Source organism: Canis aureus, chromosome 16, assembly GCF_053574225.1.
Source record: "Canis aureus isolate CA01 chromosome 16, VMU_Caureus_v.1.0, whole genome shotgun sequence".
Lineage (NCBI taxonomy): Eukaryota > Metazoa > Chordata > Mammalia > Carnivora > Canidae > Canis > Canis aureus.
The window spans coordinates 37,085,780-37,207,675 of record NC_135626.1 but is presented as its reverse complement, the minus strand read 5'-3'; the positions used below and the strand labels follow the sequence as shown (position 1 = coordinate 37,207,675).

Genomic DNA, 121,896 nt, shown 5'->3' with positions numbered 1-121,896 from the left:
CAAGAAAAAAAAAAAAAAGATGGATGTGTTGATATTTCCTATAGAAAATTTTATATTATTTTGTATTAATGGGAAGCAGTAAAGCTTTTCAGAATACTATGCAGTGGATGAATTCTTAGACTTACAGTTTCTAAGAATGGGTTTCAGGAAGCAAGGAGCCCCTGGAAATTAATTGTAAAGAATGTATCTCTGTAGTGTGCCATTTAAGGGGCATGAGAGTTCTGTAGCTTTAAATAATTCTTTCAATTCTTTTACCCAAACAGGCCCTAGAATATAATCAGAAAGATTTGGAGCCACATTTGTAGGGTTAGTGATTATTTTTCCTAGCAGGGCAGAAATTAAAAAACAAGCTTTTGGTAATCTATTTTTAGCACTAAACCTACACTTAGAGATAGCCTCATTTTTGACTGGATAATAAATCTCTCACTACATACTGGCTTTAGGCCTCAGAGTTGTTTAATTTTTTAAAAGAGTGTCTTCTCTTTTGTGATAATACAAAAACTTACCCAAGATGGACTGTGCCTTCTTATACCACCCTTGGTGGACACGGACTGGTCAAGGTGTTTGGTTTCAAGCACAAGTATGAGATAGGAGACCCTGATGTTAATAAAACATTAGGCCAAGCAACTGTTTTCCCTCAGAAACCAAATCAGAGGACTGGTTTTTCCACCAGTACGTATGATGGCAAATGTGATAGATGGCAGGGTCAGAGGAAGGAAAGTTTATTGGGTTGTTAGTGCCACTTGCAAAAACAAAAACAAGTCTGGTGGCCCCTGCAGTTCCATTGCTGGTATCTGGCAGCTGTAGCTTTCTTTCACCATTGAACTTCAGGTTCCAACATTGGGCTAGAATTAGCAACAGAAGAGAAACATACTATTAATCTATGCTTTCTCAGGGAAGTTGCCAGCGGCTGACAGCAGACATGCTATACACCAATTAAAATGACTACCAGAAAGAAAAAATAAATAAATCTTGCCATAGTTTGACCATACCAGTATGGTCCTCTGAGACACCTGCCATTCCCTCCACCCTCAACCAATCTTAACCTTTATCTTTTTGGTTTTGTTTTTTTGGATTTTTTTTTAGATTTTATTTATTCATGAGAGACACACACACACACAGAGGCAGAGACACCGGCAGAGGAAGAAGCAGGCTCCATGCAAGGAGCCTGATGTGGGACTCCATCCCAGGTCTTCAGGATCATGCCCTGGGCTGAAGGCGACGCTAAACCGCTGAGCCACCCAGGCTGCCCAACCTTTATCATTAATTTGATAAATTGTGCAGGGATGTTACATTACACTGCAATTTCATCCCACTCTATTAGGGGTTGATTATCTACTTTGTATTATGTATGCTAATCTTATGGATATTCTCTTTTTTAAAAAAAAAAGATTTTATTTATTCATAGAAACAGAGAGAGAGAGAGAGAGAGGCAGAGACACAGGCAGAGGGAGGAGCAGGCTCCTTGCAGGGAGCCCGACATTGGACTTGATCCCAGGTCTTCAGGATCACACCCCGGGCTGCAGGTGGCGCTGCGCCACCGGGGCTGCCCTGGATATTCTCTTTTTAATGTCCTATTATTTATACTTCTACAAATGAAGTTAAGAAAACTATACTGAATGGCTAATAGGTTTAATGGACTAATGGTCTAATGGTTTAATAGGAGAACATAGAACTTTTCTTATAAGAAAAAGTACGGGGAATCCCTGGGTGGCTCAGCGGTTTGGTGCCTGCCTTCGGTCCGGGGTGTGATCCTGGAGACCCGGGATCGAGTCCCATGTCAGGCTCCTGCATGGAACCTGCTTCTGTCTCTGCCTCTCTCTCTCTCTCTCTCTCTCTCTCCCTCCCTCATGAATAAATAAATAAGATCTTTTAATAAAAAGAAAAAGTACAAGACATTTAAAGTAGTTGACATGAATGAGATGATTATTGCTTTTTTAAAAAGATTCATTTATTTTAGAGAGCATGAGCAGGAGAGGCAGAGGGAGAGAGCTTCTCAAGCAGACTCCCTACTGAGTGTGGAGCCTGACACAGGTTCAATCTCATGACCCTGAGATCAGGGCCTAAGTCGATAGCAAGAGTTGGATACTTAACTGGCTGAGCCACCCAGGCACCCCAATTGTTGCTTTCTTAGTAGGTCAGTTCCCTCTTCTATGAATAGAGCACTGAAAGGTCAAGGGAATATAGAGGGTTGTGGTAGGATGAAGTTAATGCCAGTGCGTTAAATACCTTCTCTCACTTTGTTCCTTTTCTTTTTTTTCTACTCCCTTCACCACCACCCTTTGGGGTTTCTGGCAACCACCAATCTGTTTTCTGTATCAGTGAGCTTGTTTTTTGTTTTGTTTTGTTTTGTTTTTTTAAGATTTCACTTTTTTAAAAATTTTTATTTATTTACGATAGTCACACAGAGAGAGAGAGAGAGTCAGAGACACAGGCAGAGGGAGAAGCAGGCTCCATGCACCGGGAGCCCGACATGGGATTCGATCCCGGGTCTCCAGGATCGCGCCCTGAGCCAAAGGCAGGCGCTAAATCGCTGCGCCACCCAGGGATCCCAAGATTTCACATTTAAGAGGAATCACTCAGTATTTGTCTTTCTCAATCTGACTTAATTTTACTTAGCATAATACCTTTGAGGTCCATCCATGTTGTCACAAATGGCAAGATTTCATTCTTTTTTATAGCTGAGTAATATTCTGTGTGTGTGTGTATGTGTGTGTGTGTACACACTACAATTTATTCATCCATCCATTGATGGACACAGATTGTTTCTATATCTTGGCAGTTGTAAATAATGCTGCAATGAACACGGGGTGCATATATCTTTTGGAGTTAATATTTTCATTTTCTTCAGATAAATAACCAAAAGAGGAATTGTTAGATCATATGGTTGTTCTATTTGTAATTTTTTGAAGAACTTCCATACTGTTTTCCATAGTGGGTGTACCAATTTATATTCCCAACAGTGCACAAGGGTTCAATTTTCTCCACACCCTCACCAACATTTGTTATTTCTTGTCTTTTTGATACTAGGCATCCTGACAGGTGTAAAGTGAAAGCCCAATGTGGTTTTGATTGTATTTTACTGATGATTAATGATGTTGAGCATCATTTCATGGGCCTGTTGGCCATCTGCATGTCTTTGGAAAAATATCTATTCAGATCTTGTTCCCATTTTTTTTTTAAGATTTTATTTATTTATTCATGAGGGAGAGAGAGAGGCAGAGACAAAGGCAGAGGGAGAAGCAGGCTCCATACGGGCAGCCTGACATGGGACTCGATCCTGGGTCTCCAGGATCAGGCCCTGGGCTGAAGGCGGTGCTAAACCGCTGAGCCATCGGGGCTGCCCTTGTTCCCATTTTTAATTAGATTATTTGTGAGGTCCTTTTTGCTATTGATTTGTATGAGTTCTTTATATATTTTGCCCCTTATCAATACATGATTTGCAGATATTTTCTTCCATTCAGTAAAGTTTGCCTTTTTGTTTTTTTGGTTTCCTTTGCTGTACAGAAGTTTTTTATATGACGTAGTCCCACTTATTTATTTTTGCTTTTCTTGCTTTTGCTTTCGGTGTTGGGTTAAAAAAAACATTGCCAGGACCTATGCCAACTATGTTTTCTTCTGGTTTTATGGTTTCAGGTGTTATACCTTTAAGAAGTCTTTAATCCACTTTGAGTTAATTTTGGTGTATGGTGAAAGTCATCAAATTTCATTCTTTTGCATGTGGCTTACCATTTTCCCAAAACTGTTTATTGAACAGACTGTCCTTGCCCTATTGTATATTCTTCACTCCTTTGTTATAAATTGACCATATATAAATGGGTTTATTTCTGGGCTCTTAATTTTGTGTTATTTATTTATTTATTTATTTATTTATTTATTTATTTATTTATGATAGACAGAGAGAGAGAGAGAGAGAGGCAGAGACACAGGAGGAGGGAGAAGCAGGCTCCATGCCGGGAGCCCGACATGGGACTCGATCCTGGGACTCCAGGATCGCGCCCTGGGCCAAAGGCAGGCGCCAAACCGCCGAGCCACTAGGGATCCCTGGGCTCTTTATTTTGTTTCATTGATCTGTGTGTCTGTTTTTATGCCAATACCATATTGTTTTAATTTTCATAGCTTTGTAATATAGTTTGAAATCAGGATGCCTTCAGCTTTGTTCTTTCTTGAGATAGCTTTGGCCATTTAGAGTTTCTTCACTCCTCTAACAGTAATAGAGTATACACATGAGCTTTGTGAAGACGTGACTTAATCAAGCTCTCTTGATTACCAAATCTGGTCTGTTTCCTGCCCCTGCTGACACTGTTCATCCCAGCAAATGGAAGGTTCTAGAACTATGTGTCCAAGTACAGTAACCTCTAACCATATGTAACTACTATGTTTAAATTCAAATAAGTTAAAAATTAAGTTTTACATTTCAAGTATTCATTAGCCACATATGGCTAGTGGCCAACTATATTGGGCAGCACAGGTATACATCATATTCAATCACTGGAGAAAGTTCTGTTGAACCACCCTGTTCTACATGAAGTGTATGCAAGTGTATTTTTTGTTTATGGTAGAAAATAGTTACATAATAGATGTTCCTCTTTACCAGCCTCACTGTAACATTGCTCTTCATCTAAGAACATTGTATCACTAACTCCTATCCACTTAAAATTTTGTTTACAAATGTAATACATACTCATTTTCTAAATTTTGAAGGAAAGGGGATCCCTGGGTGGCTCAGCCGTTTAGCGCCTGCCTTTGGCCCAAAACGTGATCTTGGAGTTCCAGGATCAAGTCCCACATCGGGCTCCTTGCATGGAGCCTGCTTCTCCCTCTGCCTCTCTCTCTCTGTGTGTCTCTCATGAATAAATAAATAAAATCTTTTTAGAAAGAAAAGAAAAAATAAATTTTGAAGGAAAAAAATGACTACCTCTTCTTATAAACCTGCCTCCCAAAGGCAGTCCTGATTACAGATGAGTTTGGGAAATATTCTTCCAGCTATGTTTTTACACTCTACTTTATGCATTTAATTATTCTTATTTTTTTAAAAAATTTTTAGGGGACCTCTGGGTGGCTCAGCAGTTTAGCGCCTCCTTTTGGCCCAGGACATGATCCTGGAGTCCTGGGATCGAGTCCCACATGGGGCTCCGGGCTTCTCCCTCTGTCTATGTCTCTGCCTCTCTCTCTCTCTCTCTCTCTGTGTGTGTGTGTGTGTATCTCATGAACAAATAAGACCTTTAAAAAATTTTTTAAACATATTTATTTGAGAGAGAGAGCAAGAACATGAGCATGAGCAAGGGGGGTGCAGAGGGACTCCCTACAGAGCAGGGAGCCAGACGTGGGACTCCATCCCAAGACTCTGGGATCATGACCTGAGCTGAAGGCAGACACTCAACCACTGAGCCACCCAGGTACCCGCATTTAATTCTTTTAATAATGAAGACAGCCTGTGCTCCTTTTGCATGTTCTCCTTTGTAACCCGGGGGATGCATTTTCAGTCTTTTCCTTAGGAAGCTAAGTGTGCTGGGCTCAGACCTGTGACCCGTGATGTTATGCTCTAAGTCATGAGGCTAATCACCAGAGATGACTTGAGAACAAATGAACAGTTGGCAAATGCGTACCTTGAGAAGCATTTCTTCCTTGTTTAGATTCACTGATTCCTGAGTGTTTTCCAGCCTGACTGCCTAATGCTAAATGCCAGTTTTGTGGAATGCACCCATTTGAGGAATGTGGCTTTAAGCTCCTAGCTCAATTAGTTTAAGTGGTTCATGAATTCACTCGGTGTTCTTTCCTCACTGGAGATATGAACTGCACTATATTTGGAACTAACATTTGCAACCCTATCCACTGCCGCCTGGGTGTTTAGTTACGAATTTTGGTTATCACCATTAACTGGATTTAGGAAGTTATATAGTGATGGGTTTCACAGCTTTGTTGAGGACAGATGTAACTGGCTTGGGGGGCAGGGGAGGAAAAGAAGAAACAAGTGCCCTCTCACAGATTGCAACCAACAGGGACTTTAGCTCGCTGCAGTTGTTGAAATGAGGCCATGAGTTCCTCCCACTGGGCCCTGCTTACCTGCTGAATGCCTGCCTCGTGAGCCTGAGCAACTGTGTTACTTCCACTCTTGTGCTTGCACCATTAATTTGACTGTGCCTCACTGCTTCCAACAAATAAATGTGCCATCCATCTATAAACGACTCAAGTGTGCACCAAACCAAGGTGACACCTGAGAGAGGAACAATCTGGGTACCTTTAAATCTCCCTATCATCTGGTGATCCACAGTTGCCCACCCCAAATACGATGTTGGGCAGGGGGTTCTCAGAGGTATGTGAGCATCATGGAAACAATACAAGAGGTGAGAACAGCACCAGCCTTTTCTAGTAATTATCAAATAATACAGTGGTACTGTGTTCTAACCTCACAACCTGCTATGTGATGTGGGAGATATGCTTTTTTTTTTAAGTAGGCTCCACACCCAGCATGGAGCCCAACGCAGGGCTTGAAGCCATGATACTGAGACCGTGACCTGAGCCGAGATCAAGAGTCAGACGCTCAACCAACTGAGCCACCCAAGTGCCTCAAGGGAGGTGTGCATTTTGATCCCTACTCAAAGGAATGATGAAATACCCTGAAATATTAGTGAAATTGGTTATTGAAATAGCAGAAAAAGCCTGTCAGAAAAGCCCAATGGAACTGGACTGCAGGGCAATAAACAAGGCAAGATTCTGATCCATTATTTCCATGGCTATGGAATCCAGACATCAGGCAGCAGTTACAAAAGCTTTCAGTTCAAAACGATATTGTACTAGGCACTGAGGCTACAGAATCTAATAAGGCAAATTTGGTCTCTGCCTCATAGAGCTTACAATCTAGCAAGAACAAGAAACAGTGAAAGTACGAAGTGTGATGAGTCTTTGGAACAGGAGTACAGGGTGACATAAGGGGACATTACTAGGAATGTCCTCAGGAAAGTCTCCCATGAAAAAATGATGTTGGGGCGCCAGGGTGGCTCAGTTGGTTAAGTGTCTGCCTTTGGCTCAGGTCATGATCCTGGGGACCTGGGATAGAACCCTGCATTGTTTAGTGAGGATCCTGCTTCTCTCTCTCCTCTGCCCTTTCCCCCTGCTTACGCTCTTTCTGTCAAATAAATACAATCTTTAAAAAATTATTTAAAAAGAAAAAAATGATGTTAAACGGGGGCCTAGAAGATGAGGAGTTGCTAGCCAGGCAAAAAGGAGAGGGAACAGTGTTCTAGCATATGTAATGGGCCTGTGGCTGAAAAGAACCTGACCTATTTAAGGAACCAAAAGAAATCCAGAATAGCTGAAACAAAGAGAACTCTTGAAAGGTAGTGGAAGAGAAATCTGGAGAGGTAGGCCCGGGCCAAACTAGGGAGGTAGTCCGACCACATTAAAGATTCCACACTGGGGTGCCTGGCTGGCTCCATCAGTAGAGTGTGTGGCTCTTGATCTCAGAGTCATGAGTTCGAGCCCCATGTTGGGCATAGAGATTACTTTACGAAAAGAGAGAAAGAAAGAAGAAAGAAAGAAAGAAAGAAAGAAAGAAAGAAAGAAAGAAAGAAAGAAAGAAAGAAAGAAAGAAAGAAAGAAAGGAGAAAGAAAAAAGAAAGAAAGAAAGAAAGAAAGAAAGAAAGAAAGAAAGAAAGAAAGAAAGAAAGAAAGAAAGAAAGAAAGAGGGAGGGAGGGAGGGAGGAAGGAAGGAAGGAAGGAAGGAAGGAAGGAAGGAAGGAAGGAAAGAAAAAGGGAAAAAGATTCCATACTTTAGGTAAAGGACAACAAGAAACCATGAGTTTCTGCATCTGTACAATGAGAATAATAATACTCCCTCACAGAGTCACCAAGGAACAAAATGAGAATACAAGTGAAAAATCTTTAGTACTATAGGAGAACTACTGACATAATATCCGTAGTAGTAATAATATGCTGGGCCGCCTTCTTCAGTAATAGAATAGTCAAACCCCCCCCCTCTAAGTGGGAAGATGAAATAATCCATAAAACCCTGACTTCCTCAGGGAACTGATGGAAAGGTCAGAAGTTTATTTCGGTCGAAATTTCCAGCGTGGTGTTCATGAAGCCCAGGGATGAGCTCAGTTGTTTGGAGCAGGATCACACCATTTATGGCCATGTGTATTTCCCAACTCCATACCAACTCCCAACACCACTTCCAGAAAAGATCAGCATTCTGCTTCCTCAAACCCACCAGAGCAGAACCACTCAGACACCCTGGCCTCTTCTAATCAGAGCTTGGGTCCAGCATCTCGTAGGTCAGCTTCTGTAGGAACTGCTATCATTAAAACACATCATACTCCTCTGAGCATGGCAATAATCATCCCACTTAGCACCTGTGTTACATTTTAGGAAAATTTCAACACCTTTCCAAATCTGTGACATTTTATTCCTATGACACTTCTGCAAAGTAGGTACAGCAAAACCTCAGGACGGATGCAAAGCCTGGGGTCACTTCTCCAATGTGCCCAGCACTGATATACCACCACGGGGGACTTAATGGTTCATTTTGGGCCATTTCTTCCCTTCCTGAAACATAGTAACTATTACCCAGGTGCAGAAGGGCAGAGCTTCTACAGGCGCTGAGGCCCCATTACCACAAATCTCTTCCCAGCTCTGGCTGGACAAACCAGACACAACTCTTCCCTGGAGGTAACTGACTACCCTAAATGCTCCACAGCACAACACACCAAAGGTTGCAGACTTGTCTTTTCTCTTTGACCTACATAATGCTTTTTAAAATCTTTTTGAAAATTTAAATGCCAAGTTTTTAAATATATTTCATTTGTTTATTCATGAGAGACATAGAGAGAGGGAGAGGCAGGGCCCCTCCCCCCAAAAGGAGCCTGATGCAGGACTCGATCCTGGACCCTAGGATCACGCCCTGAGCCAAAGGTAGACACTCAACCACTGAGCCACCCAGGCGTCTCTTAAATGCCAGTTTTTAAAAACTCACACTTGGGGGACACCTGGGTGGCTCGGCAGTTGAGTGTCTGCCTTCAGTTCAGGTCGTGATCCCAGGGTCCTGGGATCAAGTCCTGCATCGGGCTCCTCATGGGGAGCCTGCTTCTCCCTCTGCCTATGTCTCTGCCTCTCTCTATGTGTCTCTCATGAATAAATAAATAAAATCTTTTTAAAAAGTCACATTTGAGGGTTGCCTGGGTGGCTCAGCAGTTGGGTGTCTGCCTTTGGCTCGCGGCGTGATCTTAGGGTCCAGGATCGAGTCCCACAAGGTTCCTGAGTGGTGCTTGGGTGACTGGCATCCTCCAACCCCACCCCCCACCCTCACCCCCAGAAGGTGAGGTATCTTGGCTACTTTGCTGAGAGAGCGGTGGAAGAAGGTGCAGGAGAGCTGGGAGCCAGAGGTGACGTGCCTGCAGGAGGAAATCCCACCTGGTGGTCCCAACACTGCAGCTGTGCCCCCACCGGGAAGGAAGGTGACTTGCCCCACCTATGGTGGCAACACTGTGACCAGGCCCCCAGGAGCAGCCCATGTAGACGGAGAGAAGACACTGCACCAGGCAGTCAAGCTTGCAAGGGAAATAAGTTACATATACACACTTGCCCTAATAAAAATAACTCAACATGGGATGGATAGATTAATTAATTAATTAGCTAATTAATTGCATTACTGGAATCACAATTTTGGTTGTACACCCAAAAGAATGGAAATAGATATGTACACACCCGTGCTCATTCATGGCAGCATTATTCACAATAGCCAAAAGGTGAAGCAACCCCAGAGTCTTTTTTTTTTTTTCTTTACATACTGGAGTTTTATTTTGAAGTAAAATAATGAATTTGGATAATATTGGCATTATAATTTTGTTGTTTTTTAACAATTAACATTATATCTATTTGCATATGTTCTGTAATACCTTTCAGTAAAATTTTAAAGGATTTAGGATGGTTTGAGTTTTTTTTTTTTTTTTTTAAGATTTTTTTTTTTTATTGGGATGCCTGGGTAGCTCAGTGGTTGAGCGACTGTCTGGCTCAGGGCATGATCCTGAGTCCAGGGATTGAGTCCCACGTAACGGCTCCCTGTGAGGAGCCTGCTTCTCCCTCTGCCTATGTCTCTACTTCTCTCTGTGTGTCTCTCATGAATAAATAAATACAATCTTTTTAAAATTTTTTATTTATTTATTTGAGCGAGCCGGAGAGTGCACAAGTTGGCAAAAAGGATGGAAAGTGATGGAGAAGCAGACTCCTTACTGAGCAGGGGGCCACCAGCAGGGCTTGATCCCCATCTGTTGAGGGATGAAAGGATAAACAAAATGTGGTATATACATTAACAGTGGAATATTATTTAGCTTTAAAAATGAAGGAAATCCTGACACAGGCTACAACATAGATGAACCTTGAGGACATTATACTAAGTGAAATAAGCCGATCACAAAAAAGCATACACTGTATGATTTCATTTACATCAGGTATCTAAAGTCAGAAAGTGGGAATGGTGGTGGTTGCCAATGGCTGGGGCGAAGGCAATATGGGGAGTTGTTGTTTAGCAGATACAGTTTCAGTTTTGCAAGATTAAAAGGTCCTGAAGAAAAAAAGAGAAAAAAAGTTCCAAAGATCTGTTGTACAACAGTATGAATATATTTAACACTACTGAGCTATATTCTTAAAAATGGCTAAGATGATAATTATTTTAACCATGATTAATTTTTTAAAATGCATCACTGGAAGGCACCCCGCCTGGGTGGCTCAGTCAAATAAGCCTCTGACTCTTGATTTCAGTTCAGGTTGTGATCTCAGGGTGTGAGGTCAAGCCCCACATGGGACTCCATGCTGGGGGTGGATCCTGCTTGGGATTCTCTTGAGATTCTCTCTCTCTGCTCCTCCCCCAGCCCTCTCTCCCAAATAAATAAGTAAATAAATGCTGGGGGCGGGGGGGGGGGTAGTATCAGTAGGGGATGGGCAAAATGGGTGAAGGAGAGTGGGAGATACAGGTTTCCAACTATGGAATAAATCCCCGAGGGGACTGAAGTTCCAGTGTGGGGAGCATAGTCAGTGTAGTATTGCAGTAGCGCTGTGTGGTGACAGGTGGTAGCTGTCTTCCACTTGTGGTGAGCACAGATTAGCGAATCTCTATACTTATACTTTACACCTGCAACCAATGCAACATTGTGTCAATTACACGTTTAAAAAAATTTACATGAAATAATAAATCAATTAATAATTAATTGATTAATTAATATTGGAAGTGCATCACTGGGTGTCAGGAGACCTTGGTTCCACTAGAGGCGTTAACACTGACTTCAATGGCCTTGAGCAAGGCACTCTCTGGAACTCAGATCCTTTTTGGCAAACTGGAAGGGTGGAAGAGATGATAATAAAAACACCAACCTCGGGCACCTAGGTAGCTCAATGGTTGAGTCTGCCTTTGGCTCGGGTTGTAATCCCAGGGTCCTGCTTCTCCCTCTCCCTCTGCCTATGTCTCTGCCTCTTTCTCTGTGTCTCTCATGAATAAATAAATAAAATCTTTTTTAAAAACCCACACAACTTCAGTGCTGGGCAGACCGATGTGGACAGGGTTGTGTGAATAATCAAACATTCTGGACAGAAATGGTCACCATCTCAAGCTGTGTTTTCTGTGGCGACTCAATAAATCTTAGGTTTAAAAAAGGAAGAAAACAAGCAAGCCAGCCAGCCAGCCAGCCAAGATCTGTGTTAGGCGCCAGAACCTTACACAGAAAGAACAAGAGGCTGCCCTCAAATCACTCATAGTCTAGTAGAAAAATAAAAACAGAACTAGAAAAAAAAATTGCAATGTAACGTGTTAAGGGTCAGTCTAACATGCTGAATGCAAATATATATGACTTATCTTCCCTATAATGGGACGAACACTGGGTATAAACAGTGATATGTTGTTTGGATAAATCAAAAGGTCCTAAATTAGAGGTGGCTGGCTGAGTTGGTAGAGCAGGAGATGCTCGATCTTGAGGTGATGAGTTCAAGCCCCACACTGGGCATGGAGCTTACTTTAAAAAAAAGTTCTAAAAAAAAAAAGTTCTCAAATGAGTTAGCAGAACATAAATTTAAAGCTTCAATCTTTTACAAGTGTTTAGTTTTTAAAAAGAAAAAAAAGGTATGTATGTATGTATACTTTTGTCCACAGCCTTTTGCTTAGACCCAATTTTCTGATGGCCATTTTGATTCAATGATTCAATTTGTGAATGTATTAATTCACTAATTGGAATTAACTAACTCAATTCCTGTTTAACCAAAAGAAGCCCAGGATACCTGGAACAGAGAGAGTTCCTGCCGGCTGGCATACAGTCTGCAAGGAGGAAAGCCCATGTGTGTTGGGGTTGGTGGAGATTAGTATAGTCAGTTTACACAATCATGCCTCTGTAAATATTATTCCCAGTCAAGCTGTTTAGTCTACTATGATTAAGTTTTGTTTCTTTTTCAGGCCTTTAAAAAAAAACTTTCCTTGAGTTAATTATTAATAAAAAAAAAAACAAATTCATTTATATTTGCTCAGTTTTCCATGTCCCTGTAATGAAATCATCCTCCACCATCACTAAAAGGGTATATTTTTCTTCTATTCATTTCATCTTATTCTTGGAGACATCCTTTCTGGGGCCTCCTGTCTTCCTGCCCCAATCTCAGCTGATTACTCTCTAGGCCTGCTGCCAAGCCATCTGTCACCCTGGGATGTCCCTTCATCATCATCTTGGGGATTCTCTTCCTTTCTCACCTATGTTGAATATTCTGTTTCCAGGATCACACATCTTCCTGTGTCTTGATTTTTTTTTCTCAGTTTGGTGTGCCATATCCTCCAAGAGGTTTCCTGAGAAAGCGTCCATGGGTAGGAAGTAAAGTTTTTAAGATTTCACGTGTCTGAAAATGTGCTTACTTTACTAATCCAGTCTTTGGCTCATTTGTAAAATTATGGGTTGTACATAATTTGAAAGTGTTCCTCCACTGTCTTCCAGCATGGCTGATGAGAAGCATGGCACCATTCTGATTATTTTTCCTTTGAATGTGACCTGGTTTCTTATCTCTGGGAGGTTTTGATAACCTTCCTCTATTTACTCACTGATCCAAAATGTCATGATTTCTTTTTCATCCATTATGTTGGGCACTCAGTGGGCCTCTCATTCTGGACATCTAGACCATTCAGTTCCGAGATGGTTTCTTGAATTATGCCTTCAACGCTTTCTCTCCATTGTTCTCTGTAACTCTTCTGAGTTGCATATGAGTCCTCCTGGAATACCTTTAGCTTTTAAAAATCCTTTCATGACTATTTTCTTTTTTCTTTTAAGTAGCCTCTGCACCCAGCATGGGGCTTGAACTCTGAGATCCTGACCCTGAGATCAAAACCTAAGCTGAGATCGAGAGTGGGACACTTAATCAACTGAGCCACCAGGTGCCCCTTATGTTTATTTTCTGGCTTTTTTTTTTTTAAGGCTATTTCCTCAATTTTATCTTCCAACATTTTGATTGAAGTTATTGGTTTTCGTATTTTTAGATCTGTTTTATTCCCTAATGTTCTTTAATTTATTCGTTTGTTTTTTAAGATTTTATTTATTTATTCATGAGAGACACACAGAGAGAGGTAGAGACATAGGCAGAGGGAGAAGCAGCCTCCCCATGGGGGAGCCCATGTGGGACTTGATCCCAGGAACCCGGGATCATGCCCTGAGTCAAAGGCAGATGCTCAACTGCTGACCCACCCAGGCATCCCCCTAATGTTCTTTTTAAATAACCTTCTGTTCTTGTTTCATGGATGCAACATCTCCTTCTCTCTTTGAGAATATTTATCTTTCTTTAGAGAGATTTTATTTATTTATTTGAAAGAGAGAGAGCATAAGCCAGGGGAGGGGTAGAGGGAGAGAAAGAGGGAGAAGGAGAAGCATACTCCCTGCTGAGCAAGGAGCCCGATGCAAGGTTCAATCCCAGGACTCAAAGATCGTGACCTGAGCTGAAGTCAGATGCTTAACCTACTGAGCCACCCACATGCCACTATCTATTTTTTTTAAGTTTAGATTTTGTGGGATTCCTGGGTGGCTCAGCGGTTGAGCGCCTGCCTTCGGCCCAAGGCATGATCCTGGAGACCTGGGATCAAGTCCCACATCGGGCTCCCTGCATGGAGCCTGCTTCTCCCTCAGCCTGTGTCTCTGCCTCTCTCTCTCTCTCTCTGTCTCTCATGAATGAATAAATAAATAAAATCTTTAAAAAAAGTTTAGATTTTGTTTTGTTCTGTTCTCCGTGCCATTACCATGTTCCCCAATTTCCCTTTAATCTTGTTTCTTTGTTTGGTTTTTGTCTTTTATGTTAGTTTTTCTAACTAGTTTTGTCTTTTATGTTAGAGTTTCTTCAATTACCAAGTTATCCTTGACAGTCTATTCATGATTAAGACTGAGGCACTAAAATTGTCTGAAAGTTCTGTGTTCATGAAACAGGGCTTCTCAGTTGGTGAGCCTGACCATACTGAGCTGATTTTCACAGGGGACTCTAAGCTCCTAATATCTGTAGTGGGTTGAATGGTGGCCCCCCAAAAGATATGTCTACATCCTAATCCCCATAACCTATCAATATGACCTTATTTGGAAAAACAATTTTTGCAAATATAAGTTAAGGATTTTGAGATAAGACCATCATGGATTATTTGGGTAGGCCCTAACTCCAATAACAAGAGTCTATAAGAGACCCAGAGAGGAGAAGAGAAAGTTATGTGAAGATGGATGCATCTACAAGCCAAAGAGTACCTGGAGCCACCAGAAACTCAAAAAGGCAAGGAAAGGAATATTCCCTCAAGCCTCCAGAGGAAGCCTGGCTCTGCTGCTACCTTGCTTTCAAACTTCTGGCCTCCAGTGCTGTTAAAGAATAAATTTCTTTTGTTTTAAGCCACCAATTCTTGGTAATTTGCTATAGCATCCCTAGGCAACAAATGCAGTACCCATGGGTATTTTCTCCTGGGCTTGTCAGTTTTCCCAAAGAAAAATCCTCCAATCTAATGATTGTGGGGCATTAGCTTGGCTGGGAGAATCTCAGGGCCAAGGTTACAAGGGGGCCAGGAGGTCCCACCATTTGGTATGTTGTCCTTACCTAGTTCCTTGCTTTTCAGTACAATGCTTTATCTAAGTTATGCTTACCATCAGGAGTTCAGAGTTTTTCTAGATTAGCCTTTCAAGAAGGTGTATTAGGGATGCCTGGGTGGCTCAGTGGTTAAGCGTCTGCCTTTGGCTCAGGGCGTGATCCTGCGGTCCTGGGATCGAGTCCTACATCGGGCTCCCTGCAGGGAGCCTGCTTCTCCCTCTGCCTGTGTCTCTGCCTCTCTTTCTCTGTGTCTCTCATGAATAAATAAATAAAATCTTAAAAAAAAAAGTGAGGCGTATTAATCATGGTTTTTGGTTTTTGGGGTTTTTAATGTATTTCCTGAAGCTTCGACATCTTGAGACCTTGCTAAATCTGGAGAGACTGCCCCTCCCAGGCTAGCCAATTCTTAAAGGTAGTAAACTATTCGTCCAGTGTACCTTTTATCCACAAACCCACCAATCCAAAGTCTTTTTACCTCAACTACTTACTTCACCTTGCTTCTACAAGGGTCACTGTTCCTCTGCCCTAATCATTCCAAGGCCAGGTAGACAATTAGAGAAAGTCCCTAGAACCCAGGGTCCCCTGAAATTGTTAAACTAGCCAGTCCTAAACCTGTTTACCCTACCGCATCCGTTCCTTCCTGTGTTAACCAAAATAAAGGCTCTGGCTCTGCTGTATGTCTGTACGGACGGAATACAGTAAGAAGGGATGAACTACTGATAAGCACAACATTGATCAATCTCAAAAATATGCTAAACATAAGAAGCTAGCCACAAAAGTATGTGCTGCTGGCACATTGTGGTACTCGTTGTGGTACTGGCTGGCAAACTGGTTCTCAAAAAAGAAAGGAAGCAAGAGACGCCTGAGTGGCTCAGTGGTTGAGCATCTGCCTTTGGCTCAGGTCAGATGATCCCAGGGTCCTGGGGTCGAGTCCTGTGTGGGGCTCCCCATAGGGAGCCTGCTTCTCCCTCTGCCTATGTCTCTGCCTCTCTCTGTGTATCTTTCATGAATAAATAAATAAGATCTTAAAAGAAAAAAAAAAAAAGGAAACCCTGATTTGTGGCACTTTGCTGATTTCTTTGGTGGGAATACTTCCACCATCGCTAATTCTGAGCTACTTATGTTATGTCATTAAACGTAGTTTTTGAGAAGAGATGTACATAATTTGGCTCTCCCAAGCTGATACTATGGTATTTATTAGCTAGTTTTGACACACCACACAGAAAGGAACAAAGGTGATGAAAATGTTATCTTGAGGTGCCTGACTGGCTCAGTCAGTGCGGCATGTGACTCTTGATCTCACAGTGGTGAGTTCAAGCCCCACGTTGGGTGTAGAGATGACTTAAAATTAAACCTTTAAAAAAAAGGTTCTGTATCGTGATTGTGTGGGTGGGAGCAGAGGTTTATACACTTGTCAAAACATATACCCTTAGAATGGGTGCACTGTACTGCATGTAAATTATACTTCAAAAAATTGATAACAATGTCTCAAATAAAATATTAACAACAACCAAAAGGCCAGTAAGAAGAGACTGGTTATGATGCAACCATTCAAACAACTTAGAAGATTTTAGCGACATGGCAAAATGCTTTGCTGTATCGTGTTTTGTGAAAAAGAACAGAAAACGTTATTTTTATCATGTGTTTGCCTATGCAAATTCTGTAGGCAGATGGATAATGTCCAGCTTTCTTTCTTTTCTTTTCTTTTTTTTTTTTTTTTTTTTTGAGTTGATTTTCTGTATTTAAAAGCAGTAGATAGAAAAATGGTTGAGAGGGACGCCTGAGTGGCTCATTGGTTAAGCGTTTGTCTTTGGCTCAGGGCGTGACCCCGGAGTCCTGGGATGGAGTTCCACGTAGGGCTCCCTGCAGGGAGCCTGCTCCTCCCTCTGCCTGTGTCTCTGCCTCTCTCTGTGTGTATCTCTTGTGAATAAATAAATAAAATCTTAAAAAAAAAAGAAAAAGAAAAATGGTTGAAAACCTCCATGAGACTGCCTAGGTTAGTGTTCAAATCCAGATGTCCCTTCTCCAAGTGGCCCTGAGCACTAATCTCTTGGAACCTTCTTTTTTTGTTGTTGTTGTTTTGGTTTTTTAAGATTTTGCTTATTTGAGAGAGAGAGTGAGCATGAGGGGGGAGGGAATGGGGGAGGGGCAGAGGCAGAGGAAGAGAGAGAGTCCTAAGCAGGCTCCACACTCAGCGCAGAGCCTGATGCAGGGCTCCATCTCAAAACCCAGAGATCATGATCTGAGCTGATATCAAGAGTCCAACACTGAACTGACTGAGCCCCCCAGACACCCCTTAGAGCCTTAGTTTCTTGACTGTAGAAAGGGTATAATAGCCATGCTTCTCTCATAGCGTTGTCATGAGGATTAAATGAGTTAATATAGGTGAAGAGCTTAGAACAATAAAAATAGTAAGGGCTTTATAAATAATAGCTCTTATTTTCATGAGGCAATGATACTGGCTGGACAATAAAAACGCTATGTGCTGTGCATTTTAGGGAATAAAGGGATTTGTAAGACGTGAACTCTGACCTCAGGGAGCTAGAGCAGTATTTCCGAACTGCAGGGGGTGGGGCGGGGCGGTTTTTCCATCAGGGGACATCAGGCAAGGTCTGGAGATATTTTTGATTGTCATGATTCAAGAAGGGTGTGCTACTGGCATCTAGTGGGTAGATGCCAGGGATGCTACTAAAAAATCCTGCAACTCACAGGACAGCTCCCCCCTACCCAACAAAGAAGCACTTCACTCAAAATATTAATAGTGCCAAGTGTGAGGAAACCCTGGGTTATGGTCTCACAGGGAAAAAAGATAGATGTGTGCATAGAGAATGTACAAATGTGGGAGAATAGAAAAAAATATGTATATTGGGCTCTGCCCTGGTTCTTGGCATAAGGCTCCTAAAACCCTTGTAAATTCCTAAGTGATAAATTAGTAAATTTACTTAGTAAATTCCTAAGTGATAGGAACACTAGAAGCATCTTTTGTTCTAATGAGGTACCTCTGGATGGGCTTAGGGATGGAGGCTGGTCATCAGAAAAACCAAGCCATTATAAGGTTAGAGCTTTCAGACTCACCCTCCTTTCCCTTCTCTAGAGGGGAGAGGGGCTGGAAATGGAGCTGATAACTGATCATGCCCATATGAGGCAAACTCTATAGAAATCCCAATAGTAGCAAGTTTGGGGGCTTCCAGGTGGGTGAACACATCCACGAACCACAGGGACAGAAACTCCTGCACTTGTGACCCTCCCTGACCTCGTCCTGTGTACTTCTTCATCTGGCCGTTCATCTGTATCCTTTGTCATATATTTTGATAAACTGGTTAATGTATGCATTTCCCTGAGTTCTGTGACCTGAAGAAGGGGTCATGGGGACCTCTGATTCGTAGCCAAGTAGAACAGAAGTAGTGGATAACCTGGGGACCTACCACTTGCAATTGGCATCTGATGTGGGGTGGGGGTAGTCTTATGGGACTGAGCCCTTAGCCTGTGGGATCTGACGCTGTCTCCAGGTAGACAGTGTCAGAACTGAGATTGTAGGACCGCCAGATGGTGTCAGAGAATTGCTGCGGGGGAAGGGGGGTGCACATCTGGAGTTAGAAGTTCGTGAGTGTGGCAGTCGTTTGAGAATAAAAGAGACATACAGGAAGAAAAGAGCTGGGTTTTCCCCCAAACAACAAAGCAGATCATCAAAACTGAGTATGTACCCAAATAAAGAAAAGAAGAACAGAAAGATTAGAAGAGTCTGGGCCCAGAATACAGGATTCCCTACAACACCTGGCCAGGAAGAGAAGCCTCAGTGAGCTTCGGGGTTAGTGGGCATACTTCAATGATCTTCAATTTTTAGGTTGTTCTAGTGGTATATTAAAAGCTTAAGTCAGAGTTAAAAGGGCTTATTTACTTCTGCATTACACTACTAGTGTCAAAACTCATTCAGAACCAGCTCAAATACATTTAGTTCATACTATTTTTTTTGAAGATTTTATTTATTTGAGAGAAAGAGAGAGCATAAGCCAGGGGGAGTGGCAGAGGGAGAGGGAGAAGCAGACTCTCCACTGAGCAGAGAGCCCGATGCGGGGCTCGATCCCAGGACCCCGGGATCATGACCTGAGCTGAATTGAAGGCAGATGCTTAACCAACTGAGCCACCCAGACGCCCCCAATTAATACTATTTTTATTTTATTTTATTTTTTAAAAGATTTTATTTGTTTATTCATGAGTGACAGAGAGAGAAAGGAAGAGGCAGAGACAAAGGCAAAGGGAGAAGCAGGCCCCATGCAGGGAACCTGATGTGGGACTCAATCCCGGAACTCCGGGATCACACCCTGGGCCAAAGGCAGGCGCTAAACCACTGAGCCACCCAGGGATCCCTAATACTACTTTTAAATGCAACCTGATAAAAAGTTGAACAAATTTAAAAATTTTTAAAGTACATTTTTAGGTGGTGACAACAAATGTTACATAGTAATATTTTGGCTCTCAATTGAAATTGAACTGTGTTGGGAAAAATATGCCAGTATTTTCATGGTGGATATAATTTGGGATTATAGGTGATTTATGCTTCTTATCTCTAGATGCATTTCAAAATTTCCCTAGTGAGGACCACGTATTACTTTGGTAATCAAAAAAAAGAACAGGGGATCCCTGGGTGGCGCAGCGGTTTGGCGCCTGCCTTTGGCCCAGGGCGTGATCCTGGAGACCCGGGATCGAGTCCCACGTCGGGCTCCCGGTGCATGGAGCCTGCTTCTCCCTCTGCCTATGTCTCTGCCTCTCTCTCTCTCTCTCTGTGACTATCATAAATAAATAAAAATTAAAAAAAAACTGCTATCGAACAATAAAAAGACAAACAACTTAAAAAAAAAAGAACAAAGGAAGGGAACACAGGAGGACTGAATAAATGAAAGGAGAAAGTGGCTGAGGGTGTCTGGTGTGCCTACAAACACAGGAGGGGTAGGGGGAAGGCTGATTAAATCATTTGCTCCACTTTCCACGCTTCTCTCAGAGGCTCCTGACTTGGGGTTCATGAAGCTTTTAGCTCTACATTTATGCCTTTCTCCTTCCTTCCATGTCCCTGGTACTGAGTCCCTTTCTGCTTTGGGGATGGGGGAGCATAGAATACAAAAGAAGTCATCACCTAGGGCCGTCTGGGTGGCTCAGTTGATTAAGCGACTGACTCTTGATTTCAGCTCAGGTCATGATCTCAGGGTCCTGGGATGGAGCCCCACATCAGGCTCCAGGCAGAGTCTGCTTGAGATAGTCTCTCTCCTTTTGCCCCTCCTCTAACTGGTGCTCACGCTCTCTCTGTTCCTATCTAAAAATAAATAAATAAATCTTAAAAAAAATTCATCATCTATTTTCAGAAACTGTTTATAGAAGCTTAGTTGCGCCAGGTGGCACAGGGGCCTTGCCCGTAAGCTTACACATAACCTCTTCAAACTTTTTCCTTACCATTGGAGCACCTAGGTGGCTCAGTTAAACACCTCCAACTCTTGATTTCAGCTCAGGCCATGATCTCAGGGTGTTGAGATCGAGCCCCAAATCAGGTTCTATGCTGGGCTCTGCGCTGGGCACAGAGCCTGCTTAGGAATCTGTCTCTCCCTCTGCCCAACCCCCACCCTGGCTCATGCTCTCTCAAAAAAAAAAAAAAAAAAAACTAAACTAAAAGACTCTCCCTACTCCTTTTCCTTGAGTTTTAAAAACTAATTTTAGGGGTGCCTGGGTGGCTCAGTTGGTTAAGCATCTGTCTTCAGCTCAGGTCATGATCTCAGGGTCCTGGGATCAAGCCTGCATCTGGCTCCCCACTCAGCAGAAAATCTGCTTCTCCCTCCCCCTGCTCTTGTGCTCTCCCTCTCTCTCAAATAAATAAATTAAATCTTTAAAAAAAGAAAACCAATTTTCAAGATTTTTTTCTGATCAAAGTAACATCTGTTCACTGAAGAAAAATTGGAATGCACAGAAAAGATTCTAAAAGGAATATAAAAATCATCTCTAGTACTACCATCCAGAGACATCCATTATTAACATTTGGTTTATACATTCCCAGTCTTTTTCCTATTCATGGATACACAGATATAATACATGCTTCTCTTCTTTGAACAAAACAGGACATATATATTCAATGTGTAAAACATTTTTATTGACATATATCTACAGTCAAGTACATAAAATGCATGAATCTTAAGTGTAGAGCTTGATGAATTTTTAATATAAATACAATATTGGGACGCCTGGGTGGCTCAGTGGTTGAGGGTCTGCCTTTGGCTCAGGGCGTGATCCTGGGGTCCTGGGATCGAGTCCCACATGGGGCTCCCTGCATGGAGCCTGCTTCCCCCTCTGCCTGTGTCTCTGCCTCTCTGTGTGTGTCTCTCATGAATAAATAAATAAAATATTTTTTTAAAGTTTAAAAATAAATACCTATAATATTATAACTTGCTGTCTGTACTTGGCAATCTATTGTGAACATTTTCTACATGATTAGACGATCTTCTAGCATAATTTATAATGGCTAACTACCATTGTAGCATTCATCATACCAATATAGCATGACTTATTTAACCCCTCTATTATTGTTAGAGATTTAGGTTGTTTCTATTTGTTATTCTTGCATTCATTTCCTATTGCTGCTATAACAAATTACTACAAGCAGTAGCTTAAAGCAACATAGATTATTTTCTTATGGTTCCAGAAGTGAGAGGTCTCATATGGGTCAACAGAACTGTGTTTCTTCTAGATGCCCCAGGAGAGAAGCTGCTCCTTGCCTCTTGCGGCTTCTAGAGGCTGCCCACATACTCTGGCTCCTGGCCCATCACTCTGGCCTCTACTGTCATCACTTCACCTTCCCTGACTCATTCTCCTACCTCCCTCTTATGAAAACCATTGTGATTATATTGGGTCCTACCCAGATAAGCCAGGAAAATCTCCCCATCTCAATATCTTTCATTTAGCCACATCTGCAAGGTCTCTTTTGTCACATAAAGTGACACATCTTCAGGTCCCAGGGATTAGCACATGGACATCCCAGGGTGGCAGAGTGGGCATTATTCAGACTCTTCAGCTATAGTCCACTCACCCATTTCTTTTCCTACTTCTGGTGTTCCTTCTCTTCCTTTATTGCCTATGAGTTTGGAACCCCATTTCCATTCCCCAAACCTTTTGTTTTTGTCTTTATACAACGTCCTTCAAGACATAATGTACTCTTAGGAACTCAATGATTGTTTCCCATCTGTTGACCTCTAACTTCTTTTTTGTTGTTGCTCTTCACTTCTAACTTCTTATTCCGAAATCATCAGCCTTGCCCCAAAGTCAATCAAAAGGGTCTAGTTTCCCTTGCATGCCTCTTTGTGACCTTAAAAACTAAAAGTTTTTAAAACTGGATTCAGGATCCCTCCCTCAGCCTCTACCCCACCTTGCTGTACCAAGTGAGCTTCCATACCTGACCTTGTTTTTTAAATGACCCACTCTTTTTTTTCTTTTAAGATTTTATTTATTTATTCATGAGAGACACACAGAGAGAGAGGCAAACATAGGCAGAGGGAGAAGCAGGCTCCATGAAAGGAGCCCAATGCAGGACTTGATCCCAGGACCCCGGGATCACACCCTGAGCCAAAGGCAGACGCTCAACCCTTGAGCCACCCAGGCATCCCAAAATGACCCACTCTCACTCAAGCTGGAGACCCAGGCCTCACCTTCCAGCTTTCCTTTCCTCTGTATCTATCAGTCACCAACTCCTCCCATCAATTACTTTGTGGTCTAACATTCTTCTAATAGGGCCACCTAATATCTTGACTGTTGCTAGACTGTGTGATCAGAAGCCTTTCTTCTAACCAAATATACTACTTGTAGGGGTAAATTATCTTCTCCAGGAAGCCCTCTGTGACTGCCCCTTCCTGGGATACCATCTTCCCTACCAGAGGAAATAACTCATAATTAGGTATCCACTATGTTCTCAGCTTTTTCAAGCATTGAAGAATTTAATCTTTTTAAGTTTTATTTTTTTAGAGAAAGAGAGAGCACATGCGCATGTGCACATGGGCAGTGGGAAGGAGGGAGGTGGCGCAGGCAGGGAGAGGCAGAGGGAGAGAAGGAGAGAGAGAATCCCAAGCAAGCTCCATGCCCAACACAGGGCAATCTCAAGACACTGAGATCATGACCTGAATCGAAATCAGGAGTCAGATGCTTAACACTGAGCCACCCAGGCAGCCCCAAAATTTAATCTTTAAAGTATGGTTTTAATGTTTACAAATGAGGTAACTGAGAGGCTAAAGAATTTAAACAGCATAACAGAGCTAGTAGATGGCACTTGAATCCCTGTCTGATCCACTCCAATGCCAACCTTTTCCCTTCTGTTCCACCTGGCCTCTTTAGAGCTCATGCCAGGGGTTACAAAGCTTGCCTGTTCACTGATATCACCTGGGGTACAGAATCTGGGATACCTCCCCCCACAAAACTACTAATACTATCTGAAGGAAGGGCCCCAAAACCAACTTTTAAAATCACTATAGTCTTCATTTGACATGTTATTACTAATTAGTATGTTTAAAACACATGCTTTGTTCTTTGAGCTAGGCTAGGAAGCACTGTGCTATTCATCTTTGTGACCCATCTGGTACCTTAATAGAGCAAGCACTCAAAAATATTTGTGGGTTGTTCAAATGCTAACTCGAGGTGCACTGTGAGCAGTACTGTTACAAGAGTTCTGAGAACACCAATGCCAATATCAAAAATGATAGCACTTACCAAACCCTCATTACAGGCCAGGCCCTCACTGTTCTAAAAAACGTTCATGTATTAACTTCCTAGGACTTTTCAATAACCCTTTGAAACACAATCAGAACACAACTTTCAGGGCCCCTTGTTCAAAAATTCTTAACTTCATATGGTGCCAACAGAACACTAAACCAAGTGAGGCGCCAGCTCTTCTAAGTGTCTAGGTGACTGTACAGGTCTCATCCCCATAAGCCAACCCTGGCTAAGACTCTTCTCCCCATTTTGCAGATGAGGAGACTGAGACACAGGCTTCAAATAAACCTTCCTAAGATAACATTATGAGTAAGCAGAGAGATTAACCTGGGTTGGAGAAGCCTTCCTGCAATCCTTAATCCTCTCCAATACTCCAGGGTTCAACTCAAATTCTGTCTACTAAGCTTTCTCTTAACTAAGCCAGGAATCACATGTCTCTTCCTCCTCTGAGATTTTTTTAAAGATTTTATTTATTTGAGAGAGAGAGCATACATGGACAAGGATGAACAGGGGTAGAGGCAGACAGAGAGGGAGCAGCAGATTCCCTGCTGAGCAGGGAGCCCAACGTGGGGCTTGATCCCAGGACTCTGGGATCACGACCTGAGCCCAAGGCAGGCGCTTAACCAACTGAGCCACCCAGGCGCCGTTCTTCTGAGATTTTAGTTCCAGGACTCTGAGATTTAGTTCCAGCATTTGGTCATACCTTTCTTTTTTTTTTTTAAGATTTATTTATTTATTCATTAATGAGAGAGAGAGAGAGAGAGAGAGAGAGAAGCAGAGACACAGGAGGAGGGAGAAGCAGGCTCCATGCCGGGAGCCCAACTCAGGACTCAATCCCGGGACTCCAGGATCGCACCCTGGGCCAAAGGCAGGCGCTAAACCGCTGAGCCACCCAGGGATCCCCAGGTTCATACCTTTCTTACAGCCATTATCATAGTCGCCTGGAATATCTGAAATGGCTGGGTGAGGGGAGACCCAAAATTAATATAGTCGAACAAACAAATTAATAAGAGTATCACCTTGAAGACAGGATTAAAGAGGGAATTCCAGGTGGGGGACAGGCCTAGGAGAGTGATGAACTACTTCTGCAGGATACTGTGACATAATTGGCTTGATTGGACCAATGGTACACAGGGAGGCCAGTATGGATAACACTGGAAAAGAGGGTGAGGTAAATTATAAAACACCTTTAACACAACTAGACAGTCACTTCTCATAGGCCATAGGGACATGTTGCATGCTTACTGTTTCATCCATTTTACACATATTTGAGCACCTACTATGGTGTGAAGCACAATTTTAAGCAACAAACAAGACAGACAAGATCTTGCTCTTGTGAAACGCGTTCTAGCCAGAGTGGGGACAGTCACCAGCAACAGATTATTTTGGAGATTGAGGAGTTCTAAAGATCATCGAATAGCAACCTGTCACACGGAGCACCTGGGGAAACCACCTCAGATGGGGTGCTCAGGGGACGCCTCTCTGAAGAAGCGACATCCGAACAAAGAGGAATGGGAAGGAACAACTGTGGGAAGAGTGATCGGCGTCAGGGACAGCAAACACCAACTTCCCAGAGACTCACGAATCGATGTGTGCTCAAGGAACAATAAGGCTAGAGCCTGGTGAGCAAAGGGAAGAGCTGTAGGGAAGCAAGAGGATTGCTTTATGAGGATGGTATTTCTGCCCTGGGGATTGAAGAGGAAAGAGCAGTAAATCTCAGCTGCTTTTCTGCAAATGATCATATCCTTTTTTTTTTTTAAGATTTTATTTTTATTTATTTACAGAGTGTGTGAGTGTGCGAATAAGGGGAGGGACAGAGGGGAGGAAGAGAATCTTCCAGGAGACTTTTCACTGATCACAGAGCCCAATATGCTGCTCTATCTCATGACCCCAAGATCAAGACCAGAACCAAAATCAAGAGTTGGATGCTTACCTGACTGAGCCACCCAGGCGCCCCTAAAATGATCTCTTTTCTAAATTACTTGAAAGGCGTGTGGTATGGAAAGTCAGGAAAATGGCAATGGAGTTTGCCCAATCACTGAGCAGGGGGGCCACTGTGTTCTCCAGGTGTCATATTCACCTCCATTCTTCCCCAGCACTGAGGAGGCCAGGGTTTGACCCCTCTTGGGTTCGTTTGCTTTGCTCTCCCCTTGCAGTGGGTCTTCTCACTCAAATGCCCGTGGGATGGGTAACTGGGTAGGGAGGTGCCAGCAGGTGTTGTCCCTTCACCAACACACTTGCTGCAAAGACATCAGTGAACATCTCCCAACTTGCGCTGAGCACTCCATGGAGAGGCTCTCATTTACGCTCAGATCACCCAATGGCGGGACACACATTCTCTCATTTCACAGACCCAAAAGGTTCCAAATCATACAGCAAGAAGCGGCAGAGTAAGACTGAAATCCAATTTTTCTCTTTAATTTCAGAATTTGTCCTCTATATGTGAATATTCTTGACATTCAAAAATACAGAGAATAACATATTGAAACCCATGGACACCATACACAGCTCAAGAGATATAACTGGAAGCCCCTGTGTACCTCTCCAAGCTACCAAACCACGTGGCCTCCTATTACTCCTACTTGGGAAACACTGCAAGGGTATCACTTTACCCTCCATTCCATAGTGCAAGCCAGGAATCCAGTAGGCATGAGTGCCACCTCCAATCACCAGGTTCAATTCATTTTGATATCTATTCCCATTTCCACTATTACTTCTACCTTTCTCCTTTCTACATGTGTCATCTCTTATTGCAATGGCCTCCTAAATGGTCTCCCTCATCTCCTCTTCCCTCCTTCCAGCCTAATCTCCACATTATAACACCAATCTTAAGACCTTTGAGTAGCTGCCTTTGCTCTTAGGATATAGACAGACAAAATCATACACGTGGCATGCAAAGTCTCATATGCTCTTTCATCTACTCAACATTCCAACTTTGTTCTCTGTGCTTTGGAGCTACTGATCCTCTTGCAGTTCCTTATAATCCTTGTACTCCCTCCCATCACAGGGCCTTTGCACATGCTCCCTTCTCCACCTGATTAACTCTTCCCCTTCTCAGGTAAACGTTCCCTGAGCCCTGATTGGGTCACTCTTTGGCACCTGTCAAACTTTACATTTGCTTGCGAGATTAATGAATTAAAATCTTTCTTTCCTAACAGGCCAAAGACCAAGAACCACTCACTTAGTACAAAATACATGGTTAAGACATAATAGCCAATGTATATATGACATATATAGCATGCCAGGCAGTGTTCCTAGAACTTCACATGTATTGACTTTAAGATCTCTCAAAAGCCCTAGATAAAATATGTACAATTCCTAGCCCCATTTTTACGTGTAAGCAAAGTAAATTACGCAAGCTAAGACGTGGCACTGCTGGATTGTGAACCATAGGCAGGCAGTTTCTGGAATCTGTGTGCTGGACGCTCATGTTATGGTGCCTCACTAGCCTTTGCTGAACGCAGGACAGCACTGAGTGCTTTGGCTAGAGACTAGACAGCACCATCAGTAACCTTAGTTCAACTAAAAAAAAAAAAAATTCCTTTCACTTGGGTTCTGGCAAGGATCTTTATATTTTTTTGACTTTCTGAACTTTGCTGCAAAACATACTATCTTTCCAGCATTTTATTCCAGCCAAATGGCCTTCACTAATATTCTCATGTGGAGCAAACTGCTGGGGGGCAGGAGGAAGTTGGATTGGAGTGACATGGAAATATGGATTATTTATTGGGAGCATGGGTAGGCCACACGAGGAAACTCAAAAGATTTTCTTGGATGTTGTCTTATTTAACCTTCACTGATTCCTGATAACGTTACACCCACAGGACAGTTCTCTCTTAGATAACAGGTGAGGCGAAAGGCTGGGGTGAGTAGGGCTGCTAAGCCATAGGTGGGGTGAGAATGGTCCCCACACTTCTCTAGCAGAGAAAACTCTTCCTCTTTTAAGGATTGAAGGTAGCTAGCCAACCTTTCCCAATTCTTGGTGGAACCTCTCAGCAAGGACAGAGTCCCTCTGGGATGCCTGGGTAGCTCAGTGGTTGACCAACGGCCTTGGGTTAAGGGCATGATCCTGGAGTCCCAGTATTGAGTCCCACGTCGGGCTCCCTGCATGGAGCCTGTCTCTCTGTCTCTCTCATGAATAAGTAAGTAAAATCTTTAAAAAAAAAAAAAAAAAAAAAAAAAAGGACAGGGCAGCCCAGGTGGCTCAGTGCAGCCTTCAGCCCAGGGTGTGATCCTGGAGACCCTGAGTCGAGTCCCGCGTCAGGCTCCCTGCATGGAGCCTGCTTCTCCCTCTGCCTGTGTCTCTGCCTCTCTGTGTGTGTGTCGCTCATGAATAAATTTTAAAAAAAGAAAAGAAAAGAAAAGAAAAAAAGGATAGAGTCCCTCCTAGGTTCTCCCAGTATGGTTAGAGTAGGGTAGTTATCCTGCAAGTTCAAGCTATACGGTAAAGAGCTCTATAAACCAGCTACATACGATTAACTCTTAACATGTGAAAATGTAGTAAATCAGGAAATTCTTCGCGAGGAGCCCATGTACCAATCTCAGAGAAAGTCAATGTATGCACATCTTCTTTATGTGCATTTTACTGCAGAAAGACTTTCCTTAATTTCTTGCAGGACATGAAATAAAAAGGCAAGCCTTTACGCCTGCAGACACATTCTTTCTGGTTCACATGTGCCTTTTACAGAGGTTCTTTCGCCGGCTGAAACATTTCTGTTCCTCTGAATACCTTCTAGCTATGGATGGGGGCGTCCAAATGCCCACCCCACCTCAGCTAGGCCTCACAACTGCAGGAGCATTCATCTCCTTGAAGCCGAAGCTGCGTAGAAGGCCAAGGGCAGTCAGGAGCCTTAAGGCCAGTCCCGAGCAGGCCATTAACCGGCTCCACGTAATCTCGGACAAGTTGCATACCCTCTCTGGGCTGGTTTCCACACCTGCAAAGTGGAAGTTGAGCCGCATGGTCTTCAAGGTCCTTCCCAGCTGAAAGCCTGGTACCAAGCAGGCCTGGCCACGAAATCGGCTTCCTGTGGGCGCGGCGCAAGGCTTTAACGGTCCCCCCTCCCCCGCTAGCGCCCGCGAAACGCTCCTCAACACGCCCCTCCGAGTGACGGCGCTTTCCCCAACCGCAGCCCGAGCACCGCTCCGCCCCTTTCCCGGGGGCGTCCCATCGTGCCCCGCGCCGGGCTCCAGAAGCGGCGGGGCGCCTCCCGCCTTTCCGCGGCGCCGACCCCGAACTCCTCTACCCAGTTCTCCCGGGCGCCCTATCCTATCAACGTCTAGCGTCCCAGCCAATCACGCGGGCCCGGAGTCTCGCCTTTGGCCCACCCTCCCCCCGGAGCTCAGCCTGTCTGCGCTCAAGGCCTTTACCAGGCCAGCCCAATCAGCAGCCGGCTCTCGCCTGCCCCACCCCAATCTCCCTCCCTCCGACCAATCAGCGCACCTCACTCCGCTGCCCGCCCAGCCAACCCGGGCCTTGAAACCAGCGGGCGAATGGGCGCAGGGCGGCCCTTCAACGCTGACCGCCTGGCCAATTGGGGATTCCGCGTGGCCACGGCGTCAGCCAATCGGCAGGGAGCGCGGTGCCGCCGCGGAGAGGTCCGGCCCGAATATCCCTCCGCCTTCCTCCCTCCCTCTCTCTCCCTCCCTGCGAGCCGCCGTTCACTTACCGCCTCCCTTCCTTCTTTCTCCCTCCGCCACCCGAGCACCAGCCGCGCTCTGAGCTACCCCCGGGGTCCCTCCCCCGCCGCCAGTGGAGCAGCTGCTGCCGCCGCCGCCAGCAACAAATTAGGAGGGGGGAAGGAAGGAAAAGAGGAAGGAAAGGGAGCCGGGGCGACTACCAAGAGGGAGCCGGTGAATGGGCTTGTGGTGACCCCCGCCCCCCACCCCACCCTCCCTTCCCACCCGACCCCCAACCCCCATCCCCAGTTAGAGCCGCCGCCCGAGAGGCCGGACCGTCGTCTTAGGAGGAGTCCCCGCCACCCCCTCCGCCATGGAGCTGATCACCATCCTCGAGAAGACCGTGTCTCCCGGTAGGACGCGGGGGCCGGGGGTCGGGCTGAGGTGACCGGGTGGGGGGAGGGGAAGTCCTGGCCCCTCTGACCCTGTCCCCTTCCCACTTTCCTCCCCCCCCAGATCGGCTGGAACTGGAAGCGGCGCAGAAGTTCTTGGAGCGTGCGGCCGTGGAAAACCTGGTGCGTGCCACCCCGCCGTCCACCATCCCGCCCGCCGGCCACCCATCCCCTGCGTGCGGGCCTTCCCGCCCTCCCGGAGGCCCAGGCCTCGGGAACCCACCCCGCCCCATCCCGTCCCCCTCCCCCCCACCCCGGTCCAACCTAACCCCGCCATCGGGAAGCCGGTGGGTGTGTCCCGCCCCGGGCCCCGGCAGCTGGCCAATGGCGCGGCGCGCCGGGGTGACTGCCGCCCAATCGCCGCGCGGCTTGAGGGCGGCGGTGCAGCGGGAGGGAGAAAGAGGGAGGGAAGGGAAGTTAGGTTGCGCGGCGCTGCGTGTTCAGCAAGGGTGGGGGTGGGGGAGCCGGGCCTAGGGGCCATGTGGAAGCTCGGCGCCCGGCTACCCGCCCTGTGCTGACCCGGGCCGGCTTCTCCTTCCTGTCCCGTGGCCCTTGTGGTTCTCCCCCCTTACTTCCCAGAGTCTACCCTTTCCTATGCCCCTTGGTACTGTGCTCATGGCCAGGCCTGGCACCCGAGTACCTCCTAACACACTCCGGCAATATTTCTCCCTTTGCTTCCTGGGTATTCGTTTAAAGGATTATTCAGTTTTTGGTTTTTGGTTTTTACTTCGATGGGTAGAGACTGAATCTATACCCATACAGCAGGCTGAGACTCCTCCTTGATCGGGCCTGTTTCCAGATGAAATCACAGAGGAAAGTTCCTCATTATCGTATTTTCAAATTTAAGGGGTACGGAAAAAAACGAAGAGAAATCCGCTAGACTGGGCCTCTGTTTAAAAATGTGGGATGGATTGGTTGAAACAGCCTGTGTACCAGTGTCGTTTCTCTTTGATGTCCCTCTTATGGGGGGAGGGGATGGGGAGGAGATGGAAGGGTGGATGGTATTTGACATCTTTTAAAGGTAATAGGTAATAAGCCTAAATAACATTGTAACCAAACATGTTCCTTTGTTATCTAGACGAAATGTAAGCAAAAAAGTGACAAGGCTTATTTTATACAAACTGCCTTAAATGACCTTTTTTTTTTTTTTTTTGGCACTGGTTTTTACTAGTTAGCTTTTTATCCTTATGTTTCCGTAGAAAGGATTTTTTCTGCTAGTAAAGACCAATAATATTTCTATTTGGGATATATTCCTATTTCTGCCTCTGCTCAAAGGCTTTACAAGAAGCCGTTTATTCTATTCCTAACATTTTATCTTCTGACATTCTTAACATTCCTTAGTGGTACATAATTAATAAAACTTTTAAGAATTATTTTCTGTGATTGCAAGACTTGTTAGTGGTAAGAAACTATCTGCTTTTGGTTTTTCCTGTTATCTTCCATTTGGACAGAGCTTTCTGCAGGGAAGATGAATGTGTCTTAAAATTTTTAAACATTTTTGGGGACCTGCGCATCACGAAAGGTTCAGTAAGTTTTTCAGAAATGTACTATATGTTCAGTGGACAGCTCAAGTTCAAAATGCATGGGAGCCTTTAGCGTGTTAACTGTTGGCTGTTAAATGTAAAATATTTTTTCCTGGCAAATTTGTCTTGGCATTTTTATCTTCTCGCTTCCTCTTGTTTCTAATATTAATGACATCTATAAGTCTTTTTTCAGTGTTTCTCTCTCCTTAAACACTTTAAGCTAAAACAGAGGACTAGCCTCCTAAATCTGTGTTTTAGGTTTGTAAGTATTTATCTCTGTTATCAAAGATTACCTGCCTACATGAGATCAAAAGCCACCCTAATTATTACTCTTTTCAGACTAATTTTTTTAATTTCGAGAAAATTTTACTCTCTACCTTGTCTTCACATAGTCATTCATTTAACATATTTATTGTTGGGCATTGTTAAATAGAAGAATCCTTTGATTACTAGATTGTCAAACTTTATTTTAGGAGATCTAATATGAAGATTTGAGGACTAAAAATGATGTTCATAGGAAAATCTGTACCTTCTGGTTAAATGCTGAGGCTGCATGAGAAGATGGATGACTTGTGTACCATGTAACATTTTTATAGGAGTTATGAAGTAGATATTGTAGCATTTTCCAAGATGTTTGTTATATGTTCTAAAAAACTTAAGTTTCCCCCCAGTGTTTTGGTGCTCTATAAGGTATTCTTAATTGGTGAAATTCCAAAGATACTTTCATTCACAAACACATTTTCTCTAATAGCCCACTTTCCTTGTGGAACTGTCCAGAGTGCTGGCAAATCCAGGAAACAGTCAGGTTGCCAGAGTTGCAGCTGGTCTACAAATCAAGAACTCTTTGACATCTAAAGATCCAGATATCAAGGCACAATATCAGCAGAGGTGGCTTGCAATTGATGCTAATGCTCGACGGGAAGTTAAGAATTACGTAAGTAACTTTATTTTCTTTTAAAGTCTTGTTAGCCTCTGGGAACTAGAAACCTCGTCTTCCACCCCACCTCCCCATCCTCTCCTGGACCCCCTAAAAGAAACATCTTGGTCAGTTCTTTTGTCATTTACATGGGATAGAGCTGACAGTGTAATACAATTCTGAGACTTAAGCTTCACTTGAAGGAAAAAAAATTGTATTTGACTTAAATTTTTTTCTCAGTTCAGCTTGTCTGTACTCTGCCATCATTTCCCATTAATAAATGCATTGGAATTATTTTCAGAAAACTAAGGTAGGGGCGCCTGAGTGGCCCATCAGTTAAGCATCTACCTTTGGCTCAGATCATGATCACAGGGTCCTGGAATCGAGCTCCCTGCTTAGTGGGAAGTCTGCTTCTGCCTCTGCCCCTCCCCTGTGCTAGTGCTCTCTGATTCGTGAGTGCACACTCTTTTTCTCTCTCAAATAAAATCTTTTTTTTTTTTTTTTTTAAAGCTAAGGTAAACCAGCTTTTTAGGGAACTTTAATTGGTTGCCAGAATTTGTAGAATCTCTGGTGAATTGACAATAGTATACAAATTGGTTCCCAAACTTGAAGTATGAGAATCATTTAGGGTATTTGCTAACAATAACATATTTCCAAGCTCCCTCCAGAGATTGTGTTTTGTTGGAGTGAGGCTTGGGAATATTTTTTAAATATTCCTGTCTTCCTAAATGTTTTTTTTTCATTCTCCTCAGTCCTGGCTCTTGTTGAACTTGTGCTGTAGATCATTTTCATTGTTTAATGGTTTAGGCATGGCACTATGTGGAGTTTAAAGAGGAGCTAAATGATCTCTTGGGCCTTTTAAGCCAAAGAGTTTGTGAAATAACAATATGATGTTAATGGTGCTTTTTTCTATTTAGTAAATTATGAAAAACTTTCTTTAGGAATATCTGGCTTTTAATCAGGGTGTTTAAAGAGTGGACTGATGAGTTTTAAGGAAAATTGAATGTCCCTTGCTCTGTATCATGGAGGTCATGTGACTGTTGTTGAGTTAAAATCCGTAATTCTAGCTACAGGAAAAGATACTTAGAATACATGGACAAATGTCCTCTGCACTCCCCAGTTAATGAGGTTCTTTAGCAGTCTGTCTTATGTGCATAAGGCATAGAAAACGGTAAGTCAAGCAATTGATCCTTGGTATTTGAGAGGAAATCAATTGGGGGACTCCTAAATGTGTAGTTGCACATGTCATGGTTATACACATCATACTTGCTATTTCCAGGTGTTTGGTAGATTTGTGCCTCTTAGGGCAACAACTTCTCTTTCAAGTTATATACTCCTCTCTCTAGTCTTGTGTGAAGGTACTCATGATTAGGTTTTGAAAGCCAACTTATTTTGAATCTTCTTTGGAATATGTAGAGCAATTTCTGTCCACATTGAGTCTGCTTATGTAAAAACATTTTAATCTTCTCTTCGTAATTTGATATGATTGAGGTTTATTCCATCAGTCAGTTACTGGAAATCTTGGTGCTTGTATTGCCCATTCACTTTCTTATCTTGCTGAAATTATGCAATAGTAAATGAGATGAGATGTGATTGGAACTGTAATTGACTCTTTTTGGCACATCAGTCTTAAGACTTTTTAAAATTTGAATAAATTAGCGTATGTGTTGTTGAACCCTTCTGCACGAAAGAAAATTAGCAGTTAATCATACCCTTTTTTCCCTTTCACAGCAGCTCTGGTAATGAATACTTTCTCAGGGCTGATGGTTATTTATTTTTTGAAATGTGGGTCTTGGACACAGTTTAGAGTTCACTCCTTTATTTCTCTTATTTCTGGTAATTGACTGTTATCATTAGGGTTACCACCTAGGTTAAAAAAAAAAACAAAAACCGACCTTTGTGGTCTGTAAATCACCTCAAGTAATGCTAACTAGGGGTCTTCCAGAAGCAATGTAAAGGAGGAAAGATAAAGATACAGTGGGGTTCAGTGCTATCCACACGTGTACCAGGAGGTGGTGTGGTATATGTAGTATAAAGGCACCCTGACCTGGAGCTCTCAGTCAGACATGGGTTAATACCTGTTCTGCATCTGCTGTTTTAGACTGGTCATCTCATCCCTACCTCCGTGCTCCATGTCTTCCACATAACAGTTTTTTTAAGAGTCATCCTGGCTCTGGTAACCCTAGAGAGCAAAACCTTCATTTACGATCAATCAGAACAGTTTGTTACTGGGCAGAGCTCTTGTCAGTGGGGGCGGGCAGGGATGATGATATACTGTATGGGGGAAAGATGGGGAGTTCATTATTATTAGCTACAAAGCAGGCTACTAAGTGACCTGACCCAGTCAGCAGAGCTGGCCTGAATATCTGGCAGCTACGCTTTGTCCTGTGTTCATGCCAGGAACAGTTAACTGTTTGCCTTTTGAGTGGACTGGTGATTCTTAGTTCATTGACTGAATTAGCTGATTGTGGTAATGATTAACCTTGGGTCAATTGTGGCTTCATACTTTATCTGTACCTGTGCCTTTCCCCTTTACATAAATCCTCGTATGATTATCTCTTCAAACAAGACCTGCTTAATGAGAAGCGGATCTCATTTTAATTGACATATCTAACTAGTTCTTGATATCTGTTGATGGTGGAGAGAAGAGTTTTCTGATTCTTGGGCAAACAGAACAAATCCTTCCAGATTGAAAGTTAAATAAGGATTCATTCTTAGGTGTTAGTAACATCAGTAACTTTGTATCTGCATCTAGTGATGTTCCCTGACCAAGGCCTTTGTATGAAAGTCACTGTGGGGTGCTAACCTGTCATTGACCATAGGGAAGAAGGCTTGTTTCACGTTTCATAAGTCGGAACGGGTCTCTTCCTTGAATCAGGCTAGACTATGATCTGTGAATCAGACCCATTTGAATGCCCAGAGTTAGCCTCATTCTGAAGTCCCACATTTTCTATCCACAAAACAAGGCTGTGAACATCCTTCCATTGTACCTCTAGCAAGGAGCCTAGAAGCTTAATTTTGTCTTCTTTGCTTTCTAACATTATCTCCTTCTGACTACTTATTTTGTTGAACATTGATGTGAGATGTCTGGCTTTGGAGAAGTCCTTTTGGTAGTAGGGAGTGGTTGATTTCTTTTCTAGGCTCTGTAGCAACATTGTGCTGGTGTTGGTTAGTGAAGCTGGTGGTTCTTTTTTTGATAGCGGACTATATTATATACCTTTTTCTAATTTTGTGTGTGTGTTGCAGAAAATTCAGACTGATCTAAGAGATGTGGTGGTAGGCAAAACATGTTCAAATAGTATTAGTAATTGATACTTTTCATCTTATTTTGTGTGTGTGTGCGGCGCAGGTTTTGCAGACTTTGGGCACAGAAACTTACCGGCCTAGTTCTGCCTCACAATGTGTGGCTGGTATTGCTTGTGCAGAGATCCCGGTGAACCAGTGGCCAGAACTCATTCCTCAGCTGGTGGCCAATGTCACAAACCCCAACAGCACAGAGCACATGAAAGAGTCGACATTGGAAGCTATTGGTTACATTTGCCAAGATATAGTAAGTACGGTCTTCTGTATCTAACTTAGATAGCTGATTCCCTCTAGTTGTGACTTGCCTGGTATTAGGATTGTTTTTACGTGATGGAGAAAACCAAGCTACAACAGAGTATTTTGCAAGTAGGACTGCTTTATTTAATCTAGACTTCTGTATTGGGATAGCTAACTGATCCTCACATTGCTAATCATGCCCTAAACTAAAGAGAATTGAGGATCCCAAGCTCAGAACAAAGAAATCTGTATGCTTGGAGAGGTATAGATTCCAGATTTCTAAAAGAAGATGTGTTCTGTTGTGGAACATCCCTGACCCCGATCCCTTTCTCAAGGTCCTCAGGGTACCATGGATGCTGTCTTCCTTTTTATTTACTATCTCACAGAAACACTTTGCCAGCTCTTGCTGTAGTTGGCTTAGCCACTGGAGGCACAGCAGTTTGTGAAATGTAGCCCTCCTGGGACTATGGCTGCTGCTGAGGTTACCACCTTGGTGTCTGTTTCCACATATAGACTTGATGAAGCAAAGAAGTCCACACTTGACCTGGACTTAGACTGCCTAGGTGTTGGGCCCAAGCATTGATCTTTGGCCTTCAGAAGCTTTACTTCAGTTGATACAGATGGCCTTGGAAAAAAACATCAGACTGCCCTTTCCGTTTGCACAGAAGGGAGAAGAAAAAGCCAGCATTACCTCATGCCCAGAGTCATTATGCTAGGAAATCAGATGAAGTTGATGAGTTTAACTTGTTTCAGTTCAATTTTGGACTTCAGGCCCTAGGATATTTTGCAGGTGGTTTGTCCCTAAATGGAAATATATGGAAAAAGATCAGAGAAAGTCATGATACTCACTCTAGTGGATTTCACAGTTAAAAGGACTGCTGATTAGTCATGAGCTCATTATTTTACTCACTGCACTTCTCTGCTTGTTTCAGGACCCAGAGCAGCTACAGGATAAATCCAATGAGATTCTGACTGCCATAATCCAGGGGATGAGGAAAGAAGAGCCCAGTAATAATGTGAAGCTGGCAGCTACAAATGCACTCCTGAACTCATTGGAGTTCACCAAAGCAAACTTTGACAAAGAGGTAAGTCTCTTTTGACAAAAAGACGTAGGTTTGGAAGGTAAGGAGTAAGAGTTAAATGAAAGTTGTTATTTTGTTGTTGCTTTTTTTAAGTTTGTGGCTTAGAAAGTACCATCTGGTTTAGGTGCACTCATTTCCATTCTAGTTAAGATTTGTGTTGTGTGAGAAGTGACTGGAGTAGGTGTCTGCTGTTTCTCATGAGGCTTTGTGGGAAAATGTGATCTGAAGTGTTTCTAAGCTTAGGTTTTTACTCTTGCAGATCAAAGTGTGGGTACGCTCTGGGATTTAAAACAAACAAACAAAAACCAACAAATTGGGGCACTGGAGTGGCTTAGTCAGTTGAACTTCCGACTCTTGGTTTTGGCTCAGATCATGATCTCAGAGTTGTGAGATTAAGCCCCATGGAGAGCTCTGTGCTCAGCAGCTGTGCATGGAGTCTACTTGAGACTCTCCCTCTCCTTCCCCCCTCTGCCCCTCTCTCCACTTATGTACGTGCATTTTCTCTTTCTCCCTTAAATAAAATCTTAAACACAGAAGTTGTAGAGTTTTTAAAAATAAAAAAGGGCTGGCTGGCTTGGTCGGTGTGCATATAACTTGATCCTTGGGTTGGGGTCTTGAGTTCTGGTCCCTTGTTGGGCATAGATTTTTTAGTTTTAAAGATTTTATTTATTTATTTATTTATTTATTTATTTATTTATTTATTTATTTATTTTGACAGAGCAAAAGAGGGGTGATGGTGGTGGCAGAGTGAAAGGGAGAAGCAGGCTCCCTGCTGAGCAGGGATCCTGATGTGGAGCTCGGTCCCAGAACCATGAGATCATGACCTGAGCCAAAGGCAGATGCTTAACCAACTGAGCCACCCAGGCACCCTGGGCATAGAGTTTGATATTTAAAAATTGTAGAAGTTGTGGGCTAATTAACTCCTTGGAAGATGCTTTTGAAAATTAATATATAAACAAAGCTTATCTTGTCTGAAAATATTTCCGCCTATTACTTATTCATGTTAAAATCTACAATGATATTAAGTTTACCATTTTAAGCATTTTTAAGTGTATAGTTCAATAGTGTTCAGCATATTCATGTTGTTTTGCAGCCAGTCTCTAGAAATTTTTCATTTTGTAAAACTGAAACTATATGCATAGAACCAACTCCCTCTTTTCCCCTCTTTTCCCCTTCCCAGGCCCTGGCAACTTTTTTACATTCTGTTTCTATGAATTTGATTACACTAGATACGTTATTTAAGTGTAAGCAATCATACAATATTTGATTTTTTATGACTGGCTTATTTCACAAAGCATAATATCTTGGGTTCATACATGTAGCCTATGTCACAATTTCCTTTTTCAGGCTGAATAACATTTTGTTTTGTGTATGTACCACATTTTGTTTATCCATTCATCTGTCTGTGGACTTTTGGGTTGCTTCCTTTCATCTTCTGACTCTTGTGAATAATGCTGCTATGAATGTAGGTGGACAAATAGATCTTTGAGGCCCTCCTTTTAGTTCCCTTGGGTCTATCATCAAGTGGAATCACTGGATTGTATGTGGTCTGCAAGTATTTTTGTATACTTGTTGACACTTTAGCTGTGCTTTTTGCCATTTCTTGGTCTTACTGTGGACAAAGTAGGGAGGTCTAAGAAGCCAAAGCAAATTGTAATTCTAATTGCTTAGAAAACAGACTTTTTCCTTTTAGATTTCAGAAGACTTAGGATAGTAGCAAATCACTTCATTGTTGTGTTCTCCTGTGTCTTACCATGATTGGTGGGGATTTGCCACCTCCCAGGAAACAAATTTTTAAGTAAAGCAGATGTTTCGAATTCTCTTAGATTTTAAATATAAAGAAGTGGGTTTTCCTAATGTAGGGTTGTGGGGTTTTTTTTTAACCATTTATATTTAAACCCTGTGACCTACATTTTCCTGTCTACTTCCTCCTTGGAGTCTTGTTAGTGAAGATCATTTTGGGGATTAAAAGATTAGGGACTGGGATGCCCGGTGGCTCAGCGATTGGGTGTTTGCCTTCGGCTCAGGGCATGATCCCGGGTTCCCAGGATCGAGTCTTGCATCGGGCTCCCTGCCTGGAGACTGCTGCTCTCTGTGTGTATCTCTCATGAATAAATACATAAAATCTTTAAAAAAAAAAAAAATTAGGGACCTCTTTAGAAGGCAGGTCATATAGTAGGGACTGTGTCAGGGAAAAGCTGCTTGATTGGTTCATGGTTACGGGCTGATGGGAAGTGCAAGGTTTTCTCTGAAGAGAATAGTCTAGCAATCTTCACATATATGGTTTGTACTCTTCTTATTATCTTTTACTTTTATTCTTCCTGCAGTCCGAAAGGCACTTTATTATGCAGGTGGTCTGTGAAGCCACACAGTGTCCGGATACAAGGGTAAGTGTGAGTTCATATGAAAAATCCATCTCTCGGAAATGCCATTTCTAGCATAGTAGTTTGAAATGCTGGGAATCAGGTGACATCAGAAATAAGGTTTGACTAATACTGTTCTTCATAAAAGAGAGGAAAATTGTACTTAGTTAACATAATGGAAGTTACGTCCTCTGAAAAGATTTAAGGAAGAAATGGTTTTTGATCACCCTTGCTACTTAATTGCTGTAAGTTATACAAGTGATTGTTTTTCATTGTAGCCATTGGAATAGGTTTACTGTTGCTGTACTTAAACCTGGATCCTCCAAACAGATGGGACTAACATCTAGTCTGAATAGCATTCCTGAGTTTAGCCCTCCACAGGTTCCAGAGGCACCTTTAAAGAGAAAAGAAAAATAAACAAGGATGGTGAAAAAAATTTTAAGAGATTAATTTTAAAGAAATGTTGACATAACCCAAATGTACCTCAGTTGGCCCTTTAGATTACTGACCCATTTGTGTGATGTAGTTCTCTTTGTCAGACTACATTATTAATCCTTTTTTATTTTATTTTATTTTATTTTATTTTTTTATTTTTTTTTGTAAAAGGTACGAGTGGCTGCCTTACAGAATCTGGTAAAGATAATGTCATTGTATTATCAGTATATGGAGACGTATATGGGTCCTGCTCTTTTTGCTGTAAGTATTTCTATTTTATGTATGTTAGCATGTAGCTAGTTGCAAAGCCCATCATTCTTGATGTTTTGTCATTTCTGTAATTTTTTACTTAGTATTACGAAACCAAGGAAATTCCTTGAGTCTGAGTGTTATGTTTAAGCCATCAGTAATGTGCCAAGAAGACTTGGGCTTCCTTTGTGGTGGGGAAGAGTATATTTTTAAAATCTATTTTCTGTTTCTACCTTTCATTCAGACCTAGCTTTCATAAATGTACATTTTTGACACTTGAATGTCTGTGGTTGGAAGTGCAGGTCTAACTTGAACCAGCACTTACTTGGTGTCTGGTATGTCATTTTTTTTTTTTTCTTTCCCTCGAAAGATCACAATTGAAGCAATGAAAAGTGACATTGATGAAGTGGCCCTACAAGGGATAGAATTCTGGTCCAATGTGTGTGATGAGGAAATGGACTTGGCCATTGAGGCTTCCGAGGTGAGCCTGGGAGAGAGTTGGTGCAGCAGGAGAATTATTTGTCTGACATAGCTCCCTTTTGGGTATTCAGCTCCTCTGAGAAAGCTTTATTCTGCATGGGCTTAGAGGGCATCTCCATTTGTAGAGCTTTTGCTTTCTCTGCTAGCCAGAGCCCCTCAGGAGGGAGACAGACCCATAATGAGGCATTTCATGCTTTACGGATCAGCCAGACGTGATTTATTATAAATGTTGATGTTACTACCATGAACACAAGGGGGCAGCAGGCAGTCACAATTTAACAAGGTGACGTCCAACGCTGAGTTATTTCCTTTTGGAAGTCCTCATGCAAGCATGGGATGCATAATTGACAGCTTACTAACTCTGGTGAAGGAATTCATTATAGACAAAGGGGCTAGGTCTGCACTTTGTAATCTTTGAACTCAAGCTTTTTTTCCAGCCTTAACCGTCTTGCACACTTTTAAGAACCAGTTTTATTTTTGGCATCATTACGTAAACTTAGTACATCTCTTGATCCAAAGGTTAGTTAGATGACAGCTTCTTAATATGAATTGAGCTTGTGAAAAAGGAATGTAGTTCTTAAGGTTGCCTTGGTCCTTTAAGGTAGAAGATATGTATGGCCTAAAAGAATCCCATTGAAGTAGACCAAAGAAATGAGCGCCTCCAAAGATCACAGCAAATGTTACATTTGCTCTGTGTATTTCTGTACAAACCCCTGGGCAGCTCTCATTGTATGCCTCTAGTACCAGCCTGTTTGCTGCTGTCCAGAATTTGCTTTTATGTTTCTCCTCAGGCAGCAGAACAAGGACGACCCCCTGAGCACACCAGCAAGTTTTATGCCAAGGGAGCACTACAGTACCTGGTGCCAATCCTCACACAGACACTAACTAAACAGGTGAGTTACCTCACAAATCTAGCAGGGTAAGCCATGAGATATTATTGAGGGTTAGTTTGCTGTGGAACAATTTCCATGAAGGAACTCAGCAACTCTTTAGCTGGTTCATGTTTTGTTATAGATGACTGGGAAGAGCCGAGCTGGATCTCTTAAGATCCTCTAGGCTCTGGGTTGTTTGCGAAGGAGAGCTGGGTCTGGATGTTTCAGCCTTAGTTGTGAACAAGCTACACACGCTGATTCCTGAGTGCTGTACCATGTCCAAAATAATGCAGGAGACATGTGCTATAAAAGTTGGAGTAAAGAACGGTTAGCAAGAGGTATGTGGTAGTTTTAGGCCACTCAAGTATCTGCTAATATTTGGATTATTTTCAAGAGTTCACAGTATGTATATACATTTAAAATCTTGATGAGGTTAGAGAAGAATTATTCTGGAGGTGCCTGAGTGGCTCAGTCTGTTAAGCATTGAACTCTTGGTTTTTGGCTCCGGTCATGATCTCAGAGTCGTGAGATCAAGCCCGCGTCAGGCTCCATACTTGGTGTGGAACCTGCTTGAGATTACCCCACCCCCACCCCCCGTCCCCCTGCACATGGGTATGCGCTGTCTCAAAAACAAAACCAAACCAAAAAAAAAAAAGAGTTACTCTGATTCTTCTGTGATCGTTAACATCAATGAGATTCAGGACAAAATAAAAATAACAGGACTTCATGAAGATTTGAGTCTAATGGGTAAATATAGAAATTCTTTTATGTGAAGTATATCTTGGTTGTCATTCTCTTTTGACTTTAGGCATCAGAGTTTTCCTTGGTATGGTGTTCGGAAAGATTCTTCGGTATAACAATCTCAAAAGATATAAGTAAAGATGTATTTGGTTTGAAATGGACTGGGTGTCCTCTCATTTTCATATCCTGGTTCAGTTTTACAGTTATTTCTTGTGTCTTTCAATCTCAGTATCTTCACTTTTGTATTGTGGTTTTCGTATTTGGAAACAAATCGTTCTTTAGGTATGTAATATTCTGAAGCGGCATAAGGCAACCTGCTTTTTTTTTTTTTTAAAGATTTTATTCATTCATGAGAGAGACAGACAGAGACACAAGGAGAGGGAGAAGCAGGCTCCCCAAGGGGAGCCTGCTGCAGGACTCAATCCCAGGACCCTGGGATAACGACCTGAGCCAAAGGCAGACGCTCAACCACTGAGCCACTCAGGCACCCCAAGGCAGCCTACTTTTGAATTACTAGGTAATACGGGTAGCCACAATAAGGAAGATGAACCTTGAGTTCTAGTTTCAGGGGAGATCTGAATGGAATCTTTTTTTCCGTTTAACTTCCTGTTGAACTGTAATAAGTCACTAGCACACCAGGAGCCAGGAGCCACCTCATGCCTTCATCTTCCTCATTCATTCCCTCCCCTTTACCACCACAGATTATTTTATTGATTTTGGACTTCATAGAACTGGAATCATACAGCATATCTTCCTGTTCTGCCTTTTGCTTTCTATATGTTCAAGTTTCATCCTTCTTGTTGCACATAGTGAACTTGGTCCATCTCGTTGTATAGTACTAAGTAGGACTTGCCTCCGTATGCATCTTACTTACCAAAGGCTATGCTGTGATGAATCTTTGTGGAAGAAATTAAAATATAAGGGTTTTATATTATATTTATATCCCTCAAACTTAAGTTCCAATAACATTTGGGAGTAGTCAGAAGACCTTTTGAGTTAGTAATTCTCTTTTTTTGAATTACAGTGATTATTTGAACATAAATTTAACTAGTGCCAAACTCTCTTGTCAGGATGAGAATGATGATGACGATGACTGGAACCCCTGCAAAGCAGCAGGCGTCTGCCTCATGCTCCTGGCCACCTGCTGTGAAGATGACATTGTCCCACATGTCCTCCCCTTCATTAAAGAACACATCAAGAACCCTGATTGGCGGTACCGGGATGCGGCAGTCATGGCTTTTGGCTGTATCTTGGAAGGACCAGAGCCCAATCAGCTCAAACCACTAGTTATCCAGGTGAAGCTGAGGAAGTTTGAGGGTGGAAAGTGGAGTTTCTGTTGTTTGAACTTTTTCCTTGAAACTGTGCCTCTATTTTAAAAACAAAACTATACATAATCACGCACCAAATTTATTTTGGATTGTTATTTGCTGTCAATGAGGAATGATAAGATGTATTTCTTGACTCTTTAAAATTATTATTACAAAAGTCATGACTTGAAAATTTCAGAAAAGGCTGAAAAGAAAAAGTCACTTTTAATCCCATTGCCTAGGAATAGCATTATTAACTCTTAGTATTTATCTGTGTAGCAGGGTTCTGTGTGCATATATGTATGCGCAACAGGATAGAGTTCTCAGTGGCCAGTAGTCTTAAAACTTATTTTTTCACTTACTGCTATATCATTAACTTTCCCCATAATTCTTAGCAATGTGATGGTTTTGTCCATAAGACAAAATGATATCTATGTAATGAAAACTATTGTGAAAATGCTATGTTTATTTTACTATTACAAGTGATACAAGAGTCCATTGTAATGTGTTTAGTGTATGGAACTCAGCCTTTTGAAATACAGCCAGATGCCATCACAGCCGCATCTAGAAGCATCACCTGAGTGATTCAGTAAAAGGCTGATAAAAGCATTCATACTAGACTCTTAATAAGATTCTATGCTGGGATTTGGTGAAGAGAGGACTGTTTCACCTTTTCACTTTTTACGATTTTATTTATTTGACAGAGCGCACAAACACACAAGTAGAGGGAGTCTGGCAGGCAGAGGGAAAGGGAGAAACAGGCTCCCTGCAGACCAGGGAGCCCAATAGCAGGGCTTGGTCACAGGACCCTGAAATCATGACTGGAGCTAAGGTGCTTCTCACTTTTCACTTTGATTTTATTATACTTTTGGGTATATGACAGTCTTTTAAAATGACAAACTATATTGGTGCTTTGGGTTAAAACCCAACCATCAAGGGACGTCTGGCCCGGCTCAGTTGGAAGAGCATGCACCTCTTGGTCTAGGGATTGTGAGTTGGAGCCCCACATTGGGTATAGAGATTATTTAAATAAAACTTTTAGAAATCGTGACTATCAGTATTTCCGTTCCAGTCAACATGAATTTTAATCTTTGTTTTGCTCTAATAACTGCTGTATTTGCAGGCTATGCCCACCCTAATAGAATTAATGAAAGACCCTAGTGTAGTTGTTCGAGATACAACTGCGTGGACTGTGGGCCGAATTTGTGAACTGCTCCCTGAAGCTGCCATCAATGATGTCTACTTGACTCCCCTGCTGCAGTGTCTGATTGAGGGCCTCAGTGCTGAACCCCGAGTGGCTTCAAATGTGTGCTGGGTAAGGGCTTTTCTTCATGCTGAGATAACGGAGCAGGGCTGAGCCCTTGGCAAGAACATAGGACATTTGGGAGAGAAATGGGTCCACCTCACTGGAAGGCCTTTTCTGAATAGCATCTCCTTCCTAATTTCTTTACTTAAAATGTGGAGGAATGCCAATTGCATGAGCCAGTGGGAGCTGTTGACTCATGGTGACTGGTTCCCAAACCACTTAGAACAGTCATATTAACCCATTGGGAAAACCATCAGGACCTGGTTTTCTTCCTTCAGTTGACTGGGGACAAGAAATTTTGATTAAGTTAGAGGGTTGCTGGCTACAAAAAGTACCATTGCTGAGAAGGGGGCAAAAGGGAAGGTAGGCGGCCCAAGTGCTGAGTCAGTACAGGCTGAAGGTTCACTAGGGACCTTTGTGGGTGTGGGCGAGGAAGTTCAGATAAGGAAGGGGAGTGGGGCTAAAAGCCTTTCTGTAAGTGGAAAAAGAAGTAGTGGCAAGTGTGTGTGGTAGATGAAAGTACTCTGCAGCTGAGAGAGTTGGGATAGGACAAACAATATAAATAAATAAACAAATACTTAATTTTAAGGATGTCTGTGAAGAGATGGTCTTGAGATGACCTTGACAGAAAAAGTTGAGGATTTGTTAGCATTGATTTATTCATAGATCAATTGGAAAGGAACACTGCCCGTGGAGTGTTAAGGAAAAATGAGGTTATCCTGGGGTAGGGTTCTTTTCAGGACTAATACTAATAACTCTGTCTGGATTTAAGGCCTTCTCTAGTCTGGCTGAAGCTGCTTATGAAGCTGCAGATGTGGCTGATGATCAGGAAGAACCAGCTACCTATTGCTTATCTTCTTCTTTTGAACTCATAGTTCAGAAGCTCCTGGAGACCACAGACAGGTGACGGATACTACACAGAAACGGGGGGTATCTGCATCCTGCTCCTTCTGCCCTGTGTGAGGGGCACGTAATCTAAAATAGTCTATAGACTATGTCTACATTAGAATGTTCATCTTAGGGCAGCCCCAGTGGCCCAGTGGTTTAGCGCCGCCTTCAGCCCAGGGTGTGATCCTGGAAAAAAAAGAATGTTCAGCTATACAAGTAAAGTCAGAAAACAGTTATATAAGAAGGAATTGATTTGGGGTGCTTGGATGGCTCAGTTGGTTAAGCCTCCAGCTCTTGATTTCAGCTCAGGTCATGATCTCATAGTGGTGGGATCAAGCCATGCACCAGGCTCCAAGCTGAGTGTGGAGCCTGTTTAAGATTCTCTCTCCCTGTTCCCTCCCTACCTTCTCTCTCCTAAAAAAAAGGTGAGAGGGATTAATCTAGAGAGGTCCCTTCATTTTGCTATGTCTACAGTTAGCTGAATTATTTGATTATAGTATAAGAAAAATTGCTTCCATGAATTTTTTAAGATTTTATTCATTTGAGGGAGAGAGAAGCAGACTCCCCCCACTGAGCAGGAAGCCCAGTGCAGTGCTCCACCCTAGGACCCAGAGATTATGACCTGAGCAGATGCTTAACTAACGGAGCCACCCAAGCACCCCAACACTTTTGATAATAGATGAAGAATATGGCATTAAATACAGTTATTTTGTAAGTGAGTTTTTGAAATTTTTTGAGTCTTTTTTTTTTTTTTTAAAGTAATCTCTACACCCAGTGTGAGGCTCAAACACAGCCCCAAGATCAAGAGTCATGTGTTCCACCAACTAAGTCAGCCAAGAGCCCCTGAAATGTAGTTTTAACAGATTGTAAATTGGGACAACCTTTAATTATTTTGGTTTTGGCTCAAAAGAAACCATTAGGAAAAAGGCTGGGTATAAACTCTTCATGCTTAACTAGTTCTATCTCTACTTCTCTGATCAAAGTTCTGTATAATAGTATCTCAAAGATGAATGAAGAAAGTTGAGCTTTTTCTTAGCATGTCAGTCATCCTTGTTGGTTGTCCACATGAGTGCTTCAGCTTTTTAAACTAATTTTTCCCCCATAATTTTAGTCCCATTTCCACAGAGCCATTCTAAAGTGTAACCGAGCCTGGAGATCCATAGTAAATAGAGCCATTGGCTCAGTAGTTGAAAATTTGGTTCCTGGTTGTATTGTGTTGCCAAACTCCAACCATATTTACAACCGTATTGGTTTCTGGATTCCTTATTTTCTGTGAGACAAGATTTACATCATAACAACTCTATTCTTTTTCAGGTAAGACTTTTAGATTGTTGTTGTGTGTTCTTTACAGACCTGATGGACACCAGAACAACCTGAGGAGTTCTGCATATGAATCTCTGATGGAAATTGTGAAAAACAGTGCCAAGGATTGTTATCCCGCGGTTCAGAAAACTACTCTGGTTATCATGGAGCGACTGCAGCAGGTGCTTCAGATGGAGGTGAGGCTGGTGTGAGGCTGGTATGGCGGGGGCATATGCTCTCTTGGTGGTATTGACGTTTACGTGGAAGTATGTATTTTTTCAGAAAGATAGAAGGCTTATACAAAATAATACCACTAAAAATCTGCTTTGCTCATCCCAATTTACTCCTACACGCTTCACACCATACACATATGTAAGTTTTTTATTTCCGACAAGCATCAGTAAAGATTATTTGATGGTCCTGGCAAACCCAGCAAAAACAGAAGCACTAAAGGAGTTTAGAACTCTTTTAGAGGGTGTTTATTCAGAATATGACAATGTTCTTTTCCTTGTAGTCCCACATCCAGAGCACATCCGACAGGATCCAATTCAATGACCTTCAGTCTTTGCTCTGTGCCACTCTTCAGGTATGACGGTGCTTTATCACTTACTGATGCTGATCAGAAACTCTTCTCAAAAGGTCTTCATCTGTGGTTGATTGGGAGAGAGATTTTTTATTTTCCTTTCTTCTTTGTCCATAAAGACAGACTTTGTCTTTTGCAGTAGGGAAGGCAACTACTTGGTTTGTGACAGTCCTCCCAGCTGTACAGCTATTTTGTGCTGGCAGCTTCTAGTCTTTGGTTTTTATTGGGTTGTCCAAATGTAGCCCAGTCAGATCTGATTTCCAGTTGCGGTTCACTCAGCTAAAAATATAGCCTTGAGTTTCTATCATCATATTCTGAAACAACAGTTCCTACTGGAAACTTTATTATAATTTAAATCCTTTATAGTACCTGTTGTTCAGAATAGACTTTTTTGAGGGGAGGCTGGAAAAACTAAAATCACTCCTCATTCATGACTGGACTCCTGGATGGAGTGACTGAGGTGCTGTTCCCCTTTTTACCAAAGATCAGGAAACCCTAGAACATGTCTATCGCTTAGGGGGATACTAGGTTTTAGTATTGAGTGATGCTAACTTGGTCATCTTCCCTGTACATCTCCTTTCTCTTTCTTACCCAAATGTAAAAAAAAAAAAAATCTGTTTTTTTAATATCTTGACTGTTAAGATCTTTCCTTAGTCATCAAATACAGGAATGATCTGGTAACATTAGTTGAAACAAATTAAAGAGTAAGGAGGGAGGTGTGAGGAATATTGAATTAGGGGAATTCAGGTTGGCTTTACTTTACCAGAACTGTTTCTTGACCGTCATAAGTAAATAAGATACAGGAAGGATTGCTTTCTTGTTTTATGAGTAAGAACTATATAACCTGTCCTTCTTTAAAGCTGAAAGAAATTCAACTGCCTTTCCAGAAGACTACAATATGGAGACTGCTAATGGGTGTGTCAGACATAAATGAAATGGAGAAGAGATAGCTTTATGTACCATGGTAGATTATCTTGTCTTCATTCTGAATTGGGAAATAGAAGGGTATTAAAATGTATGTTTTGTTGCAGAAGATTTACACTGCGAAAGCTTTTGAGCACAAAAAGTGTGTTTGTTTGGCCCTTCCAAAAAAAAGTCACAGGGCTTAATTGATTTTTTAGAAAGGTATATATATATATATATAGCATTCTGATTGGAGGGTTTGGAATCAACAGATCCTGAACTCTTGTTCACTTCACAGAATGTTCTCCGGAAAGTACAACATCAAGATGCTTTGCAGATCTCTGATGTGGTCATGGCCTCCCTGTTGAGGATGTTCCAAAGCACAGCTGGGTCTGGGGGAGTGCAAGAGGATGCCCTAATGGCAGTTAGCACACTGGTGGAAGGTCAGTGAGCCAAAATTGGGCAGGGAATGTCTTTAGAATGTAAGAGTTTCCAGCAGCCATGGGGCACTTTTGATCACAGAAAGCATGGTCCCGTCTTCTCTTTTACTGAGGCATGACTTGAGGGCAAAATTGGATTGAATGTAAGTGTAAATTTATGCACAAGTGCCCTGCTGCTCTCCTTGAAATAAATGGAGAGCCAGCCGCAACTCAGATTGGCGAGTTTTTTGGGGAAAACAGTTATCATCTACCTCTTATTTGTTGGGTTCATTTTTCCTCTGAAAGTCTACTTGCTTTATTGAGATTTGGCTCCTTTCCAAGGATAGAGGAAACAAAGGTTTCTATTTTCTTCTTGGCACTTGGTACCTCCTGGTTTGGGTTATAATACTTTGAACTTCCATGTTGACACATCCTCATGCTCCATATGGGATGGAGTGAAAAACTGAGAGTTCTAAGAATTAACTGGTCTTCTGGTTGTTCTATGTTTGACTCTACAAAATCGCGTTGGGGAATCCATGTCTGCTTAAGATTCTTTGAAGGGCCATTAGAAGCACATTAAAGAGCTCTTAAGAAACCTGAGATGCTTCTTCAGGGTTGGCCTGGATGGTGTATGACCAAAGCTATTACCTGAGGACCAGACCTATTTCTAGCATTAGGAGCATATGTTCAACTGAGAGTTGATCTGGCCACATGTAACTACCCTGATAGGGCACAGAAGTTCACTTTGGCTCCTGGAGTGGCTAATTGAGCAAAAAGTCCAGTCTGCTTTCCCTGGCTAGCTTGTTAAATAAATCCTTGATGGAATTGCCCAAGGATGGACCCTGTTTTAAAGCTGGCCGCCAGAGAAGACATGTTGTGTAAACAGATGAAGGAGGTAGCCAAAGAGGCAGTGTTATTAGCTCATCCAATTCAAAATTAACCCTTGAGAAAAAAAAAACCCTTGGTTGGCTGGTTGGGTTTAGCCAAAGTGAAATCCCACTCTAGAGATTTGGCATTATCTTCAGGACATAAGAGTTGGCCTTTCTAGCACTTAGGAATTTGACTTGTCTGAGATAACCTGTCTTCATGATAGAATCCACAGTTAACTTACACTTCACCTGCCCAACCTGTTGAGTGGAATAAATATGTTTTGAGAGAGCAGGCATGGTTACTTTTGCTTACTTCTGTGATACCCTGTGATGCTAATAGTTTGTTTCTTTACAGTGTTGGGTGGTGAATTCCTAAAGTACATGGAGGCCTTTAAACCCTTCCTGGGCATTGGATTGAAAAATTATGCTGAGTACCAGGTAATCTATGCTTTTTAAAAGGATATTTATATTCTTTATATTCTTATTTATTCCTGATAACTACCTCATGGTTCAAAGTCCAGGTAGTCTCTGTATTGTCCCCAGCTGTGGAACTAAAAGTAGCCCATGAAAAGCAGGATATTAGATGCCTCAACCTAGCACCCTGAAAAAACGTTTTTTTCCCTTTTTTTTTTTTTTAAACCACTGAGCTCTTGTCATCATCATTCCCAGTGAATATTGTCATTTCCGTCCCTTCTTAATATCTTGAAGAGTCTTCACTCTTTTTCTGCTGTATGGATTGTTAAAATGAACTCGGGGTGCCTAGGTGCCTCCTCAGTTGGTTAAGCATCTGAGTCTTGATCTCAGGGTTTTTAAGTTCAAGCCTGCGGTGGGTTCTACACTGTGCATGGGGCCTACTTAACTTATTTGAGGAGATAGATGTGTTTTTTTCTTCAGCTCTAGGCTCAAGTGATAAAGGACCAGTGGCCAAATAAAAATAATGGCCTTATCCTGCAGGTGGCCTTTTCTGTTTCGGAGATCATTTCCTTGACTCTTTGCAGGTTTGTTTGGCAGCTGTGGGCTTAGTAGGAGACTTATGCCGAGCTCTGCAGTCCAACATCTTACCTTTCTGTGATGAGGTGATGCAGCTCCTGCTGGAAAACCTGGGGGTGAGTGTCTACACACATAATCTAATTTACTAGCGTTTGAAGAAATTGGAAAAGATGATTAAAAACGAAGTGAGGGCACAGACAGGTTGCCAGGATGTTGGCCTTAGCCTCATGAAGAAAATTATTCATTTTCATTTTCACAATGTGATTCTACAAAGTAAGGTTGTAAAATTAACTAAAGGAAGCCATGAGCAATACGTGGAACAGGGTGGGCAGGAAGGCCAGTAAAATATATGTGTAGTTCCTCTGTCCAGAGATAGCCACTGTTAATTTTTGGGTATGTCCTTAAGGTCTGTACAGTGTATTAGTAGTTTTATTATTTTAAAAATGTTTCTTTAACCTTTAGACAGAATATTTTGGCTTTAATTAATTTGATTTCCCTCTTTTTCTCCCCTGCCCCCGGTCAGAATGAAAATGTCCACAGGTCTGTGAAACCACAGATTCTGTCAGTGTTTGGTGATATTGCTCTTGCTATTGGTGGAGAGTTTAAAAAATATCTAGAGGTTGTCTTGAATACTCTTCAGCAGGCCTCCCAAGCCCAGGTGGACAAGGTGAGCTTAAAGTTGTCTTTTATGTCCAGCCCTGATGGGATGAATGGGATTTCTGACAATCCTACAACTAAAGGCTCTTGGTATGATGTCTTTTACAGTCAGACTATGACATGGTGGACTACCTGAATGAGCTAAGAGAAGGCTGCTTGGAGGCCTATACCGGAATTGTCCAGGGATTGAAGGGAGACCAGGAAAACGTGCACCGTTGAGTATAAAACCCAGTGGACTTAGTCCAGAGTTCATGTAGCCAAATGGGCTGTGTCTTTGGTTCTGTAGCTTATGAACTAGCACCTATTGCTTAGAAGAAGGGGAGAAGGAGAAGGAACAGTACCCTCATGAAGAAAGTAGCTTTGGAAGAGTATCCAAAGATATAGTCTTTGCTATTTCAGCCCCGCTTCCTCTACTTTGTCTTACCTTTCTTGAGCACCATAAGGAATGGGATCCAGCAAGGCTATTGGTGCTAGTCATATCAACATGAGCCCTGAGTGGCAGTTGTTGAGCGTATACACACCACACATACACACTTCCAGTGCAATTGAATTAAAAGATTAAGAGAGCACATTTCCTCTCCCACATGATGTTTCTGTTATTGATTGGGGAAATATTTGTCCTTTACGTCTTTTGATGTCATGGGCTTAGAGAAGAGGTTCCATTTGTTATTTCTATGCTTATAAGAGGAGTATCTGCCTCTTTTGTTAGCGTGAAGGATGACCTCTTGATTTGAGGAATAGTTTGATATAACTATATGCAACTAATTCTCCAGCCTAAACCTGCCTAATCGGGGTAATATATTTGGAAATTTTGAAATGGGGTATATAGTCCTACCAAAGGTGGGGCAGCTTCATCAGACCTTTTCTTTTCTATTATAGCGGATGTCATGCTGGTACAACCCAGAGTAGAATTTATTCTGTCTTTCATTGACCACATTGCTGGAGATGAGGATCATACAGACGGAGTAGTAGCTTGTGCTGCTGGACTGATAGGGTAGGTTATATCCTATTTCCAACAGCTGAATAGAACTTCTCGTGGAAAATGAGAAGACCTGTGGTAAAGAACTTTTGAGAGTAGCCTAAATGGTAATTACCCACTTATTTGGTATGGCTATTTCTTTAATAGAATCCATGGTGTCCTGTTTCAAGTTCTGACAGGTGATCATTCATTCTAGACCTTAGCTCTAGTCTCATCCCAGACCCTCCAGATTTCTAACTTCTCTTCGGTAAAGTCTGTAAAGTGAATTCTCAGAGGTATAGAAGTAGCATCAGATGTGTGTCCATCCCATATTCTGAGATTGGTCAACAGATTGCCTATGTTTAGCCTCCCCTATTGAAAGTTTCTGAGATATCATTAGAAGAAAGAACCACAAATTAGTTGTGGACCTCAGGGTAAGTCATCCTGTCTCTTTAGACCTCCTTTTTCACGTCTTTAGAGATCAGGTGCTTGACTTTCCCTAAAATTTCTTCCAACTTTAAAAGCTAGGCGAATCCTAGGAGACCCACAATTAGCTTAGCACTGGCTCAAAACAGGAAAGCAGGATGAGGCCAGGAGCTCATTTAGGTGTGTTTATTTTGCACAGGGACTTGTGTACAGCATTTGGAAAGGATGTACTGAAATTAGTAGAAGCTAGGCCAATGATCCATGAACTGTTAACAGAAGGACGGAGATCGAAGACTAACAAAGCAAAAACCCTTGCTACATGGGCAACAAAAGAACTGAGGAAACTGAAGAACCAAGCTTGGTAAGAGCTTGTCCCCACTGCCCTCTTTCTTCCACTTTCTAGGGGAGGAGGCACAGTTTCTTCAGACTGTTCCAACAAGGGATGCCTTTCTCTTGGTGTTTTGTTTTGTACTCTCTCCCATATAAGTGCTTTTGAGCCAAGCCTTAGTTCCTTAGGCTTGTACTAGTGGAGGGGTTGGGCATCCTCAGTATTTCCTTGAGCCAAGTGTTTGATTCCTCTTGGTGATGAAGAACAGAACTTATGTAACTAGAAGTCAGTGAAGTCCCCAACTGATTTTGGGCCCTAATAAAGTTACTGGTAATGGCATTTTCCCAGAATTCTCTTTTCTACTCTATTCCCTTCCTCCTGCTCTTTCCTTTTTTTTTTTTTACTGCAATGCTTTTAGGCATTGTGTGGCTCTGCAGAAGATGTCCCAAGTCAAGAGTTGTCTGACCCCTACTTTTATATGTAGTTTTAATTTATTCTCCTCTCACATGCTCATCCTCTTACTCCATAGATCTCAGTAAAACACTATTTTGAGTTTTATCTTTTTAGTGTCCCTGCCACCTTCTAATGTAAGTGCTAATGAGAGCAGGTAGTTGGCACATAGGAATACAAGAAAAATAATCCTTGAGAAGTTGACAGATTCATTTTGGGCTTATGAGCATTTGATTGTGGGAATCAGAAAAGCATTTGGCTTTCCTGGTTGGTTATCTGTGATCTCAAAAGTTGACCTGTTTTCCATCTGTTTTTAGATCTGTTACCATTGGGATGATAACCTGAGACCCCCACTGGAAATCTCCAATCTTTTGAAAAACCCGGAAGTGAGGAGTGTGCACGGATGCTGAATGTTTGGGAATGAGAGGATGAGTGAGTGAGGCTTGAAAACACACCACATTGAAAATCCTGCCACAGCAGCAGCCGCAGCCGCCAACAGCAGCGCTGTTAGTGAGCTAAGTAAGCACTGACTTCGTAGAAAACCATAACGTCGGCCATCTTGGAAAAGAGAAAAACGATGGATTTACTTGCTTAGAAAAGAAAGTTATCTCTTCCCAGGAGAGGCTAGAACTAGCTTTTCTGTCTTTTGGCCGGTGCCGAGTGGAGTGACTGGTTTGGGAGAGGAGGAGGGACTGGGTTCAGCTGTGGTGCTTTGTTGTAAAAGGCAGCCTGCCCTTTGCTACTGATAAGAAAGATGGAGCCTGAGTCTCAAGCCCACCTTTGGTGTACCTTTGCCACACGGTACTGTATGCGTGCCGGCTAAAAGGAGGGTTGAGGGATTCTTTACAGTCTGAGAATGAGTGTGTGTGAGTGAGGCGGTATCCACATTCTCAACTTCAAGTCATTGCAGTTTCTTTTTCCCAGAAAAAAGGGGTTAGATGTTGCATTTCATAAAACTAACCGAAGTTCTGTCTACTGATGCAGCACAAGAGATGTGTAAAAAAAAAAAAAAAGAAAAAGAAAAAAAAGGAAAGACGCTCTTTAGGTTTTTGTTTTGTTTTTTGTTTTTTTGTTTTTATTTTTTAATTATCTTCTAGGGAAAACACTGACGAATGGTCAGAGCTCCCGTATCCTGATCTTTTCATCAAGGCGCCTTTCCTAATAATATGGTTCAACTGTGAATGTAGAAGTGGGGGGGAGGGGGGAGAAAAAGAAAACTCTGGAGTTAGAGGATCTAGAACAAATTAAAATACAATTGTTACAAAAATAACGCAAACTTCAAAAACAAAAGAAAGCCACAATCCAAACAAACCAAAATTTAGATGCTCAGAATTGGCAGCATGAAAGAGAAGTTCTCTCCTAATATGTATCGTGATAGTCTGAACACCCCCAGAAAATTGTGCCAAAGAGTTTAGAAAACAAATATACAATAAAAGTAAACACACACACACACACACACACACACAGAAAACTTCAGGTAACTATTTTGGATTGCAAAGGAGGATAAATTTAATGTTCAAACAATCTGATAAAATAACCATTTGGAAACTGCTTGGCCTTCTGTTCTCTTTTATTTGATTGACTACAATGCGGTATTGGTCTCTTGCTGCACTTCAAAACCAACTAACCAAGAAAACAAAAAAGTATATATATACACATACACACATATATATATACTAGAACTCTTGTGATGAGAATGGCACTTGAAAAGGGTTTTATTTTTCCACTGAAGGTGAAGATTTAAAGTGGTGTCAAACATTCCCCTGGTCACACACACTAATATATTTTTTAAAGTGTGATGTGGTATGAGAACCATAAATGAGACTAAGTTATTTTCCCTTTTACAAGGGAACAGGGCACCCTGAATTTTGGTTTTAGAATCTTTCAGCAATAAGGAGGGATATAAGTGAGCTTTGATCCCCTTTTGGTTTTGCAGTTATTGAGTTTTTGCTGGCATTTTGAATACGCTGCTTTCAAAAAACCCAAGGAAGATTTTTAATTGCTTCCTGGTATTGGGAGGATTAAAACACAAGACCTTAAATTCCCACTTTCATTTCCATTCTAGCAAAAAATGTGGGCTTATGTTTTTCTCTTTGCCATTTCCCCTTCCCTGTCCAAGCCTTCCATTCATAAGTGGGATTGGCTCAGTTCTCATCCATATGGCAGCATCTCTAATAGCTCTTGTACAGGGTATCAGATATTGTGCCTTTTGGTGCCAGGTTCAAAGTCAAGTGCCGATCTATGAACCAGTGTACAAAAAAAAAAAAAAAAGTGTTTAAAGGAAAGACTCCATTGTGAATAGAGTTTGCACCACCTCCTAAGCCCAACAATGAAGAGACTTGACCCTCTAATGCCTTGTTGAAATTTTAGCTGTTTCTTGAAGGAGAGGATGATATACTAACCATTCCTGATAGGTAGGGGTTGGTCAGGGCTTAGGGAGGGGGCAGGAATATTGGGGAGAAAAAAAATCTGATCATTCCTCAGTGCTACCCATTTCTGTCCTGTGTGGGCTGCTTAGCTAGACAGCAGGAGAATAAAGTACACCGAGAACCATAATGGAAACAAAACCTTCCGTGTGTTTTGTCATGTTTTGTTCCAGGGAAGCAGTTGACAAGTGCTGTTAATGCTTTCTCCCAGATCCATCCAATGATGGAGAAGAGGAAAGGGGGCTGGTTGGACTGTGGTCTTGGTGCCTTGCAGGCTTCCCACACTGGCTATGCATTTAATCCTCTCTCCCAGTTACCTTTGGCCAGTGGGTTTTCCAGAGTGGGGATTTGTCCTTAATCAGTTGTACCACCTAAGGCAACTGGATGCAAAAACACATTCTGTGCACTCACTGGGCCTTCCCCACCCTAGTCTTGGCACATTCCTTCAAGAATGTAGTTACCGTCTGCTTGGGAAGATGTCAGTGCAAATGTGAAGAAAATGGGCATCAGACTAGGCTTTGGTGTGCCACAAGTGGCAGCTGCCTATATCAATTACAATTACATTTATTAATTTTGCTTTTCATTTTCCTGGTTCCCCTCAGCTCCCGTTGAAATGTTGAAATGTTGACTGTCAGGAGGCAATTGTAATGTTGCCTTCGGGACTTGAGAAGGAGGGGAATTGCTCAGTGTAGTGTTTTCACTTTCAGAACCAAGTAATCTAGTCACTCTGATATTTAAGAAGTGTGTTAGTCTGACTTTTAAGAGAATTCTCAACTCCATCAGCTTTTGATAGCATCTTGGTTTCGAAACAACTTCAGTCTGTAATTGGCATTCAGAATGCCCTTGGCATGCCAGTCTGTGATGGCATTAAAGACCTGTTAAAACACTTGAGCCCAACTTTATTAACCAAAACTGATACCACCACCTTTATCTTCTAAATAAAGTCCGCTTTATTTTTATTTTCAACATTTTGCCGCTTCATTTTTGGTTCCACATGGTGTCACCTTGGAGGTGAAATGAATGGTTTGAAAGAAGCTGGAGTGTGCGATGCTGATAGCTGTGTGTGTGAGCTGGGGAAAGGAAGGACACGTCTGTCTTAAAAATGGACTCGCGGTGTGACGGGAAATGAATGAACGACTTGCCTTCGGTGCGGTAGTGAGCAAGCTGTGTGGAGGAGGCTTCTGTTCAGAGTGCTTCTGAAGCCGCTGGAGATCGTCCTCTGTCTTGTGCATATTTTTTCAGGCTAATCTGGTTTGCTTAATGGCTCATCCAATATTGGCTTTTTACATAACTTGCAGTGTGTATTTAATTTCTACTTCCACTTTTCCCCCCAGAAATTTGTAATGGAAAGAACACTAACTTGGGATATAAGAAACTAGGTCCCGTTCCTTCATTTTGTTGCATAGTGGCACCTGCAGGCTACTTTCTGGAAATAATGCACTTTGTTAATTTATGTTGGGCAAGTAAAATGAGGGCTGACCATAATTTTCTTCCCTTAGCCCTCTACGTGGCCTTTGACTTTTCTGATTGCACCCCCCATCAGAAATTTTTGATCATGCATACCCCCATGTATTTATAAATTATATACCTGTACTACTGTACTCCTATATTGTGAAACATAAAACACAAAAATAGATATTAAAAAACAATTCTATGAAAAAGTAAATATAAATAGGAGTTCTAATATATTATTTCTATGCCCAGTTTTGGAGATTACTGGGTTATAAAGGGTAACTTGTAATTCTAAGACTGCATTAAATCCTGAGCTATGGCAGTGGGCCAAGAACATTTCTCCACTGAAGGTGCACTGAGAAAAAGTGCTATCAGTTCATTAATGCAGGGAGGGGCTGCTGCTCCCTGGAACTTTTTTTGTACTTTTCAATAGTTCTCCCGGTAACTCCCCATTCCCACGTCCCATGTTGCCCCTCCCCAACAAACACTCAAAGAACACATAGTACTAAGTGAAGTTACAGTTCCACCTGGCCCCATCGAGGGTTTCCAGCTCCAGGGTTTCCAGCCCAATTTGCCAGAAGTGAAAAACACTAAGCACAGAAAATGTTGTATGTATCAATTCTCAAGCAACTTTACCAATCCCTGTTCCTCTTCTGATGACAAAGGAGGCACTGATTTGTCAGACCAAGGTCACATGGAGTCTGAATTCAAAGCCACATCTGTCAGATACCAAAACCCAAGGTTTTCTCATACTTGCCCTAGACACATGCTGTCAGCATTTTAGGGACACAAAACAAGTGTCTGCTGTCCATATACATGATGCACCATCCAATTCCTTCACAGCACTACCTAAGAGTGTATTTTAAATTGTTACTTATTGCCAGTTTTCCCAACTATAACGTAACCCCCCATGCAGTGACCTTGGCTGTCCTACCACTGTATGCCCAGTCTAGAGCAGTGCCTGCCTTATAGGAGACCTCCAATAAATACTTGTCAGTACAGTTCTGGGATCACAGCATCACTTAGCCTTTGAAAGGCAGAGCATCCAGAAACCTTGGAATGGCAGGCTTCCAGGAGATCTGAGCTCCTAGCTCTTCCTCGGTTCCTCATTTGCTGGATGATTTCAGGCTAGCCTCTTAGCCTTAGGTTAATTGGAAGAATAGGAACAGGATTAGTCAAGAGTTAGTCCTCACATGGTGTCTATTTCATGCACTTACCCAATCCAGGCTTGTAATAAACATCTTACACAGAGGAGTAAAAGTAATCCTCATCAACACTGTAACAAAAGTACCATTTTAGTCCCATTTTACAGGTGAAGAAACCACCACAGAGGGGCTGAGACCCTTGCTGAAAGTCATGCGGGCTAGCAAGCAGTGCTGACTCCACAGGCTGTGCTTGTCACTTGTCTGTCACAAACCACGTGGGATGTGGGTTAGAGGATGAGCGATGAGCCTCTGCTCCCAGCGAGCTTAAACTGCAAGCAGGGATAGCCCTGGATGAAGCGTTCTTGGAATTCAACAACAAAGCCATTCTGCCTTAAGAGATCCACGGTAAACCTTTCAAGAGTGGTCAAACTCGCAATTTAGGTGTTGGGGGTGGCATTTTTCCCTAACGGCAACGTTCCTCCCACTTGGAGTTTGAACCATCTCCTCATACTTCTCTGTCTTCCCACTGAGCTAGAAGCTTTTTGGGAACCAGGGCTGGGGGAGGGGTGTTGGTGGTGCCTGGTAGCCAGAAAGGCCACAGGGCTGCTGAGTAAGCTCCACATCTGAATTACCCCGGTGCTGTGAGCTGGTCCTGGGCAGCATAGCCTGAGCTGTTCCCTCTCCCAGGTGCTCCTAGGCCATAAGTTCCTGAGCTGAGCTCTCCTCCATGTGAAATGTACCTCGTCTGAAGGGAAAGTACATCTCAGCTTTGGCACTGGACCGCCTGTGCTCTGGATGCAGGGGGCAGCCTGTCACCATCCTGAGGGAAAGAGAATTAAGAAATGACTCTGTGTGAATAAGCTCTCCAAAAAAAAAAGCTCTCCATAGCAATGAGCACTGTCCTATTGTATAATTTTTTGAGTATGACCTTGGGCAAATTCTTCAACTTTCCTGATCTCGGGTTCAAAGATAGAGATCCCAATGAAAGATACCCCAGATGAAGTTCTTAGCACAGTGCCTCACGAAAATGCACTAATTAACTACTATTACTAAGTATGTGCCAGGCACTCTTACTAACTACTATTATCAACAACTATTATTAAGTACGTGAGGCACTGTTCATGACACTGGGGATAGAGCAATGAATGAAGTAAATCAAATCTTCTGATGGAATGCACAGTCTAATGACTAATAACAAATATTCAGAAGTTCTGAATTCAGAAGTATTCAGAAGTTCACTATAATCATTTTTAAAAATCCTGAAAATCCGTCTGGCTTTGGCTCAGGTTGTGATCCTGAAGTCCCGGGATCGAGTCCCTCATCGGGCTCCCTGCATGGAGCCTGCTTCTCCCTCTCTGCCTGTGTCTCTGCTTCTCTCACTCTGTGCCTCTCATAAATAAATAAATAAAATCTCTAAAAAAATAAATAATAATAATAATCCAAAAAAAGCAATCTGGGAAACAGCAGAAATAAATAGTCATGGACAATATGAAGTACAAATAGTTATTTTAAAAATACCAAACAAAAACTATTTCCACCCAAGCCTTGCTAATTTGATTAGAGGATGTGTACTACCTCCACAGGAATTTGGGAATTTGGTGAAGGAATGAGTCTTTCCATCATTGCCCAAACCTCTGATTTGATGGAAGACCAGTAGCTGCAGGTGGAGTCCCAGGATGGCTCTGCAGAGAACTCTAATTTTCTAAGGCTTAGCACCGGACGGCTGAGATGGCACCCGGAGTCTGCATTGTCACATGTGTCTAATCAATTTTCCTGCCCGCCTGCTTCTATTGGAGTCATCTGGGTTTTATTTTGTTTTGTTTTAAAGATTTTGTATTTATTTATTCATGAGAGACGGAGAGAGAGAGAGAGGCAGAGACACAGGCAGAGGGAGAAGCAGGCTCCATGCAGGGAGCCCGACGTAGGAGTGGAATCCCCGGGATCACGCCCTGATCTGAAGGTGGCACTACCGCTGAGCCACCCAGGATGCCCCTCTGGGTTATATTTTGATTCAGTCTCTTTGCTGGCTGCTCATGCCACCTCCTCCTAGTCTTTTCAGGCAAGGTTAGGACAGGAATGACAGAGTTTTCCTCCAGAGCAAAAGTCCTGGGAATGGGAGACAGGCTCTCCCTGACAGTTTCCAAGGAGGAAACACGCAAGGGCAATTGGCCCTGCTTCTGCGGGCTCTCCTCCTGGGCCTCTGAATGCCATTTAGAAATATTTTACCATTTGGAAAAAAAAAATAAAAAGAAAAGAAAAAGAAATATTTGGGGATCCCTGGGTGGCCAGCGGTTTAGCGCCTGCCTTTGGCCCAGGGCGCGATCCTGGAGACCCGGGATCGAATCCCACGTCGGGCTCCCGGTGCATGGAGCCTGCTTCTCCCTCTCCCTGTGTCTCTGCCTCTCTCTCTCTGTATGTGACTATCATAAATAAATAAAAATTAAAAAATACATGAAAATAAAATATTAGGGATCCCTGGGTGGCGCAGCGGTTTAGCGCCTGCCTTTGGCCCAGGGCGCGATCCTGGAGACCCGGGATCGAATCCTACGTCGGGCTCCCGGTGCATGAAGCCTGCTTCTCCCTCTGCCTATGTCTCTGCCTCTCTCTCTCTCTCTGTGTGACTATCATAAATAAATAAATAAATAAATAAATAAATAAATAAATAAATAAATAAATAAAATATTAAAAAAAAAAGAAAAAGAAATATTTTACCATTTGGGCCTGACCAGCTGTCTACCACACCCTCTACTTTCATCCCACCTCACTTCCCCTCTTCATCAAAGGTTTTTACCTTTCCCTGTCTCTAATATTATGATTAGCCCTGATAATATCATTGGTGCTTAGAAGGAATTCAAACCAATCCCCAGCTTTCTCAATAAAGAAACAGGCCTGGAGAGGTGAGCTAACTAATTCAAAGTTATGTCATACTCTTCATTCATTTATTCATTCAACCAAGAGCACTTCTTACCCTTAAACATTTAGTTTATCAGCCCAAGCATCCATCAATAGACGAATGGATACACACACACAGAGAAATATTACTCAGCCATTAAAAAGAATGAAATTTTGCCATTTGCAACACGGATAGATCTGAAGAGTATAATGCTAAGCAAAATAAACCAGAATACTGGAGAAACACAAATACTGTGTGATTTCACTCGTACTGGAATTTAAGAAACAAAACAAATGAGGGGTGCCCAGGTGGTTCAGTCAGTTAATTGTCTTCCTTTGGCTCAAGTCATGATCCTAGAGTCTCAGGATCAAGCCCCACACTGAGCCCCACCTTAGGCTCTCCGCTCAGTGGGGAGTTGCTTCTTCCTCTCCCTCTGTCCCTCCCCCTGCTCCTTCTCTCTCTCTCTCTCTCTCTCTCAAATAAATAAATAAAACCTTCAAAAAAGGGATCCCTGGGTGTCGCAGCGGTTTGGCGCCTGCCTTTGGCCCAGGGCGCGATCCTGGAGACCCAGGATCGAATCCCACTGTCGGGATCCCGGTGCATGGAGCCTGCTTCTCCCTCTGCCTGTGTCTCTGCCTCGCTCTCTCTCTCTCTGTGTGACTATCATAAATAAAGAAAAAAATTTTTTTAAAAACCTTCAAAAAAATGAACAAAGAAAAACAAAAAACAAAAGGGAGAGAAAGAGACAAACCAAAAAACCAAACTTGGGGTGCCTGTCTGGCTCAGTCCGTAGAGCCTGTGACTATTGATCTCAGGGTCATGAGTTCAAGCCCTCTGTTGGGTGTAAAGATTACTTAAAAATAAAATCTTTTTAAAAATGAGCACCAAAACTTTATATATATATATATATTTTTTAAGTCTTTCCAGAAAAAATGTGTAGTGAGCAGGTACTCTCAAGGCATTGGAGATATGAAGATGGATAGGATACAGACCCTGCTCTCAGAACTGTCTGGCACAACAGAACCTTAACACGAAGAATGCAATGAGATCAGGTCCAGATAGGGGAGCAGTGGCATTTTAGGATCACCTAAACCAGGTCTAATCTCTGTTGGGCTTTTGCCACCAACCACCTAGAACTCAGGATAAACCATGTAGCTGGGACCTAGGCCTGTACCCCGAGCAGCCCAGGAGCAGCAACGGTGGACAACTTATTTTGTAGAGTGAGTGTTCAGATGGGTACCTGGAACCATTACCCTTTCCAGTGAGGGAGGGCTTGCCAGATTCACAGGTGCAGTGGATGGCCAGCCCCATAACTTCTAGCCTAGCCTCTCATCTTTTGCCTGGTCCTCTGCCTCAGAAGAGAACCTTGTGCAGCATTAAGGAAGGTAACACCTGCCAACCCCTCGGGATTAGTGGGGTGATGGACACCTAGCCCAGTAGCCTTCCTATACAGAGGACAAGGTGGATTGTCCCACATGGCTCTGAGAGCTTGTGCCTCAGAGAGCAAGTAGCTGACCTGCCTTCCTGTTCTAGACTATAAAAGGAACCCAGTAGGAGGAGGAGGAAGGAAGCCAGTTGAGAATCCCCCTCCTAGTAGAGTCCACAGCCCCTGCTGGCTCTCCCAGGAGGACAAGCTCACCCCTAAATCCAATCTTCTCCCTACAGAGCTGCTGTTGTTGCTGCTTCTCAAAAGCTCAGGAGGAAGAAGCCTTTTCTTTCCTCTTCTCCCCCTCCCACATTCATCCCTCCTCCCTCCAGGGCCCAGAAGAGTACGCTCTGGTTCCCAGCAGCCTGAACCTTCCCTCCAGATGAGAGGCTTCACAGCTAAACACTGAGCTTACCAAAAGCCTACACACCCTGCTTCCAGGGTTGGCCTGTCAGGAGTCAGCCAGAGTCCCTCGGAGTTTCTCCTGATCATTCACTACCTGCAGCCAGGCTGACCATGCTTCTGCCCACGTTTTTTAATCCATCAAGGAATAATCGAAATGACTCATTAACACCTCCTGAGGATTCACAGAGCACCTTTAGTTCTGATTCTCCATTCTTCCTCCCATGGTTGCCTGGGTTGGGAATTATCTCCAACTTTGCTCAGAGAGGTTAAGTAACTTGCCCAAGGTCACACAGTGGGAAAGTGGCAAAACAACAACAACAACAAAAAAAAAAAAAACTTGTGTCTCCTGCCCAGCAGTTTGGCAGGTGCTCCCATAATCTTTATGGAAGGGCGAAATGTGCCATTTCTTCATTTCACTGGCCTGGGGGTGCGGGGATTGTGTTAGGGAGAGGAAAGCGGTTTCCCTTCCTTAAGGAACCTTTGACCTCCTTAGTTCACTCTCACTTCCGAAGAAGTTAACAAATTTAACTCTAATCGCTCCGATTAGACCCTATGCTCAGTGTATCTATTATCAGAGCAAGGCTACCGCCCCCAAGAGCCACGACGAGTCAGTCTAGTATTTTCCTTCTCAAGAGGGCAAAGCCCAAAACCCAAACCCAAACCCAAATAAATCGCTTCCCTTTGCCCCGAACCATGCAGCCCCCACGCAAGCCGCCACGAGTCCCCGAGCCCTTGCGCGGCCGCAGGCGCCCCCGACACACGCCACGCCACGCCACACTGCGTTAGGGAGGCGTCGGGGAGGGGGCGCGGAGCGCGCGGGCCGGGCGCGGCGGGGAGCCGGGAGGGGGGAGCCGGGAGGGGGGCGCCGGGCGCGCTGCCAGGCCGCGCCGCACCGCGGGGGCCGGCCGCCCCTCGCCACGTGGTGGTGGCGGCGGCCGCGGGGTCCCGGGCGCCTTCCCAGCTGGAGAAACCCGGAGCAGCCGGGGAGGAGGAGGAGGCAGCGGCGGCGGCGGAGGAGGAGGAGGAGCGGGGCGGGCGGGAGGGAGGGGGGCTGGGGGGAGGGGTGGGGGGTGGGGAGAGACCCGGCGGCGGCGACAGGGCGAGAGCGGAGCGCGGTGCCAGGGGGGTGGGGGCACCGGTGCCCGTCTGGGGAGGGAGCAGGCGGAGGGGGTAAGCGGCGATTACAAGCAGGAACCGGCAGCAGCTGTGAGTCCCCGGCGGGGCTGGGGCGGGGGGAGGGCAGCGTCGCCCCGGCCGGCCCCGGGGTCGCAGGGTGGGCCGCAGGAAGGGGGCGGGCGCTCGGCCGCGAGTTGGCCCCGGCGGGCCCGGGAGGGGAAGGGTCCGGCGCCGGCCGCCCGCGTCCCCCCCGCCGCCCTCCCTCTCCCCCTCCGCCGCCGCTCCTCAGGCCGCACCGCCGCGGGAGCCTCCTTCCCCGGCCCGGGGACGGCCGCCTGGGGGCCGGGGCTCGGCCGGCAGTGGGGGAGGGGGCTGCGTGGTCTCGGCCCCCGAGAGGGGAGGGGCGACAATTTCTGTCGGCCGAGCTAAAGGGGTTTAAAGGGCGGCCCTTAAAGGGGCCGCAGGAGGGGCCCGGGGCCGAGCGGGCACTCCCTCCCCGGCCGCCCTCCGCGGCTCCCCGCCGGCGCCCCGGGCCGGGGGCAATGCGGAGGAGGGCAGCGCCTGTGGGGCGGCCCCGGGCACGGAGCCCTCGCCGGTGGGGCTGGGCCCGAGGAGGCGGGCTGGGGGGCTAGGGGGTGTGGTGAGCGCTGGCTGGCGGAGTTGGGGGAGGGGATTTGCCCGGGGAGCAAGGGGTTAAAGGTGGGGCCGGCCCTACAAACACGCGCACACACTCCTTACTCAGACCCGGTCACACGCGTTTGCCTGGTACTTAGTGGGGGGTGGGGGTGGGGGTGGGGGCCCAGGCCTGAGCCCTCCTCACTCCAGGCTCCTGCCGCCGGGCCGTGGGAGGTCGCGGACCCCACTGCCTCAACTCGCACCCCACGCCGAGCCGAGCCCCCTTTGCTACGCGCACACACGCTCCGGCGCGCGCGCACACACACACCTCGGACATTCCCATAGTGCCTCACGTGACACACGGCCCCGAACGTGCCCACCCTTCACACACGCTCACGCACGCGTGCACACACAAACACACACACGGCCTCCGGGCCACTTCCCAACTCCACTCCCGACCCCCAGCCGCAGCCCTGCGAAGGCACTCATTGACTGTGACACACCTACACTCATTCACAGACACACACACTCCCCCCCACACATGCCAACCACAGACACACATTCATAAACAGGGCCGGGAGAAGTACACACGCACCCCCTCGCCTACTCTCTCCGAGCCCTGAGTCATTCCTGCCCCCTCTCAGGGCTCCCCATTCCCCTATGTTGGAACACATTGGCGGGCTAGGGAATTCTTGGGCAGCCCCTTCGCAGGGCTCCCCTCTCCTCCCCACGGTGTTGTTCCCTCCCTCGGACGCTCTGGGAGGACTTCCTGTGGGTCCCAGGTCAGAGGCGAGGAAGGCCTGGAGGGTTGCCACAGCTCTGCTGTGAGTGGGGGAGGCACTTCCTTTTCCTGAACTCTGGGATCCTGCAGGAAGAAGCTGGGAAGTTGGGTGGGGTCCCCACAGAGGCCGGCCCTGGCTGTGGTGGGGTTGACTCTCCCAGAAGCACTGGGGCTTAGGGAGGAGGGGGGGGTGCGCCAGAGGCCGGGAATGAACTTGGCCTGGAGGTACTTGGGGGAGGGGCTTGGGGAATCGAGGCCTGGGGGGGTGAAGGGGGGCTGAGGAGTACATCAGGGCAGTCCCTGGCAGGGTCCTGACAGGAAGGCAGTCGTTTCCTGTCCACAGGTCTCCCTGAGTTCTGGGAGGAACTCTTCCCTGCTGCTGGCGGCCTGGCTTACTTGGCCCTCTTGGCCTTCCTCTAACCCCCAAGTCTTTGGCTGGTTGTAGCACCTTCCCCTAAAGGCAGCAGAAAAGACAGGGCTTAGTGGTTTGGGGAGGAGATGGGATGGGAGCTCCCCAGCTGCCTCTCTCGGCGGGCCACAGCATTCCCGGCCACAGCGTTCCTCGGCCCAGGTCGCAGGGGTATCAGGGACAATCTCCAGGCTGCCCTCTCCACCGTTGCTCCTGCTCTCCCAGGAGGCCCAGTGGGGGCCGAGGCACGGGCCCTTGCCATGGAGTCCATGTTTGAAGATGACATCAGCATCCTGACCCAGGAGGCACTGGGGCCCAGTGAGGTGTGGCTGGATGCCCCAGGAGACCCCTCGCTGGGGGGGGACATGTGCTCCGCCTCCCACTTTGCCCTCATCACAGCCTATGGGGACATCAAGGAGCGGCTGGGAGGCCTGGAAAGGGAGAATGCCACCCTCCGACGCCGTCTCAAAGTCTACGAGATCAAGGTCAGAACTTGGAGAAGATGGGGGAGCCGGGGGGGGGGGGGGGGCGGCTAGCTGTGTGTGTGTTGGGATGGGGGCCGCCAAGGGCCAGGAATCCCAAAGAGAGTCCAGGATCCACACTCAGGAACTTGAGGGTCTCCCATGAGGGATGGGAAGGGTCAGGAAGGCATCCTGATGGCCGAAGGGGTGGGACCTTGGATCTCAAGATGTGGTTGGTGGGAGATGTCTCCAGGCTGTGTGGATCCCGAGTGAGCAGGGGACGGAGGGACCAGGACTTCAAGGCAGGTTGTGGGGTGGGGGCCCGCCGTAGGCTGAAGCCCAGCCAGGGAGCTGGGTGCCAGCTCTCCTGAAGGCCTGCCTGCCCACAGTACCCACTGATCAACGACTTTGGAGAGGAGCACGGCTTCTCCCTGTATGAAATCAAGGATGGCTCCCTGCTGGAGATGGAGAAGGTCAGCCTGCAGCAACGGCTCAACCAGTTCCAGCATGAGGTAAGCCCAGGCTGGGCTCCCTGAGCTCCTTGCTTCACGGTGTTTCTAACACCTCCCCCACACCCCAGCCCCTGTCTCCTTGATCAGAGGTGGCCGCAGTCTCCCCTAGAATGGGCTGGGCGTCTCCCACCCCTCCATTGGGTGCTGGCCATGTGGGCGGGAGGCTCGGGGAGCTCTTGGGCTCCCACATCAAGGATGGCCTGACCGTGGCATGCCCTCCCCTCCTTCCGGGCCCCATCCAGTTGCAGAAGAATAAGGAACAGGAGGAACAGCTTGGGGAGATGATCCAGGCTTATGAAAAACTTTGCGTGGAGAAGAGCGACCTGGAGACCGAGCTGGGGGAGATGGTGAGGCCCAGGGAGCTGGGGGTGCTTGAGGGTGTGACCTTTGTCGTGTGACGGTGTGCAGCCCTACGTGTGTGTGTCTGTGGGTTCCTGTGTGTCTCTGAGTGCCCATCCCCCTGGTGAGTGGGGCTGAGCGTGTCACACAAATTGCGAGTGACTCCCAGCACACCCTGGCCATGCAGCCTAGCAGACTGGGCCTCCGCGTATGTTTGGGTCTCGTGCTGGGCCAACTCTGTGCCTGGGGCACTGTGCCTGGAAGGCTGTGTGAGTGAGGGCAGAGGTCATCGGGTCTCTGTGACTGCTGGGATGGGTCTCCGCACGTGTGCGATTCTGAGTAGGGGGATGGCCACGTGTGTGAGCAGGTGGGCAGGCGTCAGAGTCAGAGCACACGGTCTCTGCCAACTCCTGCCTGTGACCTGGATCCAGTCGCTTAGCCTCTGTCCCTCCTCTGAAAAGGGCACATGGTAACAGCATTGCTGGGTTGTTCCGGGGCATCTGTGTAAAAATGCTCTGCCTTAAGAATCATAAACATTCAACATGGCCTTTAGTGTGTGCCAAGCACTGATGTGATCACTTTAGATGCATTTACTCATTTTAATGCTTATAACAAAATTACGAGGTAAGTGTGGTTATCCCCGTGTTATAGATGAGACAGGCAAAGTCCAGAATGGTTGTCACATCTGGAAATAGAAGTCCTTACGCTTCTGAGGGGGTGGCTCTGTTTGGACCGAGGGATCCTGTGGTCTTCTGAGTGTCCCGTGTGTTCATGACAGGGAAGAGGCATTAACTCTAACCTTGCAAAGGGGCAACAGCCAGAAACATCTGCATTGCAGTTGTTGGGAGACAAGACCTCACACTCGTGGCCACTTCGAGTGCAGTGCAGTGGGGATGTGTGACTTGGGGCCTCAGCTCAGTTTAGGAGGGATGGCTTCCGAGAAGTGGGGGAATCCTGGGTTTGTGAAGCCCTCAGGGGTTCCCTGGTCCCACACAGACCCCACCCCTTTGTCTCTCCCCGCAGCGGGCCCTGGTGGAGACCCACCTGCGGCAGATCTGTGGCCTTGAACAGCAGCTACGACAGCAGCAAAGTCTCCGGGACGCCGCCTTCCCCAGCCCCAGCCCCCCGCCCACCCCTGGCCCACCATGTGCTGATCTGGACCTGCACTACTTGGCACTGAGAGGAGGATCTGGCTTGAGTCACGGTGAGATCTCTACGACCCCCGATGTTCCTGCCCTAGAGTCCCCAAGCCTACCCCCCTGTTTCAGCATCACTGGACACCTCTCCCTTCTGGGATTGATAGTTGACACCCCACTATAATGTCTTAAATTTCTCCCGTAATTACCGTATCCCTCTTTCCCACCTGTTCCCTTACGCAGTGTCTCCCATCAACACCCCCTCCCTTACCACCAGCTTTCCCTGGCTACCCCCATGCAGTTCTCGTGTGTGTCAGCAGAGGGCACCTGTACTCAGAATCCCCATCCTGTCCTAGGTGTTGATTAGCAGAGGCCAGAGGATGCTTGGAGATTTGAATGTGGCCAGGGAAGCCCTATTCGAGGCCACAGTATTATTTTGTCCCTGGCCTCCAGGAAGATTAGAAGCAGCAGCTCAGGCCCTCCTTCTTTATGGCCCTTAGCAGAGGCATCTTGGGGTACCTGGCCTCTGGCTGGCCCCTTTGGATCTCTTATGCTGCCACGCTCACCTGTTTCAATCTCTTCTGCTCTGGGAGTCAGTGGAGGGTCCCAGCAGCCAGACCTAGCCTGACTTTATCCTCCCTCCTGGTAGCAGGCTGGCCAGGCCCCACAGCCAGTGTGAGTGAGCTGGAGCGACGGCGGCTGGAAGAGGCCCTGGAGGCTGCCCAGGGCGAGGCCCGGGGGGCTCAACTTCGGGAGGAACAGCTCCAGGCTGAGTGCGAGCGGCTGCAGGGGGAGCTGAAGCAGTTGCAAGAGAGCCGGGCCCAGGTAAAGGGCAGGGGCACTGGCACCCAGGACCCTGCCCAGAGCTCCATAGAGGCCTGGGGGCTGCAGCAAATAGCCTTTAGAGGCCCAGGACTTCCTCACTGGGTATAGACTGGCCCTGGGAATGGTAAACGGCGGTGTGTGTGTGTGGGGGGGAGGGCTGGGCAAGGTTACGTTGGCATCTGGCATCTGACCTCAGTCTTCCTTCCTAGGATCTCGCCTCCAATCAGTCAGAGCGGGACATGGCATGGGTGAAAAGAGTCGGGGATGATCAGTAAGTCCCATCTGAAATCCTCTCTCTCTTAATAATCTCTGTGCCCTGGGGGCGGCATTTCCCAGGTCCCCCTTTTGGTTCACTTCTCCTGTTCTGTGTTGCTCAGAGGCCCTGTTTTCTAGCATCAGGGCAGTGGGGTTTGGCTGGCTTGTGTGGCTTTGCATCCTTTACAGGAAGGAGGTGAAGTTCTGGGATGTTGCCTTTGCTTTCTTCTGGCACCCAAACTTATGTCTCCGTGAGGTATCAGGGGCTGAGAGATTTTTTCAGCAGCTTTACTGCTGTGTTCTGTGTCCCCTGGTGAGTTTTTAGGCCTCTCTGGGGCCCCATTTTCTCTCCCAGTAACAAGGCCAGTTCGTTGGGTTAACTGTTCCCTCCCTGGTGAGGAGGAAGAAAGTGGTCTCTTTCAGGATCTGTGGTGCCTTGTTTCCTGTTTCAGGAGAGAGCTGAGGCTGAGAAGAGGGGCTTACTGTGTTCTGTAGCTGCAGGGAGGGGAATGAGAGCCTGTTCTGCTGGGGTGTCCCTTGGAAATCCAGCTGGGAGGGAAGGGCAGCAGGGAGTAGGGATGGAGCTCCGTCAGTGGGGAGTCGAATGGTGGGGGCCTCTAGGGCAGCACTGGGCAGCAAGGGAGAGGGCAATGGCAGCCTGATAGCAGTGAGCCTGATGCTTTTCACATCCGCACCCTGAACTCATCCTCTCCCGCTTTCTGAGAAGTAGAGCACAAACCTTCTTCCGCCTAAGCCTTCTCCCCTGAAACCAGTCCTGTGGCACAGGCTCCATACTTTCATTGGAGGGGAGGGCCAGGGCCCAGAGAGGGATGGGAATGAAGTCTCCAACCCACAGTATCCCCAGCTATAGGACCCCAGGGGTCCTCCTTCCAGCAGGCTTCCTTCTCGCCTTCCTCCCAGCTTCTGGCCACCTGGGGGGTACCCCTCACTTCTCTCTGCACCCTGGGGTAAGGGCCTGGGTGGAGCTGTGATAGTAGTGGGGTGTGAGAACCTAATTTGTGGGACTGGTAGGTGGGATCCCTCAGCTAGGCTGCTAGGCGGTGTTGGGGTGCCTGTGCAGTGGTGCACCCTAGCTTGTGGCTGAGGCTCAGAGCCCATCCTAGCCCATGTGCCCAAACTCAGAACACACACACACACACACACACACACACATTCTAGAAGCCTAGTTTGCCTCAAAAGTTATAGCACAGAGCCTTTTATGGCTCAGTGAGTCCAACCCCCTCTTAGCAGACCAGCAGTGAAGGCTCCTCTAGCTGGTGGAATCCAGAGAGAGGACTTTTTTGGCAGGGCTGGAATCTGAACAGCCAGGCTCTGAATCCTCCCAGGGATGCTGAGTGGCTTTGCTTTACCGACTTCAGCTCTGTGACCCCAGGTTTCCCTTGTAGACTCAGAGGTCAGTCATTACTGAGAGATGTGAGAGGAAGGTGATAAGGGTGGGAGGCCAAAGAAGGAATGGTGGATTCCAAGGGGTCAGGGCTGTAAGTGAGCGAGAGAAAGAACTCCTCCCATAAGGTGCTGGTAGAGATCAGAGCATCCATGCTGCCTGCCCCTGTGGCCAGCACAGCCCCTTCCCTTCCCTTCCCTTCCCTTCCCTTCCCTTCCCTTCCCTTCCCTTCCCTTCCCTTCCCTTCCCACCCCATCCCTTTGGCTTGAGGAAGCTGCGCTTTGGCTTTGCCCAGGGGCTGGCCGGAGCCACTCTTACCAGAGGTGACCTCTGGCTCCTCCCCTCCATCCCGACGATTGGGACTCTGCATCGGTGCCTTCTGGACCTCTCACCCCAGAGCCAGCCAGGCTCTGCCTGCCAAGCTTCACACTTTTTTGCAAGCAGAGCATTTCTGGACAGCCCCAGCTTGGCAAGAGTTAATTCTCAGAGGAAGTCCTCACTCCCCCGGCAGTTTTATTTTCTTATAAACTCAGCTCCTTTTGGTAATTGCTTCCCGAGTGCTCCCTCCCCTGTCCTCCCACCTGAAGCCTCAGTCACCTGCTCTCAGCTCACTTTCCCCCAGCAGCCCCTCCTCTTCCTTCCACTTCGTCCAGACCGTCCAGGCTAGTGGGAGCTGTCCCTGTGGACTTTCCTAGGAAAGGACTGCAGGGCTAGGTTACGCACAGGGGGGCGAGGGAAATCCCTGGATCCAGGCTGCCCATCTGTGGGAGCCTTGTGTGTTCCTGCTTACCTGTCTCAGTTTGGATACCTCTAGGGCAGCCAGTTTTACTCTGGGAGTCCTGTTAAAATATCCTCCCTTATACTGCCACTGCGATTAATTCCCTCTACTCTCCCTGCAGTGGTCCTACCCATGCTGAAGGGACAGGCTTGTGAGGCAGTCTGGGCCCCAAAGATTCCCAGTCCTTCCCATCCCAGTCCCCAGTCCGCCAGCTCTGGTCATTAGTGTACCTCTGAAAGTGGCTGTCCAGACCAGACCAAGCCACTCTGCCACCCTCCGGGTCTGACCTCCGGTCACGATTGCCCTGCTATTTGGTCAGCCCAGCACCTAGTGGCTGGTGCCCAAGGGACAGAGTGTCCCAGAAGAAGAGCTGTTGGAGGTCAGTCAGGGACCAAAGGCAATGACGAGGGAGGGTGAGAGTGAAGACCAGCCTACTCCTTAGGATGCACAGAGGTAAAGACCCTAGGAGGAGGGGGGTCTCAGTCAAGGTGGGTGCGCAGAACCCACAGCTGCCTCCCCTCTGAGCCCAGCTCAGAGTCATAGGTCCTGGTGTGGCCCTTCTGAGGGCGTGGCTAGTGCTGAGGGCGGAGGGGAAATTGTGGAGTTGGGGTTCGTTGAGGGGGCTGGGGGCTCAAGTAGGCAGGCCCGTGAAGACAGTGAGGGCCCAGTGATGGAGGGGGACTCCCAGAGAGAAGATGGGGGCTCACTGTGAGCGATGAGGGAGAGAACCATAGGGCTTGCTTTCCCCCCCGATGTGGGGGGCTCAGTGCTGCAGCCCTGGCTCTTTTCCGCCACCCCCCCCCCCAGCCCTCTCTCCGCCCACAAGCCTCTGCGTGGGCTGCGGTTAGTGGTGGGGGAGAAGTGTGAACTCGGAGAGAGAGGATGGAAACTCTGCACAGAGGTCAAGGGCAGTGTGGGGTGGGTCAGGACGGAAGTCGGAGACCCCCGTCCCCATGTACCCTGAACTTAGTTTCATGCCCCAGAACCAGCAGGCCCAGGGCCTCCCCCTTCACGCTTCTCACCCTCCCTACTTCCTTTCTTTCAAATCTCCTTCAGCCAGGGCAAGGGTGCTCACAGGAATTAACCCCTGAGCACTTGCAGCCCTGGGACTCCCCAAGGGTGGGGAGCAGCTCTCATTGTGGTCTGAGGGATTGGTGGGCTTTGAATCTGCCTCTGACTTTTTCCTTGCCAGGAAGGCAGAGAGCAGCTCTTCCCCACAGTCTACTGGATGGGAAGTGGTGTACACTCCCTTCATTCTTAAGCCAGAGTCATTGAGCTGGTTGGTATCTCCAAAAAAGGATCAAAATGAATGTCTGTCTTCATCCACCTGTGTCCTGGGCACTCCTGATTCTTCGTCCATGTCCATGTCCATGCAGGACCTTAGGTGAGGCAGTTTACCTACAAACTCATCCTCTCCCAGAGAATGTGGCGGGGGCATTGTCCCCTTCTACTGCTGGGCAAACTGAGGTTCAAGGAAGTTAAGTGTGAAAATACAAAGTGGGTCCTGAGCAGATGGGCCGATAGTACCTCTGTGGTATCTTTCTGGTTCAGGTTCTTCCTCAGGTAGGAGGCTCTCGGACGAGGGATGATCAGATGATTTTTTTGACCAAACCTGATCAGTTCTGAAAGTGAAATTTTCAACATGTAAACATTTCAAAACCTTAGTAATTACGCTGGGGCAAGTGGTGTGAGCCAGGATGGTCCTGAGTCCTGGGCAAATTGGGATGCATGTGCCCCACCCCTCCCGACACCCACCCTCTGGTTCCCAGCCCAGTGCGAGCTGCTGGGCTGAGTGGTAGCTGGGGAGGCTTTCCAGATGCAGCGAACATCGAGCTGTGCTGGGAAGGTGGCAAGGCTGCCACGAAGAGCCAGGGGCTCTGTGGACCTCGAGTCATAGCTGGTTGAGGAGAGTGGAGGGGCTCAAGGCGCCTAAAAGGAAGTGGTAGAGCACTGGGTTGTTGCAGAGCGACTTCCTCCTCCCCGTGGCCCGCAACCTCAAGTCCGCTCCACGGCCGGGTGCCTGTGGTTCCCTCCCCGAGGGTCGGGCGGGAAGACTGATGCTGGGTGTGCCCGTGGGTGGTGGAAAGTTTGGTCCCTAAAGTCCCCCACGAGGCTGAGCTGGCTGGGAGCAGCTGGCAGGGGTGGGGGGCAGCTCTGGGCAAAGCTGGAAGGGCTGGGAATGCTGGATGTCTGTTGGCCTCCCGAGCCTGAGTCAGCTGCTTATTCTAACCCCAGGACCAGCTCTGGTCTGATCTTGACCCCAGTCCTACCCTGACACTGATCCCAGCCCTGCCTTTAACCCTGCCCCTCGTCCTGACCCCAGCTGTGTCCACAGTCCTGATTTGATGGAAAATGGAACTGTCAGCCCCAGCCCTCATCTGAGCCTGACCCCAGCCTTGCTTGTGGCTTTGTGTCCATCCCTAGTTCCAATCCCATGGCCCCGCACTGGCCCTCATGGTGGCCCACCCAGCACGGGCACTCAGTGAACTTCCCTGGAAGGCACCACCAAATCCATGTGCCTCACAGTTGGTTTGGGGTAGAAAGAGCCTCTCAGCAGAGGAGGATGTTCCTGACTGTCCTCATCTCAATTGCTTTATCAATCACCGTAAAGATCATTATTTCTAGATGAAATTTTGAGATCCCTGAATTATTCGTGGAAAGAATGAATGAAAGGATAAATCAATGAAGGATGGCAAGATCTGCAGTGGAGGGAGTCCTCCTTCCTGCCAGCTCTGTCATTTGCACTCTGGCTCCTCTGAGGTGCCAGCTCAGCAGGCTGAGGTGCCAAGAGCAGGTTTGAATCCCTGTTTTGTGCCACCACGGCTCTGTGACCTTGAGCCAGCTTCTTAATAGCCTTGATCTTCCCATAACATCTATCACCTTCCTCTTCTCTCCGGGGACAGGGGTGGTGATGCTCAGGCTATTGTGGAACTCCCCAGCCGCTGCCTCCTCATCTTTCCCTTCTGCCACCTTCCTGTCCCCCACCCCTTCCTGATCCTCTTGGAAGGCAGTACATTGCTTAGCGGTCAGTGGCCTGGGGGCCAGAGCTCTGTTTCAGTACCTCCACTGCTCCTCAGCTTGATGACTCTGTAAGCCTCACTTTTGTCATCTGTAACATGAGAGAGGAGTGGCAACACTTTGGGGTTGTTGGCAAGATTCAGGAATGTTGTTTAGAATGATGCCAGGCCCGTGTCAAGCACTCATAAAGATCATCTATCATTCTTTTCTCCCTAGGTCCCTCCCAGGTTCTGAGAGATGTAGATAGAACTTTCCCCCATACTTTAAGCGATAAAAAGGTGCTCCAGAGCAGCCATCGGCTGCCATTCACCTGACCCATGCTTCCCAAACAGTCGTGATGGTGGGAACTAGCATTCAGGTGTGGGCCGGGAAGCCAGGAAATGGAATGTGTATTCAGGTGCATGTGCGCAAGCCTTGGTTGTGTTGTGAAGTTGAGATTTTTTTCCACTGAATTGGCAGTGTTTTCTAATGTGAGTCATTCAGGTCGTTAGCGAATTTAGCAGCCTGGGCCTGTGCATCTTGAGGTGGGAAGAGATGCTTGAAGATAGGGGCGGTCCTGAAGCTCCTAAGGGCCAGGGGATGTCAGGAGGTCAGGCCCCACCACCTTGCTCAGGGGAGTCTTAGACATCTTTGTGAGGCTGCCCATGAGGCTGCCCGGTGCTCCAGGAGGAAGATCCTCACCTGCCCTCACCAGCCCCCTCTCCCAGTACCTGGGCAGAGCTTGGGGAGGGGCTGGGCATTCTGGGCTCTGGGCTTCTTCCCTCTACTTCCTGCTGGCCTGTCTGTTTTTCTGTGAGGAGGGTGTCAGGAGCAGGGCAGTAGGAACTGGGGTAGCTGCTGACAAGGGGAGGAAGGCAAGTGGAGAGATAGGAGCCCGGGAACTGAGTGTGGCAGGTGAGATCTCCAAAGCAGGGTGTGAAGGCAACGACCTGTATCTGTCACTGAGATACAGCAGTATAGGCGGATGGGGAGAGAAACTAGCGGCTGCTAGTCAGAGGGGAGATGCTCCCATCAGTGCCCTGCTCAGAGCCTCCTCCTGCTCCCACCAATGAGGGGTCAGCATGGTGCTCTAAAGCCCCCAGTCTGATGGGGAGACAGAGCTCCTTGCCCAGTCTGCAGAGGGGAGCCTGTCTTTGGGGAGTCCCCAGTTTAACGTGGGACATGCAGGCTGGACCTTCTGGTCTGATGGGGGAGATGCCATTTCTTCCCAAAGACCCATGAGATTAATCTCAGGGAACACAGGACACATCACATGAGGGCTGAGACGTGATGGGATTGAGCCTCCAGCACCTCGGCCAGGGTTCCCCAAAGGACTTCCTCCTCTCTGCTCCCTTCCATCCCTGTGCATCCCCACATGGGTAGTGAGCCCTCTCCCTAGGAAGTGGGCTTGTCCCCCAGAATCCCAGCCTCTTTGCAATAATTTGGCTTTGGCCCAAATGGGTTAAAAATAGTTTTATTGTGGGAGGGGCTTTTGCCTCCCCCATCACCCAGCTTGCCCCGGGGACTAGCAAGAGAGAACCAGCCAGTGAGCAGAGAGCGCAGAGTGAAGGAGCTCAGTCATTATCTACCCTCTGCACCTCAGCTTTTCCTGCCCTCTGAAGCCCTAACCTCAAGACTTCCCCTTCTCTCCTCCAGGGTCACACACACACACACACACACACACACACACCCTGTTCCTCACACTCAACTGGCCTCACTCCAGCCTTCACTCCCTCCCTTGCACACGCATCCTCTCTCCCATGACCATTACATCAGAATAGGGACAGGCTCCTCAGGGTTTGGAGATACCTCCCCCAGCACCATTCATGCCCAGCTCCCTACAGCTCCTGGAGCAAGAGGGCATCCCCTGGGAGGAGATCCGCTAGAGTGGCTGAGCCTCTCCCTGCCACTTCCCTCCAGTCCTACCTTCCACAAAGTTCAGGAGTCCCTTCTGGACTTGGTGAGGGAGCGGGGAGATCCAAGGAAACCAAGCCCCCGCCTCGCAGGCTGTGTGTCCAAGCCCCAAACAGAGATGAAAGCAGTGACCCAAGGCGACCACAGAGAGGCATGTGAGGTCAGGAAGGGCTCCCTGGTGGTGCACAGCCCAGGCTGGGAGAGGGGAAGGTCAGTGCTGAGAGAGAGAACCTTCTGTAGTCCTGGGTCAGAGTGACCCAAAGAGAAAGGAAGAGAAAAGGAAGTGGGTGAAGTCTTTGCTAAGTTCAGAGCCTGTTCCAGCTCCACGCAGGTGGGTGCCCAGGAGGCAGTGGGAGGAAGAAATGGAAGAAGAAAGGCAAACAGATAGGGAGGCTTAACTCATTCTTTACTTCCCAACCATCTTCTGGGTGCCAGGCCTGGGCAAGGTACTGGGAATATAATGCTCCCTTTTGAAGAACTGCCAATGCAGTTCCAGAACAGGGCAATTTCTGATAAGTGCTTATTGTGCGTGGCACCCTCTGGAGGTGTGTGGTATGTAGCCGCTGCTCACAAGGACCTCCGTGTAAAGGACTCCCTGGAGATCCCGGGAGGTGCACCACTCTTAGGGGCAGCTCTGACGTGGATGCGAGGCGGTGGACTGAGAACTTGGTGGACTTGGGTTTAAGCTTATCACTTGGCTCCTCTGCCGAGCCAGAAGGCCATGTCTTTACTTAGGCGGTACAACACTGGGGTCCCCGGCCTTTCAATGGTGAGGACTCCTCACGGACCCCTGCCCCCAACACACAGTTTGTACTCACACTTTTAGTATTCGCTCTTTGAGAAAATTCACAGTTAACTAAAAGCTACTCTAAATACAGTGCCGTTTTTTGGTGAATCTGTTTGTCACCACAGCTTCTGCATAGATTAGAAAAACATTCACATACACCTGTATCAGATGTGCTCAGGCTACAGGCAGTGCTTGGTGAACACACGCATTCAGGGACCCCTTGGAATCACTGAGCTCCCCAGCCTGTGGTCTGGGAGCCACAGCCCTAGCCTAAGGTAAGGTTCACTGGGAAGAGAGGGAGGCTCCCTGGAAGAGGCAGTGTTTGAGGTAGACCGTAAAGCCCAAGAGGATTTCTCCCTTGGGGTAGGAGGGCCCCAGGAGAGCCAGAGGTTGGGGCACAGCCAGTTCTCCCTCCACAGCGGCGACAGTAAAGCCACCTCCCTTCCCTTCCTCAACTCCCTGCCCTCTGACCTCAGGGTCGGGCAGGCTGGAGTCAAGCCTTGCCTGGGGATGTCTTTTAGGGTGAATTTGGCGCTGGCTTACACGGAGCTGACTGAGGAGCTGGGCCGGCTTCGGGAGCTGAGTTCCCTGCAGGGGAGGATCTTGAGGACTCTGCTGCAGGAGCAGGCCCGGAGTGGCGGTGAGATGGCGCCGAGGTGGGGCTGAGGTGGGGCGGGGCGGGGCAGGGGAGGCCCGGAGCTGGGTCCGAGGGGGGGGGCAGCGGGGCGCTGGCGGCCCGCGGCTCCCCGCCTCTGACGCCCTCTCCCCCCGCCACCGTCCGCCCCCCGCCCGCCCGTCCCGCTTCTCTTCCAGGCCAGAGGCACTCGCCGCTGTCGCAGCGCCACTCCCCGGCCCCCCAGTGCCCCTCGCCCTCCCCGCCCGCGCGCGCCGCGCCCCCCTGCCCCCCGTGCCAGTCCCCCGCCCCCCAGCGCCGCTCCCCCGGGCCCCCGTGCCCCTCGCCCCAGCAGCGCCGCTCGCCCGCCTCGCCCTCCTGCCCGTCGCCCGTCCCGCAGCGCCGCTCGCCGGTGCCGCCGCCCTGCCAGCCCCCCAGCCCGCAGCGCCGCTCCCCGGGGCCCCCCGCCTGCCCGGCCCCGCAGCCGCGGCCCCCGCCGCCCCCGCCGCCGGGCGACCGGACGCCGGCCGAGCGCGCCTACGCCAAGCCGCCCAGCCACCACGTGAAGGCGGGCTTCCAGGGCCGGCGCAGCTACTCGGAGCTGGCGGAGGGCGCGGCCTACGCGGGCGCCCCCCCGCCCTGGCTGCAGGCCGAGGCCGCCACGCTGCCCAAGCCGCGGGCCTACGGCGAGCTCTACGGGCCCGGCCGGCCGCTCAGCCCGCGGCGCGCCTTCGAGGGCATCCGGCTGCGCTTCGAGAAGCAGCCGTCGGAGGAGGAGGAGTGGGCCGTGCCCGCCAGCCCGCCCAGCCCCGAGGCGGGCACCATCCGCTGCGCCTCCTTCTGCGCGGGCTTCCCCATCCCCGAGGCGCCGGCCGCCGCCTACGCCCACGAGCACGCGCAGTCCTGGCCGTCCATCAACGTGAGTGGGGCGCCCGCGAGGGGCTCCCTCCCCTGGGCCGCACTTGCCTCTGCCCCGGTGCTCGCGCGGGTGGGCCTGGGTTCCATTCCGGGCCTCACCCTTAGAAGCTGCGAGACCGCGCACAAGTTACTGACCCTCTCTGATCCTCGGTTTACTTATCTGCCAAATGAGGGCAGTGATTATATGCCCTAAATCCATTAGAGGGTTCCTGAGAGCGAGACAGTGAGCCGAAAGCCTTCTGCTGTTACACTAGGGATGGAGGACGTGATGACTGCCACAGGTCTTGGGCCCACGCGAGGACAGGCCTGCTCATCCAGTTCCCTCCATCTGGCCTCAGAGCCGCTTCTCTTTCCCGGCTGTCCTAGAAGACAGTCTGTCTCAGGGCTCTATCGTTTCACTGAAATAATGAGCTTCCTGAATGTCAGAGCCAACCCTTGCCACCTGGAAGGACCAAAATATATTCTAAAGCCAGATAGAAAATTATTTTTGGGTTATACATTGTTTGGGATTATCCATTGCTTTGAGTTATCTGGGAGCCGTGTCTTAGTCATTCTGGGGGCATGTCTGGGTCTTGGCTTCCCTCATTATTGCAGATGCCCTGGCAGGCTGAGCATACACACCTCCTGGGGTCCTGTGCCCTGGGTTGGGGGAGTGGATGCTGAACTGGTGGAAGGTGGCAGGGAGGGGGGTGGAGGAGGGATGGTGCCCAACAAAGGGTAAGCAGACCTTTTCTGCATGTGACAGCCCTGCCTTCCCTGGGTCTCAGGAAAGGGCAGGCTGGGCTGTGGGGACCACGAGGGAGGATTGGGGACCATAAGTGACTCCCCTTTCTCTCCACAGCTGCTGATGGAGACAGTGGGCTCTGATATCCGCAGCTGCCCCCTCTGCCAGCTAGGTTTCCCCGTCGGGTACCCAGATGATGCCCTCATCAAACACATTGACTCCCACCTGGAGAACAGCAAGATCTAGGGTGCCTCGCCCACCCACTGGCTGTTTCTCCATCTTCTCTCATCACCCCCAAACAGTCACTTTGAATGCTGCATGAATCTCGTGGGGGGCCCCTGCCCCTTGCGACCCCCAGATACCTCCACTAGCTACTGAGTCCATGTGTGTGCCGTCTTCCCTGGTCTAGGCACCACTCAGCCCTGGCTCTTCCTGGAAGGCCAGCCGAGGCTCTCCCCAGCTCCCTGGCTTCTGCTGGGGAGGTAGGGATCTGGGCTGGGATGGGGAGGGGCCTACCCCACCCAGCCTCTCCCTCTGCCTTTCCGTTCTCAAGACAGGGTTGGATCCAAGAAGATGTCTAGTGCTTGGGCCCAGGGGAGGGGGAGGGTGTCAGAGGACTCTGGGCGCTCCCCCAGCCTCTCCCCAGATGTCCATCTTCCTCAGGCTGTGCTCTGTCCAGGGAGTGCCTCCCTGTGGGGGCCCGGAGCCTGCCTTGTACACTGATACCGGTTCCTCCATCCTACGGCCAGCTTGGGGCTCTTGGCACAGGGCCCCCTTGGGGGAAGGAGGCATCTTGTTTCTGGCCATTGCCTGCAGGCTTGTCCTGTTCTCCTCATGCTCTGCTCCTCTGGGGAATAGGGAGGGTAGGAGTGGAGAGGGAGGACCCTGCAGGACTGGGAGGATTCAGCCTGCAGAGGCTGCCCTGAGGGCAGGGGGCACAGGGGACACCCTGCACCGTGACCCCCAGGCCAGGGCAGTATCTGTGCCAGCCTCCCAGGTCCCCACATCCCACTAGCACCAGGACACAGATTGTTAAGACAGATGCCCCCCTCCACCCTTACCCTAGTCGGGTCCCTGATACCACAGGTGACACCACGGGTGCCCTGGAGCCCGTGTGTGACTCGGCCTCTGTTATTTGGGTGGGTGTCATCAGCCCTGCCTCCCAGGCCGGAACCTGCGGATGGGCCCAGGGTGCTGTTGGAGATCAACTTCAAAAGAGCTAACCCCTTTTCCATCCCCCAGTGACCCACATTCCCTCTGTGAAATCTACCTCAGAGTTGTACCCTCAGAAGGATGGGTAAGCAGGAGGCCAGGGGGTCCCCAGGGCTGAGGTGGGGAGCTTCCTGCGGCAAGAGCCTGCTGCCCCACGATGAATCCAACCTCCCCCCCACCACTACCACCACTGCGAGCGTCTCCCAGGTCTCAGCCCCGGGGCCGGTGGCAGTGGGCGCTACTGTCAGTGCATGTCCCATTCTGATCCAACACTTCCAGGCCCCCCTCCCCCGCCTCCTCACACCCCTCCCTTCCTCCTCAGCGCAGGGGAGTGAAGAGGTGTGTCAGGCAGGAAGGGGCCAAGGGACTCCAGAGACACATGGCATTGTACCTTGAGTGTCCCCCTAGGGTGGGAGAAGGGGAAGGGGCCTGGAGAGGGAGGTGGGGGCCCCTGAGCTCTCTGAACAAGTTGAAATCCAAATAAAACTTACCTGTTCCATCTGCTCTTGGTCTGTGCCCTCCATGGCTGAGGTGGGGGGTGGGGGTGGGGAGAGAAAACCCTTGGTAGCAGGAGGTTTTGCAAACTCTCAAGGAACCACAACCATAGCAAAGTGGGCACTGAACAAGGAGGAGATGCATGGGCCATCCATCCATATTTTAGGGTGATTGTGGAGACATGGGTATGCAAGTGGCCACAAATGACTTGTGACATGGAGCTTATTTAAAACAGGTATAGGGGATCCCTGGGTGGCGCAGCGGTTTGGCGCCTGCCTTTGGCCCAGGGCGCGATCCTGGAGACCAGGGATCAAATCCCATGTCGGGCTCCCGGTGCATGGAGCCTGCTTCTCCCTCTGCCTATGTCTCTGCCTCTCTCTCTCTCTCTCTGTGACTATCATAAATAAATAAAAATTAAAAAAATAAAAAAATAAAACAGGTATAGAGAGATCCCTGGGTGGCTCATTGGTTTGGCGCCTGCCTTTGGCCCAGGGCATGATCCTGGAGTCCGGGGATTGAATCCCACATCGGGCCCCCTGCATGGAGCCTGCTTCTCCCTCTGCCTGTGTCTCTGCCTCTCTCTGTGTCTCTCATGAATAACTAAATAAAAATATTAAAAAATAAATAAATAATAAAATAAAACAGGTATAGAGCAGTAGATGGTGTCTTTGTGACAGAGCACCAACCAGCCCTGAGCAAGTGTCAGGGACTCTTGAATTTTCCCTCCCAGCAGGTCTGGTAGATAGGTAGAGGTCCTGAAGCTTTGGGGATTCAGTAGCAGCTACGTCTTCATCCAGTGATTTCTGCATGGCAGGAACCAGGCTGGGCCTCAGAGAGGAAGAATCCGGGTTCCACGTCCTTATGGCTCTGAGAGCAGTGGTGCGGCTGGCCTCCAGGCTCAGCAGCTGCCTTGAAAGCCCCACAACCTGGGAAGTCAAAGCCAGGTCATAAGCCTGTGACTTCTGCCCCAGTCAGGGCTGTGCCCTCTGCAGAAAAGGCCTGAGCTCTGTTCACCAACTCTGGGTGCCTTTCATTTCCACGTGACCCCTTCAGGCCAAGGATTCACTTAAAACGGGGCAATTGCTCATCGAAGGCCAAGGTTCAGCTCCAGATCCAGGGCAAACATTCCTCCCCATTCAGTGCCAAGTCCAAACCCCAACAGGGAGATGTTCCAGCTTCCCCTGCTCCCTTTTTTTTGCAGTTAACAACTACAACTGGCTTCTAAAAGTTTTTCCAACCTTGATTCCATCTGCAGCCAAATCCTGAGTGCCAAGGAAGGTGAGAAAAGCCATCCCTATGGGACATGGCTTCATAAACCATGCGAAAGAAGGTTCTGGAACGTTCTGGAACATGGCACTCAGTGCATCTTGGTGCTCTTCCATCTCAGTCAACTCATGGGGAAGAAGGCAGCACCCAGGTTTCTGTGTTTGGGTCATCTTTGGATCTCGGGACGCATTTGCTAGCATTCACGTGAATTAGGGGTGGTACAGGGACATGAAGCAAAGAGAAATCCCAGTCATTAAGAAAACGGCAAGGGATGACCTAGGAATGAACTACAGGCAGGGACATGACCTGGGTAGCCACTTCTGGTCCTCGGCATGTCTGAAGGTAGGGAGAATCCAGGTATCCCACAGCCTGGACACTTTCCGGTCACTAGGGTGAGAGGTGTGTGGGGACATAGGGTGCATATTGTGGTAGTTTGTCTCCTTGATTTCTGGGGACTTGAGAAGAGGCTTGGGTGCAGGGTGGGAAGTTGCTGGGGGCTGGGAGGGAAGTGGGGGTAAGGGAGAGAATTTGTGCATCCCCAGCCCATGTCCTCCAGAACCGCAGCCTTTCATTTAATGCTCCTCACACACAAAGGAGAGAACAAGAGAGGTGGGTAAGCTGGAGGAGGGCTGGGGAGCCCTGGCAACATTCCTGTCCTCCAGCCAAGGAAGATGGTGATCAGACAAGGTGGTGGCTACTCGGGCTACAACTTATCTGTGGGAGTAATGGGAGTGGGGGGCACTAGGGCCTGAGAGAGTGTGGGGAGCAAAGGGATCCAGATCACTAGGCTTCTGGAAAGATGAGGCTGGGACAACTTGCACAGGAGCAAAGTGGAGGGAAGACCTCTGTTGAGGCTGGAGAAGACGCCCAAGGGACCCACTGGCTCCTGCCAGCACAGGCCCAGGGGCAGATGAGGTAGGTGTCAGGAGATTCACAGGAACCAAGACATCATGGTTCCATCTCCAAGTGTCCAGTGAAGGGTCAACACCATTCACATTCTCTCCAGCTCTGGCTCCTCTGCCGTCAGTCTCTCCCTCACCCACGAGCTGCCTCATCTCTGGGACCCTGCATTCCTGCCCCTCTCCTGCCAGCATCTCCAGCCAGGTCTTCCAGGCCATGGAGACCTCTGCCCCTCTCCTGGGTCCCTGTGTAGACCATCATGTGATCCGCTGAGGAGCAAAACAGCTCCTTTCAGAAGTTGGGGGGGTGCTCGCGCATGTGAGCGCACGCGCCCGTGTGTGTATGTGTGTGTGTGTATGTGTCAGGGGAGAAGCTGATCGCTAACAAAGAGGAGGGGTGTGTGGGTGAGTCAGCCGTGTTAATGAGAAACAACTCACCCTGCTGATGAGGACTAATGAAGAAAAACAGAGGGGGTGACATCTTTATATAGGGTAGGGGGGAGCAGGACAACTCCCTCAGGCCCACCTCTCCCTCAGCAAGGACAAGAACAGAGCAACTTTGGCTTCCCCAGGAAGAATTGAGGTCAGACGCAAGTATGAAGCGTCGAGAACCAGGAGGGTCCTAATGGGGAAGAGGGGGGACAAGGTGTCTGGGGGCAGAAGCCAGCTCCTGTCGGGGAACCGTGATAGATCCTCCGGTGCCCTGCTCCTGTTCTTGCCCTTGCTCCGATTTCTCTGTATTGATTCCAGAGAAATTCTAGGCTCTCGAGACTGTGCCCCTGGATTGCCCAAGTGCCTTTAAGGTCTAACCACACCTTCAGGGCTGGGAGGGTGCTGGTGAGGACGCACCAGTGTGCCAGTCTGTGCGCTGCGCTGCTGCAGCGCAGACTGTCTGTGGCAGCCCCAGAGATGCCTTTGGTTGGGGGCATTGACTGTCTATAGAGATGGTAATGACCCAGGAGGCCTGGCGAAGTCCAGGGCTGGAAGGGGCTGGCACAGGGAGGTGGGGGTGACTCTGGTATCTGCTGGCTGCCCTGTCCTTGTGGCAGAGGCAGAAACCCCTGAGAACCCACAGCTCCACCCACCCTCTGTGCCAGTTCAGCCAAGGGCAAGGGCACCAGGCGTGCCTTGCAGATGTTCCAGTTGGCTGTGTGAGTGTGGGCATGGGGGGAGGGAGGGGAGAGGCTGGGAGTGGGGACAGGATGGGTGTTGGCCAACACCTCCTAATTTGCATTACCACTGACACCCTTCTTGACCAAGAAAATGGAGCCAGAAATAACAAGGGGGGAAGGTGGTTCCCTGGGGGGCTCTTGGAGGTTCTTTCCTTGCCTCCAACACTCCCACAGTGCGAGGAGGGACGCAGGAGTTCAGGTCTTTGCCAGCCTCCTTCCTCAGATTGGGGTCGACACCCCTTCCCGATGTCCCTCATCCTTTGGCTCAGACACCTCAGATGCCGGGTGCTACTTCAATCCTTCTTCGGAGCTGAGTCCCCTCACCCTTCTCTCCTCTGGGAAGCCCTCTCCCTGGGGGCCCTCTCACAGCTCTCATGACCCCAGCTCTGGCCAACATTGTTCTCTCCAGGCTGTGTCCTGCTGCTCTGTCAGATTGGCCATTTCCCAACCTGGGAGCTGCTCAAGGGAACGTTCTGCGTGAGAAATAGTCCAAACCATAGCAGGGGAGCTTGCGAGTGGATTCTAGAAGTGGCATGAGGTGGACCAGGGTCCAGTGTGAGACTCTGGCCCTTGGTCGATGGGAGGGTCAGGTTGAGGGAGGGGACCTCCAGCTCTGTGAAAGGCCTGTGGTCCGCCTTCACTTGGAGGTGGTTCCCATGCCAGACCTCTCCTTTGCGAGCTCCTTGGAGAAGAGGACCAGGACTGTGCCATTTAGGCGTATTTCTTCCCGGCCCCGGTGACTACCACACAGACTCCTGCAAATGCATGTGGTGCTCATCTATGTGCATGGAATTCACTTCGGTCTCAGATGAGATAAGGAATGTCGTGCAGCCATAGCTTGCTGGCAGGAGACGGGCTGAGTTAGGAGAGGCGGCTCCCTCTGGGCCAGAGGGGTCCTGGGACCTGGAGGAGCCAAGTGGTGAGGGTGGAGCAGAGCAGAAGGGCCTGGCAGGGAAACCAGGTCGCGAGAGACAGCCCAGAGAGCTGTGAACACAATGTGGGAAGGAGCGAACAGTGAACTGAGAACTCCCCCCCACTTCCCCCCTCCAGAGATGCTATTTTGGAGGGAGAGAATATATGCAGTGCAGGGGGCAGGGTAGGGGGGGAACGCCAGCTCCCACAGGGGTCAGCCGGACCGCCTGCTGCCTCCACTCCTGCCAGCCATCCCCACAGGCCCTGGAGCCTCTACCCCGCTCCAAGCACTTCCCTCCCTGTTGGAAAAAATCTTCTTGCTCTCTTGAGCACAAGGGGAGAAAGAGCTAGGAGATTTGCAGCTGGCCTCTTAGCACCCCTTTGAGTCCTCTGAGGCCTCAGAGGGAGAAGCTTCTATTTCCTTTGCTTCCTTGGAAAGAAGATGTGGAGGGTACAGTGGGACATGCGGTGAGGCAGGTGCCAAGTACAGCTCAGAGGGCCTCAGCGCTTCTTGCCCCCCAACCCCCGGCCCCATACTTACGATCCTCTCCTCCTGCCTTAACACCAAACTTAGGGAGTAAATCTGGTGTTCACAGAGGCCAGGGTGGAAGGTGTTTCCAGGACTAGCCAGGTTTGCCTGCGGGAGATCTGACCCCTCCAGGTGGAGAAGCCAACCTTGGCCCCACAAGCCACGAAGGCTGGACAGAGGTTGATGTTAAGTAGAGCCCTCGCTTGACATGAAGGGAAATTCCTGTGCCCCACTTCAACCCCTCTGAGGGGCCTTGACTCATTTTGGGATGAAGGCTCCAATGCCCTGTGGGTTTCTGTGGTAGCTGGGGGCAGGGGGCCAATGGAGTGTATAGAGAAGGTAAGCGCCAGGGATGAGCGGACACTTTTGTTTTCGTTTTTGGAGTCTTGATCCTTTTCTGGCTGACAATCCAGCTTCACCTGAAAGAGCAGGGCTGGCTGGGATGGAAAGAAGCCCCGATTTCCCACCAGTATAGTGCAGGGCACATAGAGGGCATGTGAGGGTAGACTTTAGGAAGAACTTCCTGTGAAGACACTGGGGCACAGTTCCCAGGTGAACAGAGGGACCTGGTTCCTTGGATGCTTTCCACGGTAGATGCTTCCCTCCCTTGGAAGGCTTGGGGGTTTGGGCCACATGGGGCAGTACAGGTGGTCACCAACTGCTGCTGCAGGAGGTGGGGGGTCTGAAGACTCCAGGGAGGAGGGGGAGGGAGAAGGGCAGGCTCAGGGGCAGGAGACATATGTCCCCAAGCCATGCAATGGGTATGGGAATTGAGTTAGAAAGCCACTCTCTCCTCTCAGCCCTCCTCCCACTGTCTTGTCTTGCTTTCCTTCTTCCAACCTCAGACCTGGGAGGGATGGGAGGAGGGGGAGCAGCTGTGGTGACCCGGCACCCACCCAAGGGGGGTGGAGGGGTGGAGGGGTGGGAACCCACCCACATTCCCTGGAGCAGAGGGGCTGAGTGGAGATGCTCCGCAGAGGGCCTGAGGGATGCAGGGAGCCCGTGTCATTCCAGCCAGAGCCCCTGCTCCAGGACACCTAGCCCTGTCTTTCAGCCCAAAGAGAGGTAGGTGGATGGGGCTGATTGTGCCTGCCCCCACCCCATCTCGCCCCACGCCCTTCTGGGGACCCTTGGCCTTGGGGATGCTGCAGGCCCTGACACCTCCTGCTCCCCAAACGGCAGAAGCAAACTGTGACTGGGAGGTGACAGAAAAGATCAGGGGACAGTGTGAAGGGGATAGTTCACCCGGAAACACAGGTGAGGGGCAGGGAAGGGGACAGTTCCCTCCTGGGCTCAGAGAGTTCCTCGCCTGCCTTGCATCGCACTCTCTCCAGGACTGGTAGCGACAGAGGACCGAGGGGGACCTGGCAGAGGGGCTCTCAGCCACCACTCACCATGAATCCTCAGAACTCTGAGATTTATGCATCTCTGGTCTCAGGCACTGTCCTAGTCCCCCACAGCAGGCACATGTGGGTCTCTTCCCCACCGTCCAGCAGACTCACTCTGTCACACTCAGTCCCAGACGCACAAGGCACACGACAGGCCTAGTTACACACACACACCGCACACCCTTCCTCACCAGGCTCCCAGTGGTACCCACCTGCAGAGACACACTCCTCCTGACACACACAACATACACACACAGAATCTCACAGAACTGGGAACACAGTGACACACGGGTATGTCCCAGGTGCCACGGGGATAGTCACGCACTGCCTCCCATTCACGTATGACCCCATGTGGACCTTGGGAACGGTGTGTACCGACACAGGCACGAAGTCCAACATGCACACACAGGCATATGCTCCTGGTTTGGAAGTCAACCCCATTATCCGGTGGTTGCCAGTAAATGTCTAACAACTGGCCCTCCAGTTTGAGCTGCCATCATGGTGGCACTGAGCCCTGGAAAGAGGTGAGTATGATCTGCTCTTTCAAACTGGTGTGAGACGCCACTCCATGATCCTTTGTAGAAATCACATGATAAAGTTTAAACGCAAATGGACACCCCCAGGAGGGCTGCACCTGAGCAGCTGTGACTCATTTGAGCAGCTTCTTTCCCCATGGGGTGCCTCCTTTCCCTACCTTCTCTCACTACCCCGCCTCCCGTCCAGATCCACTTCCTCCCCTCTCACTTCTCCTCCTTCCCCGTCACTCAGAGCTTAGAGCTGCTTTTGGTACACAGGCCCATCTTTTTTTCACCCTTGCAGCCCTACTGTGGCAATGGCCACCAGGTGTGGAGGGTGACAGGCCCATAGCTAATCTAGGCAGGCTTCCAGGAGGAAGAGGACAAAGAGAGAAAGCCCGTGTATTTCCAGAAAAAAACATAACCCTCTGCCTCCTTGTGCCTTGCCTGTCCCTGCTAAGCTCATTCTTTCTCCCTGGTCATCAGGACAGAGTCTGATCCACACTGTGGACTGCAGGCAAGAGAAGCTACGGCTTGCAGGGTGGTGAGGGGAGACGGTTAGAGCGCGTTCTGAGAGTGAGGACCTCCGGTTCTAACCATGCTCTGGGAACGTTGCATCACTTCTCAGAGCTTCTGCTTCTCAATCTAAAGAAAAAAGAAAAAAAAAAAAGAAGGGTCTGGACCAGGTGGTTTTAATTTCCTTCTTGGCTCTGACATTTTGGCATTCTCTATTTCTGAGAGTCTTCGAAAATCTATTCTGTGGGAAGTATCCCTTGTTGCTAATGCTGATCTTTCCCCAGCACTTGAGGGAGGCAAACAGATGTTGCTCAGGACTGGGGGGCAGTGGGTACCACAGCTGCAGGAGCTGGAGGCTGGGCCTGCGTGTCTGTAGGTTTGGTTTGGGGGTCTGGCAGGCCATGTACGTTTGGGGTCCCTTCTAGCAGCCTCCGCTTTGTTCGCTATGGCTCCTTAATAATTCCTGCCACACACATATAAGAGGAAACAGGGGGAGGAAGGGGGGAGGGAGGGAAGAAAGGAAAAGGATAAGGGAAGGAAAGAAAGGGAGAACACCCTGAAGTGAAAGGAAATGAAAAGGGGAGAGAAGTGTTCATCTTAGATGCAGGGAGCAGCCAACCGAACCAGTCAAGTTCCAGTCAAGGTGCCAGGCGGGCATGGGGGGGAATGAGGGAGCGGGATGTTCCTGGTGGCTACGAAGCCTTCCTCAAGCATCTGTGGGGTGGGGGCAGGGCCCTCAGGAAGGGGGGGTCCAGGAGTCACCCCCTTCCCTCTTCCCGGGGCCTCCCGCTGCTGCATTGCTGCTCCTCTGAAAACAACTCAAACCACAAAATTGGCTTGTGGTTGGGTGAGTATCAGTCACTGCTATTCAGCTTGGCCTCTTAGGATGACTAAAGGGGTTGGGAGCCCCTCATAGTAGCCCCCCAAATTTTCAGAGAAGTCAGAGGCAAAGATGGAAAAGTGGTTTGTTTCGGATGGGATCTGAGATCCCACATGGTGTGGGTTGTAGGCACTGTGTCTCAGCCTGTTCCTGGGCCCCAGGCTTTGGGGGATCACCAAGGTGAGGGGTAATATCCTTCCTGGACTGCCTCGTCCAACCCCTTAGGGTGGGGGGGGGGCCAAGGATGAGGACTCCCAGGTGCCCCAGAGGGTTTCCTCTCAATCTGCTCTTCCAGCTCCAATTCTCAAGGGAGCCAAGAAGGAGCCCAGCGGCTGCTGTGGGTGGGACTGGGCACCACGGGTCCCCTGGGCAGGGCCTGTCAGCTGGGCAGCCCAGCTGGTGCCTGGATAAGAGCATCCCGTCTTTTTTTCTTTTCGATAATAAAACATTCCTGGCCCCCTCTCCTCCTTCCTTCTTCTTGTGCATCCACAAGGGAGGAGGTCACATCCCTTCATCTCAATATTATATAAAGTGGGCTAAAAGCATCCTTTAGAAAGTTTAGCTATTTTTATTGATCTGTAACATCTCAAAGGAAGAAGAGCACTTGCCATGCAAGTACATGTCATGACAAGTCTCCAGTCCCCTCCCTCCAGCCTCACTCATCGAGAAGGCTGAGACTGAGCACCCTCCCTGCCTCGTCTCCCCCTCCCCACATTTGATTCCCTGATTCCTGGGCTTAGAAAAGGAGCCGGCTCTGGGAGGAAAGAGGGTGGGTCCTACCCCTGCTCCGCTTACCCTTTGGGTGACTTTATCATTAAGCCTCCTTTCCCCTTCTTGAGATTCTTTAAGTGCTGACCTTTGGCGCCTCTGTGCTGCTAGTGAAGAAAGAGAAAGGGCATCTGCACCCTTGACCCTCTGCCCGCACCCCATCACCTGGGTTTTCGCAGCACCCCCCTCCCACCCCCTACCCCGCGTGCCCAGCCTCGTCCCTGTTCTGCCCCTCACTCTCCTTCTGACTGGCCATTGTCTCAGTTTCTCTCTCTCCTGCTCTCATTCTGTCTCCCCATCTTTCTTTCTGTTTCGGTGCCCGCATTACCCCCGCCTGCCCCGGGCTGGGGGTGGGCACACGTGAGTTCTAGATTGCTGACTCAGGCCATCTAACCACACTGTCCCCGGGATTCGCTTCCCCCAAACTCCCCTGCCTTCCCCTAGGGTCTGGGAACAGGTGTCAGGACTGGCATCTGTTTAAGCTTTTGTGCAGGTGGGAAGGTGGAGTCTCTGCAGAAGCTGCCCACCTGTCCGTGAAGCGAACTGCCCCAGTGGCTGAGGGCTGAGGGCTGGGGGTGCCCCCCCCCACCATGGGTAGCAGAGGAGTCGGGTTTCTGAGATGGGAAGTGCCTACCTCTTCACTGACTCCTGAATCCCCCAACCTTCTGGGTGGCCCAAGGCAGGGGGCTTCTTCTCTCTTAAGGAGGGGAAGGAAATTGTTTACTGAGCCAGGCTGCAAGGTGGGAAGGTGGGTACCCACCAGACCTGTGATCCTGGGAGGGATGCAGAGCACATGTGGACAAGGAACATAGAAAGAACACACATGTGGAAAAAATATGTGCCACTCATACACACAACAGAAGTGTGACACATCCCCTCCTCCACCCCATCCTCACCGTTGGGGGCTTGGGGGGCCAACCCCCAATACCAACCATACATGTGTGTTAAGTGTGTGAATACACACACACACACACACACACACATACACCAAGCTCTGCACTCTGGTGCACACACATCCTGAGCTAGAAGAGCAGGACTGGGGAGTTGGGCTGAATGGGGGAGGGGGAGGGCAGGGAAGCAGGGGAGCCCCACCCCTGCCCCCTGCCCACTGTCCGCCGCCTCCCCATCTCCCCCCCGGATCCGGGTGAGTTCTCTGCCCCCTTGACTTTTCCCAGCTTCGAGGAAATACCTCCCTTTAGGGGAAAGCGAGATCGTGAGGGGAAGCAGGGGAAGCACTGACTCGGGCAGAGGCATGAGCCTGATTTTCCAGTCTGGGGCGGGGCGGAGGGAGATGGCACTGGGGACGCCCAGGCGCTGGGGCCTGACTCAGAGCCAGAACCACAGAGCTCCTCCGCTATATTGTCGTCGGGGAACAAGAAGCCACCACGTTTATAAGAAACTGCGATTCATCTCTGCCCCCTTCCACCCCTCTGCAAAGGGACCAAGGTTAGACTCGAAGAAGAACTTATAGCCCCGGCAAAGAAGGGACTCTGCCTCAGATGACCTTTTTGGAAATTGTCCCTGGATTTGTCAGAGAAGGATGGCAGGTTCAGGGGGCTTTAGATCCTTTTTTTTTTTTAATTTTAAGATTTATTTATTGATTCATGAGAGACACCCAGAGAGAGAGGCAGAGACACAAGCAGAGAGAGAGGCAGGCTCCCTGCAGGGAGCCTGATGCAGGACTTGATCCCAGGTCCCCTGGATCACACCCTGAGCCAAAGGCAGATGCTCAACCACTGAGCCACTCAGGTGCCCCAAGGGGCTTTAGATCTTGAGAAGATCTGGGGCCAGAGGATGGGAGCCTCAATTCCCGCATATAGGTTGTCAAAGAAAGCCCTCTCCTTACGTTCAGCCTAGAACAGGAGTTGTTAAGTCCCACACCGGCTGTCTTCAGAGCTATGGGCTGAGGCTGTGACAGGGGCATGGAGAGCTCTCTAGAACCATCGACAGTTGACATTTGGGTTGGCGTTGGAGGGTGGGGCAGCTGGCAGCTCCAGCTGGCTCTGCTGCCCACTTCTTGGCCACTGGGTCACAGGTGCCAGGGTGAGAGCAGGAGGGAGAGTGAGTGCAGGTTCGGTTAGCAGAAGGGCAGAGCTGAAGGTGTGACGAACTTGTCGTGGAGAGAAAGCCAAAAAGCGGGAGACTGCATGGCCTGGTGGGGAGCACGGCCTGTGGCGTCCTCCTCCCATTCCTAAGAGCTGCCCAGGTCCCCTCCCGACTCGGGCAGAAATGTCGAACAGCTTGGATGTCTGGCAGCAAGCCCGGTGGCCAGGGGTAGGGAGTCCAGGGAAGTGAGGAGTGCTCCGGCCCCCCACCCCTGCACCTGCCCACGAGGACTCCTGGATTCTTCCCGTCTGGACCTGTTTTCCTCCACTGCTACCATGCTCAGTCTGGCCTTGGCTGGGCCTCTGAGCCAGTCCAGGGGAAGCCCTACCTCCCACCTCTCTTGACCATAAGTGGGATGGGATGTGCTGAGTAATGGGGTTCAATTCTGCAGGGTCATCAGACAGAAAAAGATACAAGCAATGACTTCCCGAAGTATAGGGGAGCACTCAGCAGGTACCCGGGGAGGCCTGAGGGTCTTGCCCTCCTCCAGAGGAAGGCGAGGGACTCAGTCACAATCAGGTTGGGTAGGATACCCTGGAGCAGAGAAGGAGGGGGGAATCAAAACAACTGAGAGCCTGGGAAAACCTAGGCATCAGTTTCCTCATCTGTAAAATGGGAAGAACAACAGGATCCTCCTTGCGGCTGCCGTTACAGGAGAGGCACGGTGCAAGCATAGGGCTCAGCCTTGGGTCACTAGCTCTGTGACCTTAACCAGTGACTTAAATTCTACCTCAGTTTCCTTGTCTGCAGACTGGGGACAATGATCCCTTCCCAGGTGACCTCATAGCATTGTGACTTCTAGTGAAGTCAGGGGTATGAATTGCTCGGGGTGATCTCTTTTTCATCCTTCCCACCCCAAACAGCAGTGTGGGGAGCAGGATAATCAGGGAGCACTCCAGTTTTTCCAACTTCCAAACTTACTGGAAATCCAGGGATGAGACAGTGTACAAGCTGGACTCAGCACTACATCTAGGATAGTGGGAGCCTGGGAACCCTGGTGCATAACCCACCCATTCCTGGGGCCCTGAGACTTGGGTGGTGGTGGCCTCAGGTTGGCGTGTGTGTCTGTGTGTGTGTGTGTGAGAGAGAGAGAGAGAGAGAGAGAGAGAGAGAGAGGTGTGAAGATTGTGGGCTCAGCATCTCCATTTGTAGCCACTCTCCTATTGCTAAGGACTTGCCCGACCATAGCCATCCCTCCCCAACCCACCCAACATGTCAGGTTCTGGTCCAGTAATTGGAATGAAATGGAAGCAGGCACGGGGAGGGGGGGCAGTGATGGGCGGCCACACCAGCTTCATGCCCCCTGTGGCTGGAGACATGGGTCCAGGGGCTGTCTCAGGGCCCTGCACAGAGCGCCAGCTGCCCGTGGCTCCGGTGGAAGGAAGCTGGCAGGACTCCCTGTGACACTTCCTGGGTAACTGAGGGGGGGTGGGCAGCAGGCGACAGGCTCCCGAGGAAATCTCAGACTCGCGTGTCACAGCAGATCTGTGTCTGGGATGGTAAGTGGGGTTAAACTCAAGGTCAGACCCAGCCAAATCCATTTGCATGTCAGCATGGCCTTGGGTGTCCTCCATGGCCACGAGAGAAACCCAGGTGTCCACTTAGCTGAAGATGGCCTTGCTAACGCCTGGTGGGTCCCTCTGCTTGGACACCGGTTGCCTGACTTCCGCCTGGGATTTACAAGGAACAGAGCACCGTCTGTAGAGCTGCCTTGCCATTCCCATGACACAGGTGCTACCATCTTCACGGGCTCCGGGGACCTCAGAAAACGAAATAGGACTGAGCTGTTGGATGAGGGGCTATGGGAAGACAACGGAAAGAATTCCCCAACCTCAGGTAGATGAAGTGAGAGGTGCTCTACGCTGCTCCAGGGAGGGAACACTGCCAGGTGCCTCTGAGTTCTGTGCCACTCAGGCAGTCACTCCTCTTCTCTGAAGTGTGTGGCTCCTGGGTCTCCTACCTTGCTCCTCCTTGCCCTGTCTTTGTCTTAGACTTTCCCCGGGTCCCTGTTGTGTTTCGTGGCAGGAGTTGAGAAGGAGAAAAAGGAGGGAAAAAGAGAAATGGAAGCTCTGCGAACAGGCTGGCGGGCCAAGTGGACCGCACGCAGGATGCAGAGGCGTCAAGGTGATGAGGAGGAGGATGCAGTGGCAGGTGAGCTTGGCCAGCAGGTCAGGGAAGCGTAGGGTAAGTCTGCAGTTGGCTGCCTTGGCAGCAGGAGGGCTTGAGGCAAGAAGGTCCGAAGGACTTCCAGAGGGGGCCACAGTCTCAGTTTCTGGAATAGAATTTGTGCCTCTATCATGGGCGGGGTAAAGGCCGACAGAGCAGGAAGGCCAGACGGTGGACTGCAGGTAGGATTCCGAGCGTCCCCGAGACGGGCTGAGGGAGACAGAGGGCCTCTGCCGGCCTTGTCCTCACTCCTCGCTCACCCGCCCCTACAAATGCTCTCCAGCTCCCCCACCCCATTTTGGCCCAAGCCCCCCGGGGAAGCTACATGGCGTTCTCCACACGGACCCAGTGCCGGCTGCGCTTCTTCCCTCTGACCTATTTTTTAATCATCTGATGGGATTTCACCTCCCCCCCCAACCCAAAGCCCTGGCCCCCTGGGCCCGTCAGCTCCTCGGCGTGTCAAAACTGCCCCTGTCACTTTGCGTTGGTTTCTCAGTCCAGCCGGCCCCTCCCCCAGGACCTGAGAGCCAGGGCTAATTACCCAGCTGCTGAGCCCCAGCCCCCTACCCCTCCGTCCCCAGCCCCAACAGAGGGGCCAGGATCACCCAGAGTGGGGAGGGGGAGCTGGGCCTCCTCACCCTCCTGCTGCTTGGCAGGAAGTCCTTCCTGCTGTCTAACCTCCAATCCCCCCCCCCCTCCCTGCTCTGACCTGCCACTAGCCCAATCACAGACACAGAGGATGCCCGTACTGGATGGGACTTTGGGATCCCCCTTCAGGGACAGAAAGAGGACAAGCAGCTTCCGGTGCCGGGTTTAGGGGGGTCTTCTGTCCCCTCGCCCCCACTCCCTGCACAGAGAGGGTCACCAGGGACTAATGGTAGAGCCAGGATCAGAATCCAGAGCTCCCTCGCTGTTCTGGGTCCTTCCCCACTGACGTCTGTTTCAGTTTCTATGCAACTCTGCTCCCAGCCCTGGTGTGTTCCCTGCCATGTCCCTCTTTCCCTTGTCCACTCCCTTGGCCTGTGGAGCTTCATCTAGCATTCCAGGGCTCTCTTGGCTTGCTTTAGGCACCGTTTAGGAATGGGATTTGTCCCTTCATCCCTTCTGCCCACCACGCCCACATCCCCCTCTTCCCTCCCTCTTTAATCCATCCCTGGTCCAGCCCATAAGCCTGTCCCATCTCGTCTCCACCCAACAATGTTAACCTGGGGGACAAGCCAAAGGGCCTCAGGCCAGAGACAACATGCCCGGTGCAGACTCACAGACAGAGGCCTAGGCCCAGACAGATAGACAGACAGACAGCATGTCCACCAAGCTGGAGATAGATCTCAAGGTGCTGATAAAGAGAGCTGAGGAGATGTAGAGACAAGCAGACTCAGAGGCCCAGAGAGAGGAGATGCGGTAGGTACGGAGCCTGCCCTCGGCCAAGCACACAGAGCTCTCATAGATCCCAGAGACAGCTGGATGTACAGAAGACACGCCACACACGGGCAGAGACACAGAGACCCCGAGAGGCCAAGAATCAGACAAACATAGCAGAGCAACAGAGACTCAGAAGCTCTAGAGACTAATAGACTCTCAGGACAAACAGGGATGCATGTGGCTCCCAGGAAGCCAGAAGAGGGCCTTGGAGAGAGGGCGGCTGAGCAGTGGCCAGAGGCCCTGGGGGTGGCCTTCTAAGAGAGGCCCCCTGGCCTGGCAGGCCTGACTCTGACCAGGACTGCACTGTCTCCAAGAGCACAGGAGCCTGGCTGTGAAGGGGTTAACTCGATTAGCCCCCCCACTCACCCTTCTTTTCATCCTTCATCTCCCCACACTGCCCCCCCACCCCAAGCTCCCTTCACCCAAAGCCCAGGGTGTTTCCCCCCCCTCCTGGTAACCGGACCCTGCTTCCTGCCTGAGATTAAGGGCCTGTCTGCTGAGATTCCCTAGGAAGGGGGGGGAACACAGCCTCTTCCCAGGGCCTCCCTAAAGCTGGGGTTCGCCCATCTATAACCTGGGGCATGCCCCCATAATTACAGACATGCTCAAGTACCCAGTATCTTAGTGTCCCTTCAGGAGGACACAGGAGACCTGGCCTGGGAGCACAGCTGGGGTGGGGTGCTGTGTGGATGCATGTGGGGCGTGTGGGGTGTGGGTCTTGTGTGAAGAGCTGGGGCGGGGGTGAGAACAGTCAGAGACCAATAGAAGAGATGGTCCCTGATAGGTGCCCACAGAGGGTGAAGGAAGGACTGAAATGCAGGAAGACCCAGGCATGGCCTGGAGCCAAAGGGTAAGGGCTGTCCAGCCTTGAGGGGTGTGGGGCAGGGAAGGGTGACCCAGCCTGGGGGTGAGAACCCAGAGCCTTTGACCTTGAGATGAGCCCACGCTGACCACCGGGTGCTGGGTGCTGGGGACACAGAACTCCTGCAGCTGTCATGGGGGGAGGGGATCCTACAGGTGCATGTCACCCTCCCTTCTGCCTCCCTGGCTGTTAATCCAATGGTTCCGGCCATGCTCTCTGAAGGACTGGCAATCTGGGCCCCAAGGGAGAGGGCATTTAGGGCGGGTGAGGGGTGAGCAGAGGCAGGGAGGCTGGATGTAGGACAAGAGAAGGGGTGCGCCTGTGGGCACTGGCTCACAGGTTTGTCTAGCGTAGCTGTGTGTGTGCTGTGTGTGCACACACGTGGGTCATGTATATGCACAGGCTGGTGGGCTGCCAGGGGCAGGGCTCCAGAACTCTGGCTCTGGCATCATGTTGCTAGGAGCTCTTTGGGGGCAGGGGCAGGGGCTGAGCCTAATTGATCTCTGTGATCCCAGAGTTCCGCCCCCCTCCCCACCCGCCTCAGACACATGAGTCTCTGGGAATGGGGGATGGGCATTTCGGGGAGGAAGGGGGAGGCCTGTACTTTTTGAGGTGGAGTCTTACACAGAAGTTCTCATGAGGCCCAGGGCCCTTCGTGGAAGGCTGGAGGCTGGCTTGAAGAACCCTTTGTGAGGGCCCCGTGGGCCTTGGAGGGAGGAGAGTAGGACATAGACAGCTTGGAAGAGAGAGAAGAGGCAGTTTAGCCCAGCCTATGCCTCTGATCCAGGCCTGTCTTGGGGCCAAACCCCTCACCTTTACACGACCTCACAGCTCCCTGAGATCCAGTTCACCCAGTTTGTCCTTGCGGCAGGTCTATTGGCTCTTCTTGCTGGCAAGGAAACCAGAGAGATTAAGCTGCTGGAATAGGCCACACAGCCGGTGAAGGTTGGAATTGGGGTTCCAAGCCCGCCCTCCTTTCCCTGTGCCCTATCCTCAACACTCACAGGCAGCCTTGCCTCAGTAGGCCTCCCTCTCACTCAGGCTCCCTCTCTTCTGTCTTGCACCCCCTCCTGCCCCACCTGAGACTTCCTCACTAAGGCCCTCGCCCCCCTCCACCTCTAAATACCTCCTTCAGAAGGGCCCAGGCCTCACACTGGCTCTCTTTCCCTTCTTGCCTCATCCCCAACGTGCTGTCCCTCTCTCTTTTGCCCAGCTACCCTCTCAGGCTGGGCCCACCAGGGTGGAGGGGAAACAGCCTGGGGCCTGGGGCCTTTGAGTCTCCACAGCCCCCACCTTTGGCTCCCCCGCCCCCAGCTGGCTGCTCAGCATTGTGCAATGTGAGTGAGCCCATTCAGGAGCCTTCTGGATCCTGAGGGAGTTCAACACTCCATATATAAAAATTTATTTGAGAGAGAGAGGTAGCAAGAGAGAGCACGGCAGGGGAAGCAGGGGCAGAGGGAGAAGCTGACTCTCCGCTGAGCAGGGAGACTGATCCCAGGACCTTAGGATCACGACCTGAGCTGAAGACAGATGTTTAATCCACTGAGCCACCCAGGTGCCCTGACACTTCATACGTTTTAAGAAGACCCAGACCCAGGTAGCTGTTTGATTCTGGAGGAAGGAAGGAATTATCTGGTCCTGAAGCTTCGATAAGAAAATCTTCCCCATGCGGGTGGCAGCCGTCCTCAAGCCTTGAAACCTGTCCATCCACTGCACTGAGGCACACAGCAAGCAAGGTCAGGGACACTGAAGGTCCCTCTATGGCCCAGGGCTCGGGGGTGGAGGAGTGAAATGGGAGGGGAGCCAAGAGTGCGATGTGTGTACTCCCTGGAGCCCATGTCACCTGGAGTCTTTCTTGAACACACAGATTCTAGGGACCAGCCATAGACCTAGGAATCCGAATCCCTCGAGGCAGGTCACAGGAATCCACATTGCAAGAGCCTTCTGGCACAGTCTGTGACCTACAGCTGTGGCAGGTGCTGTGTGACATCAAGGGGGCCTCACTCATTTTGAGTCTTTTTTTTTTAAGATTCTATTATTTATTTATTTATTTATTTATTTATTTATTTATTTTTATAGGCATTTTTTTAAAAGATTTTATTTATTTATTCATGATAGTCACAGAGAGAGAGAGAGAGAGAGAGAGAGAGAAGCAGAGACACAGGCAGAGGGAGAAGCAGGCTCCAAGCAGGGAGCCTGACGTGGGACTCGATCCCGGGTCTCCAGGATCGCGCCCCGGGCCAAAGGCAGGCACCAAACCGCTGCGCCACCCAGGGATCCCTTATTTATTTATTTTAAAGATTTTTATTTATTTACTCATAAGAGACACAGAGAGAGGCAGAGACATAGGCAGAGGGAGAAGGAGGCTCCATTCAGGGAGTCTGATGCTGGACTTGATCCCAGAACTCTAGGATCACGTCCCAAGCCAAAGGCAGACACTCAACTGCTGAGCCACCCAGGCAACCCCCCCTCTTTTTTTTTTTTTTAAGATTTTATTTATTTATTCATGAGAGACACACAGAGAGAGGCAGAGACATAGGCAGACGGAAAAGCAGGCTCCCTGTGGGGAGACGAATGCAGGACTCGACCCCAAGATCCCAGGATCATGCCCTGAGCCAAAGGCAGACGCTGAACCACTGAGCCACTCAGCTGCCTCTCATTTTGAGTCTTAAATCAGCTTGAAAAGGAACCTTGAAAACGTACATAGGACAACAGGGTGAAGAAAACTAGCGTCCAAGCTGGTGGGTTAGGGACAATTTTCTTTTCTGATTTCCAAACCGTTTGCAACGGGATTGCATGACTTTTCATTAATTATTATTGTTCTGACTCAAAATGGAAGGCAGACATTCTTGTGGGAAGAACACTTAGATCAAGACTCAAGAGGCCAGGGTTCCAGCCCTGCTGGGCTTGGCCATGAATGGTGGCCATGAATTGGTGGGTCATTCAGTTTCCCATATTCACTATCCAGCTTGTGTCATAACGTGTGGTATTTATTGGAGACCATGACTCTCAAATCCTGGACACACACCTTGTGTTGCTTATCCTGGTGGACCAGCCTTCTGGAAGCTCAGCAGGTGGATGGGATGGGAGAGGGGCCGGGAGGGACAGTGATGGGGAAGTGAAGGGATCCCAGGGGGCCTGGCCTCCTGCTCCTCCTTTCCCACCTCTCCAGCCCTGGGGCCTGGGAAGAGGATGAGGTGGCAACAGGAGGAGGAGGTGTCACTGCCAGGGTTCTTCTTCTCACCCAAGCTGGCAGAGGGGCGGGACTGGCAGTGGTGACACTAGGGCCACTCAGCCTCCGCTTTTCACAAGCACTTTCTTTTTTGGGTGGAAGAAATTGGAGTAAGGGGGTGAGGAATCTGGGGTTGACAATCCCGTAACAGCCCATCAGGTTAAAGAGAGACTGCCCCTAACCACTGTCTTCCTCCAGGGATGTGTTCCCAGGCCCATCTGATCCTGAGATTAATAATCCCCCCTGCCCTAGATACCTGCGTGGGAGCTTGGGGCATCCTGTTCCGGGGCAGGGGGATGGATAGATCTCTTGATCTGAGGATTAATGTGGAAAAGAGGAGGGGGAGAGAAGGAGGAACAAGACTCTTTTTGGCCTTCCACAGCCAAGTACTTAGCAAAAATGTCCCCCCAAAGAGATGTCAGCATTCAAGTCTCCTGGGGAAATTAGTCATTCAGGGAAGTCATACTGAAATCTCTCATGTTTCTCAAAAAGTAGCCAAGGGTCCCAAGGTCGTCATCTCTTTCAGGCAATGCTGCCTCACTTGGAACAGCAGGCAGAAACTTCCTGCCTCCCTAAGGCATGGGGGAAATGGTGGGTAAAGGGGTAGGAGGTGCCAGTCCCTGGTGTTCGCGCTGTCGTGTACCTGGTCTCCATCCTTAGAGGATGGGCTGCTTCTCTCTTCCCCCACCTTCCCTGGGTCATGCCCGCCTCCTGGGATCCCCAGCTTTGCCTTCACCTGCCAGCCTGCCTCTCGGTTCAGCTCTAGTTGGGAGCAGAGAGTCCCCGTGGACCCCTACGGGTGAAGCCCTGTTGGGCTGGGACAGAGATGTAGAGATGGGGCAGCCCCCAGGGGAGAAGCCAGGAGGTCTGGGAGGGAGTGGGGAAAGGAGAGGTTAACCTTTAACATGATGAAAATGTGAAAGTATTTTTCAAAACACTCTTAAAAATGTAAATCTTTATCTATATGTAAAAAATTCCATGACACCTTGTTGAGTGAAAAAAAAAATACACATTACAAAGCAGCACATGTGGTATTTATATAAAATTGTGTGTGTGTATGTGTGTGTGCACGCACACAAAAGACAGAAGGGCTGTGTGCAGGGAGTGATGTCTGGAGGGGTGTTCACCAAAATCGTAATTCTGTTTGCCTCTTGCGGGGGGGATTCGGGGTGGTTTATACAGTCCTATTTTTACTTTTACTGCTTAAATTTGCTATGAGTATGTTTTATCTTATATGCAGGAAAACTCTCAAAAATGCTATTTTCAACTGGAGGGGGGATTGTTTTCTTCATAAAAAGACTGTGTTAGTCAACAGAAAAGGAAGAGCAAGAAAAGCTCTGGTCTGGTGGTCCTATCACGCAGGACAAGTGGGTGTCCTTCCTGTGAGCCAGCTCTGAAACTGATGCGAGTAGCTTTCCAGATGGCTCGAGGCACTGCCCAGGCCCAGCCTCTCAGGTAAGGCTCACAGCCCCTCGGAAAAGTAGATCAGTGTGTTTCCCCCATTCTAGGGATGAGGTAGGTGAGGCTGCCTTTCAGGCAGGGGAAGTGACTTGCCCAGGTCACACATACCTGAGTGACAGGCAGAGCCAGGGCCAAGGCTCTGAGCAGCGGCAGGTCATTGCACTCTTGGTGCTTTTGCTGCCCTCCCAGGCCCAGGGCCCTGCAAACCTGCGGTTGCAGCCTTGCAGTCGCCTTCAAGGATCTGTGCCTGCTGCGGGCCAGCTTCCAGGGCCGCCTGGGGGCTGGAGGAACAAGCCGCATAGGACAGAGCCCACCTGGGTCTCTGGGCTGGAGGAAGAACGGAACACTGCGGGGGGAGCCACTTAGCACAGGGCCTGGGGGCACGGAGCGCTTCAGGAGATCCGTTGACCGCTCGGGGCCTAAGCGGCTGGGACTTGAGCGCAGACCCTGCTGGTTGCTCTGAGCTGCCTGCCAGCGCTGCCAGACGCCCCGTGAGTCCCATCCGGGCCATCGCCATCACCGAAGGCTTCCTGTAGGAGGGGACCTTTGAGCTGAGCCTTGAAGGATGGGTGGAATGTCCACGAGGGTCCAGAGGAGAGGAACGGGCTGGCGTTTCAGGTGGACGGGTGGACTCTTCCAGAAGGCGGTCTTTAAGGGCGAGCGCGCGGGGACTCGCCACACCGTGGGGGCCTCCAGGCCTCCGCTACTGCATAGAATTTGCCGACTATTAGCCACGAGGGGGCGGGGTGAGGCGGGGCGGCGCCGAGGTGGTGGGGTGGGGGGAGCCCAGGGAGCTTCATAAAGCCACAGCAAAGGCGCCGCGACGCTAGTGACAGCGGCCCGCTGGAGACGCAGCCCGGGAGCTGCCGCGCGCCCGCCAGACGCGGGCGCAGGACCCAGGCGTCCGAGGCCGGGCTCCGCTGGGGGCCCCCGCCCCCGCCCCCGCCCCCGCGCCCGGGCCCCGCCCCCCGCGCCCCCGCGCCCGCCCCCGCGCGGAGAGCGGCCGGTCCCCGACGGCTGCGGGAAGGTGCCAGCCCGCCCCGGATGGGCATCGTGGCGCGGGGCTGCGGAGACATGCTGACGGGCACCGAGCCGATGCCGGCGAGCGACGAGGGCCGGGCGCCCGGCGCCGACCCGCAGAACCGCTACTTCTACCCGGAGCCCGGCGCCCAGGACGCGGCCGACCGTCGCGGGGGCGCCAGCCTGGGGGCGCCCTACGCCGGGGGCGCCCTGGTGCCCGCCCCGCCGGGCCGCTTCCTCGGAGCCTACGCCTACCCGCCCCGGCCCCAGGCGGCCGGCTTCCCCGGGGTGGGCGAGCCCTTCCCGCCGGCGGCGAGCGCCGAGGGCTACCAGCCCGGGGACGGCTACGCGGCCCCCGACCCGCGCTCCGGGCTCTACCCGGGGCCGCGCGAGGACTACGCGCTGCCGGCGGGGCTGGAGGTGTCGGGGAAGCTGAGAGTCGCGCTCAACAACCACCTGTTGTGGTCCAAGTTCAATCAGCACCAGACGGAGATGATCATCACCAAGCAGGGGCGGTGAGTGAGACGCGCGGCCGCCGGACCGGGGCGGGGGTGGTCCTGTCCTCTCCTCTCCTCTCCTCTCCTCTCCTCTCTTCTCCTCTCCTCTCCTCTCCTCTCCTCTCCTCTCCTCTCCTCTCCTCTCCTCTCCTCTCCACTCCCTCTCCTCTCCCTCTCCTCTCCTCTCTCTCCCCTCCTCTCCCTCTCCTCTCCTCTCCTCTCCTCTCCTCTCCTCTCCTCTCCTCTCCCCTCCTTTCCCTCTCCTCTCCTCTCCTCTCCTCTCCTCTCCTCTCCTCTCCTCTCCTCTCCTCTCCTGTCTTCTCCTCTCCTCTCCTCTCCTCTCCTCTCCTCTCCACTCCCTCTCCTCTCCCTCTCCTCTCCTCTCCTCTCCTCTCCTCTCCTCTCCACTCCCTCTCCTCTCCCTCTCCTCTCCTCTCTCTCCCCTCCTCTCCCTCTCCTCTCCTCTCCTCTCCTCTCCTCTCCTCTCCTCTCCTCTCCTCTCCTCTCCTCTCCCCTCCTTTCCCTCTCCTCTCCCTCTCCTCTCTCTCCTGTCTAGACTTTGCTAGTGTCTCGGTGTGGCTCACAGTGGGGCTTAGGCTTTGGGGGAAGCGGGGAGGGAGTTGTAGCGCGGACAGGAAAGTTCTGGGGGCTGTTTTCTCCCAGAAAGTTACACCAACAGGCAGAACTCAGGAGGGAGATGGAGAGAGTGGGTGCAATGCGAAGTTACCGTGCTTAAGGGAGAAGGTACCTCTGGTTTCACCCGGAATTGGGGTGAGCCCTTGCCCCACTTTCTACCTCTATGGGGGGGGTCCCCGTGAGCAGAGCGGGGCTGCGTTTTGGATTTGATGGGGCAGGACTCCTCTTTGCCCCTATGTGTGGGGAGATGGAGGAGAGGGCAGGGTCCTGTGCTGTGGCCAGTAACCCAGCGCCACCCCCCCACCTCTCATACCCCCACCCCCACCTTTCTTACCCCCCCATCTCTCTTATCCCCACTCTACCCCCACCTCTCTTACTCCCACCCTCCCACCGCACACCTCTCCCAGGCTTTTTGCTGCTGTTGTGCACAGGTCAGTTTTGGGAGGTGGGTAAGCCCTAGGATTTGGTGACATGGAGGAGCAGTTGCCAAGTTTCCTTTCCGGTAGTACTTTGAGAGCTCATATGTCTGGTGTGAGTGTGTTTGGGGGGGATGGTAAAGTGTGTGGGGGGCACAGATCCCTTCTAGGCACAGGCCCCACCGGAGAGCACACATACCCATGGGCCTGAGCAGGTGAAGCTAACCCACCCACCCCAGCTGGCAGCCAGTCTCACTCTGCTCCCTCCCAGGTCTGTCCCCTGAAAGTCTTGCCTCACCCCTGGCCAGATACTTTCCAGGGGTAGGATCCAGCATTGGGAACCCATGGGTCCATAGCTCAGGATCCCCTGAGCCCAGTGCAAGAGGGGTAGGGTTTGGGGCCAAGGGTACTGCTTCCGGGGAAAGAAAGAGAAACTTGCCACCGGTGCGGTATTTGTTTAGTAAGCAATGCCGAGTGGGCCCTGCCTGGGTCTGGCATGTGAAAGCCTGCACCCATCCCTCCCAGTAAGGGCCTGCTCAGGCAGGGGACCAGGGAGGACCTCTGCGTGGAGGACCTGTGTCATCAGTGCGGCCAGGAGGAGTTGAAGGGCAGATACCCAGTGTGGGGCTTAGGAAAAGAGTGGGGAAGCCATGCAGGCCCAGGGGGATTGGCATTCCATCTAGGCATTGCTGGGACGTTCTTCCTTTCCAGGGATTTCTGTGGGGTGGCCTGGGATGGAGGGATGGATCCACCAACCACAAATAGCTCCAAGGGGCTGAGCTGTTCCTCTTTCTCTGGGATGAACCCAGGAAAGTTGGCCTTTTCTTTTCTGGTGTGGCCTTTATGCCCTCAGCCTTCTGATAATTCCTCTCTGCGTCCCCCTAACCCTAGCCCCCTCTGAGTGCTCCCAGGCACAGCCCAGGCTTCTTAGTCCTCTCAAGTCTGAATTGGAGGGGACCCAGGAGATCCTCTCCAGTCCCCTTCCTTCACAGACAGGGAAATGGGCTCAGAGACAGGAAGAGACTCTTCCGAGGTTACACAGCACACCTGTCGCTGGCAGAACGGGCACCCAAACCCAGCCCCTCGAGGCCAGGAGTAAAAACAGCCGCCTCTGCTGTCCAACGGCCTTGATGCATTCAGAGTGCTTTCATTTCCATTCTTTCACCGTGTGCTCCGTACGTAGAGAGGTCTCCCCATTCACAGCGAGGGACACGAGGCATGGGGACAGCTGGTGGCTTGTCCTCGGTCACTCAGCAGACCTGAACTCAGGCCTGTACTCTTGGGTACTCAGGAAGCCCTCCCACTCTGGGGCCTGGCCCAGGTCTCCCTACAACCTGCTGCCAGGGCCCTGCCCTTCAAGTCTTGAGGGGTGGGCTGGGCAGACCACTGGCCAGAACTTCAGGGATCCGGTGGGTGTGGGGCCGGCTGTGGGCTGCCCGCAGCCTGGTTAGGGGGTGTCTCACGGGGATGTGTCTCTGCAAGGTCACCGCCACTACCCCTGTGGCTTCCTTCTTTCCTTTATGTTCTTGCTGAATAATTCTCTCTTGACAAGTTTTGTTGTCTCCCTTTTAGATCCATACACCTACTTTCTTTTATTATGAAAAATTCCAATATGTACAAAAGTACAGAGAAAAACCTCACAGGCCTCCATCTACCCATCACCCAGCTTCAACAGTTGTTACTACTGGGCCAATCTTGTTTCTTCTTTATCCTTGCTTCTGCCTCCCACCGCCTAGTCTGCAATTGCATTGTGATGGTGTTAAGTATTTAGTAAGTAGATCCTAGGCATTATATTTCTTCATTCTTTTTTTTTTTTTAGATTTTATTTATTTATTCATGAGAGACACAGAGAGAGAGACAGAGACACAGGCGGACGGAGAAGCAGGCTCCATGCAGGGAGCCTGATGTGGGACTTGATCCCAGGACCCCAGGACCACACCCTGGGCAGAAGGCAGGCGCTAAACCACTGAGCCACCCAGGGATCCCCTATTCCTTCATTCTTAAAATTTCTCTATGTAGATCTAAACATAGCTTTTTACAATTCTATTTATTTATTTATTTATTTATTTATTTATTTGGGGGTGAGGGAGAGAGAGAATCCTAAGCAGGCTTCACACCCAGCATGGGGCCCAACATGGGGCTCCATCTTATGACCCTGAGATCAAGACCTGAACTGAAATCAAGAGTTGGACACTCAACTGAGTCACCCAGGTCCCCTAAAAATGGCGTTTTAAAAGTAAACACAATATTGTTAGCAATACTGCGAAGAATTTCATAAATATCATCAAATTTCCCTGATCATTTCATAATTGTGTGTGTGTGTGTATGTGTGTTTCACAATCCTTATGCTTTCCATCTATCTGAGGGATGGCTTCCGACACCATGGGGTCCCCGTTGGAAGAGGGCAGTGGCCCCTCACCATTTTCTTTGGTCCCTCCCCTCAAATCAGACCTCAGAGGCCCTGTGGTGGGGTGGAAGGGACAGAGAACACAGAGGCCCCAGTTCAGCCCCACCAGCCCACATCACCCAGGTACCTGAACCTGGGCTCCAGAGATCTGGGAACTCGGCGGCCATTTCCTTCTGCAACTGGCTTCTGAAGATCAAGGGCTCAGAGAACAGCACCCTTTCTCTCCCATTTGGAGGGCTGACTGTCCCTCTGTGGGTTCCAGTGACCTGCCAGTCACTACCACATCACCCACGGCCTTCTTCCTTTCTGAAAAATCCTCCTAGCCCAGGCCCACCCACAGCCCCACGGCCTTTTTGCCTTGGGCTGACTCACTCCCTCCCAAATCCTTCCTCTCCCACCCACCCAAGACCCCTCCTTCAGTATGGACAAGTGACATAGTCTGTCCTCCATGGGCAGCAACGGGATTGGGCATTGGGGGATGGCACTTCCCAGCACCAGAGCCTGACCCAGTCTCTGAGGTGGGGAGAAGAAAGTGAGACCCAATGTTGGACTGGCCAGTTGGAAATGTTGGAGTTCCACTCTGCGTGTTTGTGGAGATTCGGGGTGTCTACCCCGGGCTTGTGCTGTGTTTTGGTGTGGTGCTGGGTGTGTGTATGTGTGCTGTGAATGTGTCAGCGTGCATCGAAGAGTTGATGGTAGACGTTCTCAGTAGAGGAAGAGAGAGGCGGGCGTCTGTGTGTGTGGGTGTGTGGGTGTGCATTCGTTGCTGGCAATCCCCACTTTTCTGGGTGTGATTAGTTGATTATTATAATTAAGATAACTTTGGGTAGCTCTGTTGTTAAGAAGCTCAATTTGCATTTATGTGTGCGTGTGTGAATTTAGCGGTCGAGAAAACAATACAGTGCCACCCTGTCCTCCATCATTGATCACTGGCCTCATAGCCATGGTGGCCTCCCCTTGCCTACATTCCTGACCTTGAGAACTTTTTAGATCTTTAAAACAATTTGTTTGTCTGTTTGTTTGTTTATTGAAGCTTTAAGCCTGCTTTAATTTGGACTTACTGGCTTCATTTCTCTTGGGGCAGATGAATACAGCTTTACTTTCTGTTGGCTGTTTGCTAGTGGCTGTCCGATTTCTACTAAGTTGGGTCTGAGGTTGATGGAAGGAGGAGATCCTTTGATGCCTGAGCAGTTTACAGTTCGATAGGTCCAGGGCACTGCCGGAGTATCCTTCTGAAAGATGCTGCTATTTTACACCCCCACGAAGAGTGTGTGAGAGCACCCATTTCCCCACAGACTCATTGGCATTAGATAATCATTTTTAAAACATCTTGCCAACATGACTTAGAAAAAACTGCCTCCTTGTGACTTGTACGTGATGATGGTGAATTGGAGCGTATCAGAGGTGTTCAGGATAGGGCGGGGGTGTAGTATGATGACCCTGCGAGTCATTTCAAGATGGGACTATCTCATTTCAAGATGGGATAGTCCTGAGCAGCAGTGGAGGAATTTAGAGTCCTGGGCTCTGTCCTCTCAGGGCAGAATGATAAGTGGTCTTTCTGGAGAGCTTAGTTTGGCACCAGACCCTGTTCCTTCCCAGCAAAGTGTCATGTAAAGCAGGGGCTATTTTGGGATTCCAGCTGGCAGTGATTCTAGACTTTTAGGGTGAAACGAGACCTTCCTTCTCCTCTTCCTTTCCTCCATCCTCTTCCCGTGTCTCCTTCACTTCCCTCCACCAGAGATAAGCAGGGTAGAGAGATGAACACCACAGCATGGTTGCCGATGTCAGGAGACACAGACTCTGTTTCTCACCAAGGAGCGTCACCTCGGCTCTCCGATCCTTGGTTTCTTTGAGTATAAAATTGGAAATAACATTTTACATCTCAGGTGAACTGGCTGCTGCTAAGGAGAGGCACAATGAATATATCCTTTTCTTCCTTTATTCATACAAGTTTGGATAGGAACTGGTTATAATACAAAAAACCCGAGCAACCTGACCACTGTCATAGAATGAATTAGTAGTAGAGATGCGTTGAAAATACTGTCCCAGCAGCCTTAATCGCTCCAGGTCCCATCCCTGACCTTTGATTTCTCAAGCCAACTGGCCCACTGAGCCCCTGAAACCCAGAGCCTGGAGCTAGAGCCTGGACTTTTGCTCGGGGTCCTTCCGCCAGGCGAGAGGGCCTTGATAGCTCTGGGCCTGCAAGAGGGTTGGGTGGAGGAGGGACCGGATGAGCTGAGTTTCACATCTTTCAAACTGCTTAACAGCTCTCAGAGGAAAAATGGATAAGAGTTCTTGTCTCCATTTTTGGGTGAAGAAGCAGGTTTGGTTTGGGAATTAACTTACTCCAGGGGATGGGGCTAGTAAGTCTCTCTCTTTTTTTTTTTTTTTTTCTCAGCATAGGAGAGTCTGGAGAAGACAGGACTGTGGGGAGACCTTCCCAAGGTTATTAATGGTGTTGCTCGGGGAGCTTCTGGGGACTAGGGTGCACCCCAAAGTATTCCTAGGCCTCTGGAACTCTCCCTCCTCCAGGTTTCCTGACTCATGGACTGGTGTCTTTCTTCCCATGACTTCTCATAGGAGGAGGGGAGAGGTGTGTGGGAATGAAAAGTAGTTCTGATGAGGATTTGGTTCTGCCATCCTGAAAATTCTGTTCTTCCTCTTTGGGTTTGAAAAGAAAAGCTATCCCATTAGAATTAGCGATGGTATTGGTGTTGGTACTGGTGGTGGAAAGGATAATTGTAGTGATGGTGATAATGGAAGTGATGGTTTGGTGACGGGGGCAGTGATGGTAGAGGTGGTGGTTGTAGTGATGGTGATGGAGGGTGTTGGTGGTGATAGGTGTAGTGATAGTGGTGATGGGGGTGGTGGTGGAGGTGGTGGTTGTAGTGATAGTGGTGATGGAGGGTATCTATGGAGGTGGTGGTTGTAGTGATGGTGCAGGTGGGGGTGGTGATGGTGGTTGTAGTGATAGTGGTGATGGGGGTGGTGATGGTGGTTGTAGTGACAGTGGTGATGAGGGGTGTTGGTGGAGGTGGTGGTTGTAGTGATGGTGAAGGTGGGGATGGTGATGTTGGTCGTAGTGATAGTGGTGATGGGGGGTGTTGGTGAAGGTGGGATTGTAGTGATGGTGCAGGTGGGGGTGGAGATGGTGGAAGTGACAGAGATGGTTGTGGTATGGAAGTGCTTCCTTCTCAGAATCTATTACACTGGCACAATGGAGGTTAGGGCAGCATCCCAACCTCAACTTCCTCCACTTTTCCTGGGAAGCAGGACTTTGAGTGTGAGGATTGTGCTTAACAGAACTCTTTCAGGTGGATGGGAAGTTCCATCTAGGATTTTGGGTACTTCTCTGAAGGCTCAGGCCTGGGGCAGGCCATACTACAGACACCAGGCCCAGGAGGATGGGGCAGGGAGAGCGTGGGTGCCACAGGGCTGGGAGTGTTAGCACGGTGATGGCCAGCCACCATGGAAAGATGGGTTGGGGACCAAGACCACACCAGAGCTTGGAGGACTGAGGCATGAGGGCCTACAGGGAAGTGCCTGAGGGGGCTGGCTTGTGGCTTTGCTCCTCACCAGGAAGCAGACTAAGGTTAGCAACAGTGGCATGCAGCTAATATCTGGCAACTGACTCTCTGAGAGAAAAACACTGAGGGTCGCCTAGGTGGCTCAGTCAGTTAGGCATCTGCATTTGGCTCGGGTCATGATCCTAGGGACCTGGGATCGAACCCCCCCCCCCCCCCCCCCCCGCCGCCCCGCATTGGGCTCCCAGCAGGGAGTCTGCTTCTCTTTCTGTGTCTCTGCGTCTTTCTCTGTGTCTCTTTTGAATAAATAAAAATTTTTAAAGATTTTATTTATTTATTCATGAGAGACACAGAGAGAGAGAGAGGCAGAGACACAGGCAGAGGGAGAAGCAGGCTCCATGCAGGGAGCCCGACATCGGACTCGATCCCCGGACCCCAGGGTCATGCCCTGGGCCGAAGGCGATGCTCAACTGCTGAGCCACCCTGGCTGCCCGAATAAATAAAATCTTAAAAAGAAAAGAAAAGAAAAGAAAAGAAAAAGAACTGACAATTTCCTTGGTGAGGTAAAACTATCCCTCATGTTAGCTCACCCCACCAAAAAAAAAAAAAAAGAAAAGAAAAGAAAAAGAGAAACATTTAAAAAGCCCTGATTCACAGCATTTGCTGATTTCCGTGGTGTAAATACTCCCGTGATGGCTGATTTCGAGCTTCGCACGTGGTATCACTGAATGCAGAGTCGGGAAGAGCCAGGCAGTGGCTGTCTGGTATTTCTGTCATACAGGAACAAGAGGTGTAAGTCACCTCTAGAGCAGAGATGAGGGACGCCTAGGTGGCTCAGTGGTTGAGAGTCTACCTTTGGGTCAGGGTGTGATCCTAGGGTTCTGAGATCGAGTCCCACATTGGGCTCTCCACAGGGAGCCTGCTTCTCCCTCTGCCTGTGTCTCTGCTTTTCTGTATCTCTCATGAATGGATAAATAAAATCTTTTTAAAAAAAAAAAGAGCAGAGATGATAGTGAACTGTAGCAAATGAACTGAGAAGTGATGATTTTTGATGATTTAGTACCTTGGCTTATAATGTAATGTACTTAATTGTAAGTTTATATAATTAAATTTTTATTTTTTTTTAAGATTTTATTTATTTATTCATGAGAGACACGCACACACACACACACAGAGGGGCAGAGACACAGGCAGAGGGAGAAGCAGGCTCCATGCAGGGAGCCCGGACGTGGGACTTGATCCCGGGTCTCCAGGATCAGACCCTGGGCTGAAGGCAGCGCCAAACCGCTGCGCCACCGGGGCTGCCCTAATTTAATTTTTAAAATATGGTGGTGTTTAAGAACTGGTTGGCACACTCCCTGATCATTTCCAGTAGGTTCTTTCACCAGATGGAAGTGCCTCTAGGACACCACCGAAAGCCTTTGCGCAGGGTCAGCTGGCTGTGAGGTCGGGGGGCTGACAGATGCTGGGGGGTCTCTCTCTTTTCAGGCGGATGTTCCCGTTCTTGTCATTTACTGTGGCGGGGCTGGAGCCCACCAGCCATTACCGGATGTTCGTGGACGTGGTCTTGGTGGACCAGCACCACTGGCGGTATCAGAGCGGCAAGTGGGTGCAGTGTGGAAAGGCTGAGGGCAGCATGCCAGGTAGGAGTGCCCTGGGGAGCGGTGGGCACTCTTTCTCTCCGAGACTGGGCGCCCCCTGGTGGATCCAGGAGGAACCCCCAAGCCCCTGCCCCACCAGACCTAAGATTGAATTCCTGGTCTCACCCTTATCCCCTCCCGCTTCTCACTCCCATTCTGTTTGTCCTGTCTACTCTAGTCTGCTTTAACCTGTCTTCTACTCAGTTCTCTGCCCTATCCGGTCCTCCCCCTGCCACCCTAGAATGGGCGAAGAAGCCGCCCATCACCAGGGGCCTGGTCCCCAGGGGCTGCGTGCCAAAGAGGTTCACTGTCCACAGGAAACCGCCTGTACGTCCACCCAGATTCCCCCAACACTGGAGCGCACTGGATGCGCCAGGAAGTCTCGTTCGGGAAACTGAAGCTCACCAACAACAAAGGGGCCTCTAATAATGTGACCCAGGTGGGACTCCTTGCACCCTCCACCTCCCCTGACTGATTCTGTTCTGTGAAAGTCACTTTTCTTCTTCTCTGACTTTGGTTCTTTTTCCACTCACCTTGGGGGGGGGGGGGCGTGTTGCAAAGATGAGGTGGGAGGGAGTGGACTCTCACGGGATTGCATTCAGGATGGCATGGGCCAAGCCAGCCCTGCGGGTTTCTTCACTGAGCCCCAGGCCACTGTCACTGGTACACCATGCTGGGCATAGAGTTGGTGCCAGTGGGCCCTCCCCGCCCAGAGAATGGATACCAAGTCTTTCCTAGTTGAGCAATACTGTTAACAGCCCCACCCCTGAAAAGCCCTGCTTGTGCTAATACCTTGGTCACAGTAGACATCCCGGGGTGGGAAACAGGCAAAGAGGGCAGAACTGGTGCCCTGGAGAGGCTGGGGACCAGAGCTGGAGGGCCTGGGGGAACTTACCCGGTAGCAGGGCAGGGGAATGGACGCGATGACCTCAGGGTCCCCTCTAGCCTGGCCAGAGGGCTACAAGCATGCGGCTCTCTCTTAGATGATCGTGCTCCAGTCTCTCCATAAGTACCAGCCTCGGCTGCACATCGTTGAGGTGAACGATGGGGAGCCGGAGGCGGCCTGCAACGCTTCCAACACACACATCTTCACCTTCCAAGAGACCCAGTTCATTGCCGTGACCGCCTACCAGAATGCGGAGGTAAGGGCAGCTGGCGGGCCTGAGCTGCGAGGGGCAGGAACGGGACAGTGGGGCCCGCAGTCTTCCCTGGTGGGGGATTTGGAAGTTGCCTAGCCCCAGACTCAGGACTCAGGTGCCTCTGTTTCCCCTCTCTCTAGATCACTCAGCTGAAAATTGATAATAACCCTTTTGCCAAAGGATTCCGGGAAAACTTTGAGTCGTAAGTGCCACTGGTTCTAGCTCACCAAGGGCCTATGGAGGTTTGACTCCAAACACGGGAGCATATCTTTGCCGCTAGGGAGTGGGAGGAGGTGGGATGGATGCTGGAGGGCCAGCGGGCCAGGCACAGAGGGTCCAGGGAGGGACATGCAATAATAGGCAGGCTCACAGGTGACTGGTTCTCTTCGTGACCACTGTTTGTTTTGCCTTCTTTTTCTTCTTCTTTTTATTTTTTAGCATGTATGCATCTGTTGACACCAGCGTGCCCTCCCCGCCTGGACCCAACTGTCAATTGCTTGGGGGAGACCACTACTCTCCTCTCCTCCCCAGCCAGTATCCCGTTCCTAGCCGCTTCTACCCCGACCTTCCAGGGCAGGCCAAGGACGTGGCTTCCCAGCCCTATTGGTTAGGGGGCCCCCGGGACCACAGCTACGAGGCCGAGTTTCGGGCAGTGAGCATGAAGCCTGCCTTCCTGCCCTCCGCCCCTGGACCCACCATGTCCTACTACCGAGGCCAGGACGTCCTGGCGCCTGGAGCTGGCTGGCCAATGGCCCCCCAGTACCCTCCCAAGATGGGCCCAAGCGGCTGGTTCCGCACCATGCGGACTCTCCCCATGGAACCTGGTCCTGGAGCTTCAGAGGGACGGGGGCCAGAGGACCAGGGCTCCCCTTCGGTGTGGACTGAGATCACCCCCATCCGGCCAGAGTCCGGTGACTCGGGACTGGGTGAAGGAGACTCTAAGAGGAGGCGCGTCTCCCCCTATCCTTCCAGTGGCGACAGCTCCTCCCCTGCTGGGGCCCCTTCTCCTTTTGATAAGGAAACTGAAGGCCAGTTTTATAGCTATTTTCCCAATTGAGCCGATGACATGACAGAAACCGTGTCATCGGGCTGGAGGACACCAGCTAATGCAGACAGCTGACTCCGGGCTGGGAGGCCCCAGCTCCCTCCGTCCCTTCTCCTTTTGTAGTTGGTTGAGGAAGAGGGGGGCTGAGAAGGCTTCTGGGGTTCCCTCGCTGCTTCGGGCCCACTGCGAAACCTGAGAGGCGTGTCCCTTGCCCCTTCCTCTGCCCTAACTACAGTCATTTACCTGGTGCTGCTTCTGGCTGTGGGTTCCCAGCTGGAGAACAGAAAACAGAACAAGAAGGTCTTGGACACAAAGGAGCTTCCCCTCGTCCGTGGGGTGGGGTGGGGGCCAGGTGGGGCAGACTGGGAACTGGAGACTTGGCTGTCTTCCTTTGTAGAATGAACTTTGGGCAATTCTGTTTGTGTGTGTGTGAAAATAAAAATACCGTGGATTTTACACCAGCCGGCCAGCCAGCCAGGGTCGGCAACAGGACTCCGAGGACTTTGGGGCAGCTGGCCTGGGCCCCACCCGCTCAGAGACAGGGGGTCTCGAGGAAAGGGTTAGGAAGGGGGGGATGGTGCACACCTCAAGAAGCAATGTCTTGTGGGGGGGTTGGTTGTGTGTATGCGTGCGCGCTTTTTTTCCTTTTCCTTTTTTATTTTTTTTGGAACGGGGAGGCTATTTATTGTACAGAGAGTGGTGTCTGGATATATTTCTTCTGTCTTCATCACTTTCTGAAAATAAACATGAAACTGTAGAATGTGTCCTGCTTCAGTGCCCTGGAAGGGGACATGGATGGGGGACTCCACTGGGAAGTGCAAAGTGCACCATGGCTCTCCAGCAGCAGCTGAAGGCCCCAAGAACCTGAGCCTCCTAGGAATCCAGATTGGCCTCCTTTAGGGGATAAATGGAGTGAAAGGCCATGTCAATTCTACTTTGTAAGACATCTTGGGACAGAGAATGGCCCCTTCATCTGTGTGGCACCCTGACATGTGGAGGAGGGTTGGAGGGCAAGACCAAGGGACCGGGCTGGGAGGAGGCTGCGGGCTCTGCGGGGAAGAACAGCTTTGATTTCGCTTTGCATTTCTAGCTACTGTGGCTCTTTATCTTCATCTCAGGATTGTTCAAAGGTTAAAAGAGTAAATGTAAATTGGATAATATGAAATGATGGTTGGTTTCATAGGTCAAGAACAGCCAAACGGGGCACCTGAGTGGCTCAGTGGTTGAACATCTGCCCTTGGCTCAGGGCATGATCCCCCCGGGATCCTGGGATCGAGTCCCACATCAGGCTCCCGGTAGGGAGCATCTCCCTCTGCCTATGTCTCTGCCTCTCTCTGTATGTCTCTCATGAATAAATGAATAAAATCTTTTTTTTTTAAAGAACTAGTGAACATTGGCAATTTCATAAGATTCAAACTAGCACCTGTAAAGAGTTTAGAACAGGGCCAGATAAACAGTAAGCACTGTCTTTTTGTTTTTTGTTTTTCACAATTAAAAGCTAGTTTCTGAAAGAGCTCCCTAAGGGTAAGAAAAGAGTTTATGGGAAAGGTTCAGAAGTTGGGATTACTCTGTTTGGGATTACACCCTAGTGTGGGGCATACCCAATTCTTTTTTTTTTTTTTTTTTTTAAGATTTTATTTACTAATTCATGAGAGAGAGAGAGAGAGGCAGAGACACAGGCAGAGGGAGAAGCAGGCTCCATGCAGGGACCCCGATGTGGGACTTGATCCCAGGACTCCAGGATCACGCCCTGGGCCAAAGGCAGATGCTAAACCGCTGAGCCACCCAGGCTGCCCAAAAGTGAGTTTTTTTTTTTTTTTTAAGATTTTTATTTATTTATTCATGAGAGAAAGAGAGGCAGAGACACAGGCAGAGGGAGAAACCCCTGCTGGGAGCCCAATGCAGGACTTGATTCCAGGACCCCAGGAGCCAAAGGCAGACACTCACCCACTAAGCCACCCAGGTGCCCAGCATACCCCATTCTAATGCAGAGGGTGTCATCATGGGCCATGGGGTGTTCCCTTCTGTTGTAGCTTGCAAAACTTCATGTCTCACACTTCACATCCCCTTCTCTCCTGGTCTCTATCTATAGGCCATTTTTCATCACTTTCTGGTCAGAACAAGGAAAACATAAGAAGACATATTTGGTTCCATCCTCCTTAGATATAGAAGCTCATACTTTTGTAAATGACATTAGGAGTTCTGTCATACTGTGCTCTGCATGCAGATTGCTCCTCCGCTGGCCGGGCTTGTTAGCTGTCACTCTCTGGAGTGCTTAAGTATTGGTATTAAATCAGACCTAGGGGCAGCCCCGGTGGCTCAGTGGTTTAGCGCTGCCTTCGGCCCAGGGTCTGATCCTGGAGACCTCAGACTGAGTCCCGTGTCGGGCTCCCTGCCTAAAGCCTGCTTCTCCCTCTGCCTGTGTCTCTGCCTCTCTCTCTGTGTCTCATGGATAAATAAATAAAATCTTTTTTAATAAAAAATAAATTGTACCTATCTCCCTTTTTGGCCACTGTTTTTATTTTTATTTTTTAGGGCTTTTTTTTTTTTTTTTTTCATAATCTCTACACCTAACACCCAACGTGGGGCTCAAACTCATGAACCTGAGATCAAGAGTTGCATGCTTTTCCGAATGAACCAGCGAGGCACCCATCCCCCACTGTTTTTAAATGGTTTTTGTTCACTTCACTAGATATAAGTGAAGGGAGTTGTATTTTATACACTTTACTTTTCCCAGAAGTGTGGGGGCATATGTTTTGATGCTTTGTTATTTGACTCATAAAGATTCACTACTATTTTCTGTTCACTATTAAATGTACCACTTAATGAAAAGGTACTGAAAATACCAAAATATATCTCTTTTTGAAAAGATTTTATTTATTTATCCATTATATATATGTAAGCTCTTTATGTATATATATAATTTATATATGTGTGTATATATATGTGTGTGTGTGTGTGTGTGTGTATATATATATATATATATATATATATATATATATATATATATATATATAATTCTTTGCCCCAGTGTGGGACTCAAACTCACAACCCTAAGGTCAACAGTTGCATACTCAACTGACTGAGCCTGCCAGGCACCCCTTCAGTTCTTTTTTAATCCCCACAGATTATACTCCTGTATCACTTTGTTGAGATAGTAGTTGCTTGGGTTTAACTTTATGTCACCATTCTCTTTGTTCACTATTCCTTTTTGCATTTCTGCCTCTTTTTTCCTGGAACCACTTTCCTACTTTTTAAACTAAATCCTTGGGATCCCTGGGTGGCGCAGCGGTTTGGCGCCTGCCTTTGGCCCAGGGCCGGATCCGGGAGACCCTGGATCGATTCCCACGTCGGGCTCCCGGTGCATGGAGCCTGCTTCTCTCTGCCTGTGTCTCTGCCTCTCTTTCTCTCTCTGTGACTATCATAAATAAATAAAAATAAAAAAAAAAAACAACAACAACAACAAAAGAAAACCAAAAAACAAAATCTCTATTACTATTAAAAAAAATAAATAAAAAAAAAAAATAAACTAAATCCTTTATAACTTCCTATTGGGCGGTTTCTTTGTAAATTCCGCATAAACGTGTTTGTTACAAAGATTATTATTTTCCCATCTTTATTGGGTGGTATTTTGCTGAGTAAACAATTTTAAATGGATAATAATTTTTTCTTATTTTACAGAAGCTATTCCACTGTCTTCTGGCTTCTGTTGTGAAATCTGCTGCTACCCTAATTATCATTCTTTTGTAGGTTATCTTTTTCTTTCTGTTTTCCAGATCTTCTAGTTATACATGATGTGCAACAGATTTGCTATGATGTGACAAGGTATGCCTTTATTTTTCCTGATCATATTTAGGATACGTTTTACTTCCTGAATCCGTATATTCATGGTTTTCACTAATTCTTAAATTTCCCAATCATTATCTCTTTAAACCTTACTTCTTTGTATTCCCTCCAATTTCACCCTTTGGAACTCCATTCAGATGGATGCCAGGCATTCTCATTCTATTATTATTCATGTCTCACAGCTCTCTATTATGTTTTTCCTCCTCATCTTCCTATGCTGCATGTATAAGTTCTCGAGATCTCTTTTAGTTCAATTCTACTTTCAACAATATCTAATGTGCTAATTAGCCCACTCATTGAAATTTATTTTCACAGTTTATAAGGTACTTTTCATAGTTCTTTTGTACATCTCCGTTAAGTTTTTTTAATGTTATGCTTTGCATTTTTTAGTTCTTAATTTTTTATTATTTTTAAGTAATCTCTACACCTAACATGGGGCTCAAACTCATAACCCCAAGGTCAAGAGTTGTAAGCTCTTCTGACTGAGCCAGCCAGGCACCCCATGCTTTGCATTTCTATGAGTTCTATTTTCTCCCCAAATTGTATAATCCTGATGATTTCCTGTTGCATGTTTTCCCTTATACCTGCATTCTTTATTTCTGTAAACATTCTACACACAACCATTCTGTCTTTGTATTTGACAATTCCAGATAGTACTTAGAGGGTGTTTATGGAGGGTTTGGCAGGAGTGTTCTCTAAATAAATTGATTCTTCTGATTATCACTCATAATGGATTTGCCTTTTTGTACACTTGGTGGTCTTTGTAAGGTCACGTTTGATTTTTAAGCCATAGGTTTTGGAAGACTAACTTGGGGAAGCTTTCTTCCACAGATGCTGTCTCTAATTCAACAGATGGAGAACATCAAATTATGGCTGGACTTTGCCCTCCAGCAATGTAGTCAAACTTCTTGGCTCAGGGCTCCAAAAGAGTGAGACAGGAGCTTCCAGGCCTCCAGAGGGCATGTCTGGAACTGAAACAGCATCACTCCCATGACATTCTATTAGTCAAGGCCAGCACACATACAAGGAGAGGGGAGATAATTTTCATGCTGTATGGTAGCAGTGGAATGTACTGCCTAGCCATTATCCTAGGATTTTTCCTTCACCATCAGTCTGAGGATTTCCTTTCATGTGTCTCTCTCTTTTTAAAAAATTATTCATGAGAGACACAGAGAGAGACAGAGACATAGGCAGAGGGAGAAGCAGGCTCCCCATGTGGAGCTTGATGTGGGACTCCATCCCAAGATTCTGGGATCACGCCCTGAGCCAAAGGCAGATGCTCAACCGCTGAGCCATCCAAGTGTCTCTCTTGTGTTGGATCTCCTATATCTTGGACCACATGTCCTTTTGTTTGTTTATTTGTTCTTTTATTTTTCTGAGGAGCTTTTTGGTACACAGGAGATAAAACTTCTGAGTTTTTAACATGTCCAAAAATGCCTGTATTTCACTTGCATATCTGAGTGATAGCTTATTGGGTATAAAAGCTTTGGTTGGAAATAATTTCTTATTGGAATTTTCAAGGCATTTCTCCTTTGTCCATTTCTCCATTTTAATTTTCACTATTGCCCTTAAAAAGTCTGGTGTCATTTTGATTAGTGGTTCTTTGTGTTATGTTTTTGGATCTTCCCTTAATTCCAGTGCTTTGGATATTCCAGATTATATGATTTATTTTTTTTAATTTTTTAAAAAAAATTATTTTTATTTATTTATTCATGATAGACATAGAGAGAGAAAGAGGCAGAGACACAGGCAGAGAGAGAAGCAAGCTCCATGCCGGGAGCCCGATGTGGGACTCAATCCCGGGACCCCAGGATCGCGCCCTGGGCCAAAGGCAGGCGCTAAACTGCTGAGCCATCCAGGGATCCCCATGGTTATATGATTTAGTCTAAAGTATTTTCCCCCCATGTATTATTCTGGGGCACTGAATAAGATCTATCAATTCAGAGACTTTGTTCTTCATTCATAGAAAGTTTCCCTTTTATCCATTCCTTTTTCCTTGATTCTTTTTTTTTTTTTTTTTTTTTTTAAGCAATCTATGCCCAACGTGGGGCTTGAACTCATGACACGGGGATCAAGAGTAGCATGCTCTATCAACTGAGCTAGTCAGATGCCCTTCTCCTCGACTCTCTTTAATTACATGGTAGATATCTTTACCTGATTCTTTAATTTTATTTCCTAACTTTAATTTTTCTCTATTATTATTTTTTAGAGAGTTTCTGCTCTTTGTCTTCTGATTCTGTTATTGACTTTTAAATTCTCTTATCTTTTTTTTTAAGATTTTATTTATTTATCCATGAGAGACAAAGAGAGAGGCAGAGACATAGGAAGAGGGAGAAGTAGGCTCCCTAAGGGAGCCCAATGTGGGGCTCAATCCCAGCACCCCAGGATCACGACCTGAGTCAAAGGCAGATGCTCAACCACTGAGCCACCCAGGTGCTCCTCTTATCGTGTTTCTAATTCTGAAAATTCTTTCTTCTTCTCCAAATATTTTTATACTTGTTTTATGGATGAAAGATCTTCTCATATCTCTAAATATATTCACTGGAAGAGGGAGTTTTTTGTTTGTTTGTTTGTTTGTTTGTTTGTTTGTTTTTTGCTTCCAGTATCTCTGTTTTTCCAATTCTATTTAACTGCTTATTTAGACTCTTTCATATTGGAGGTTTTGCTCAAATATTTGATGATCTTTGTTCATGTTTCAAAACAAAACATAATAATAATAATAATAACAGTAACAATAATAACAATTTTAAAAAAGAACAAGGCACTAGAGCTTGCACAAAAGCTATTTTGTGTGTATGGGGGGAGGGGCTAATCAACCCTTGAGCTTCACTTCAGGTGACACAAAAGGATGATCGGATGGGGGAACTGTTAATGATGTGCTGCAAATAGCTTGCAAAAAAGCTAAATGTGCACCTATTTCCCAATTCTGCATTCAGTGACATCACGTTGGGAGGTTGAAATTGTCCATGGTCATTTCAAGAGACATCAGCAAATGCTACAAGTGAGGGCACACTTCCTCCCAGATTGCTGGTTGTTAAATATTTATTGCCACACCACCAGGAACTGATTTATTAGGTTGGGGCCTTCACAATGAAATTGAGAGGACTGCAGAGAGGTCTTTTCTTCTAAGATATTATTTAGTTCTCCTTTCAAATTTTTCCCTGGCTGACAGCACTCTAAGAATGAGATATGAAAAGAGAAATTGAAGGTCCAATTTTTTCTTTTACAAATATTTTGCTCAACTTTGACTCACCTTTCTCAGCCACTGTCTTTGGCATGCCCAAGTCCCATGTATGTTCTCATTTTCTTTAGACAATAATACTGTTCTTCCATGACATATATGCCTGCTCAGGGTAGGAAGCAGTCATGGACACCTCAATACCCATAATTTTAGACTTTTAGCCAACCTACCAATTTTCAGCACCATGCCTCAACTCCACTTGCCACTGTGCCTGATACTCCCAAGTCCTGAGCCTCTTATGAAATATTTAGTGGTAAATCAGCTCACCTATTGCTAATCCTATTTGTAGGCATTTCAGGGTGTAGCTACATTTTAGGGTGTTGTTCATCTTGCTTAATCAGATGCTAATCCTCCATCTGCTACCTATATTCCTAAAATTCATTGAAATTTGTTGTCTGCTTCTCTTTCCTCTGATATCCTCTTTGTTTCTGTGGTTCCATACGTTAAGAACATTCCTATATTATTGTGTTTGTAACCAATATACAAAATTTTATTTATTTATTTATTTATTTATTTATTTATTTTCAAAATTTAAACTAAATACTCTTCATTGATCTTGAATGAAAACTTGTAAATCTTTCAGCCTTCATAAGTTGGCCTCCCTCCTCCCCTATTTTAGGAAAATTTTATTTAATTTTGTCTCTGAGTACCTCTTATCCAGTTAGTATTTATTTTTCAGGGACATGTGTAATTCTTTGGCTTGCTCTCAACCATTTGTTCTCTTCCTATTCCTTTATTTTCATCTTTTAAAACTTATATTCTGTGCTCTAGGGAAGAATTTCAAATTTATCTTAGTAATTGAATATTAACTTGGGGATCATTGAAGACTAATTTTTTTAAAATTTATTCATGATAGTCACACACACAGAGAGAGAGAGGCAGAGACACAGGC

At 48.5% G+C, this 121,896-nt stretch overlaps 3 protein-coding genes and 1 long non-coding RNA gene across 7 annotated transcripts; 3 read left to right on the top strand and 1 right to left on the bottom strand.

Annotated features, from left to right (window-relative positions):
• Positions 1-706: 706 nt before the first annotated feature.
• On the bottom strand, positions 707-30,039 carry LOC144286482 (uncharacterized). Its single transcript, XR_013354530.1, has 2 exons — positions 28,279-30,039; positions 707-845 (listed from the first exon to the last, which is right to left on the bottom strand). It is a non-coding gene; the product is annotated as an uncharacterized LOC144286482 (long non-coding RNA).
• Positions 29,430-56,852, top strand: KPNB1 (karyopherin subunit beta 1). Its single transcript, XM_077852978.1, has 22 exons — positions 29,430-29,834; positions 29,938-29,996; positions 32,148-32,330; positions 35,662-35,862; positions 36,785-36,937; positions 39,262-39,321; positions 39,904-39,993; positions 40,352-40,462; positions 41,253-41,354; positions 43,145-43,369; positions 44,505-44,696; positions 45,460-45,590; positions 46,927-47,074; positions 47,392-47,463; positions 48,662-48,806; positions 50,007-50,089; positions 50,650-50,757; positions 51,165-51,308; positions 51,407-51,512; positions 52,178-52,292; positions 52,882-53,043; positions 53,778-56,852. Coding segments are annotated over exons 1-22 (2,631 nt in total). The 5' UTR covers positions 29,430-29,794; the 3' UTR covers positions 53,779-56,852.
• A 7,401-nt stretch (positions 56,853-64,253) lies between these two features.
• On the top strand, positions 64,254-81,508 carry TBKBP1 (TBK1 binding protein 1). Of its 4 annotated transcripts, none has more exons than XM_077852976.1 (10): positions 64,254-64,413; positions 66,354-66,613; positions 66,979-67,101; positions 67,344-67,448; positions 68,464-68,644; positions 69,226-69,401; positions 69,611-69,672; positions 78,059-78,177; positions 78,351-79,069; positions 79,910-81,508. In XM_077852976.1, the coding sequence occupies exons 2-10, from the start codon at positions 66,389-66,391 to the stop codon at positions 80,036-80,038; spliced, it is 1,839 nt and encodes a 612-aa protein (XP_077709102.1). In that variant the 5' UTR covers positions 64,254-64,413; positions 66,354-66,388; the 3' UTR covers positions 80,039-81,508. The 4 variants fall into 4 exon arrangements, with proteins under 4 accessions (XP_077709102.1, XP_077709103.1, XP_077709101.1 ...); XM_077852977.1 differs by lacking the exon at positions 64,254-64,413 and adding an exon at positions 65,107-65,944; XM_077852975.1 differs by lacking the exon at positions 64,254-64,413 and having other exon boundaries at positions 65,963-66,613; positions 69,229-69,401.
• Positions 81,509-102,633: 21,125 nt separating this feature from the next.
• TBX21 (T-box transcription factor 21) lies at positions 102,634-114,677 on the top strand. Its single transcript, XM_077852973.1, has 6 exons — positions 102,634-103,128; positions 111,582-111,736; positions 112,051-112,172; positions 112,717-112,875; positions 113,013-113,074; positions 113,311-114,677. Exons 1-6 carry the CDS (start codon positions 102,638-102,640, stop codon positions 113,927-113,929), a joined length of 1,608 nt encoding a protein of 535 aa, XP_077709099.1. The 5' UTR covers positions 102,634-102,637; the 3' UTR covers positions 113,930-114,677.
• Positions 114,678-121,896: the final 7,219 nt, after the last annotated feature.

Excerpts from the sequence above, each read along its gene's own strand:
- TBX21 (XM_077852973.1), top strand. The coding sequence starts at position 102,638 with ATGGGCATCGTGGCGCGGGGCTGCGGAGACATGCTGACGGGCACCGAG. Across the intron at positions 112,173-112,716 it reads CCTCTAATAATGTGACCCAG|ATGATCGTGCTCCAGTCTCT; the intron begins GTGGGACTCCTT and ends GCTCTCTCTTAG. Across the intron at positions 112,876-113,012 it reads CCGCCTACCAGAATGCGGAG|ATCACTCAGCTGAAAATTGA; the intron begins GTAAGGGCAGCT and ends CCCTCTCTCTAG.
- KPNB1 (XM_077852978.1), top strand. The coding sequence starts at position 29,795 with ATGGAGCTGATCACCATCCTCGAGAAGACCGTGTCTCCCG. Across the intron at positions 44,697-45,459 it reads TGGCTTCAAATGTGTGCTGG|GCCTTCTCTAGTCTGGCTGA; the intron begins GTAAGGGCTTTT and ends TCTGGATTTAAG. Across the intron at positions 51,513-52,177 it reads AGACCAGGAAAACGTGCACC|CGGATGTCATGCTGGTACAA; the intron begins GTTGAGTATAAA and ends TTTCTATTATAG.
- TBKBP1 (XM_077852974.1), top strand. The coding sequence starts at position 66,218 with ATGGGATGGGAGCTCCCCAGCTGCCTCTCTCGGCGGGCCACAGCATTC. Across the intron at positions 67,102-67,343 it reads TCAACCAGTTCCAGCATGAG|TTGCAGAAGAATAAGGAACA; the intron begins GTAAGCCCAGGC and ends GGCCCCATCCAG. Across the intron at positions 69,673-78,058 it reads AAAAGAGTCGGGGATGATCA|GGTGAATTTGGCGCTGGCTT; the intron begins GTAAGTCCCATC and ends GATGTCTTTTAG.